This window comes from Sorghum bicolor, chromosome 9 (assembly GCF_000003195.3).
Source record: "Sorghum bicolor cultivar BTx623 chromosome 9, Sorghum_bicolor_NCBIv3, whole genome shotgun sequence".
NCBI lineage: Eukaryota > Viridiplantae > Streptophyta > Magnoliopsida > Poales > Poaceae > Sorghum > Sorghum bicolor.
The window spans coordinates 6,192,789-6,335,570 of record NC_012878.2 but is presented as its reverse complement, the minus strand read 5'-3'; the positions used below and the strand labels follow the sequence as shown (position 1 = coordinate 6,335,570).

The 142,782-nt window shown below is 42.4% G+C and overlaps 12 protein-coding genes and 1 long non-coding RNA gene across 18 annotated transcripts; 6 read left to right on the top strand and 7 right to left on the bottom strand.

Moving 5' to 3' along the window:
* On the top strand, positions 44,532-52,483 carry LOC110430159. 4 transcript variants are annotated; one of them, XR_002447460.1, is made up of 6 exons: positions 44,533-44,860; positions 47,577-47,751; positions 47,848-48,071; positions 51,060-51,401; positions 51,479-51,655; positions 51,987-52,483. It is a non-coding gene; the product is annotated as an uncharacterized LOC110430159 (long non-coding RNA). The 4 variants fall into 4 exon arrangements; XR_002447461.1 differs by having other exon boundaries at positions 51,467-51,655; XR_002447462.1 differs by lacking the exon at positions 47,577-47,751 and having other exon boundaries at positions 44,532-44,860.
* LOC8080939 (L-tryptophan--pyruvate aminotransferase 1) lies at positions 56,198-59,656 on the bottom strand. Its single transcript, XM_002439313.2, has 6 exons — positions 59,545-59,656; positions 59,051-59,345; positions 57,507-57,810; positions 57,067-57,344; positions 56,632-56,933; positions 56,198-56,515 (listed from the first exon to the last, which is right to left on the bottom strand). The coding sequence occupies exons 2-6, from the start codon at positions 59,278-59,280 to the stop codon at positions 56,331-56,333; spliced, it is 1,299 nt and encodes a 432-aa protein (XP_002439358.1). The 5' UTR covers positions 59,281-59,345; positions 59,545-59,656; the 3' UTR covers positions 56,198-56,330.
* On the bottom strand, positions 65,367-71,639 carry LOC8080938 (autophagy-related protein 18d). Its single transcript, XM_002439312.2, has 5 exons — positions 71,589-71,639; positions 66,891-67,925; positions 66,487-66,721; positions 65,777-65,903; positions 65,367-65,645 (listed from the first exon to the last, which is right to left on the bottom strand). Exons 1-5 carry the CDS (start codon positions 71,637-71,639, stop codon positions 65,537-65,539), a joined length of 1,557 nt encoding a protein of 518 aa, XP_002439357.2. The 3' UTR covers positions 65,367-65,536.
* LOC8080936 (proline-rich receptor-like protein kinase PERK12) lies at positions 74,448-75,050 on the bottom strand. Its single transcript, XM_002439310.1, has one exon. The coding sequence runs from the start codon at positions 75,048-75,050 to the stop codon at positions 74,448-74,450; it is 603 nt and encodes a 200-aa protein (XP_002439355.1).
* Positions 78,348-78,851, bottom strand: LOC8080935 (proline-rich receptor-like protein kinase PERK12). The gene has a single exon (XM_002439309.1). It carries the CDS (start codon positions 78,849-78,851, stop codon positions 78,348-78,350), a length of 504 nt encoding a protein of 167 aa, XP_002439354.1.
* On the bottom strand, positions 83,328-83,930 carry LOC8080934 (proline-rich receptor-like protein kinase PERK12). The gene has a single exon (XM_002439308.1). It carries the CDS (start codon positions 83,928-83,930, stop codon positions 83,328-83,330), a length of 603 nt encoding a protein of 200 aa, XP_002439353.1.
* Positions 91,386-94,668, top strand: LOC8071229 (thioredoxin H4-1). Its single transcript, XM_002440637.2, has 5 exons — positions 91,386-91,836; positions 92,541-92,612; positions 92,696-92,809; positions 93,567-93,689; positions 94,246-94,668. The coding sequence occupies exons 2-5, from the start codon at positions 92,592-92,594 to the stop codon at positions 94,390-94,392; spliced, it is 405 nt and encodes a 134-aa protein (XP_002440682.1). The 5' UTR covers positions 91,386-91,836; positions 92,541-92,591; the 3' UTR covers positions 94,393-94,668.
* Positions 95,720-100,454, top strand: LOC8071228 (protein NETWORKED 4A). 2 transcript variants are annotated; one of them, XM_002440636.2, is made up of 3 exons: positions 95,720-95,874; positions 98,086-98,222; positions 98,388-100,454. In XM_002440636.2, the coding sequence occupies exons 2-3, from the start codon at positions 98,126-98,128 to the stop codon at positions 100,205-100,207; spliced, it is 1,917 nt and encodes a 638-aa protein (XP_002440681.1). In that variant the 5' UTR covers positions 95,720-95,874; positions 98,086-98,125; the 3' UTR covers positions 100,208-100,454. The 2 variants fall into 2 exon arrangements, with proteins under 2 accessions (XP_002440681.1, XP_021304020.1); XM_021448345.1 differs by lacking the exon at positions 95,720-95,874 and adding an exon at positions 95,894-97,795.
* LOC8080933 (UDP-xylose transporter 3) lies at positions 104,674-108,891 on the top strand. 2 transcript variants are annotated; one of them, XM_002440635.2, is made up of 8 exons: positions 104,674-104,905; positions 104,995-105,248; positions 106,219-106,403; positions 106,830-106,897; positions 106,998-107,130; positions 107,522-107,683; positions 107,763-108,029; positions 108,313-108,891. In XM_002440635.2, the coding sequence occupies exons 2-8, from the start codon at positions 105,125-105,127 to the stop codon at positions 108,436-108,438; spliced, it is 1,065 nt and encodes a 354-aa protein (XP_002440680.1). In that variant the 5' UTR covers positions 104,674-104,905; positions 104,995-105,124; the 3' UTR covers positions 108,439-108,891. The 2 variants fall into 2 exon arrangements, with proteins under 2 accessions (XP_002440680.1, XP_021303168.1); XM_021447493.1 differs by having other exon boundaries at positions 104,715-104,909.
* LOC8071227 lies at positions 109,010-112,430 on the bottom strand. Its single transcript, XM_002439306.2, has 9 exons — positions 112,196-112,430; positions 112,033-112,095; positions 111,889-111,944; positions 111,048-111,141; positions 110,893-110,953; positions 110,251-110,332; positions 110,089-110,144; positions 109,826-109,889; positions 109,010-109,477 (listed from the first exon to the last, which is right to left on the bottom strand). The coding sequence occupies exons 1-9, from the start codon at positions 112,340-112,342 to the stop codon at positions 109,414-109,416; spliced, it is 687 nt and encodes a 228-aa protein (XP_002439351.1). The 5' UTR covers positions 112,343-112,430; the 3' UTR covers positions 109,010-109,413.
* On the top strand, positions 116,008-119,851 carry LOC110430369 (5-amino-6-(5-phospho-D-ribitylamino)uracil phosphatase, chloroplastic). Its single transcript, XM_021447999.1, has 11 exons — positions 116,008-116,172; positions 116,275-116,367; positions 117,171-117,239; positions 117,348-117,452; positions 117,735-117,789; positions 118,418-118,491; positions 118,708-118,791; positions 118,875-119,015; positions 119,123-119,188; positions 119,276-119,385; positions 119,461-119,851. The coding sequence occupies exons 1-11, from the start codon at positions 116,062-116,064 to the stop codon at positions 119,627-119,629; spliced, it is 1,077 nt and encodes a 358-aa protein (XP_021303674.1). The 5' UTR covers positions 116,008-116,061; the 3' UTR covers positions 119,630-119,851.
* Positions 133,986-134,870, top strand: LOC8080932 (GDP-mannose 4,6 dehydratase 2). The gene is made up of 2 exons (XM_021448045.1): positions 133,986-134,502; positions 134,707-134,870. The coding sequence occupies exons 1-2, from the start codon at positions 133,986-133,988 to the stop codon at positions 134,868-134,870; spliced, it is 681 nt and encodes a 226-aa protein (XP_021303720.1).
* On the bottom strand, positions 136,199-137,328 carry LOC8071226 (germin-like protein 8-14). Its single transcript, XM_002439305.2, has one exon. It carries the CDS (start codon positions 137,186-137,188, stop codon positions 136,523-136,525), a length of 666 nt encoding a protein of 221 aa, XP_002439350.1. The 5' UTR covers positions 137,189-137,328; the 3' UTR covers positions 136,199-136,522.

The following is a 142,782-nucleotide window of genomic DNA, read 5'->3' as shown; positions in this document are numbered from 1 at the left end:
AAATGATTTCTATGATCTCTGCCAGGCATTTTGTAATGGAAACATTTGCACAAGAAGCATTAATACTTCTTACATCACTTTGATACCCCTTCAAGAATAAATAATTATAGGCCAATTTCTCTCCTAAATGGCTCTTTGAAGCTCATCATCAAAATCATGGCTAATAGATTGCAGGAAGTAATTCCAAATCCCATTCACAAAAATCAGTACAGTTTCATAAAAAAAAGACAATACAAGATTTTTTTTCCGAAAACGTAGTTGCCCCTCATTATATTAAGAAGAGAGTACAGGGCAAGAGCCCAAATAACACCACACACACTCACACCCCACCGGTTTCTAGGATTACAATCACGGTTGTGACAAAACTACACAAAGCGACCATTACAGAAGCTTGTCACTCTAACTACCAGGAAGGAGGGCACTCAAGAGTGATAGCTCTCGAGCTCCAGCCAAGCACCAACTATGTTTGGAGCAGCTCCATCAAAAACAAACTCATTGCGATGGTTCCATATAGTCCAAGCTCCGAGTATAATGAGTGAATTAATTCCTTGCCTTATCGACTCATCAGCGGTGCTGCTGCTAGCTTTCTCCCACCAATCATGGAAAGATAACTCTATGGGCTGAGGAGACAAGCCCTGAAGACCGACCTGTCTGAACAGAAAAAACTAGAATTCTCTTGCGAAAACACAGTGGACAAGGAGGTGGTTGATAGTCTTCTCTTCTTGGTCACAGAGGGGACAAAACTCCGGATGAGGAAGCCCACGACGTGCCAGGCGATCAGCTGTCCAACACTTATTGTGCGCAACCAGCCACACAAAGAAGCGACATTTGGGTGGCGCCCAAGATTTCCAGATCCTTCCCCATGGTCCAAAAAGAGTAGATCCCAAAAAGAAACTTTCATAAGCCAACTTAGCCGAGTATTGTCCATTGGAGGAGACACTCCACAAGTGTCTATCCTCAACCTCCGGCTGCAGCTGAAATTCCATAGTTAGAAGAAATCTACAACCACACCAACTATGCGTGCTCCCTGTAGATCTGAAATCCATGCCCGGTTAGTGAGGGCATCTCTAACAGTGCGCCTCTTGGCCTTCCTTTTGGGGATAGCCACGAAAAGGCGAGGGGCAAGGTCTGCAATGCATTGCCTATGGAGCCACTGATCTGTCCAAAAAAGAGTATTTGCCCCATCTCCAATTATAGAAATCACTGCCACTGAGAAGAGGGCGCTCACTTGCTCAGGCACATGGAAGGGGAGAATAGCCCAAGGTCGATGAGGCTCTGTTTTCTGCAGCCAAACCCATCTCATGCGCAGAGACCAGCCAAGAGATTTAAGATATGAAATTCCTAGGCCTCCAAGTTTCGGTGGTCGACAAACTTTGACCCAAGCTACAAGACAATGCCCACCTTTTGCATCTTTATGGCCTCTCCAAAGAAAGCTGCGCCAGATTTTGTCTACTGCTTTGATAGCCCAAGGAGGAAAATCAAAGGCCATAGCCAAGTAAATGATCATCCTAGGGAGAACAGATTGTATCAGTACCTTTCTTCCGGTCCTCGTCATTAGATCTGGCTTCCAACCGGCTAGTTGATTTGCAATGCGATCAATGATGGGCTGCACTTGTTCTTTAGTGAGTTTTCTTAGAGAGAGGGCACACCTAAGTATTTGCATGGAAAATTCGAGAGTGGGCAGGGCAGCAGGTTTTGAATGGTAGCGATCTGCAAATCATCACACCTGATCGGCAGGACATTTCTTTTTTTTAAAGATTTGTCTTCAACCTAGATGCCTCACCGAAAAGATTAAGAATATCCAAGGTCGTACTAATGTCCCCAGCCTCCAGACGGAGAAAGAGAGCCACATCATCAGCATAAATAGAAACACGGTGTTGAAGGCCACGAGTTGACAGGGGTAGCAGCAAACCTTCATTGATGGCTTTAGTAATCATATGCCCCAACACATACAAGAGAGGGGTGAGACAAGGAGATCCACTCTCCCCCTCCCGTTTGTTCTAGCAGCTGATTTACTACATTCTATAATCAACAAGGCTAGAGAAAGAGGAGTCCTCAGTCTACCACTAGAACTACAACACTCCATTGATTTTTTGTACAGTATGCAGATGACACCTTAATCATCATGCAAGCATTTGCAAGACAGTTGCTCACTCTGAAAGGTCTTCTGCAATCTTTTGGAGAGTATACTAGCCTCAAGGTGAATTATTCTAAGTCAATGATGGTTCCAGTTAATTTATCAGACTAGAAGCTTGAGCACTTGGCAAGAACCTTTGATTGTCAGAAAGGAGGTCTACCATTTACTTATCTTGGTCTCCCACCTGGATTGACTAAACCTAGGATAGCTGACCTCTCCCCCTAGTGAGCAAATGTGAAAGGAGGATGGTATCCACTTCTCTTTAGCAGGAAGACTACAGCTAACTAACTCAGTGATCACAACCTTGCCAACCGTTTCAATGTGCACCTTCAAATTAGAAACAACAGTGATGACAAATACCGAAAGCACTGTTTATGGAGGGGAGCTGATCAAAACTCAACCAAGCCTGCGAAAGCTGCTTGGTCCTTGGTTTGTAGGGAAAAGAAAGAAGGGGGTCTTGGAGTGCTCAACTTGAGAACACAAAATGAAGCTCTCTTACTCAAGTATCTACACAAATTCCTGAACAAGGAGGATTTGTCTTGGGTAAACTTGATATGGGAATAATATTATAGAAATGGAAGATTACCAGGAGCTATAAATGTTGGTTTGCCTTGGTGGAGGGACATCCTAAAGCTGATTGATAAATTCAAGGGTTTTGCCGGTGTAAATATTCAAGATGGAAAATCATGTCTTTTCTGGGAGGATCTATGGAATGGGTTAGTCCCCAAGATAAGTTTTCCTAAGCTCTATTCCTTCGCAAAAAAGGATCACTCTTGCTGAAGTAAAAGCAGCCCCAAATTTGCATGACCTCTTTCACTTGCCATTGTCAGTAGAAGCCTTTGATTAGTTGGGTCAGCTACAAAGTATCTCACAATCAGTACACATCTCTAAACTTCATGATGTTTGGTCTTATTCATGGGGGTCTGCTATTTTCACCTCAAGAAAGGCCTATACACAATTGAGTGGACATTGTCAAATTCACCCAACCTTCAGATGGCTTTGGAGGAGTGCCTGTCAGAACAAACACTGAGTCTTTTTCTGGCTTCTCTTGAAGGATAGGCTCAATAGTAGAGGATTGCTTAGAAGAAGAAATATGGACTTGGACGACTATAAGTGTATCCTTTGCAATGGTCAAGTAGAGGAGACAGTTGAACATCTTTTAGCTGTCCTTTTGCACAGGACTGCTGGAGGATTATAAACCTGAATGTGGATCATAGAGTTGATCCATTCTCCAATCTGGAGAGCCTAAGAATTCAGCTTAATCATCCATTCTTTATGGAGATCATCATTCTTTTAAGTTGGGCCATATGGATGACCAGAAACAACAAGATCTTCAAGCAAATTAATGCCTCGATGCAAGGATGCAAGACTTTGTTCCTTTTGGAAATGGATGCGCTGTTACTCCATGCCAAAAAAACTACTCACCAAGGTTACATGAATGGATAAATGGAATCTCATAAGCCTTAGGCCTGTGGTGGTGCGCTTGTTAAGCTTTTTTACCTCTTTCCTAGTTCCCTAAGTTCCCTTTTAGTGTCTGAGAGAGCTTGTAATGTGTTCATTCCATTTTTCTTTTTCTTTAACTATCTGTAAACCCCTTTTTATGTTTTAATTTATCTCCAGTAGAGGTCAAATACCCCTCCTGTCCTTTTCAGAAAAAAATGATGCGCCCAAGCCAGTGGATCCTGTGTGAATGCTCTATCTGCCAATCGACTACACTGCCTGTTGGAGCAAAGCTCCTGTAATCGTGTCAAGATCATGTTCTCTTTACTTAGGTGCATTGTTGAAGCGCTCCTGGTAAACCAGGAACTCAAATATGATACAATACTAGTCCCAGGAGGCTAGTAACACATTTATTACATCAGATAAGTTTCAGTGCAGTAGTCTTGGAAAGCGTGGACAAGGAAGGCACGCTATAATAATAAGACACCAAAATACAACATAGGTCCAAAGGACCCAGAAACAAACGATATCGCCATCGAACATCTGACGAGTCCCAATGCCACAGGCTTAGTTGGGTGCAGACACGACCTTACTCGAACGCCACTTCGGGATCAAAGTCCGGATCTTCCTCTGTTTAATAAAGCAAGGGTGAGTACAAAGTACTCAGCAAATCCAACCTTACCCTACGGAAGGGGATAACAGTATATATGCATATGGATAGATCAAGGATGAGGCTTAGTTTTATTTGCATAAAGCTATCTTTTTACACATGCAAGGTTTCATTTCACAAATACTGTTGTAAAAGAACTCTTTTTCTACATATGATAGTATTTCTGAAAATGGGGGTTTGATCACAATTTTAAGTGTTGTTGAACCCTTGTTCCCACAACACAATGGCAGTCAACCATTTATTTCCAAAATCACACTCTCTCACATGTTTTCACTCATCCCAACCCATCTAGTTGTTGAAACCAAACCATAACCCGTCCGAGACCGCGGACACGGCTATCCAGATAGATTTACACTCTGCAGAGGTTGTACACTTTTCCCACAAGTAGGATACCATAACTTACACCGTCGTGCAAGCACAGATCCATCAAAGTCATTACCTTCCATAGCTAAGTAATGGCGCTCACCACGGGAACACTAAGGCCACATTTCATGATACCACAATAATTCACAATTCACATACATCACTTAGTGTCCCGTTGCACACCCGCCTCCAGGTGATTGCCATACTAACTAGAGGGATTTAGACTAAGCCTTTCCCATGCAAGGCGAGTGGTTGTACGATAAATGAGTTAGGCAAGATGAATCATCAACTCAGTCCTTAATCGAGACAAGGCGGATATCTTCACGCTTAACCCCGCAAGGTATAAGCCACAACACCAAGGCATCCTCAAAAGAGATCCCATCCGCCCCATCTCCATAGTAATCACATTTGTAACTTGTTCATTAACCCTTTTATAATACCCACAATTTATTTTCACCACTCATACCTTTTACTTTTAAAATCATTATATTTGGAAAAATATAGCGATGAGTATCCACGATGAGTAACAAGTCCTAAGCATACTAAATAATAATATTTCTGTCGTAGCATATTATTTGTTTCTAAGTTCGAACAATACAATTACCGGATAATATCAATTCAAGGATGGCTATTCAACAAGTTTTAACTAAGCAGCAAAAATACTTCGTACATATATCGTACATGCAATATTTAAAACGGCTTCTACGGGTTGTGTTTAAAAATAGGATCAATATGCATCAAAGGGGATCGGTTGGACTTGCCTCCGTCGGCGTCCTCGGCAAACTCCTGCTGACAGTCCGGGTCCTCGGCGTCAAACTCGCGGTACTCGTTTTCAACGTTCTCGTTTTCCGGCTCGTTCACTCCGTCAGCTAAAATACGCGACGAACGACACAGACAACAGGCACAGATAAATAATCATATAAATTCAAATGAGCTCTAAAAATCATAAAATTAATATGAGAGGTAGATCATGATTTTAGATGAATTTAGGAAAAAGAATTATTAAAATCAGAGTTAGCATATGGTATTTGTGAAATGGTCGGACTTTAATCATACGAAAAAGGCTAACGATGATTAAGGAATGGATGCTTCACGAGATGATTTTGGCTGGTAGTGCATGGTGCATGCATGTACTATTTGGAGTTAATGCTTATGGCCCACGCATGCATGGTTAGAGAGAAATTAGTAGGGGTCATTAGAGCTCTTCTGTATGTCATGGTTCTATTCGTGGAGTTTTTGGCAGTGAACCGGTACAGACAAATATAAAGAAAAATACAGGAAAAATACTACAGAAAGACAGAGAAGAGCAAGGAGATGCTCATGAGCTGCTCACCTCGTCTTGCGACGACAGTCGAGCTCGGCTTGTGCGTATGGCCGTATACGGTATACGCGAAGTGAGAGTGAGTGAGCGAGTGAGTGAACGTGGTTCTCGGGTGGTGAGAGTGAGCACCCGAGAGTGCCTTTTTATAGGCCAGAGTGCTCAGCTCGTTGCCATTAAAATGCTACTATAGCGCATGGTCGGTGCCTAATTTGCATGCACGATGAATGTAAATGGACGGTGCCTAATCACCGTGTCCTTGCATGCAAGTGCATGCAAATGGACGGTGGCATGTCCTGTATGCATGCATGAGATATATATTCGTGTAGGTGCACTGCTATGTTTTCTTGCATGTAAGCTTGCTGGTACTCGCTGTTATTTGTGCGCGAAAAAAATATGGATGGATTAGATGGAGATACTATAGAGCTCAAATTATTTTATAGTTTTTGAAATATATTTTGAAAATAATTTTTAATGCGGGTGATTTTTGAATGTGAATTTTTGGGATGTTACAAACCTACCCCACTTAAAAGGAATCTCGTCCTCGAGATTCGGCTGGGTCCTAAATAGATGGGGAAACTCTTTTCTTAGGGCATCTTCTCTTTCCCATGTTGCTTCTGCTTCAGTGTGTCTACTCCACTGAACACGACAAATTCGGACTGTTGTCGTTCGAGTTTGCTTGGTGACTGTATCTAGAATTTTTATTGGCACTTCTTGATATCTTAGGTCGTCTTGTAAATCAACTGTGTCTGGCGATATTTGTTCCTCTGGTACTCTGAGACATTTCTTCAATTGGGAGACATGAAACACGTTGTGTATATCTAACATTTCTTCAGGTAGCCGAACACGATAGGCTACAACTCCAATCCTCTGTAATACTTGATATGGTCCAATATACCGAGGTGCTAGCTTGCCTCTAACTTGGAACCTTCGAGTTCCTCGAATAGGAGAGACTTTGATATACACAAAATCTCCAACTGCAAAACATAACTCTCGCCTTCTTTTATCAGAATAGCTCTTTTGACGTGATTGTGCCTCTTTCAATTTTTCTCTGATTTCAGCTACACGATCTTCTGCTTCCTTTATAAGGGCTGGTCCAAGCAAGGTTCGTTCTCCAACTTCTGACCGCATCAATGAGGTTCTACATTTTCTTCCATATAGGGCCTCAAAAGGTGACATGCCCAAACTAGCTTGGTAACTGTTATTATAGGAGAACTCTGCATAAGTTAGGCTTTTCTCCCAATCTTTACCATATGTGAGCACACATGCTCTTAGCATATCTTCCATAATCTGATTTATTCTTTCAGTCTGACCATCTGTTTGAGGATGATAAGCTGAGCTAAAATCTAGATTAGTTCCCATAGCTTCATGCAAACTTTTCCAGAACTTAGAGGTAAATTGGGTACCTCGATCAGATACAATCCTACTTGGCACACCATGCAATTTGACTATGTTATCCACATATAGCTGGGCTAACTTGTCTCCACTATATTTGGTGCGTACAGGTATGAAGTGAGCAACCTTGGTAAGGCGGTCCACTATTACCCATATTGAATCATTTCCTTTCAGAGTTTTGGGTAATCCATTCACAAAATCCATGCCTATCTCATCCCATTTCCAAACAGGAATAGGCAATGGCTGGAGCAAGCCTGCTGGTTTCTGATGCTCTGCTTTAACCCTTTGGCAAACATCACATTATGCAACAAATCGTGCCACATTAGCCTTCATGCCATTCCACCAATATCTTTCTTTTAGGTCCATGTACATCTTGGTGGCACCAGGGTGGATAGAATAAGCTGAGTTATGGGCTTCATCAATGATTAATTCTTGAAACTTTCCCTCCTTGGGCACACAAATCCTGTTTTTATACCACAATACTCTTTTGTTATCCACTCTAAAGTATGGAGCTTTATTTTCTCCAGTTTGCTCACGAATCTTCATCAGATCCTTATCCTTATGTTGTGTCTGCTTGATTTCTTCCACAAGAGTTGGCTGCACCATCAGACTGCCATTTTGAGGTTGGCGTACTATATGCATGTTCAACTGTGCTATCTCTTCTTGTAGGTGAGTGTTCTTAGGCACCAACTGCTGACCATATGACCTTCTGTTAGGGCATCTGCTACCACGTTGGCCTTTCCTGGGTGGTAATGAATCTCAAGGTTATAGTCCTTGATTAATTCTAACCATCTTCTTTGCCTTAGGTTCAAGTCTGACTGTGTGAAGATGTACTTTAAACTCTTGTGATCAGTGTAGATTTCACACTTGTTTCTAATGAGGTAGTGTCTCCAAATCTTGAGAGCATGTACTATCGCTGCTAACTCCAAATCATGGGTAGGGTAATTTTGCTCATGAGGTCTAAGCTGACGGGATGCATAATGTAACATCCCAAAAATTTACATTCAAAAATCACTCGCATTAAAAATTATTTTCAAAATATATTTCAAAAACTATAAAATAATTTGAGCTCTATAGTATCTCCATCTAATTCTTTTTCCATCCATTCTAATTATCCATCTTTAAATATAACCTGCACCGCATGGCATGAGCATCATATGTCCGCTACTTATCCCTCTTGCTCGCTCGCTCTGCCCGATACCCGGCAACGGCGCGTGCGCCGACCCCACCACCATCAGCGCCGCAGCGCACTCACGCCCGGCCCCCTCGCCGAGCGCACTCGCTCGCGCGCGCACCGCGGCATGCGGGCCCCACCTCTTGCCTTTTCCCGCGCCTCTTTTGCTGTACAAAAAGATAGCAAGTCGCAACGTACAACTAGGCACCATTTATATTTTCGCGCACAAATAACAGCGAGTACCAGCAAGTTTACATGCAAGAAAGCATAGCAGTGCACCCACACATATGAATATATCTCATGCATGCATGCATGCAGGACAAGCATGCCACCGTCCATTTGCATGCACCTGCATGCAAAGGACATGGTGATTAGGCACTGTCCATTTGCACGCACCGTGCATGCAAATGAGACATTGCCATTTGCATGAAAATTAGGCACCGTCCACCGTCCTGTCGTCCTGTGTAGCCATGCACTACAGTAGCAATTCTAATGGCACGAAGCTGAGCACCAGAGGCATAACCTCACTCCTCTGGCCTATAAAAAGCCAGCCTCGGGTGCTCACTCTCACCACCCGAGAAACACGTTCACTCACTTGCTCACTCGCTCTCACTTCGCGTATACCGTATACGGCCATACGCACAAGCCGAGCTCGACTGTCGTCGCAAGACGAGGTGAGCAGCTCATGAGCATCTCCTTGATCTTCTCTGTCTTTCTGTAGTATTTTTCTGTATTTTTCTATGTATTTGTCTGTACCGGTTCACTGCCAAGAACTCCACGAATAGAACCATGACATACAGAAGAGTTCTAATGACCCCTGCTAATTTCTCTCTAACCATGCATGTGTGGGCCAAGCATTAACTCCAAATAGTACATGCATGCATGCAACATGCACTACCAGCCAAACAAATACCCACGTGAACCATCCATCCCTTAATCATCGTTAGCCTTTTTCGCATGATTAAATTTCGGCCATTTCACAAATGCCACATGCTAACTCTGATTTTAATAATTATTTTTCCTAAATTCATCTAAAATCATGATCTACCTCCCATATTAATTTCATGATTTTTGAAGCTCATTTGAATTTATATGATTATTTATCTGTGCCTATTGTCTGTGTCGTTCGTCGCGTATTTTAGTTGACGGAGTGAACGAGCCGGAAAATGAGAACGTTAGAGACGAGTACCGCGAGTTTGACGCCGAGGACCCGGACTGTCAGCAGGAGTTTGCCGAGGACGCCGACGGAGGCAAGTCCAACCGATCCCCTTTGATGCATATTGATCCTATTTTTAAACACAACCCGTAGAAGCCGTTTTAAATATTGCATGTACGATATATGTACGAAGTATTTTTGCTGCTTAGTTAAAACCTGTTGAATAGCCATCCTTGAATTGATATTTCCCGGTAATTGTCTTGTTCGAACCTAGGAACAAATAATATGCTACGACAGAAATATCATTATTTAGTATGCTTAGGACTTGTTACTCATCCTGGATACTCATCGATATATTTTTCAAATATAATGATTTTAAAAGTAAAAGGTGTGAGTGGTGAAAATAAATTATGGGTATTATGAAAGGGTTAATGAACAAGTTATAGATGTGATTACTATGGAGATGGGGCGGATGGGATCTCTTTTGGGGATGCCCTGGTGTTGTGGCTTATACCTTGCGGGGTTAAGCGTGAAGATATCCGTCTTGTCTCGATTAAGGACTGAGTTGATGATTCATCTTGCCTAACTCATTTATCGTACAACCACTCGCCTTGCATGGGAAAGGCTTAGTCTAAATCCCTCTAGTTAGTATGGCAATCACCTAGAGGCAGGTGTGCAACGGGACACTAAGTGATGTATGTGAAATTGTGGAAATATATGAAAAGAGCTTTGTGAATTATTGTGGTATCATGAGATGTGGCCTTAGTGTTCCCGTGGTGAGCGCCATTACTTAGCTATGGAGGGTAATGACTTTGATGGATCTGTGCTTGCACGACGGTGTAAGTTATGGTATCCTACTTGTGGGAAAAGTGTACAACCTCTGCAGAGTGTAAATCTATCTGGATAGCCGTGTCCGCGGTCTCGGATGGGTTATGGTTTGGTTTCAACAACTAGATGGGTTGGGATGAGTGAAAACATGTGAGAGAGTGTGATTTTGGAAATAAATGGTTGACTGCCATTGTGTTTTGGGAACAAGGGTTCAACAACACTTAAAATTGTGATCAAACCCCCATTTTCAGAAATACTATCATATGTAGAAAAAGAGTTCTTTTACAACAGTATTTGTGAAATGAAACCTTGCATGTGTAAAAAGATAGCTTTATGCAAATAAAACTAAGCCTCATCCTTGATCTATCCATATGCATATATACTGTTATCCCCTTCCGTAGGGTAAGGTTGGATTTGCTGAGTACTTTGTACTCACCCTTGCTTTATTAAACAGAGGAAGATCCGGACTTTGATCCCGAAGTGGCGTTCGAGTAAGGTCGTGTCTGCACCCAACTAAGCCTGTGGCATTGGGACTCGTCAGATGTTCGATGGCGATATCGTTTGTTTTTGGGTCCTTTGGACCGGTGTTGTATTTTGGTGTCTTATTATTATATCGTGCCTTCCTTGTCCACGCTTTCCAAGACTACTGCGCTGAAACTTATCTGATGTAATAAATGTGTTACTAGCCTTCTGGGACTAGTATTGTATCACATTTGAGTTTCTGGTTTACCAGGGGCGCTTCACATAAGCAACCACTTTTCCTCCTTGCATGAGAACACATCCTAAACCTTGTCTTGAGGCATCACAGTATATGATGAAATCTTGGTGAATGTCTGGCAAGGTTAACACTGGTGCTGTTGTTAGTCTCTTCTTCAACTCTTGGAAACTCTTCTCACATGATTCTGTCCAAGTGAATTTCTTATCCTTCCTAAGAAGCTCTGTCATGGGTCTGGCTATCTTGGAAAATCCTTCTATAAACCTTCGTTTGTATCCAGCTAATCCAAGAAAACTTCTAACCTCACTCACATTGGTGGGTTGCTGCCAATGGGAGACAGCTTATACTTTATCAGGGTCAACTGCAACTCCTTCAGCTGTCAAGATGTGGCCTAGAAATGCAACCTTCTCAAGCCAAAATTCACACTTGCTGAATTTAGCATACAACTTGTGTCTTCTTAGCTTTTCCAACACTACTCTCAAGTGTTGCCCATGTTCTTCAGCACTCTTAGAGTAGATAAGTATGTCATCAATGAAGACTACAACAAACTTATCTAACTCTTCCATGAATACCTTATTCATGAGGTTCATGAAATAGGCAGGGGCATTGGTTAATCCAAAAGACATCACTGTAAACTCATATTGTCCATATCTGGTTACAAAGGCTGTCTTGGGAACATCACTATTCTTGATCTTGACCTGGTGATAACCTGATCTCAAATCAATCTTAGAGAAATACTTGGCTCCTTTAAGCTGATCAAAAAGGTCATCTATCCTTGGTAGGGGATACTTATTCTTGATGGTGACTTCATTTAGGGACCTATAATCCACACACATCCTCATACTTCCATCTTTCTTCTTCACAAACAAGACTGGTGCTCCCCATGGTGAAGAATTAGGTCTAATATAACCTTTCTGCTGCAATTCTTTTAGCTGCTCTTTCAGTTCACCTAACTCTGCCGGAGCCATTCTGTAAGGTCTCTTGGCTATGGGGGCAGTCCCGGGGATAAGATCAATGATGAACTCTATATCCCTGTCTGGTGGCATTCCAGGTAGTTCCTTAGGGAATACATCAGGGTATTCTTGCACTATTGGTACTTCCTCTATGGTCCTTGCATCCAAGTTGAAGACCATTGGATTAACTTTAGACCCTCGGGTTTGGCATTTCGCTTTAATCCCTTCATGGTTAACTAATGATACTTCCTTGGTTGCACAACTAATAATTCCAGTGTATCTGGTTAACCAATCCATTCCAAGGATAACATCTATTCCTTTGGACTTGAGCACTACTAAGTCTGCTAAGAAAACTACCCCACTTAGAATGATCCTTACATTCGAACAATCTAGATGACATTTGATGTCAGACCCAGGTGTTCGGGTTATTAGGGGTAACTTTAGTAGTACTGTGGGTATTTGATGCTTCTCAACAAAACTTGATGATATGAATGAATGTGATGCTCCAGAATCAAATAATACTGTTGCAAGTACTGAATCGACTAAGAACTCACCAAGTACCACTCCCGAAGCAGTCTGAGCATCCTGAGCATGAATATGGTTGACACGGGCTCTACCATAGGATTGTTGAGGTTGCTTCATCATCTGGCTATTATTGTTGGTGTTGCTATTGTTGCGAGGGAAACCACGGTTGACTCCAGACACTGCAGGTCTTGGTCCATTAACAGTGTGGGACTGAGTGGATACTGCTGGTGGGTTGTTCTTGTAGGGACAGTTGGCGATGTAGTGTCCAGTCTCATGGCAATTAAAGCAAGTCCTAACATTGTTCGTGACTTGACCAGTGCTGTTCTGTTGAGTCTTGCCATAAGCTTGATTCTCATAGGTTGTCTTGGGCTGATATGATGACTGCATTTGGTTATTGGAGACACTAGCAGGAGAGCGAAACTGCATTGGGGCTTGAGTCCACTGGCTTGGTTGGCTAAAGGTTTTTAGCCTCTGGGATCTAGCACCATCTTGAACCTTGCGCTCTAGAAACTTGCGCTTGTTCTCTTTCCTTTCTTCAGTCTTGGCCACATCAGTCAGAATGGTCCTGTTCATCAAGGTGTTGAAGTCTGGATAGATCTGTGGGGTCATGAGGGTTCTAAGCTCACTGGTCAATCCTTCTATGAACTTTGTCTGCTTCTTGGCATCAATGTTGACCAATTCTGGGGCATAGCGAGACAACTAAGTGAATTGGAAGATGTATTCACTCAGAGTTTTATTTCCTTGCTTCAAGTTGCGAAATTCATCAGCCTTCAGCTTCATGATTCCATCTGGAATGTGGTACCGGCGGAATTCATCCACAAATTCTTCCCATGTGATAGTGTTTGCATTGTCCACAGCTCCACTATAGGCTTCCCACCAAGAAAGGGCAATTCCTGTCAGCTGATGAGATGCTAGCAGAACTCTATCCCTTTCATCACAGTGGATTGTGTCCAACTTCCTTTCAATCACCTTAAGCCAATCATCTGCTTCCATGGGGTTGTCAGATCCAGTAAAGGTGGGTGGCTTAAGCCTCATGAACTCAGTCATCTTGTCTTGGACTCTGGCTCCACGGTTGTTCCTAGGGCGGTTCATGCCTTGAGCCAAGGTCTCCAGAAGGCAAGTCTGAGTTTCCATGACTTGTGCTAAGTCAATTACTGGAGGAGGGGGCAAGTCATCTCCTTCATTATGGTTCCTAGTCTGACTCACTTCATCTTCATGAATACCATCCACATTTGCATTGGCTTGACTTCCATTTGGATTTTGGCTTTGTCTACTAGCTGCACAACCACTTGGTTGAGAGCGGGTAGCTGGTTTGGGAGGCATCTGTTGGTTAAGATGAGAAAGCATTAGATAAGGGTTAGATCTATTGAGTGATGTTGTTTTTTTTGTTAAGGCGTTATATTTTAAAAAGGTGCAAGTTTTAAGACTTCCTATCCCGTAAGGGAACAACATAGAGCACTCAATTATTTAGCACAACCAACAAGCACAAATATATATTTGAATAAGAGGGCGGTTTACAACATAGTAATGGAGGAAATAAGCGTACTACAATACGGTTCATCTACTTTGGGGTTGAACAAAAGTGAAGTAAACTTCACTTCCCCAAGACATAAGGAGGAACTAAGTGCTACTATTCTTCAACTTCTTCGGACAGAACAACTTCATTCCCTTGGTGTTGAGGAGGATCACGCTTCCGGCATTTGTGGTTCTTCTTTTGGACTAAGAGGTGGGTCACTGTCTTCTTTTGGTGCTGGCTGGGTGAGGAGGGGAAATCCTTCTTCCTTAGTGGACTCCAACTCTAAAGCTTCATGAGAGGCTTCTGTGGGTGGGGGAGCTGATGGCCCTTCTATGTCCATCTTTCTTTTGGTTTTTAGGGACATGATTGGGATACCTTTTAGGACTATGGGCTCTTGGTCTTCCTCTGCTAACATCCTTCTTTTGATCCTGGTGATAAGGTAGGCATCCTTCAACTCCTGAGCATGGCGGTCTTCAGCTGCCTTCAAGACTTCAGCAATGGCAGTTTCACAACTCTCGGCTGCAACTGCTTGGGCTTGAGCTTCCGCAAGCTGCACATAGAGCTTTCTAACTATGATCTCGGCTTCCTCCGCACGATGGATGCACTTCCTTAACTCTGAGGCCTGCTCATCGTATTGCTTATCTAGAGCAAGTAGGTATGTGGTCATGAATACCACAGTTGGGTCATCTTCAAGTGAGTAACGTCCTTGCAAGAGCTCTATGCGGGTCCTCCAAACTGGTCGGTCTTTTTGTCGGGTGGAAAGAACCTCATGGGTGTACGTGTGATGGGCTTCTCGTAGATCTGGCATAGGTACCTCAAGGCTTTGCGGGCGATGGCTTGATATGTATCTGCAAACCGAAATCCGGTCGCAATCATGCTCCAAGCTTTAGCTATATTAGGGAAGTCCTCACTTTTCCCAATATAGACGGTAACTTCACACCGCTCAGTCTCATGCTCTTCATATTCTCTGCCTTCATATTCTAGGCGATCCTTGATTCCAAGTTTCTGCATGGTAGCATACAAGAGCTTGGGAAAGCCTTCTACACTTAGACAGTAACTGCTGGTCCAAACTCCTTCTGCCATCTGAGAGACATAGATGAGAGTAAATATTTTTTTCAAATAGAGGGAAGAGGGTAAGAACTTTTGTAAAATACGTTTATTTAGTAAAATACTGGTCCAGAAAAGTCTAAGGTCGCGTCCTACAGCCAACTACGGCTCTGATACCACCTGAAGCGCCCCTGGTAAACCAGGAACTCAAATGTGATACAATACTAGTCCCAGGAGGCTAGTAACACATTTATTACATCAGATAAGTTTCAGCGTAGTAGTCTTGGAAAGCGTGGACAAGGAAGGCACGCTATAATAATAAGACACCAAAATACAACATAGGTCCAAAGGACCCAGAAACAAACGATATCGCCATCGAACATCTGACGGGTCCCAATGCCACAGGCTTAGTTGGGTGCAGACACGACCTTACTCGAACGCCACTTCGGGATCAAAGTCCGGATCTTCCTCTGTTTAATAAAGCAAGGGTGAGTACAAAGTACTCAGCAAATCCAACCTTACCCTACGGAAGGGGATAACAGTATATATGCATATGGATAGATCAAGGATAAGGCTTAGTTTTATTTGCATAAAGCTATCTTTTTACACATGCAAGGTTTCATTTCACAAATACTGTTGTAAAAGAACTCTTTTTCTACATATGATAGTATTTCTGAAAATGGGGGTTTGATCACAATTTTAAGTGTTGTTGAACCCTTGTTCCCACAACACAATGGCAGTCAACCATTTATTTCAAAAATCACACTCTCTCACATGTTTTCACTCATCCCAACCCATCTAGTTGTTGAAACCAAACCATAACCCGTTCGAGACCGCGGACACGGCTATCCAGATAGATTTACACTCTACAGAGGTTGTACACTTTTCCCACAAGTAGGATACCATAACTTACACCGTCGTGCAAGCACAGATCCATCAAAGTCATTACCCTCCATAGCTAAGTAATGGCGCTCACCACGGGAACACTAAGGCCACATCTCATGATACCACAATAATTCACAAAGCTCTTTTCATATATTTCCATAATTTCACATACATCACTTAGTGTCCCGTTGCACACCTGCCTCTAGGTGATTGCCATACTAACTAGAGGGATTTAGACTAAGCCTTTCCCATGCAAGGCGAGTGGTTGTACGATAAATGAGTTAGGCAAGATGAATCATCAACTCAGTCCTTAATCGAGACAAGGCGGATATCTTCACGCTTAACCCCGCAAGGTATAAGCCACAACACCAAGGCATGCTCAAAAGAGATTCCATCCGCCCCATCTCAATAGTAATCACATCTATAACTTGTTCATTAACTCTTTCATAATACCCACAATTTATTTTCACCACTCACACCTTTTACTTTTAAAATCATTATATTTGGGAAAATATAGCGATGAGTATCCAGGATGAGTAAAAGTCCTAAGCATACTAAATAATAATATTTCTGTCGTAGCATATTATTTGTTTCTAGGTTCGAACAATACAATTACCGGGTAATATCAATTCAAGGATGGCTATTCAACAGGTTTTAACTAAGCAGCAAAAATACTTCGTACATATATCGTACATGCAATATTTAAAACGGCTTCTACGGGTTGTGTTTAAAAATAGGATCAATATGCATCAAAGGGGATCGGTTGGACTTGCCTCCGTCGGCGTCCTCGGCAAACTCCTGCTGACAGTCCGGGTCCTTGGCGTCAAACTCGTGGTACTCGTTTCCAACGTTCTCGTTTTCCGGCTCGTTCACTCCGTCAGCTAAAATACGCGACGAACGACACAGACAACAGGCACAGATAAATAATCATATAAATTCAAATGAGCTCCAAAAATCATGAAATTAATATGAGAGGTAGATCATGATTTTAGATGAATTTAGGAAAAAGAATAATTAAAATCAGAGTTAGCATGTGGTATTTGTGAAATGGCCGGACTTTAATCATACGAAAAAGGCTAACGATGCTTCACGAGATGATTTTGGCTGGTAGTGCATGGTGCATGCATGTACTATTTGGAGTTAATGCTTATGGCCCACGCATGCATGGTTAGAGAGAAATTAGCAGGGGTCATTAGAGCTCTTCTGTATGTCATGGTTCTATTAATGGAGTTCTTGGCAGTGAACCGGTACAGACAAATATAAGGAAAAATACAGGAAAAATACTACAGAAAGACAGAGAAGAGCAAGGAGATGCTCATGAGCTGTTCACCTCGTCTTGCGACGACAGTCGAGCTCGGCTTGTGTGTATGACCGTATACGGTATACGCGAAGTGAGAGTGAGTGAGCGAGTGAGTGAACGTGCTTCTCGGGTGGTGAGAGTGAGCACCCGAGAGTGCCTTTTTATAGGCCAGAGTGCTTGTTGGGTATTCTTAACATCATTAACAAAAGTAGACTAAGTTATCTAAATCTAGTAACGGTGCCAAAAATGCCAAACCTATCCCTCACACCACTTAGGCCAAGTTGTCATCCCCAGCATGATATAAGAGACGCGGTATTGAAATATGCAATTGCTCTTCTAAATAAATAATGAATGGGATCTGCAAGCGCACAGATTAATACCGATGTAGCATTTTAACCGGGAAGTATTCCAGGTATCGTTATTTATATTTTTACCACTGGGAAGGGATTAGCAATCATCACTATTGATTACAGAATAGGATATGAGATTGAGCATCTATCATTGCATGTATAATTGAGAATATTATATCTAACTCTTCATACAGGGATAAGTGTCACATAAAAGATATATGAAATAATAATAGTGACAAGGATAACTAATCTGATCTAGCCACATAATAAATATGATAAGCACCTCAATTAGATACTCTAGAAAGTCATTAGCATGGTATTAGAACGAAGTACAAGAATATTCCCTAAGTTATTCTTAACTATATAGTCTAGCATATCATAGTTAATGCAAGCATACTTAGCAATCATTGTGAGACAAGACTACGCCCATGCATAGTGATATTAGCAAGGAATATGAGAAACATAGCAATCACTCCCCTGTAATAATGTTGCTCTGCCAGCCCAATACACGAGAGGGGGACTATATAAGAATCAATGAAGCTGTCACTATCACGAACCACCCCACGATCTGGCATATTGGGTACAATCGCAGATAAATACGGTATAAGCACCACGCCTACACAATATCTATCATTTACCCATGGATCCGATGGATAAACGCTATACGATCCTAAGCATGCATATAGATCGAATCTAACTAAGCCAAGTACATAACTATGATAAACTAAGAACAATATAATCTTGAATATAAGCAAGTAGAGCAAAGTCATAAGCAATATATTGAAGTAGAACAAAGTCATATTCATAATATTGAAGAACAAAGGTAATTAGAAAGCAATTAGAAACACAATTAGAGAATTACCAAGAATCCTCTTGACAGATCCGGAAACCAATCGAAGATTGACTCCTTCTAGTTCTAATCCTATGTAGCTATGCTAATCTAGATGTCTAATTGATGTGGTGGCTCTAATCTTGATCAGAGGCTTCTTCTCCCTTGATGGAACAATGAATTAGGGTTGAGAGGCTCTCTCCTCCAGGGGCCAGGGGGTCTGGTTTTATAGTCCCTTCAAGTGAATATGGGCCATTGGATCAAACCGACATAGATTGTATGGTTTAGATTCATCCTTTAGGTCGGTGGAGATCTCCCACGAAGCAGAGTCCTGATTGGACTCCTGGAGGGGGCGGGCGCCCAGTAGGACAGGGCGGGCGCCATGTCTCTGGCCCCGTTTCGCCTCCGCTTCGGTCTCGTGGCTTCTGGAGTCTTCTAGATATAAGATAATTGCGCAGCACGTTAATATCTTTACGTAATCCCGACATGTGGGCCTTTCTTCCATATTTCCTGATAACCCCCTGCAGAAATAGACAAACACCAAAACTCGTGGAACTCTGTCAGATAAAACCCTAAGTCTGGATGTTGATTTCATTTGGATCCTTTTCTTTATTTATTTGATAATTAAATTTGATACTTAAGGACCGTCAACAAACTCCGCCAAGCTTACCTCTTGCTCGTCCCTGAGCAAGGATAGACTCAGCTATGGATCATAAGTTGTTGTAATATCTTTAAAATTTGACGGTACACATGCTTTTAAAATAAGATCTCATCTCTGAGTTAGAGTAAACTGTCAAGACTTAAAACTTACTTACTTTACCTTCACCATGGGACTTGTAACCGTCACTTCTGTCTTGAGTAGTTAAAAGATGGAACAGTCTAGCCAAGTGCCATGTCTCTTATTCTTGATCAGCTATAGCTCTGGGGTTTTTGCAGATTTTCAAATAAAACTCAGAGATTCCTTGTATGATTCTCTCAGATCTCTCTTTTGTGGTATTTCTGGATCCTTACCAAGGCAGTGATGGTATATGCCTTCTCTCAATATATGTGGTATTTGTGGTATAAAGCATAGTAACATAATCTTCTCTCTCATCCTACTCTAATAAGGCTTTAATATCTGGAGCTCATAGGTGGGAGATAAAATATACATACTTACAAGACATTTATTGCATAGTCAAACCATGGATCCAAAGAAACAAATCAATAAGCCAAATCAAGATGTGCATGTGTGGTGAATGAATGGTGTATTATGGTGATGATGGTGACAACAATGGTGAAAACAATGGTGGTGGAAGTCTAATTCTACTTTGCTCTTTGAGGGGATACATACCTTCCTTGCTTTTGAAACTTTATGAGGAGAATGAGATGCTCTTCTTTTTCTTTTCTCTCAGGTGGGTATCTTGTACCCCTAATTCTACTGTCGGACACTTGTCCATTTTTACCTCTCGTCTCACTTTTTCTTTTCTTTTTAGGGTTCCGAGCACTTGCTCCTTTTATTCATCTCTTGAGATAATATAGCAAGTGGTAGTAACAAGATAACTTGAGCATTTATTTCACAAGGGGAAAACAGAAATATTTTTGGTTATTCTCTCCCGGATTAGGAGTAGAATATTTTTGGTTGGTTCTGGAGATGGAATGGGTGGATATATGTGGATGGTACTTCCGGAGTAGAAGTAGCATATATGAGTGAACGTGCAAGTGAAATCTTGATTTAACCACATGACAAGCTCCTAAGGGTCTACACAGCTTGACCACACTCAATGCTCATAGTAGTAAATAATAAATGTGTGGCTCAAAGTCTAGCAAGCATGTATATATGGCTGTGGTAGGAATTTAAACTCTCATCATATAGGAACTCATCACGCAACATTTTAAAGATTTTTAAAGATAAAATTCTCCAGAATTCTAGCATCTCTAGGAACAGATAAACAGCAGCTCAACCTTCCCATATCGTATCCTTTAACAACTTAGACTTCAGATCAAGTTTTCATCCCACAAGTTTAGGTCTAGAGCAGGCTTTAAATTATAACAGTTATATCTAAACTTGAGAGAGAACTTCAAATTTGCAAATTAGGCAGAGCAACTATTTATCATATCCATGCTTAAGTTTTATTTAGATACAGATTAGCATAGCCACTTTATTTATTTATTAAACACACTAAGCAAAAGACATATATAAGCATAAACTCTTTATTTGGTTTTCCATAGTTTATGTGTATTTATATTCTAAAATAATATAAGTATAAAGATAGATAGAAATACTTATCGAGATAAATGGCGGTGCTCTCCCCCAAGCTGAATTTTGACGTAATTTCTCTTGATGTAGCTAGCAGGTGACAGAGGTGTATTTGAAAGTCAGCAGCATTCTGACAGCGATTAGAATATCCTCCGTCTGCTAGTCTTCTTAAATTCTGTGGAGCTCAAATAGACAACAAAGCTTGTGGACTGATTAAGTGTTAGCATAAATATCTAGCCTTTATCATGTTGAGACTCCTTAATAAATATTACTCCCTATTTTTATATTTTTATTTTATAAAGCAGAAAAATATTTATTTTATTTTTATGCCACCACAGTGAATGTACTTATGGGTTTTATGCCACTCGTCTACTCACATGGGGCTTACTGTTTTTTATATTTTTATTTTCTTTTTAGGATAGTACGAACATAATTAACTAAGTAGACTATTTTAAAATAATTAAAAGGAAAAGGATAACTACCAAGTTTACCTCTTGGCAAGGTGTTCGGTGTTTTTAAGTCCTCCGAACGGGACTCTCCTTTTTCTTAATCGTCCTGAGGTTCGTTGGGTGGCGTAGTCGGTACTTCCGGCAGCGCCTCCTCTTCTTGTATAGTTATCTTCATTTTCCATACCTGACTCGGTGCTTCAGTCTTCTCTGGATAATTCTGTTTAAACTCTACGTCTTCTGACCTTACAACTTCTCCTTCATAGTCTGCCCGTCCATCCTTGATGATCTGCCTCCTCTGGTTGCGGTCGCGTCTCTTTCTGACCTGCTTAGATTCTTCAACGATATAGTTAGGGTCAGTAAAATAACGGCGTACCTTCTCTGAGGAGAAGTGCATATGGACTTCTCCGGTTCCAATGTAGATAATTGCTTTAACGGTGCTGAGGAACGGTCTTCCAAGGATGATGGGTGGATCATACTCGTCTTCTCCCATGTCAACAACTTGAAAGTCTGTGTAGACAAAATGATCGTCTATTTTGACTGGGACATCAGTTACTATTCCCTTGACTTCTCGAAATGTCTGATCTGCCATCTGAAGCTGAATGTTGTTGGTATTAGTGGCATGGTCCCGAACAAGAGCCGATAGGTGACTGCGGCCATTATGTTGACGCCTGATCCGGTGTCACAAAACGTCTTGTAGAAGTTGTATCCATTTATTGAGCAGTAGATGCTTGGTATTCCTGGGTCGTCCTTCTTGGTCAAAAACGGTGACTTAAGTTGATGATCTTGGCCTCCATGGACTACAGTGACCATCTTAGCTGACTCGGTCCATACTTGCTTGTTCCTGTTCCTCCTGTTGGTCCTCTTCCTTGATTTTCGTCTGGATTGATCTTGAATTTGTGTAGTCTTGTTCTTGAAGAAAAATGTCTCCTTCTTCCCTTTGACGTAGAAACTGATCTTGGCAGCACTAGCGTAGATGATAGCTCCCGTGGTGTTTAAGAATGGCCTCCCTAGGATGATAGGTGCTCTCTCATCATTTCCGGTCTCTACCACTACGAAGTCTGCTGGGGCATATAAGGTACCAACTCGGACACAAAGGTTCTTCACTATTCCTTTTGGGAAAGTTATCGTCTGATCTGCAAACTGCAAACACATGGTTGTCTCTAATAAAGGATATGTAAAGAATTTTTCATAGAGTACCCTGGGTATAATGTTGATACTGGAGCCAAAGTCACAGAGTGCTTCTGGGAAGTCCACCATGCCGATGGAGATCGGGATGACGGGGCGTCCTGGATCGCCTCTCTTGACCGGCAGATGGTCAGTAGAAAATTTAGTGACGGGGTTACTCCAATTACCTGCATCAAACACGTCTACAAGATTTGCAGATTCTAATCCTTCCGGTTGTGATGGTATACCGGGGTTAGTAGTAGGAACAGCAGCAGCTATTTGATTTAACTGAGATTCAATCATTTTATTAAATCTAATTTGATTCTTGATGGCAGTAGAAAAATTATCCATTCTATTATTTATATTTTCTAACATTTTATCATTAGATGCCAATTTCTTAGATAGATTATCCATTAGCTTGCCTTGATTAGACACTAACTCTCTCAAAGGTGGAAAATTATTATTATTGTTGTAAGAATTGTTACCTTGATAATTACCTGAGTAGTTAGGCCTCTGTTGATTCCAACCTTGATTTTGTTGAGGACGGTTGTAGTAGTAGTAGTAGTTGTTGTTGTTGATGTAGTTCACATCCTCAAGCATCTCAGGGCAGTGGTTGCCTGAGTGTCTAGTGTCTCCACACTCCTCACAAGTCATGTGAGAGTCGTAGATGTGCATAACTTCCTTCTTATCTCCAGCTCTATCATCGAGCTTCTTCATGAGCAGGTCTAGCTTTGCAGACAGCATGTCTACCTCCTTCAGCTGATGTATACCTCCACCTCTCTTGCGTGTTTGGGTCCTCTCTTCATTCCAGCTTTGGTTGGATGCCATATTCTCCACAAGAGCTGTGGCTTGTGGTATAGTAAGTGATAAGAATGCTCCTCCGGCTGCAGCATCCATGGTCTCTCGGGCACTGTTGCTGAGCCCATGATAGAATGTCTGCATCAATAGCCAACTCTCCATTCCATGATGGGGACATTCTAGGATGTATTCTTGAAAGCGCTCCCATGCTTCTGGAACAGATTCATCATTTTGTTGCTGAAAACTTGTAATCTTCCCACGGAGAGCATTGGTCTTGCCCATGGGAAAGAACTTAGCCAGGAAGTTTGTTGAGCAGAGTGCCCACGTAGTATTCTTCTCCTTTGTAGCATAGAACCACTGCTTTGCTCTTCCTAACAGTGAGAATGGGAAGAGGTGAAGTAGTATAGCATCTTTAGAAACTCCTCCTATGGTGAATGTGTTGCAAATCTCCAGGAAGTGTTGTAAATGAGCACTAGCATCTTCGTGTGCCTTCCCACAGAACTGGTTGGATTGCACCATGTTGATAAGTCCAGGCTTGAGCTCAAAGTTGCCGTCGATCTCTGCAGTAGGTCCAGTGCGGATGTTGTCCGTAGTGGGAGCTGAGAACTCACGGATCGATTTGTTCGCCATGGCTTCGAACTCTGAAGACAAGTTCCGGTGATCTTCTTGATTGGATGAAGCTTCTTCGTGAAGTGTTGATGATCTCTTCTTGAGCTTGGCTCTAGTTCTTCTGAATAACGCTTCGGGATTGTCAACAAAATTTCCTGGAAGATGTCTTCTATTCATACATTCCCCTGCATAAGATAAAATAGAAAAATATCGGGGTAAAACTGTATGAGAGAATAGATAAGCTCAATCATATTAGTGATGCGAATGATAACTCAAAATCTTTTATTCTATTCCTGATTAGTAATCAACCTTCCCCGGCAACGGTGCCAAAAATGCTTGTTGGGTATTCTTAACATCATTACCAAAAGTAGACTAAGTTCTCTAAATCTAGTAACGGTGCCAAAAATACCAAACCTATCCCTCACACCACTTAAGCCAAGTTGTCATCCCCAGCATGATATAAGAGACGCGGTATTGAAATATGCAATTGCTCTTCTAAATAAATAATGAATGGGATCTGCAAGCGCACAGATTAATACCGATGTAGCATTTTAACCGGGAAGTATTCCAGGTATCGTTATTTATATTTTTACCACTGGGAAGGGATTAGCAATCATCACTATTGATTACAGAATAGGATATGAGATTGAGCATCTATCATTGCATGTATAATTGAGAATATTATGTCTAACTCTTCATACAGGGATAAGTGTCACATAAAAGATATATGAAATAATAATAGTGACAAGGATAACTAATCTGATCTAGCCACATAATAAATATGATAAGCACCTCAATTAGATACTGTAGAAAGTCATTAGCATGGTATTAGAACGAAGTACAAGAATATTCCCTAAGTTATTCTTAACTATATAGTCTAGCATATCATAGTTAATGCAAGCATACTTAGCAATCATTGTGAGACAAGACTACGCCCATGCATAGTGATATTAGCAAGGAATATGAGAAACATAGCAATCACTCCCCTGTAATAATGTTGCTCTGCCAGCCCAATACACGAGAGGGGGACTATATAAGAATCAATGAAGCTGTCACTATCACGAACCACCCCACGATCTGGCATATTGGGTACAATCGCAGATAAATACGGTATAAGCACCACGCCTACACAATATCTATCATTTACCCATGGATCCGATGGATAAACGCTATACGATCCTAAGCATACATATAGATCGAATCTAACTAAGCCAAGTACATAACTATGATAAACTAAGAACAATATAATCTTGAATATAAGCAAGTAGAGCAAAGTCATAAGCAATATATTGAAGTAGAACAAAGTCATATTCATAATATTGAAGAACAAAGGTAATTAGAAAGCAATTAGAAACACAATTAGAGAATTACCAAGAATCCTCTTGACAGATCCGGAAACCAATCGAAGATTGACTCCTTCTAGTTCTAATCCTATGTAGCTATGCTAATCTAGATGTCTAATTGATGTGGTGGCTCTAATCTTGATCAGAGACTTCTTCTCCCTTGATGGAACAATGAATTAGGGTTGAGAGGCTCTCTCCTCCAGGGGCCAGGGGGTCTGGTTTTATAGTCCCTTCAAGTGAATATGGGCCATTGGATCAAACCGACATAGATTGTATGGTTTAGATTCATCCTTTAGGTCGGTGGAGATCTCCCACGAAGCAGAGTCTGGAGGGGGTGGGCGCCCAGTAGGACAGGGCGGGCGCCCTGTCTCTGGCCCCGTTTCGCCTCCGCTTCGGTCTCGTGGCTTCTGGAGTCTTCTAGATGTAAGATAATTGCACAGCACGTTAATATCTTTACGTAATCCCGACATGTGGGCCTTTCTTCCATATTTTCTGATAACCCCCTGCAGAAATAGACAAACACCAAAACTCGTGGAATTCTGTCAGATAAAACCCTAAGTCTGGATGTTGATTTCATTTGGATCCTTTTCTTTATTTATTTGATAATTAAATTATGATACTTAAGGACCGTCAACAGTGCTCAGCTCGTTGCCATTAAAATGCTACTGTAGTGCATGGTCGGTGCCTAATTTGTATGCACGATGCATGCAAATGGACGGTGCCTAATCACCGTGTCCTTGCATGCAAGTGCATGCAAATGGACGGTGGCATGTCTTGTATGCATGCATGAGATATATATTCGTGTAGGTGCACTGCTATGTTTTCTTGCATGTAAGCTTGCTGGTACTCGCTGTTATTTGTGCACGAAAAAAATATGGATGGATTAGATGGAGATACTATAGAGCTCAAATTATTTTATAGTTTTTGAAATATATTTTGAAAATAATTTTTAATGCGGGTGATTTTTGAATGTGAATTTTTGGGATGTTACAATTGTTAAGTTCAGTTTAGTCATGAACATGTTTGATTGTAACGCGTAGAATCATGGGCGGAGCCAGAGACTTGCACGTCTCTGTGTCGTGACCGCGTCCAGGTGCTCACCTCGCCATGTTGTGCTTGCCGTGCCTGTCGCACGAGCGTCTGCAAATGACAGCGCACCGTGCAGCGGTATGGCATGGCGGGGAATGCGGATCGAGCTGTTATAAGAATCAAAGATTGCATCAGGCGAGGCTGCGCCATTTTGCAGCTAACCAACTCACCGAGTTCCGCATGCTCTATCTCTTTCACCCTCGTGTTTGTTCCCGTGGTGACCGCGCACCGGGCATCACTGGTGCCGGCAAGTTCCAAGCTCTGGTGAGCCACCGGACCTTTCACCGCCCTCCTCCCACCACAAGTCCTCTACATTTTTGCTACTGAGGAGGATCAGCCGGGGAGGAACTGATACGCCATTGGGTTTAGCCTTCTCCCTATATATCCTATCTGAGATGTCAAAGCCAAAGAGCGTGAGCAGCCATTCCGATGGCCGGCCCAACCCATGTGGTCTCCATGGCTGGGCAACAAGCTGCCACCTGCCAAGGCTGAGAGGACGGCTCGAGCACACAAAGAACAGAGGAGCGCACAGCCAGACAGATTGATTTTTCTTTTCTTCTAACTAGCTAGGTTTCTGAAAATCATGGAGAAAAGGCAGCTGGGGGATAAGATAAAAAGTAGTGAGGGTCTGCGGGGACACATGGATTTTTCTCTTTACCTAGCTGCATAGTAGCAAGCTCAACTCTGAATAAATAAAGCAATTTGGACAAACTCTGAATATTGATGAATAAAGTCTGAAAATTCCTCATCCCATCTTGGCGTGCAGGTTGCAGGATGGATGAACTCGGCAGCGACAGGGGAACTCATAAAGGTTGATAATATTATAAACTCTTGCATGCTTGCCATGCGTGCCTGACCATCAATCAAGATTGTAAAGCACATGTCCCCACAGGCAATTTCAAGCCTATCAAAACAAATACCATCAATTGTACCTTTCATGTTGCATCCTTAATAATTTCGTATAAATGGGAAAGACTGTATTCATGGGTTCATGTTCTTTAGTTGTATTGTACTACCATGTTATATGCAGATTTTTCTCGAAAAACGTAGGAGAGCTACGCATCATTCTATTAAGAAGTGAAAGACACCCATACAACACACCCCAGCACAAGCGCGCGCGCACACACAGGCTCAAAGATCCTAGCAATCGGGGGCAGTCAGGAGGGAAATACCTCTAGCCCCAGCCAACGACCATAATTTACGCTCATCTCTAGCAATGATCACAATTCTTCCAATATCAGGGGTTGCTCCATCAAAAACACACCTGTTGCGATGAGTCCAAACAGTCCAGGCCCCCAGAATTATGAGAGAATTGATTCCATGTGAGATTATTTCACTGATACCACTAGTCGCTCTATCTCACCAGTCTAAAAAGGATAGTTCAGTGAGCTGAGGAGAGAGGGATTGTTGGCCAACTTGTGACAGGAATCGAAACCAAAACTCTCTTGTGAAGACACATCCAATGAGGAGATGATCAATGGTTTCGGTGCTTGGTCACATAAAGGACAACGCTCAGGATGAGGGAGACCTCGGCAAGCTAAACGTTCCGCGGTCCAACATCTATTACGAGCAACCAGCCACAAAAATAAACGACATTTAGGTGGCGCCCATGACTTCCAAATTTTCTCCCACGACCGTGCGAGCCCCTTGTAAATCTGAAATCCATGCATGGTTCCTGTACCGTCCTCATGCAAATATTTGGGTTTGCCCCTCTCCGTAAAGAAACTTACTAAGGAACAAGTGCAACCTATTATTGACCGCATTGCTGATCAGCTTCCAGGCTGGAAAGCGAATCTGATGACCAAAATTGGGAGAAAAATTCTAGTTCAATCTATGCTCACTAGCATGCTTATATATATGCTCATGGCTATTGATCTTCCACCATGGGCCATCAAAGCAGTGGACAAAATTAGACGTGGTTTTCTTTGGAAAGGTCGAAGGGATGTACAGGGAGGGCACTGTTCGGTTGCGTGGGTCAAAGTATGTCGACCAATTGAATTGGGTGGGTTAGGACTTGTTGATATCAGATCCTTTAGCTGGGCCTTGCGAACGCGTTGGCTCTGGCTACAAAAAATAGAACCTGATCGCCCATGGGTAGACCTCCCAATCCAAGTTCCTGAACAAGTAAGGGTCTTCTTTGCAGCCACAATTTATTCTGAGGTTGGAGATGGTGCAACAACCCTTTTCTGGACAGATAAATGGCTTCATGGACAATGCATTGCAGATGGGGCACCTCGCCTCTTCGCTGCTGTTACTGTAAGGTTATATGCAGATTGGATCCAGTCACGCTTGTAGAAGCGCCCTCAAGCTATTATCCGTGGGCCGTGCCCCTGCCACCTCCTTCCCTAGTCAATACCTCCGTGTACTCTTCCATTGTCGTCCTGTATGTGTGCATCTATCCATCTTGAATCAAGACATGCACAACAAATGCATATAAACAACAACCTACTCCTATATGATAAAAGTAATATAAGTTACAAAATTAACTATGGTGATAATATTTGGGGATGAAATTGCTTTTAAATCAATTAAACTGAATCTCAAATTTTGAAGAAAAATACACTTCCTTTAGGGACTTGAACATTTTCTAAGCCTGAAATAATAGCCTGGCGAACCTAACTTCAAGGCTTCTTATCTCTTAAACCATTGATCAAGTCATCTAGACTCTTAAATCTAAATTGTAGAGTTATATGTAATCTCCAACTTTGTTTAAGGGAGCACAAGCTCATTTCGTACACAAAGTGCCGAAAAACGAGTTTCAAGGTGGTCACTCATGTGTACGACAACTGTGCGATGAAATCCATTGACATTGCAAACTTTGGGATAGTTTATCTCCACATTAGTTCACTGTTTTACCATGGCACATAAACAAGAGTTGTAGGCCTTCATCTATGATAAGGAATTCGTTAAGGTTTGTTTCTAAGCCAAACATGACGAAATGGGAGTTCCAAAATAGCCAGAGCCACTGTCCCTCACCCTACCAGCCTCTGCTGCAGTCATCGCGGGCAGGGAGAACTCACCAGGCCCGGACTGCATGCTGCCACATGCCATGATTACACAGAGGCTAGTGCCACGCGCTACGAGGGCTCTGCCCACGCCCTCACTTGAATCCCTTGTACCCTCGCCTTGTCCATAAGCCCAGCTGGAACTCATCTGCTCCTGCTCGCTGTCCGCCACCATGTCTCGACAAGGCCAGTGACACAACACAACACAACACAACACAAGAAAAATCTCTCTACTCTCAAGATGTATTCATGGCCCACCTTGGAGTAGCCCCTACTCCACTCCACTATAAGTAGGACCCTCACTCCTCACTTGTGACACAACACAACAAAAATCTCTCTACTCTCTCAAGATGTAGTATTAGAATTAGAGTTAGTGCTAGAGCAAGTGGGAGTTAGAGTGAGTGAAGCTCTCCTCAGAGTCTAGGAGTAGCCTTTAGGAGTATCTTCTTTGTAAGACTTTTATTATTTCAATATACTACCTTTTATATTTGAATACTCTTCCAAGTCTTGTTACTATGAGTACTATAGTCTTCACTCTAGTTATACTTTGATGATACTTATAAATTAAAACTACCTTGTTTAATATAATTGGCTCTTATAGTATGGATTCATCATCACTAGTTGGCGCTCTAGTTTTAATGTGAGATTAGGGTAGTATCAAATAATGTAAGTTTGGTGCTTACTCTATTAGTCACCTTGGATTATGGCTACTCTCTAGATAGTTTATGGTAGATGGCATGTGGTGACAACCATGTGCATCCTTTGTATTCCATCATGATAGAGTTAATTATTAAAACATAGGGCTTGTTGCATTCCTAGTCTAATTAATAATTTTGGATAATTAGTGTGCGATATGCCCTAAAATGCTATTGCATCCTATCTTACTATTTTTTGGTTATCTATATCACTATAGTCCCTTGCTAGAGTTGTGCTTGATTTGAAGTAACTTATGATTCTTACACTCCCTTGCTTGTTGTCCTCCCACATATCTACACTTTCACTTTACCTTTCTAGTGATCTTCTGTGTGTCAGAATACCTCATTGTATATCACTTGCCACCACTTGGTTTAGTTGCTAAACTAGTCGGTAGATACATTGTGGTTAGCTATCATATTCTTTAACCATTACTTCACTGAGGATAAATACGATACCTACAATACTCCTAGTGCAAATGTTACAGTGACATTTTGTGCGCTTGTAGAATATTGCACATTATAATAAGAAATACCAACACCCAATTTGTGGTCTCTTGAGATGGAAAGACACGAAAAGAAAGAAGATACCACATGAAGTGTTGTGACAATTTTCAACCGGCACCTAGGCTAAAGAGGACGTTTGTGAGACATCATAAATAGCACAATGGCACAAGTTACAGTAGTAGCCCATTGAGAAGGATATGAGGCACCTAACTGATGGCAAGACATGACAAGATTTCAACATTGAATATCCAACAAAATATGTAAGAAATTGTAGACTTTGCCTGGCTACCAATGGGTTCAATCCTTTTTTAAACATGTGGCATGTGTTTACTGTGCCATACAATGTTCCTCAAGAATGCATGGAGGAGTCAAACTTTATGATGTCTTTGCTTATTCGAGATCATCATAGATCACCTGGTAAGGACTTTTTGTCACACCCGAATGTAAAAGAGCATTCGGGTGCCAAATCACATGCGCGCCAGGATCTCAAATTCACACACATGGACCGACATCATCAATGGTACAAAACACAGTGTTCAAACGAATTACATAAATGAGAGTAAAAGTACCATTATTACAAGCCAATTGTTTATCAAAGTGCGGAGGGGAAACATAAACTAAACGGTTCCATAAATAAAGGGAAAACTAAACGCCGACGTAGCAGGACCACCTTGCCACAGGAAGGTCGACGGTAGAACCACACGAGCCTAACAACCAGGAGACTCAGGGTAGTCCTCAGGGAAATCGCAATTGTACTCCTGATCGCCCGAGCAACCTTTAATGATTATAGCAAGGGTGAGCTCATGTCGAACTCAGCAAGCACAGACGGAAAGTAATGACATGCAAGGCTTAAAACAAGGTAAAGCTGACTTGGTTTGACTGCGGTAGCATTTTAGTTGATCACTTTTAATTATAACAATTACTAGAACAACCTATTACTAAATATGAGTAGCATAAACCCAACCCTTAATTAGTGTAAGTAGTAATTAGCATCTTTTAAAAGACTATCCTAATTATTATAGTAATCCAGGGATTAACCCCAATTATTAACACAGGATAGCAATCCTGCCAACACGGAATAGCCATTCCGCCAAAACACGAGGTAGCAACCTCGCCAAGTTCCATCTCCAAGTATCCAGTGAATCCAATTTGCTCATCAAGTGAGGGTCAGGGCCGCTCGTGACCGTGAGCACGGCTGATATATCAGTTTTACACTCTGCAGAGGTGTGCACTTTCACTCCAAGTCGTGATTCCCATTTGCCCGGGGTCGCGACTCCCCAAAACACTACCAAGGTGAGCAGGCAGGGTTTCACTACGAGACCTTTCACAGGGTCCAACTAATAGGATGCCACTCGTAAGTTTTTGCCGGGGCGCGCGGCAGTCGTGCCCATAGCAATGGGACCCCGGACTGACCGACCTCTTAATATGAATACCCAAGCTACATTCCTTACGCCTACCCGGAAAGTAACACCCTACCAGCGGAGGTCCTGATAATTAGTCAAGCCAGAGCCCATATAGCTTGGAGCTGCACTGTAAGTCCCAGGGGGCCGCTCCCTGACTAAGTCCTTACGGAGAGCAGAGACGGGTACGCCCGGCAAACCGGACCACCAACGGTACCCGCTCCCCCTGTCACCACCACCATCACGATGCTCGTAAGCATCCATCATCGCCTTCACCGCAGTGACCAAAGATTCAGCACAGTTTAAGCATCAAGTTGAGTAGAGATTATTACTTGTTTAGGCATGTGTATAAGATGAGTAGAGCAGCTAAGCAAAACTAGTATAGCCTAGACTACCTATATACATAACCCCAGGTGAACAAGGAATAGTAAGTAAAGCTAGTCATGTCCTTAGGGTTCGCATTCATTGGACACATGCATATAAAGTAAATGACATTAATGAATAGGTTCAAAATGATCAAACGGTGTCTGCACTTGCCTTGATCGATGTCGGGTTGCTCGAACTCAGCGGGATCCTGAACCTCTTCCTTCACGAACGTCTCGTTGGCTAAACGCGACAATCATCAATCATAGGAACAATACATGCAAGCAAACAAACTTAATCAGAAACAGTACACCAAAGCATGCGAAAACAAAAAGCAACTGCACTACTGTATTCTACTCGACGAAACGAAACCATAGCGACCAGAATCACCTAAATCGGAGTTACGATGCAAAAGTTATGGCTAAAACAAGTTGAATGGCATTTCTGTAGATAAACTGAACTATTTTTCGTAATTAAAACTAATTAAAAACTGAATTAAAACTCATTTTGGACTAAATAAATAAATTCTAACCGAGCCAGGGGTTAAACTGCAAAAACTAAGGGCATAAACTTAAATACTTTTGAAAGGACTGGACTGCGGGTTAATTTCAAAAAAAGGCAGGGGCCTTTTCGCAAAACGGCAGGGGCGCGCGGGCTGGCCGGTCCACGGCACAGTGCGGTGGACCGGGCGCGGGGCAGGGCGGCCACGGTCCATGGCGGACCGCGCCTACGGAGCGGCGCCGGTGGGTGCGTGGACCCGGTCCACGTGGACCGGCCGCACGAGGCGCTGGGCCGCGGTCCACCGTGGACCGCGCGCCGGTGCGGAGCGGGCGCGCGCGCAGGGGCGGCCGGCGGGCGGCGGTGGCGCCATTGGCGCCGCCCGGAGCTCGCCGCGGCGGCGGTTCGGTGCGCGAGGAGGCGAGCCAAGGGCACCGGCGGGGTCGGCACGACGAGGCGAACGCGATGGGACTCTCACCTTCGCGAAACGTCGACGGCAAAGAGAAGCCCGACGGCGGCGGCGCGGACTTCAACGAAAACGGCGGCGGCGCTGCGAACTTGCGGCTCGGGGTTTGTGCTAGGGTTTTTGGGGGGGGCGCGGACGGTTGCGGCGGCCTTTAAATAGGTGGGGACGGGCCGGGGTCCTCGATTCGCGCGCGGCACGGAAGTCGGAGCCGGCCGTTGCGCCGATTCCGTTTCGGCCGGAGGTAGAAGAAGGCGGTGGGTCCCACTCGCGGGGCCCACGCGTCAGCGGCTGCGGGCGGGGGCAGCGGGGGTGAGCGCGGGGCCGGCTGCTGGGGGCGCGGTTGGGCCGCGGCAGCGGCTTGGGCCGTGCGCGGTCGCAGGCCGAGGAGGGGATGCGCTGCCCACTTTCTTTTTCTTTTTTTTATTTCAAAACAGATTTTCTCCAATTTAATTCTTGCTCCAAAACAAAGCAAAACAAGCGCAAACAAATAAATAAAAATCAAGCAAAAATTATGCTGCAGCATGAATGCAATCTCAAACACGTTTCTACCTTATATTTTATTTTATTTAATTTTGTAAACTATTTAATAATTCTCCAAAAATTCAAACTAAGCCCAAAATTAAATCAAATTTAAACTAAATTTGAAATTCAAAAATTTGGAGTGTTATAAACCTACCCCCCTTAACAGAATCTCGTCCTCGAGATTAGGATGAACTAGAGAATAAATGAGGGTATTTGGATTTCAGATCATCTTCTCTTTCCCAGGTTGCCTCTTCCTCAGAATGGTGTTTCCATTGTACTTTACACATCCTGATAGTTTTACTCCTGGTAATTCTCTCTGCTGTGTCCAGAACTTTGATAGGACTCTCTTCATAAGTTAGATCCTCCTGTAAATCCAGTTCCTCTAGTGGCAACTGTTCCTCAGGCACTCTCAAACATTTCTTGAATTGGGAGACATGGAAGACATTGTGCACATTGGATAAGCTGGCAGGCAATTCAAGCTCATAAGCCACTTCTCCTTTTCTTTCCAAGATCTTGAAAGGACCAACGTATCTTGGAGCTAGCTTTCCCTTGACATTGAATCTCTTTAGACCTCTCATCGGAGACACTTTCAGGTATACATAATCACCTGCCTGAAACACAAGTTCCCTTCGTCTCACATCAGCATAACTTTTCTGTCTAGACTGAGCTGCTTTCAGAGTCTGTCGGATGAACTGAACTCTTTCCTCGGCTATTCTTAATGAATCAGGGCCGAACACTTGCCTTTCACCAGTCTGGTTCCAGAACAATGGAGTCCTACACTTCCTTCCATACAAGGCTTCAAAAGGAGTCATCTTAAGACTAGTCTGATAGCTATTGTTATAGGAGAACTCAGCGTAGGGCAAGCTAGTATCCCAACTATCTCCATACTGTAAAGCACAAGACCTAAGCATATCCTCTACTATCTGGTTGACTCTCTCTGTCTGACCATCGGACTGGGGGTGATAAGCAGTACTGAATCTGAGCTCGGTTCCCAAAGCATCATGTAACTTCTCCCAAAATTTTGATGTAAACTGTGTACCTCTATCAGACACAATCCTCTTAGGAACTCCATGCAGACACACAATCCGTTCCATATACTTTTCTGCTAACTGATCTCCACGGTAGTTAGTTCTGACCGGTATGAAATGAGCTACCTTGGTCAATCGATCTACTACAACCCATATTGAGTCATAACCTCGTTGAGATTTCGGCAATCCCACTATGAAGTCCATGCTGATCTCATCCCACTTCCACTCAGGTATCTTCAACGGTTGCAACAACCCTGCTGGCCTCTGATGTTCCGCTTTCACTCTCTGACAGGTGTCACACAATGCCACATATTCACCAATATCTTTCTTCATACCAGGCCACCAATAGTTTTGCTTCAAGTCCTGATACATTTTAGTACCTCCTGGATGAATAGAGTAAGCAGATTCATGGCACTCCTTCAGTATCACATCCTTGATTCTCTGAATATCAGGCACACACAATCGGTCCTTGTGCCAAACAATCCCTTCTTGATCAACTTGGAATCCAGGTGCTCTACCTTCCTCTATCAGCTTAAGTATCTTTTTGATCTCTTCATCCTCTTTCTGACCTTTTCTGATCTCTTGCTCAAGAGTTGGTTCTATGTCCATGGAAGTACCTTGGGTGTTAGCAACAAACCCCAAATTGAGATACTCAAATTCTGCCAGTAGTTCCATCGGTAACTCCGTGGCTTCCATCATATTCACTTGACTCTTTCTACTCAGAGCATCAGCAACTACATTAGCCTTGCCAGGGTGGTAATGAATCTCCAGTTCATAGTCCTTGATCAACTCTAACCATCTTCTCTGTCTCAGGTTCAAGTCATTCTGAGTGAAGATGTATTTCAGACTCTTGTGATCCGTGTAGATATCACACTTATGACCCAGAATATAGTGTCTCCAGATTTTCAGTGAATGGACTACAGCTGCTAACTCAAGATCATGAGTTGGATAATTCACCTCATGTTTCTTCAACTGCCTAGATGCATAGGCAATCACCTTTCCCTCTTGCATCAGCACACATCCCAAACCTTGCTTGGAAGCATCACAATAGATAGAAAAGCTTTTAGTCACATCTGGCAAAGTCAAAATTGGTGCAGTAGTCAACCTCTTCTTCAACTCCTCAAAACTAGCCTGACACTGTTCATTCCACTTGAATGGCTTACCCTTCTCTAACAAAGCAGTCATGGGCTTGGCAATACTGGAAAATCCTTCAATGAATCTCCGATAGTAACCGGCCATTCCAATAAAACTTCTGATCTCTCCAACAGTCTGAGGTGGACTCCACTTAAGAACATCTGCCACATTCTTCGGACTAACAGCAACTCCACCATTTGAAATGACATGACCAAGAAAAGACACTTCCTTCAACCAGAAGTCACACTTACTCAACTTGGCATAGAGCTGATGCTCCCTCAATTTCTGCAACACAAGCCTCAGGTGTTCCTCATGTTCTTCCTCAGTCTTGGAGTAGATCAAGATATCATCAATAAAGACTACCACAAACTTATCCAAATACTCCATAAAAACTTTATTCATCAAATACATAAAGTAAGCTGGAGCATTAGTCAACCCAAAAGACATCACTGTATATTCATAAAGTCCATATCTGGTGGTGAAAGCAGTCTTTGGAATATCACTAGGTTTAATCCTCAACTGGTGATAACCTGACCTCAGATCTATCTTGGAAAACACACAAGCTCCTTTCAACTAGTCAAACAAGTCCTCTATTCTAGGCAAAGGGTATTTATTCTTAATGGTGACCTCATTCAAAGACCTATAGTCTACACACATCCTCTGTGTCCCATCCTTCTTCTCTACAAAAATAACTGGAGCTCCCCAAGGTGAGGAACTAGGACGGATATACCCCTTAGACTGTAACTCCCTTAGTTGTTCCTTAAGTTCTTCTAACTCATTAACAGCCATTCTATAAGGTCTCTTAGATATGGGTGCAGTACCAGGTAATAAATCAATAACAAATTCAATCTCACGTTCAGGTGGCATACCTGGCAAATCCTCTGGAAACACATCAGGGAATTCTTTCACAACTCGAATATCTTCTACTGACCCACTGCTCACATGGTAAACTGTTCCTTCACTGCTAGGTGACATAGAGACTCTGACCTCAATTCTGTTCCCACTAGGTGCTGTTAGAGCCACTGTCTTCTCAGCACACTGAATAGTACCCTTAAACTTGGACAACCATCTCATTCCCAATATCATATCTAAACCTTCTGAACCCAACACAATAGGATTGACAGGAAAATCTACCCCCCTTATTTTAATGCTCATTCCCGGACACAAGGTATTAGTATGCATCTTTCCCCCAGGTGATTTAACTATCATGGTGTTTTGCATGGTACAGGTGGCTATACTATGTTTCTCAACAAACTGTGCACTTATAAAAGTATGTGATGCTCCAGTATCAAACGAAACAGTAGCTGGGCAAGAGTTGACAAGGAACGTACCAACTACCACATCTGGAGCCTCCTCAGCAGTTTCCAGCTTCACATGATTCACCCTTCCATTGTTGTTCTTCTGCTTCTGGGGGCAAGCATTCGCGTAGTGTCCAGGCTGACCACACTTGAAGCAGGTATTTCCAGTGGGGGCGGGGTTGACATTGGGCTTCACTGGGACAGTGTTGGAGTTCTGGCGAGAGCCTGATGGTGCTGGGGCATTCTGGCGAGGCGCCTGACTAGCGGGGCGCTGCACTTGGTTGTTGTTGTAGCGCTGGCTCGTCTGCTGACTCTAGTTGCTGTACCTGACATTCTGCTGCTGTCCTTGGTTACCAGACTGATATGCAGGGCGAGACTGAGGGCCCTGCTGGTTGTTGTAACGGGGACGACTGGCACCAGCCTACTGCTGAGAGGAGTTATACTTCCTCTTCTTGTCCTCCATCTTACGGCGCTTGCTCTCAAGCACCAATGCCCTGTCCACCATCTCCTGGAAATTGGCATACTTGACATTCGACATCATGTAGGACAGACCATCATTCAAACCTTCCAGGAAGTGGTCTTGCTTGTCTTCATCATTCTCCACTTCATTGGGGCAATACCGCGACAACTGAGTGAACTTGTCACGGTACTCACAAACTGTCATGGAGCCCTGCTTTAGAGACAGAAACTCCTTCTTCTTCAGCTTCACCAATCCAGCAGGCACATGATGAGTCTTGAAGGCGACCTTGAACTCATCCCAAGTGATAGTATCCGGGTCCTGATGTGCAAAGCAATATGAATCCCACCAGTCCTGTGCGGCTCCCTGAAGCTGCCCAGAGCCATACAGAACCTTCTCCCTGTCATTGCACTGAGCAATGACCAGCTGCTTCTCCACAGCTTTAAGCCAATCCTCAGCTTGCATAGGATCAGCTGAGTGAGAGAAGAACGGTGGACGTCCCTTCATGAACTCTCCACGCTTGTCCCTAGGTGGGGCAAACGCGTTGTTACCTCCTTGATGTTGGTTCTGATTCTGATTTTGGTTCTGCTGCATGTGGTTCATAATATGGGCCATCCCTTGCATCAGCTGAGTCTGCATAGTCATTAACTGCTCTATGGTCATGGGCTGATTCCCAGGAGGAGGAGGGTTGGCATTAGTCCCGCTGTGATCATTGTTGTTGTTGTTGGACTGCCCGTTGTTTCCACCATTGGTGTTGCTCCTGGTGTGGACAGGCATCTGATGTATAGAAATAATATAATAAAATCAGATGTAGTTCATATGTGTAAACCTGAGCTGTAATGTAAACTGCAATGTAATAATCTTTCCTCAAAGTATGAACCAGCTGATAGTCACTTTCCTTTCTCAGTTGATAAACACAGTACTCATAACAGATGTAATATATAGATAATGAACTGATCATGATAAAGTAAGACTGATAAGATAAAGCGATTATGAAATATGATAAAGCACAAATAAAGGAGACCGATGATAACCCAAACTAACTATCTCAAATAAACTTAATACTTAATCTTGTTCTTGATACGTTGTGGACATAACCCACAACTCATCGCACTCATTACAAAGAACCAAATCACACCATTAACACAATAATAAATCAAGTTCTCACACAGACCAAGCAAAGCACACTAAGCAAACCACTAAGCAATAGACTCGCATAACTAAGATCGTGCTAACGTTCTAAGCGTGGCACTATTTATTACTAAGCTGGGAATAGCTCCTATTCTATAGTAGTACGAGCGCTGGCATCTCCATAGGCTGGATCTTCACGAGGCGGAGAGAAAGCAGGCCACTTAGGTGAAGGCGGTGGCACTCCAGTGATCTGAGCCTCCAGCTGCGCTATCCTCTTCCTGGCGTCGTCCAGCTCCTTCCTGACTTGCTTTAGCTCCACTAGTGAACTGTTGAGCTCGGTGTTAGTGACCGCCACCAGCTTGACAGTCCTGTGCACGCGGGGGTCTTGCTCATCAGTGGTGGAAGCAATAGTCATTGCCAACTCTCCACGGCGACGGCGAGGGTAGTAGCGACGCTCATCCTGGCTGATCTCCTCGAAGAAGTGATCACGGTATGCGTAGAAAGCCTGGCGAGCAGCATCATTAATGCCCGCCATCTGGGTAGACCTCTCAGCCACAGCCTCATGTATGGACATGATCCTCAGTGCCCTCAACGTTGGGTTAGGCCTGCCGACGTGTGCCCAGACCTTCCAGTACGCCGGGTAGTCTGGGTGACTCCAGTGCTCACTGCGGTACTCCACTGAGAACATGCCATGTCCCAGCTGCTGGTCAAGGAGACGCTTCAGCTCGCTGTGGAAGAAACACTCTCCACCATCCCTGGTGCAGACTGTCACAATCCACCCATCATCAGCAGCAAAAAGTCCATCTTGACCTCCAGGTCCACCGGGTCCTCCGGGTCCTCCAGGTCCTCCAGGTGCATCCTCATCATCATCATCCATGTCATCATCACCGAAGGGATCATCTCCTCCAGGTGCCCAGCAAGGCGCCCTTCCATGCACCACCAGAGCTTGAGGTGGTTGCTGTCCTTCATAGGGTTCCGCGTCTTGGAGGTTAGCACCGTCATCAAGATGCTGGTTAGGCTGGAACACGATGTTATCCACGCGACCAGTCAACGAGAACTCCACAGCTTGAACGGGGCGGAAACGAATAACGCTCTTGCAGCAGGTCAGGTGGCGAGTCATCTACTTATGCATAAGATCATAGACATGCAGGAAACGGTTAATAGATCATGACAATGATAGGTAAATGAATAACATAAATGAAGGTAAAAGTGTATGTGTAATGAAGATGAACCAAGATTATACAATGGATGGGCAATATGAACTTTGGTGGTATTTATGGTAAGATATAAAAGCAAGTAATGAAGATATAAAGTGAAAACAAGGTAATGAAATTTATTGTCAAGGCAGAAATAAAACATAACTCAAGTAAACAAGGAACAAGAAGGTAATATGAGTAGAATGATAATAAATGACAAGGTATAAAAGAAAGGTTCAAATAACAAGTAGTAAAAGTTGAAACAAGAATATAAATGCAATATGAGAAATAGAAAGCAATAAATGATAACAAGGTAATAAATGCAGGAAGTAAGTGAATAAACTGAACTGTTAGTAAAAGTAAGTAGATAAGGCTAATAGATAAAGTCTAATGAGACAGGTTAGTAAGGTAGTTAATAGATCCAATGGTGTATTCCACCCAAAAGGGACAATCTAAACGGCTGTTTCTAACTAGGCTGCGTGATCCTACGGTCAACACGGCTTTGGTACCACTTCTGTCACACCCGAATGTAAAAGAGCATTCGGGTGCCAAATCACATGCGCGCCAGGATCTCAAATTCACACACATGGACCGACATCATCAATGGTACAAAACACAGTGTTCAAACGAATTACATAAATGAGAGTAAAAGTACCATTATTACAAGCCAATTGTTTATCAAAGTGCGGAGGGGAAACATAAACTAAACTGTTCCATAAATAAAGGGAAAACTAAACGCCGACGTAGCAGGACCACCTTGCCACAGGAAGGTCGACGGTAGAACCACACGAGCCTAACAACCAGGAGACTCAGGGTAGTCCTCAGGGAAATCGCAATTGTACTCCTGATCGCCCGAGCAACCTTTAATGATTATAGCAAGGGTGAGCTCATGTCGAACTCAGCAAGCACAGACGGAAAGTAATGACATGCAAGGCTTAAAACAAGGTAAAGCTGACTTGGTTTGACTGCGGTAGCATTTTAGTTGATCACTTTTAATTATAACAATTACTAGAACAACCTATTACTAAATATGAGTAGCATAAACCCAACCCTTAATTAGTGTAAGTAGTAATTAGCATCTTTTAAAAGACTATCCTAATTATTATAGTAATCCAGGGATTAACCCCAATTATTAACATAGGATAGCAATCCTGCCAACACGGAATAGCCATTCCGCCAAAACACGAGGTAGCAACCTCGCCAAGTTCCATCTCCAAGTATCCAGTGAATCCAATTTTCTCATCAAGTGAGGGTCAGGGCCGCTCGTGACCGTGAGCACGGCTGATATATCAGTTTTACACTCTGCAGAGGTGTGCACTTTCACTCCAAGTCGTGATTCCCGTTTGCCCGGGGTCGCGACTCCCCAAAACACTACCAAGGTGAGCAGGCAGGGTTTCACTACGAGACCTTTCACAGGGTCCAACTAATAGGATGCCACTCGTAAGTTTTTGCCGGGGCGCGCGGCAGTTGTGCCCATAGCAATGAGACCCCGGACTGACCGACCTCTTAATATGAATACCCAAGCTACATTCCTTACGCCTACCCGGAAAGTAACACCCTACCAGCGGAGGTCCTGATAATTAGTCAAGCCAGAGCCCATATAGCTTGGAGCTGCACTGTAAGTCCCAGGGGGCCGCTCCCTGACTAAGTCCTTACGGAGAGCAGAGACGGGTACGCCCGGCAAACCGGACCACCAACGGTACCCGCTCCCCCTGTCACCACCACCATCACGATGCTCGTAAGCATCCATCATCGCCTTCACCGCAGTGACCAAAGATTCAGCACAGTTTAAGCATCAAGTTGAGTAGAGATTATTACTTGTTTAGGCATGTGTATAAGATGAGTAGAGCAGCTAAGCAAAACTAGTATAGCCTAGACTACCTATATACATAAACCCAGGTGAACAAGGAATAGTAAGTAAAGCTAGTCATGTCCTTAGGGTTCGCATTCATTGGACACATGCATATAAAGTAAATGACATTAATGAATAGGTTCAAAATGATCAAACGGTGTCTGCACTTGCCTTGATCGATGTCGGGTTGCTCGAACTCAGCGGGATCCTGAACCTCTTCCTTCACGAACGTCTCGTTGGCTAAACGCGACAATCATCAATCATAGGAACAATACATGCAAGCAAACAAACTTAATCAGAAACAGTACACCAAATCATGCGAAAACAAAAAGCAACTGCACTACTGTATTCTACTCGACGAAACGAAACCATAGCGACCAGAATCACCTAAATCGGAGTTACGATGCAAAAGTTATGGCTAAAACAAGTTGAATGGCATTTCTGTAGATAAACTGAACTATTTTTCGTAATTAAAACTAATTAAAAACTGAATTAAAACTCATTTTGGACTAAATAAATAAATTCTAACCGAGCCAGGGGTTAAACTGCAAAAACTAAGGGCATAAACTTAAATACTTTTGAAAGGACTGGACTGCGGGTTAATTTCAAAAAAAGGCAGGGGCCTTTTCGCAAAACGACAGGGGCGCGCGGGCTGGCCGGTCCACGGCACAGTGCGGTGGACCGGGCGCGGGGCAGGGCGGCCACGGTCCATGGCGGACCGCGCCTACGGAGCGGCGCCGGCGGGTGCGTGGACCCGGTCCACGTGGACCGGCCGCACGAGGCGCTGGGCCGCGGTCCACCGTGGACCGCGCGCCGGTGCGGAGCGGGCGCGCGCGCAGGGGCGGCCGGTGGGCGGCGGTGGCGCCATTGGCGCCGCCCGGAGCTCGCCGCGGCGGCGGTTCGGTGCGCGGGGAGGCGAGCCAAGGGCACCGGCGGGGTCGGCACGACGAGGCGAACGCGATGGGACTCTCACCTTCGCGAAACGTCGACGGCAAAGAGAAGCCCGACGGCGGCGGCGCGGACTTCAACGAAAACGGCGGCGGCGCTGCGAACTTGCGGCTCGGGGTTTGTGCTAGGGTTTTTGGGGGGGGGCGCGAACGGTTGCGGCGGCCTTTAAATAGGTGGGGACGGGCTGGGGTCCTCGATCCGCGCGCGGCACGGAAGTCGGAGCCGGCCGTTGCGCCGATTCCGTTTCGGCCGGAGGTAGAAGAAGGCGGTGGGTCCCACTCGCGGGGCCCACGCGTCAGCGGCTGCGGGCGGGGGCAGCGGGGGTGAGCGCGGGGCCGGCTGCTGGGGGCGCGGTTGGGCCGCGGCAGCGGCTTGGGCCGTGCGCGGTCGCGGGCCGAGGAGGGGATGCGCTGCCCACTTTCTTTTTCTTTTTTTTTATTTCAAAACAGATTTTCTCCAATTTAATTCTTGCTCCAAAACAAGCAAAACAAGCGCAAACAAATAAATAAAAATCAAGCAAAAATTATGCTGCAGCATGAATGCAATCTCAAACACGTTTCTACCTTATATTTTATTTTATTTAATTTTGTAAACTATTTAATAATTCTCCAAAAATTCAAACTAAGCCCAAAATTAAATCAAATTTAAACTAAATTTGAAATTCAAAAATTTGGAGTGTTATAGATGTGTTTTTAGAGCCTCTTATAGAGGACTTACTTGAGCTTTGGACAAGTGTGGATGCTTATGTTGTTATTATTACTAGCAAAATATTTAAACTTCTTGCTATAGTTTTGTGGTGCACCCATGATTACCTAGCTTTGAGCACTCTCTCGAGACATACTACAAAGGGCTATTTTGCATGTATAATTGGGACAACCATCCTCTTTCCTATGGCCTAAGGAGCAAAATTCGGTATTTTGCGCACTTCTATTCGTTCCAAAGGAACATTGTTTGTGGAGAAACAATGAGTTTGCCAGACTTCACAAAAGCAATCATCCACTAGGTAGGTGCTGGTTGAATTGGAGAGAGTCAAAGACGTTATACTTGGAAAGTCACAAGGAAAAAGGAAGAATATTTGAAAAAGTTGAAGCTAAAGCACAATCTCAATGTTGTGCACAATAAGAAAAACATATGAGAGAACTTAATTGAGATAATTCATATAAATGGGAAGACAAAAGACACTCTCAAAGCTAGGCATGATTTGACAGATTTGGGAATTAAAAAGGAGCTACAATTTAGAGAGTTGGAGATTCATGTGAGAAGATTCTAGCTTTCCATCTTGCTGTGATTGCAGATAGATCATGCCATGAGGAAACGTGATCTGGCGAGCACTAGATACCACCAGCTAGTGTGCCAACCTAACGTTCTAGGCCACATCCTCCCTTTTAGGGCCACCAAAACCCTCATCTAGATCACACCACACTCGCACTAGCATGCATCTATAAACCCTCACATGCACCACCCTCCACATCCTTCCCCTAGTGATGTGATCCAGGCCACGTCCTTCTGCATCGTGCCACGCCGTAACAACCCAGAGGCCTCCGCCATACGCATCCACATCCAGACATCCTCTCTTGTTGTTATGCATGGATCTTGGCTTTTGTTCTCGCTGTCATTGCTTGTTGATCGTGCCACGTCAAAAGGTAAGCTGGTGGGTGCTAGATGCCATTCGCTGGTGTGGCAAATGCCGTGCGGGGCTTGCCCACGTCTACTATAAAATTGGTAGGTCCTCCTATAGAGGGATAAACACAAACACAACACTCTCACTTTCCTCATGTTCCTTGCCTTTTGTTTCTATCTCTGCATGGCAGAGACTCTGAGCTTTGGGAGAGGCAGAGTGCATGGTGGCTTGGGAGAGCGGTAGGATAGTAGTGGTGTGCTGTGCTAGAAGGATTGGAGTCATGGCCTCTATCACCATGAACTCTGTGTGGCTCGCGATGTTCATCCATAGGCGCAACGTTGGTGGTAGCAGTAGATCTGACAACAACAATGGCAGCGACGGGGAGGTCACCATGATGGATCTATCCAAAGTCAAGCTACCGTTCACTTCAGACTCCATCGCTAACCTTGACCAGTGAGTGATCCAATCCATCACTTGATCTTGTTATTTTCTGCTTTTCTTATTCGTATTCATATTGGTATCTCCCATTGTCTGTCCATCGATCGCCCTTGTGCATGGGCATCCGTCGCTATCTGAGCCATAGTCCAAATGGACAAACAATGTTGCTGGATATCAAACCATGGTATTTTAGACCATCTATGGGCTTTGACACTGGTCTAAAGTGCAAACATGGTATGACACCAATATCTATATAATTTTAGCATGTAAAAATCATTGGTTGTCCATTTGGACAGTCACTAGTCGTCAACCAGTGTTCAAGCAGATGAACAACATTATTGCTTTGAAATATAATAACAACAAAAATGGTGTTCATTCATTTGGACTATGACTCTAGACAATGATGGATGCCTGAGCACATGGGCGATCAATGGATGGGCAGTGGGACATACCAATAAAAACACGTATAAACAAAAACAGAAGGTAACGAGATTGAGTGATGGATCAGATCTCTCCATGGTCCAGGTTAACGATGGAGTCCATAGTGACTAGCGGCTTGGCTTTAGATGGCTACACTATGGTGACCTCCCTGCCATCGCCGTTGTTGCCATCGGATCAGCCAGCAATCACCAAAGTAGCACCGATGAATGAACATGTGTGCCACATGAAGTTCATGGCAATGGAGGCTATGAGCCCAATCCATCCATTATAGCACACCACTGCCATCCTGTCACTCTCCCTAGCCGATACCTCTTTTTCCTCTCTAAAAGTTCACCATCTCTACCCCATAGAGTGTTGACGGTCTCTGTCGCCAAAATAAACCATCAATTTTACTTGCTCAAATCCTTAAAATCAAACATCACCATAGGTTAGAAGCTTTAAACTAATGAATTCCACAAGTCTAGATGAATATTTGCATGTAGGTGAATTTAGCCATTCTATAGGTCAAAATGGACCATAACATGTGAAATAATTTTGATGATCCATGTCGGATGCAACCCAAAAGGGCCTCAAGACCATTAGACAAGACATATTGCCAAAGATCAGGCCAAGAGGCTGACAGGGGGCTGGCTAGCCCCACCCTAGGCTGACTAACCTATGGGCTCGACTTGTCAGGATCCCATTTTACGTGGAGTCTATGAGGGTCAATCTCCACTGCGCTTCCTATGAGGACCAATCTCCACCCTAGGCTGCCTATGAGGAGCAATCTCCACCATGCTTCCGAGTTGTTTCGAATCAAGGGACAAGATGAGGTCATGGCACGGATCAATGACATGGTGATTACTTGCCCCCTACTCCATCTCCCCTATAAAAGGACCCCATGACCCTCTCCATAGAGGCATCACCTGAGAAATCCATGAGAGATCAATATCAAGGCACACCAGGAGGATTAGGTCTAGAACTCTTTCAATGTAGTAGATTAGTATCTTGAGAGTTAGGGTCGAGTGGACTCATGTATAGATTTTGGATCCACTCTTGGAGGCTTGGTAAGCCATTGTATCTTCAATTTCATATCTTTTGAGACTTCAATACTTACATGCTATATTCTTATTTACATGATTATGCTTAAAATGATACACTTAGAAGTAGTCCAAGTTACCTTTATGCTTATGCACAATATCACAGAACACTTAGCTTAGTGGCTAACTGAGCTAAGTAACACACTATAAGTAAGCCTGGTGTTTATTACATAGTAGTGCCTACAGATGCACCCTGCAAGCCGGAACGTGTGGTAAACCAATTAGAGTGACAACTATGAGGTTTTCTGTAATCCACCTCCCATTTGTAGGATTAGTAGGATCCGGTTGCGATGGAAGAGATATGTTTAGCCATGCTCTTCTAAAGCGATGTACCTTATGCATGAATATAGAACTAATCTATTGCTATAACTAAGTACATATGCTTGTAAGAATATCATAGAATCTAACTCACCCATTATACACTCAAGTTATTGTGTTTATTTAATTATTAATGGTCTATCCCCTGAGTATCATTATGATTAATTCCTATCATTACATTTACCCCTGCTATGGTGGTATGTTCGTAGATACTCCTTTGTTATTATTCAATAAGCTTTTATTTGTCATCTATTGTAAAATATAAATAATGATACTTAGAATATTCCTGGTGAAATGCTACAATGATTTTTTGTGCGCTTGCAAAAATCATTAACATTATATTTGCACTCACAACCATCAACACAGAGACAAACAAAAAGCAAGGAACACGAGGCGAGTGAGAGCACTACGTGTCTGTGTGTGTATCCCTCTACAGGGGACATGGCTGTTTTATAGCAGACATGAGCAAGCCTCGCACAACATCTTGCCACGCTGGCCGGTGGTGTCTAGCGCCCGCCAGCTCACCTTTCGACGTGGCACACTCGATGACAATGAGATGGAAAGCCAGGATCTTCTCACATGAAAATCCATCGTCTCTAAATTGCAGCTCCTACTTAATTCCCAAATCTTTCAAATCAAGCCTAGCTTTGAGCGTGTCTTTTGTCTTCCCATTTATATTGAGAATTTCTCAATTAGGTTAACATATGTTTTTCTCAATGTGCATGACATCAAGATTATGTTTCAGCTCTAGTATTTTCCAATATGGTAACTTCCAAAATTAACCATTTGGCTCCAAATTTGCACATGACCCCTTCCAACTTGGAATGCTTCCTTTTCCCAGTTCCTTGTGGGTTCCTGAGTCTAATATCTTTAACTCTCTCCAATTCAACCAGCACCTCTTCCTCAAAGAAATCACCTACTGGGTCATTGCTTTCATGAAGTTTGGCAAACTCATTGGTTCTCCACAAGTGATGTTCCTTTGGAACAAAAAAATATCCAATTTTGCTCCTTAGGCGATACGAAAGAGGATGGTTGTCACAATAAATACAATCAACATAGCCCTTTGTGGTACGTCCTAAGAGAGTGCTCAAAGCTAGGTAATCATGTATTAAAGGTCTTAATTTCTGAGTAAACATCCTAAATCTATCATGTTAATTGCTGCAGGATCGTGGACTTAACTTTATAGACCACAGATACAGAGTCTGTAGAGTGAGAGGATGGTAGTTCCGACTCATCTATTTTGGGGTCAGCTCCCACTCTAGAGCGCACCAGGGAAGATGAGGGAACTAGCAAATCAGGGGAAAGCCTGGCGGTTGCAACGAGCACGGATGCCCCAGGCGAGTTGGAGGAGAGTATTGCTACCGTGATATCAAATAACCAAACATAAGGTATTTATGATTGGAAAAAGTCTACTTCACCCCCAAACTATGAGGGGTGGACTACTTAACCCCCTTGACTTTAAAACCGAACTTAACTCACCATATTATTTTCTATAAAATCTACAACAAAAACTTTGTACTGAAGTATGTCATATTATATATTCACTGTGTAGATCTACTCATATGGAGTCCAACAAAATTAGATTTTTTATTTTATAATTTTTCTATGATTTACTATCATTTTTTAAAGATTCAGCTAAAATAAATAAAAAACAAAAAGATAAAACCGCTGTCACTGTAGTAAAACCATTGTTACTGTAACGGAACCACCATCGAAAACCGTCCAAGGAGGTTATTTGAAAGGTTTTGAAAAGTTCAGCTGGTTTTAAAGTTGAGGGGGCTAAGTAGTCCATCCTCTATAGTTGAGAGGTGAAGTAGACTTTTTTCATTTAGGTCTTGTTTAGATCACCCCAAAAACAAAAACAAAATAAATTCAAGATTTCTCGTCACATCGAATCTTGCGGCACATGCATGAAGCATTAAATATAGACGAAAATAAAACTAATTGTATAGTTTGTCTATAAATCACAAGATGAATCTTTTGAGCTAGTTACTCTTTAATTGGATAATAAATGCCAAATAATAACAAAAAGTGCTACAATACCTAAAACTAAAACTTTTTCAGAACTAAACAAGGCCTTATGATTTGTTAGTTTGTTTGTGCGATTATCCCTTGATCTGAGTGCGATGAAAATTTGCAGCCGTGTTTGGGCTACCTGCGAGGGGGGCTGCTAGGGTCCGAATGGGCGGACCAAAGTCTCCGTCCGATGACTTCTTGCCCAATTAATTCCCGCCCAAATAGAGTAGGTGCACGCGAATAAATTATATTTAATCTACAGAATTGGTATCAGAAGTAACGCATGTAAAGATAGCTATTATGTGAACGTCACTAAATACATCATAGAACATGACTTGTATACTGTGTGAACATCACAAAAATACATCATAGAACATCACATGTATAGTACGCGAACATCACAAAATACATTATAAATCATTGCACGTATATCACGTAAACATAAAAAAACATCACATGCATAAAAAATGAATATAAAAAAAATCACGTGTATACTACATGAACATAAAATATAACATAGAACATCATAAAATAAATAAGAAAAGTAAAAAAAATAAGAAATATAAAAAATGAAAATAATAATAATAAACACATAAAACAAAGAAATAAAATTTAAAATTGAATGATGCACTAAAAGAAAAAAAAAAGAGAAAAGTAAAAGAAATATTAAAAACCATGAAAAGAATAATAAAATATCACATGAAACAAAAAATAAACAAAAAAATTGAAAAAGGAAACAAAAAATAATAAGAAAAGATATAAAAGAAACGTAAAAATAGAACATCAAAAGAAAAATTAAGAAATTAAAAACACAAATCGAAATAAAACATAATTAAAAAAGAAACAAAAGAAAATAAATCAAAAGAAAAAAGAAAAATATAAAAATAGAACATCACATGTGCAAACATAAAAAAAGAAATAAAAGGAGAAACTAAAAATTAAACATAGCATCTCATGAAAATACAAAAGAAAAAAATAAAAGTAACTATGAAAAATGAAACAATTAATTAGAGTAAATAGAAAGGGGGAAAATAAAAGATATATAGAAAACATTAAGGCAAAAGAGAAAAAGGAAAAGAAAGAAAACAAAAGAAATGACAAAGCATAAAGACAAGGATAAAATGGAACAAACTTAATATTTAACTATAGCAATAAAAATTAAATAAATTAAATAAAAACATAAAAAAGTAAAAAGAATATTTTAAAATAATAAATAGAAGCAAGGAAAGAAAAAATAATAAGAAATGGAAAGGTAGGAAAAGAAAAGAAAAGAAAAAAAGGAAAGGAAAAAAAGAAGTAAAAAGTAAAAAGGAATAAAAAGATAAAGAATTTAAAAAATTTAAAAGGAATAATAAAAAATAGATAAAACAAAAAGGAGATAAAAATAATGAAGCACAAAATTAGAAAAGGAAAAAAAATAAAATGAAGCACAAAAATAATTAAAAGAAAGTGAGTGAAGGACGAGTAGTGCCTTCGGTCAGATTATTCCAATGGCGCGTCAGTCAGAAGGACGAGTACTCCCTCTCTCCCAAAAAAGTGTCGTTTTAGGTTTTCGTGCCACAAGTTTGACTCGATTTATAGAAAATACGTGCAATATTTATATCTCTAAATAATTTTTTTAAAAAACTAGACTTAAAAATCTTTCCAATGATATTAATTATGTATTATAAATATTAATATTTTTTACTATATATTTAATCAAAGTTATTTATCGGGAAGCGAAAACGACATTTATTTTGGGACGGAGGGAGTAGTGCCTTCGGTCTTCAGGCTTATTAGCAGTGCATCAAAGTGAGTGAAGTTACCTGACTCCAAAATACCGTCGGAAGAGTAAAGCCTTGTTTACTTCCCAATTTTTTTTTTGCAAAATGCTCTAGATTTTCTGTCACATCGAATCTTACTTCACATGCATAAAAAACACTAAATATAGATAAAAAATAACTAATTACATAGTTTGCATGTAATTTACGAGACGAATCTTTTGAGCCCAATTAGGCCACGATTGGACAATATTTGCCAAATACGAAAGTGCTACCGTAGCGTTTTGCAAAATTTTTCATGAAGTAAACAAGGCCTCCACAAAAAACAAAAACTTTTCAAAATTCTCTGTCACATCGAATCTTACGGCATATGCATGAAGTATTAAATATAGACGAAAACAAAAATTAATTGCACAGTTTGCTTGTAAATCACGAGATGAATTTTTTAAGTCTAGTTAGTCCATGATTGGACAATATTTATCAAATAAAACGAAAATGCTACAGTACCGAAATCCAAAATTTTTTTTGAACTAAACAAGGCCTAAGTATTGTTATTTTTTAGAGTACTGACTGCCATCATCTGGATATTTGGCTGAACAGTAAAATTATAGGATGCCACCGAGCGCACTGCCAACGCCAATTCCACTACCCCATGAAGTCAATCCGGCATTGCCAGTATCTCTGCGGAGTTCATTGGGAACTGAGATGATAGAGGTCGGACAAGACCATCCTTCATTCAGGAATAATGAAGCTGAGGTAGCTGAAACGCTGGAGCGAACTGCTAGTCATGGAGGCAGAATTGACGCGGGGCAAGCAACACCGGACACTGTACTAGCATCCTCCAGTCATCTGCCGCAACCATCTGATGTGGAGATTACTCGGATCAAGGATTCTTGGTCCGAGGTTGTATGGAAGTAATCTGAATTTGAAGCCCTTCTGCAGGTAATATTTGCTTAAGAAAAATTTAGCTGTCCAATAGTGTAGTTATCTGAATAACCATTTATTAGACTGTTGTCCAGAATTTGGAGCTGAAAGCACAGGGTATTTGTGCGGAGCTATCCGCAGAGATTGCCAAAATGAAGACAGCTCGAGAAGAGCGTGAAGCCCATTATTCAGAATCAATGAAGATGCTTCAGGACGGAATGGAGGAACTGGAGAAGCAGAAGACAAGGGTTGATCTTGCCAGAACGTTCATGGTATTATTGAGACCCATCGAGCTCTCGCATGCAATTTCGCCAAAAGCCCTGCCTAGCAACAAGTAGCTTTATTCTGATGTTGCAGTAGCTAGCTTTATTCTGATGTTGCAGTAGCTTTGTTTTGATGTTCTCATTTTTTATGTTGCATCTCGCATTGCAGTAGCTTTGTTTTGATGTTGTAATAAGTAATATTTCTTTGTTGCATTAGTCTTTTTTCCTAATGTTGCTTTCTCGCATTGTGCTTTGCTCTATTGTAGCAGTAGCCTTATTCTGATGGTGCAGTAGACTTGTTCTAGTGTTGCAAACAAGTAATACTTTTGATGTTTGCAAGGTAATGGACCACGGTATTGATGGAGCATGAAGGGCAATGGGCGTGCAGGGGATGGTGTTACAGTGGGGGATGGCGATGCGACGAGGCACGGTGGTGCAGCGGTGGACGCGCCGCACGTGGTGGCGATGCGACGAGGCATGGTGGTCCTGTGGGGTGCGGTGGGACGGTGGGATGGTGGCGCGGCAGGAGGACAAGCCGTGCGTAGGATGGGCCATGCTCTGTCCGTTTTCCAGACATGCCCCTAAAGCCGAGCGTTTGAGCGCTAGTTGCATCGTCATGTAAAAGCAACAGGAAAAAAACCATATACTAAATCACCCAAAACCAATGTAGTAGCCATGATCAAGAAGAAACCCTAGGCACATGAATGCTCTCCACAAATAGATCATAGAGATAGATAATAGCCAGAAAAATAGATCAAGTAGAAAAGTAGAAAAAAAATCAAATAGGAGAACTATAGTTAGGAATCAAAGGAGTGTGGACGGCAACAATTTTTCTTACAGCTTAGATGGCAAAGAGAATCTTCAAGCACTAGTGGATAAAGCCCTTTGACAAATCTTCTAGCACTGGCCGAGCAATCTGGTGTGCTAGAGGAGGTTAGAAATAGAGGTGATAAAAGGGAGGTGACACAACTAAGGGAACAAACATAACCCTAGTGGGTGGCAGAGAGGGTGTAGTTTATATATAGGTGAGTTGGACTTCCTAGTGCACTACGTACTCAAGCCAAGGCATGTTCATACAATGTGGTTGCACATGCCTACATTCTAGTGTAGCTTGACTTCATGCCTCCTTTTACACTATCTGGGGTATGCTTAGGGTCTAGTAGTCTATACAACCAAAACATCAAGATGTTCCATTCCACAAGCTTGCCTGGAGGTACCTAGCTAGCCAATTAAACCACTCACAGAAGTGATCATCCTTTAAACAAAAGAAAATAATCCATGACCTCATTCTGGACCATGTAAGCACTAGATGCAATAGAACAACCCTCCAATGATCCAAATAATTTGGGGGACTTACAGTTTCCATTCCACCACCTAAATTGTTGAAGTTCTAGATGTTAACAACCCAAGGGTTAGGTTATAGTTCGTTGATGAAAGCTAAAAAAATGTATGGCTTTGGAGTGCCAAAAAAATGAAAAATACTACAATATACCTGCTATTCCCATAACAAAATCTAGATGTTAGTTAAATCTAAGCATTAGTTCTCAAAGACACTTCAGACTTCTTCCATTGTGATGAATTCATGGGCCCCGACACCCTCACCATTGCTATAACTGGTTCCCTAGGACATAGTTGGATCGGCCAATAGGCCGATGTGGACAAATCTAACTCAGGGGTATCTCATCTGTTTGTTAACAAGGAATAGATAGGTATACATGGAAACTGATGTCGTTCAAAAGCTTTTGTAACCAGCTAGGAAATCAATATGTAAACCCATCAGGGGTCTATCTGTAACCCTACCCTAAACTATATAAGGAGGCCGGTAGGGAGCTTCCCGATAGACACCTTAAATCCCTACATGCATGCATATTAGCATATGACACACAAGGAGCAATCAAGCATCATCATACACTGGACATATGCACCCTCTATTTGAACTTGTGTATAAGTCTATGTCTTGTGTGTTATGCCTTTAATCTGCTACACGTGATACTGAGATTACTTGTCGGTGGTATATATGAAACCTGACAATTTATTCTTAAAAGTATTATAGTTTTAGTCCTATTTTATAACCTAATTAGTGCCTTGCCATTTATCCTGTTTTGCCAAATGAATGGGAAATCATGGCATTCAATCAAAGAAACAAATCCATCTTGTGCAAATCCACATTTCTCAGAGCAATCATGCCCCAATGGGACAAATGGATGAATAGAAATTAATGATTATTATCAATTATTTGATATTCGTCGTATGTGCAATGACTAAATAAAACCATCATCAGAAACAGTGCCAACACCCACTCTCCTATGATGGTCCACCAATTGGCAATGTGGAAATAAGAGTATGTACTAGTACATTTGCTTCCCTAAGGAGACAAACGACTTAGTTCTCGGTTTGGGGTCACATAAATGTTGCACGTAGTTAGAGATCTAAAGTTAGCACTAGGATAAGGAAACAATTCCAAAATTCCCCCTAATGGAACCTTGGATTGAAAACAATAGATGGCTATCAAAAAGACAATTTTTTGTAGGGAACTATCTAGTGGTGGCTTTTAGTCATGAAGCTTTTAGTCATGAACACCACTCAATGTTGGTTTGCTAATGAACACTATATATTCATTGCTAAATGTTTGTTGGTGGACAGAAAGGAAATTAAGTATTCATATTGTGCTTGCGATGAGAGAGAAAATAGTGTGAAATGTTAATTTCCCCTTGTAAAGTACGGTCAGTTTTCCCTTCCATCTATGTTCTTCTCCATAGTTGGCTACAGAGGTCGGGTATATCCTCATCGATGCGCCAGCGTGAGCAGCAGGAGCACTGACCTATGAACCCTACTTGAACCTAGGGAAAATTGGTCTTTTCGTATATTTATCTCTCCTCTCAAGTAGGAAATTAAATTGTTCCATTGGTGAAAATTTACAAATGAGTAGTTTCCATCAGCAAAACTACAGTTGACTGGTGTCTCTGAGCAAATAATACGATCGAAGACTTCCCTAGAGCACATTGACCTCGACAAAAGACACTCTAAGAGAGTTCATAATAACATAGAACATTTTTTTTTATAGTACTTCCCTTCATGAAACTAGAAACAATATTGCACGAAGTTTTAAAATGGAGCTTGCTCGTCATGAGGTTTTGTAGACAATAAAGATAAAGATGATACTCCCTATAATACATGATATAAAAAGAAAACACTATGATATCGCATAGAGGAATGCTGTCATAAAACTTAAATGAGAACATGTGCCTTTATGAGCAATACTATGTAATAATCATAGAGATTTTGTGCATTGCATGAATGATAAAATTTATTCAAAGTGCATAAATTCTAGAGTTCATCTAGTCGTATCATGTGCATGGGCACGTGCCATTCCTGAAATAAAAGCAATGTCTAATTCTAAATTGAACAATTACAAATACTTATTTCTTGAAATATATACTACTCCATTCCATTCTAAATTATAAGTCGTTCTAACTTTTCTAGGCACATAGCTTTTGCTATGCATCTATGTACACTATGCATGTCTAGATATATAACTTTTACTATGTACCTAGAAAAATCATAATGACTTATAATTTGAATGGAGGGAGTAGTTATTATAATATGTGTACACTATGCATCTAGTCGCTTTAGCTTTGTCCAAAGTCAAAATTATCTAACTTTGGCCAAGTTCATAGAAAAGATATTACCATCTACATTATCAAACAAATACACTATCAAAATATGTGTCCTAGTGTATTTAATGAATCTAGTTTGATGTTGTAGATGTTTATGCATTTTTCTATATACTTGGCCAAAGAGAGATAAGTTTGACTTAGGACAAACCTACGGTAGTTTGTCCTTATTGGGTTTAGTTAATGTAAATTTTTATGACCATGTTTTAAGATGTTGTATCTAGTGATAACACTATCTAAAGCTGAACACTTTTAAAATGAACAAGTGGTTGAAGGAATGCATGCTGGTTTCTATTGATTTTGAATTAACAACGTTACATATGTATATCCATCCAAGGGGAGTTGTGCTTGCTCGGGAAATATCTTTTAGTCCACAAACTACAATGATGAGACATTTCATAAGAAATCAAGCAAATAAATAACTAAATATGGAACCTTATGGTGCATAGATATCTTATGATAAGTTTATTTGTCTACTATAATGGCAATGCATATTACACGCTTTTAAGATTTAGTACCCCTTAAATACTATAAACCAAGTAGCTTTGTATAAATTAGGAATGGTACTAACCCATAAATTCGCAATGGGACTAATAATTTATCCAATTTCAAATAATAGGTATCCCTTTTGTTGTTAAATAAACAACATAATACCTAGCATCGGAACGTTCTCCAAACTTTGTGAAGTACAACTATCGTAGAACTATACAATTAAGAAATCTAAAATATAAACATATAAAAACTTAGGGCTATCAAACTATAACATTATTATGAACTCAGTATTATATGATTGCCATCCATAAATAATTGGCCATGATAACGAAATGGACCACACAACCTCAATTACATATAGCATTCGACACTGAATATTATACAATACTAGAAAACACGGAATTATAGAACAAATAAAACATTATTAAGTTTTCCAAAGCATCCACATCCTTCCATCTAATCAAACTTAGAACACTATCATCCTTGTAGCCACAAAGTGCTTTATTTGCACTCAAATTTCACTTCATTGTGGCGAGACGATTGATGAACACATTGAAGGCTTGGTCTGTGTCAACCATACTAACCCTGACAACCCTCCCATCCACTCCAAACTTTGTGCCACCTCGAGTGATTATCTTTTTCCCACGCAGAAAGCCCTCCAAATCTTCAATATCATCCTTCTTGCAGCGAAGCCATGCAAATGCTAACCAAGGAAAAATAAAATAAAAAAAATACTCCCTAATGTTAGACAAAAGTATAAAAAACAATAATTCTACTAATAGATATGAGAATGAAAAATTAGAAAGTGTGATTTCTTACGAGGATTGGCGGTGACTGCCTCCTTGGAAAAACTACAATAGCCTGATAGCTCATTTGGGAGAGTAAAAATGTCTGAGGCTGCCACAGCTGCACGGAGTCTAATCCAACGTTCCGCCATTTTTTCCTTAGCAAAATGGAAGAGGTGGCTTGTTTTACCAGCAGATGATAGCTCATAGCCGTTACAGATTGCCCCAATAATCTTAGCGGCACGAAGTTGGGAGTCCTTGGATACGCCAATTGTGTTGAGCTCTATAAACTTAATCATTTTCTGGGCCACCTCAGTATCCTTCACCAATGCCCACCTACAACCATCCATGCAGCAAACCGTAGTTTATATCTCTTAAATTAGGTTAATACAGAAATAATGTCATATATACCATTATTGATGTAGAAAATTTTGAACATAAAATTGACAATTGATCAAGAAATGGTTACCCCAGTCTAGTGCCGGCATGGCCGGTGCATTTGGATACAGTGAATAACATGATATCATGTCCAGCTGCCTCGGTGATGGGTGCGTACTGTGGCCAGTAGTAGGCGAAGTCATAAACAGCCTTGCTAGACTTGGATTTGATGACAGCTTTTCTGATGCTACCATCAGGGTTGTTTGGCGAGCAGACGAGCTCAATACAGGTGTCACCATCAAATGTATTGGCATCACCACCCCAACGGTAAAGCCCAGAGTTCAGAAAGTTGGTCACAGATGGGTATGACTGCACATATTCAAAATCAGCAAGATTATGTCATAACAATGTGTTGTAGAAATTGAAGTAGGTGCCTTTTTCATGAGATGAGATAATGCAATTTCCTTGAATAAACCAACAAACCACATTTTCAACATTGATGTATATGAATAATTCTTGATCTATTCTTACCGAGTAGTATGGTGCCGGTGAGACGACGTTCATGGGCGTGCCGTCGCTTGCAGGTGAGAGTGCGTACAGCACGGCCTGAAAGAGCTGCGTGGAGCCTGTCCCGACGAGCACATGGTACCCGTCGACCATGGCATTTCCGACGAGCCGGTGGAGACGCCGGACCTCGCGCTCGAAGCCGGGCTCGACGAACCAACAAATGCCGCCGAGGTCGGAGAAGTAGCTCATTGTTTGCCAACCAGGGATGAAAATGGAGGCGCTATCTCCTGTCCCACGCCAGAACTCCTCATACATAGTCGGGTCACCACTGCAACAACGAACAGAAACAAGTTAAAAACATGTGTGTGCAGCGTGGCATGCATGGACGATGCATGGAGATGGATTCGCGAGTAAACCATGCATGGATTTTTTACATGGCCTTGGAGGAAATCGAATTAATTAAGGCACAGCGAAGTTCTTAGCATATAGAGAACAGAGACAACAAAGTAGCTAGGATTCAGATTAAAGAAATTATATACAATATGCTATATATATATATATAAGGTTGGTAATTGCAATTTGTACTGTTTTTTGTGAAACAGTATGTACTTTTTGGTTTACAGGCACCATCTTTACCATTTCTTTCTCAATCCATCTCTGCTTTCACTCTGTTAACTATTTCCTAAATTCAACCATCCAATTAAACAAATAGAACAAACAGCAGATGAAAAGACAAAATAAATAAATACTACTATCAGCAATTAAACTTGGCAAAATAAGTAAATACTACTCCCTCCATTCCAAATTGCAAGTCGTTTTGACTTTTTCTAAGTATATACATAGTTTTTGCTATCCATCTGGATGTATGTTACGTCTAGATACATAGTAAGCCAAAATAACTTATAGTTTGGAACGAAGGGAGGTACTCAACAATTAATCCCCTAGAAAACTAATCAACAAATAATCAGGCAAAATAAACAAATACTACTGATGAACAATTAATAATCAGGCAAAATAAACAAATAGTACTGATGATCAACAATTAATCAGACAACCAGGTACACATGTCCTTGCCAGATGGAGAGGGCCAGAGGTGCCTTTCACGGACGATGTATATGTGTTCCACACTCTAGCTGCCTCACTTCACAGTGAAACAGCATATGGCTGGGGGGCTGGGGCTGGCTCCCCAAATCGGAACGGAGCGATTTGCGCATCGCGGGGCACAAATCCGTTCACTGGTGTAAAAAGTTATGGCTGAAAATACTGTTCATTGATTCATTATGGAAAAAGTACGACAAGCGAACAGGCTCTCCACCCAAACGATCAGCCCATGATAACAACAGTTCGCTAATAAGCCCATATATGACTATCTCTTCCTCATCCGAATCGTTTATTCAGAAAGGAACGCTAAGCCCTAAAAACAACAAGAACAACAACAACAACAACGCTGTTCGTCCGTGCGAACTGCGGCGCCGGACGCCCGGGCACTAGCGATCGATGGACGGGCAATAAATAGAAACAGAAGCAGAAGGTAACAAAGATCTTGTAATATGGATGGGATCACTCACTGGTCCAGGTTAACAATTGAGTCCTCAGTGACCGGCGGTTTCCCTTTGGACGGCTCCACCGTGGTGACGCCGCGGCCGTTGTTGTCAGATCCGCCGCCGCCGGCGCCGAAGTAGCGGCGGCGGATGTACATGGCGATCCACGCGAGGTTCATGGCCACCGAGGCCACCACCCCGATCCTTCCGGCGCACCGCACCGCCACCAACCCGCCGCTCTCCCTGCAGGTCGCCATCTCCTTCCTCCTGATCCGATCCTCCTCCTCCTCCTCCTCCTCCTCCTCTCTGAGCGCACGTACTACTGCAGCGACGGAAACAAAAAAAGACAATGAATGCGATCTCTCTCTCTCTCTGTGGGTGTGTATCCCCCTCCGCAGGGGGACCTGCCGGTTTTATAGCGGACGTCGGCGAGCCCCGCACGGCGCCTTGCCACGCCAGCCGCGCCGGCCGGTGTCGTCGTCGTCGTCGTCTAGCTAGCGCCCGTTCACGTCAGCTCTCACCTTTCGGCGTGGCACGGCGATTGATCCGCGTAACCGCTCTGGCGGCCGGGTTGTTAGAGGTCGGTCGCCGGCGTCGATCGAGCGGCGCGGGAGGACGTGGACTGGATCGCGGGCACTGTGGGGGGGGGGGGGGGGGGGGAGAAGGAAGAATGCGTGCGGGAGGGCGGCGCGCGTGAGGGTTTATGGATATGGATGCATGCGTGTGTGTGTGTGTGTGTGAGTGCGGTGTGATTGAAATGAGAGGGTTGTTCGATCGGCGGCCCTAAAAGGAAGGGGAGATGTGCAACTGATCGACCGCGTCGCCGGCCGAGGTACCTGGGCGCGGCGCGGTGGTTGGTTTGGTTACGTGGATTGGATCGGTGCTGGCCTGGCCGGGCGGCGCGCGGGACGACGCAGCCAGCAGGCTGGGTGGGTGGGGAAGGCGGCCGGGCGACGGTGGCGTGGACGAGCGAGGCTGCAGGTGGCGGGCGACGGCCACCGTGAATCAAGGGCGGCGGGCGGGCAGAGACTAGCGTCGCAGGGGTGGTGGGAATGGAATAATCTCGTGTTCACACAGTTCAACACACCATGCATGGATGCATGCGTGGGACTTGTTTGCGTAGATTAATTATTAACTACAAATAATCAAGCTGTGACACACTTAATAAAAAATAATAATTTTGCTAACAGCTATTAGTAGACAGAAAAAAAAATGATGTGATATATAGTTAGCAGCATCGCGCTGTCACCAAATTAGCTGTAGTGGTAACGGTTTATACACGAGGGGTATTCACGCTCATACACATATTTCAGTAGATTTTTTTTTTTTACACACGAAAAAACACGTACCATGTACTGTTGGTACAGTTTTTGTGGTTATATATACCGTGCAAGTGCGGATATAGGTTACCCATGGGTTGTCTACACCCGAAATTTTTTTTTTAAAAAAAAACCTTGCTAACACGTGCAGAAACTATGACAGAGCTCCCTCGAGGGTATTGGGTTCTTGCTACCCGTTGCCATCCCTAACTAGGCTGTAGGTGTGTAACGGTAAATGAACCCTTAAATGTTTTCAAGTTGAGAGTTAGATCGAGTTGGAGGATTTTGTATGGACACATGTCATCAATCTGCGATAGGTGCCTGCTGGCTACCTTTTGAGAGGACCATTCTCACTAAAATTTTATCATTTTTTTCTTCTTCTCTCTTTTAGGTTGGCAAACAACACTTACATCGCCTAGCTTTGACACTAGGCTAGAGGTGCCCTAATTATGCTTTTGTTTGCTGTTATCCATGCATACCTACCTGTCCTAGGGTTTCTTGCTTTTTAGTTTCATATAAAACAAAATTATGCTTTTGTTTGCCGTTATCGATGCATAGCTCTTTTTGTAACGTTTATATAGTAACGATCGATACGGATGATATAGATACCCTCTTGTCGCTTTCGAATTTAGGAAACTAGAAACACGGCATATCCTTTTGTCACATTCTAAATATGGTTAGAACATCTTTTCAGAACGACAAATAATGTCACATGTTTGTATTTTGTTTGCTTATTACTCTATCTCAACTACTATTAAAGTTAGAAGTCTGATATTACTTTCTTCTTTCTTCCGCTGCCTCTGTATGTGTCCCATCTATCTTGCATTTCTTGTTGCACAAAAAAAGAAAACGCTTGGACGTTTTCGAGTCAACACCCTCCATCCCTCAAAAGCACTTAAATGTCCCTCGATAGGTAGTCAATAGCATACATGCTTGTATGGGTGGCAATGGTTGCCAAAATGCAAAACCACTAGTCCATGTTTGAACTCCACAAAGGATATATGCTCTCACTCATCGAGCCTTACCCTGGTGATGATGTTCAACAAGCCAAAAAAGGCGCCATTACCAATCAAGACAAGTGCCTTAAGCCATTAAGGCTCCCTACTTTCCTCTAGACTCTCCCTTGTCACCAAGCTGTCATCTACTACCAAACTTCTCCACTATATATAGGGGTACCCTCAAGCCCAGCATAGGGAGTTATTGCGCAAGCCTTCTACATATACCATGCTTGGATGGTTCACTGCAGAAGGTCACCAAGATGTCAAGTGCTATGGCTCATTTACAAGGTCACAACAACCCACTCACTTGAGCTCTCAAGATCTATAGCATAACCCTCACAAAGATGAATAAGTGTGTCTATATATCCTAGCCATGGATGTGATGTTTATGCATATATTTGAGAGGTGGATGCACTTTAGAGTAGCTTGCCCTAGCTTTAGTAGCCCTGAGATACTCTCCCACCATAACAGGCAAACCATGGCAACCTATGTTACACGGATACTCCAAGAGGGGTGACGTATCCGTATCCGATACTCGTCGGATACGCGGATACGGATACTCGGATACACTATTTTAGTGGATTTTATTTTTAGAAAGTGCGTATCCACGTATCCGATACGTATTGTATCCGATACTCGTACCCGTACTCGTGTAACGTAGATGGCAACCCATATATATAGAGCCAACCACCATAACTAGCAACTAGGATCAAATTCCAAATTTTCTAAAAGACCACTTAGAGTCTATCTAACACATCTTCACACATATGTTAGTCCTAGTGCCTATGTTTTCATCTAAATCACCAAAACAATATATGATCATTCACACATCCCTTTTTGGTGATGATGAAAACAAAATCAAAGCAAGCATAAAACTACATCCAATTATTTAAATAACTAAACAACACATGCACTAAGCTTGCATAAAATTTAAAGAACTGAGGAACACATGCACTAAGCATATATGTGTCGTGCATTAGTCCGTGGTACGTGCTCATGTACCCTTCATGGTCCATCCTCATTGAACATTTTCATTAATTTGATTTTGCTTCTTCTCTCTTTTAGGCTAGCAAAAAACTTACACCACCTAGTTTTAGGACTACGTCTTGTTTGTAACATTTATATAGTAATGATCGGTATGGAATGATATAGGTAGTCCACCATAACCTTCGAATTGAGGAAACTAGAAACATGACATATCCATTTGTTGCACTCTAAATATGGTTAGAACATGTTTCTAGAGGGACAAAATGTCACATATTTGTATTTCGTTTGCTTGTTACTCTATCTCGACTTTACTAAAGCTAGAAGTGTGATATTATTTTCTTCTTCTCCTATTGCCTCTATCTTTGTGTCACATATGTCTTCCATTTCTTGTTCCACAAAAAAAGAAAATGCTTGGATGTTTTCAAATTAAAACCATCCATCCCTCAAAAAGCACTTAAATCTCCCTCACTAGATAGCCAATAGAATGCATGCTTGTATGGGTGGGAATGGTTCGATGCTAAGGGTGTTAGCTTCAATAAGTGAGTGCTTATTGGCTAACCCCTAGAGACTATTAATTTCTCTTGTCGTATCAGTTGCCAAAATGCAACCACTAGTCCATGTTAGATCTCCACAAAGGATATGCTCCCAGTCACCAAGCCTTACCACAATCATGATGTTTGGCAATCCAAAAACAGCACCACCAATCAAGGCAAGTGCCTTAAGTTGTTAAAGCTCACTACTTGCTGCTAGACTCTCCTGGTGGTCACCGGGTGTCGTTTACTATTGAACTTCTCCACTATAGGGGTATCTCCAATCCCAGCATAGCGAGTTATTGTGTCGGCCATCTATATGTACCAAACTTGGAGGGTTCAAATTTGTAGAAGGTCACCAAGACTTCAAGCGCTCTAGCTCATTTACAAGGTCACAACAACCCACTCGATTGAGCTCTCAAGATATATGGCCTAACCCTCAAAAAGATGAACAACGGCATTTATATATCCTAGTTGAACATGGCTTTTTTGTGAATCCATAGTCAGTGTCCATGTCTAAACTTTGAGGACCTTCCCTATTGAATTTTCCCAATTTTTCTCTTATGCTCTCTTTCAGTCTAGAATGAAAATACTTATACCACCTAGCTTTGAGACTACACCACCCTAAAGGCTTACAATTTCTTTTTAGTTGTATATATAAAATAAAATAATACTTCTACTCACCATTTCTGATGCACAACTCAATTTGCAACTCTTATATAGTAACCATCGGTATGGAAAGGTACAGACATACCCTCATACCTTTCCAATTGAGAAAACAAGAAACACGATATATCCTTTTGTCACATTCTAAATATGGCTACAACACCTATTCATAATGACAAAAGGCCACATATTGTTACTTTGTATGCATATTTTCTCTATCTCTACTATTACTAAAGCTAGAAGTGTGGTATTACTCTCTTCTTCTTGCATTGCCCCCTCTTCATGGGCCATCTATATATCTTCCGTTTCTTTTTTCACAAAAAAGAGAAAATGCTGCAATATTTTCAAGTCAAAATCCTCTATCCCCTAAAGGCACTTATATTTCTCTTGGTAGAAAGCCAATAGCATACATGCTTGCATGGGTGGCATTGTGCATGGTTCAATGGCGAGAGCATTTGATCTGGTAGGTGAGTGTTTATTGGCTAGCCTCTAGAGATGAAGATTAATTTATCCCATGATAATCGTTGCCAAAATGCAGCCTCTATCCCAATCATGGTGTTGGGAAAGACACAAAAGCAGCCACCGCCAACCAAGACAAGTGCCTTAGGTCAATAATGCTTACTACTTATCGCTCGACTCTCGCACTCACCAACGTGTTGTCACTATCGAGCTTTTGTACCATAGGGGTATCCTAATGACTAGTGTAGCAAGTCACACCACACACCCTATCCACCCCAAGCTTTGATTTACAGAAAGGACACCAAGACCTCAAATGCTTAGGCTCAATTTAAAAGGGCACAACAACATACTCACTTAAGCTCTCAAGATCTAAGGCCTAACCTTGACAAAGAAGAAGAAGAACAATGTGTATCCTAGCCATGGATGCTCCTAGAATAGCTCGCCCTAGCTTCAATAGTCTTGAGATACTCCCACCGTAATAGTCAAGCCATAGGAACCCAGATATAGCAACAATCTCCTCAACTAGCCACTAGAAGAAAAGTACAAATTTATAGGATCGCCGTTTAGACTCTGTATAATACATCTTGACATACATGTTAGTCACAATCTTTGTGTTATCATCTAAATCAATAAAACCATACATGATCATGTAGACAATATATGTTTCTTAAAATCTCCCCTTTTGGTGATGATGACAACAAAATCAGAGAAAGCTTAAAGTTGCATAATTTAAACAAGTAAATAACACACACTAAGCTTGTATATAATTTGAACAATTGAAGTATACATGCAGTAAGCTTACTAGAATCTTTATTGGATGCCTTACCATCATCTAGCCTGTCCAAAAATTTGTATTGATTTTGTAGTATGTGCCCAAGGCTACAATGGGGACCATGGCCACTTTATTTTTCCCTAAGTTTTTACTTGTTCTCTCTTACAGGATGGCAAAAGAATACTTACACCACCTAGATTTGAGACAACAGTTGGAGGTGCCACAAAGGAGTAACTACCTCCCTTAGAGTTTCTTCCTTTCAATTATTAATTTATAAAAAACAAAAATAATGTTTCTATTTTACCATTTTTGATGCACAACTCCTTTTACAATGTTCCCATAAAAAAAATTATATATATGTGCGCTGTTTCGTTCGTGGCCGCTTCCAGCCATGGCGCCGCCTCAGAAGTGTAGCGGAGAAAAAGGATGCCCCAAGTATGTCATACATTTCTATAAAGTTATTCACAAAAAATATATGTATATTTGAACTATGAGATCGTCTGGCTGCCTCAGTTTATTTGGAAACCAATGTACCTGTGGCAGCCACATGTAAAGTGTATGACAATTTGCAGGCACGAACCAAACACCCTCGACCTTTGATGATATGTTCTATAAATATTAATACTTTTCTCTTCTATATAAACATGGCAAACTTAGAGTGACATGGGATAAAACTCAAATACATTATACAGTGATGAGTAGAATATACACATGCATCTGTGGAACCGAGTGAAACTTTCTTTGCACAAGAAGCCCAGACGTCATGAAGCTCAAGTTGTTAATTAAACTCTGGCCCTAAATGGAGGGGAGTCCTTATCCTTGAGAAACTGGAAATATTCCTTTCGCACCATCTCCTTGCCATTTACAGGGTCAAATCTGCATCTATAGAAACTGAAAATGCCAAAATTAAAGAGTGAGTATACAAGTGATGACAGGGAGCATCGTTTCAAGCTAAGAATGATCTAAATCAAACAATTCTTAGATGATTTTTTTACATTATTGTTCTCTATATAAATTAGTACCTGCTATCCATCCCGATAATCATCACGGTGTTTTGTTGTTCTCCAAATGCTGTAACGTAGGTTGTGGTCTCTGGTAAACGGAACTGAGCGAATGACCATTCTGAACTGAAGTAATCCGGCAGAATCACTGGAGAACACATCAATCAAATAGTGTCTAATAAGAAGAAAATCCAGATGCTAGAAATATGGAACAAAGAAATCCATAGCTAGAACTTGTGATTGCTAACAACAGAACTGACTCTGGTGATTGCTAGTAGTAACCCACATGTGTATACAAAATTACTGATTGAGTACAATTCATAAATAATTACTCCCTTTCATTCCAAACTATAAGTCTTTTTGACTTTTCTAGATGCTTTGTTCTTGCTAAAAAGCCAAACCATCTTATAATTTCGAATGTAGAGTAATAAGTCATATTCTCTTTTGATGACTGTGTCACCAGCTTACTTCATAAGAAGTTAAGAAAAACTAAGCCAAGGATTATACGCTGAGTTATATACAAAATTATATATTTATCGTGCTTTGCAACTCATTTTGCAATTGCAAGAAAAATAGTGAAAACAATGTATATTGAACTCGTAAAAATAGCTTATTTTAAAGTGATTCAATGAATGTGTGTTACTAGATCATATAATGCATGGATTTGAGTGAAGCTAACCCACCATCACTAAATGAAAGAAAAAGAGATTGAAAAAGATTTTTCTGGTTACCTTTCATGAAAGACAAGGATGATCTTGCATTGGATGCAGATGCAGTGTTTGTTTTTACGACAGAACGCGCTGCTTGATCAGCAGATTGCTTGTGACCAGCGGCATCTTTCGCCCCAACTCTAGCTCTCAAGCTGAAAACATGTAGGGTTCCTTTGTCGCTGCACACCGCCAACCACTGCAGGTCTCGTGACAGCGCGATGCTATGTATCTCAGCTGGGTCAAGCCCTCTACGCACCTGCAGAAGTGCAGATTCATTCAGAACATCACATCATTGCTTAATTGTTTACCGTTTACTAGCTAGTAGCTCTTAATTAGTAAAAAGAAAATTTTTTATCTTAGTAGTAGTTAGTACATCTAATAATTAAGTTGATTATTGTTTGCAGTAAAATACTAGTTGATGTTACCTGCTGCAAGCAAGTCCCATCCATGGTGCTGAACACCCTGACGAGGGTGCCCTTGACGCTGGCCGTGGCGAGCACGGCGCCGTCGACGGTCATGGCCATGCACGCGACGTGCGAGCTATGCGCGGCGATGAACCTCGCCTCGGGCTTGTTCCCGAGCCTGTCGACGCGGACCTGCCCTCGCGTCGTCCCGAGGCAGGCCAGCACGTCCACGCCGGCGTGGCAGGAGAGGCAGCAGAGCCCCCGGCGGTTGAGCGCCGTGGCGATCCTCCAGATCGGCCGCGCCGAGGCGCGCAGCAGGGGGTAGACCCTGACCGCCCGGTCGAGGACGACGGCGAGGTAGTCCTTGGACACCCGGACGGCGCGGACGACGTCGGACTGGAACTCGAGCACGTCGGAGATGCGCCGGTTCTCGCGGTCGTCCCAGACCACGACCCGGCTCCTCCTGCCGCAGCCCTCGCCCGCGGCGGTGGCGGCGACGAGCACGAAGATCTCGCTGCGGAACACCATCTCCACGCCCACCATGGCGTACCCGTCGCCGGCGCCGTGCGGCAGCACGCGGCGTAGCTTCTCGTGGAACGGGCTGCTGCAGTCGAAGACGCGGAAGTCGGCGGTCGTCACCACCCCGAAGTGGGTACTGTCCTGGTTCCAGGACACCGATACCAACCGGACGCCGCCGCCGTCGTCGGCCTTGGTGGCGTCGGCGGCGCCGCCTGCTACGGCGCGGCCCATTATATTGATGGATGGATCGATGCCGGTAGTTGCCGGCCGCGCGACGAGGAACAGAAAGTTTCTACCAACAGCTGGTGGCCGTTGCGCCGCGAGAAAACGCGATCCAGGCCAGGCGGCGAGTTGTCTTGTCCGGAACTCCGGGCTCCGGCGGGAAGGCGTGATGTCGCTGGACAGGAGACCGCCCCGCAGGCCGGCTACATACTGTATGGATATAATCGGGCTCTGACTCGTTGGGCCTTTTAATTTGGGATACTGTTTGGGTTCGATCAGGTTCAGAGGCCTGTCATGGTTTGGCTTCTTGGGATACTGTTTCGCAATCGCAACCAATGCAAATTACATCACATGATTATTCTTTTCTCTTGCGTTACCATCGATATCGACGCTATGGATGATCGTAGAACAAAGGTGTTGGATTCGACCGAAATACTCCGAACCAAGGTTTTTAATTTCGTTATCGCAAAAATTTCGGCCACCACCGAAATTACCGAATTTCGTGAAATTCGGCTGAAATTTTGCCGAAATTTTTTTAGAGACTAGCACATGAAGTATGCTTTTATTTTTAAAAAAATTAGATCTAAACAAGTATCAATATGATTTATGATTACACATCTATTGAATAGAAGAATATGCAATATAAACAATAGAAAATATGAGTCTAAAGTTATATAGCACATGTATTAGTATATAATAAAATTTCAGATTTTTCTTTCGGCCACCACCGAAATTACCGAAATTCGCGAAATTTCGCCGAAATTTTGAACCCTGCTCCGAACTTCAGCGAATTTCGTCCAATTCGGTTAGGTCCGAAACGAATTTTGTGATTCAATTTCCGAAAATTCACCGAATTCAGCCCGAAATTGGACCAAATTTTCCCGAATTTCGTCCATTTCGGTTGGGGCCGATTTTTTTTTTCAAAATGAATCCCAGAACTGTTAGCAACATCTCCTTCTCTGACTCGCTATCTATGGATTCATCAAAAGAACCAGCGAAGCGTATAAAAAGCAGCATGGAAAAAAAAATGATCACGACGTGAACTCATGGATTTTATCTGTAGTTGTCTGTTTCCACAATCGATCCAACCAAATGAAATGTTATGATCACAAAAAATGCATTAAGACATTACAAATGTGGATTTGCATGACGAAGGTCTTGTTTGGTTTTTCTTGTTAAATTTTAGCCAACTAAAATTATTTTAGCTATTTTTGGATGAGTGGGATTAAACTATTTTAGCTCCTTTTAGTCAATGTATTTAGTTAGCTAAAATTTAGCAAGTAGAACCAAACAGGCCCAAAGTCTCAACTCTCAATGCATGATAATGCTTGTACAAGCATCAAAATCGCCTTTCAGTTTCACCTGCTGCTAGCGTGGGGAATAGCGCTCGTGGGCAAGCTCGTGGGATTCGACCCAAATGGGCCGAAATTCGGTGGGATTCATCCATTTTAGATAGGCCCAACAAAAATTGGTACCAGACAAAATAATTCGGCGTACTTTGAATTTTCAGCTCAACTCAAGTTCTTTGGCTGGAGGTAAAGAAGTATTAATCAAAGCAGTAGCTCAGGCAATCCCGACATATTCCATGTCATGTTTTAGACTCCCTAGAGGTTTGTGCCAACATATCAATGGTATCTTGCGGAATTTCTGGTGGGGAAGTAAAGAGGGTAAACGGAAGACATGTTGGGTGGCTTGGGATGACATGATCAAACCAAAGTTCCTCGGTGGACTGGGTTTCAGAGATATTGAGCTTTTTAATCTAGCTTTGTTAGCGAAGCAAGCATGGAGGGTGTTGTCTGGTGCAAATTCTCTAAGTGCTCGTATCCTCAAAGCGGTTTACTTCTCAGATACTGAATTCCTACAAGCTAGGCTTGGTAATGCGCCTTCCAGGATTTGGAGGTCAATTTTGGATGGCAGAGATGTCTTAGAGCAAGGTTTGATACGACGTATTGGTACAGGAGAGGCAACATATATTTGGACTATGAACTGGCTCCCGCGCGACAGTCTGTTGAGGCCGGTGATGAGGGTCCAAGCTAACCTTCCGCAGAAGGTTAGTGAACTTATTGACTCTACGACAATGTCATGGGACATGCAAAAGCTACATGAGTTTTTTGCTCCTATGGATAGGGAAACTATTGTTAATATTCCTTTGAGCACACGGAGGCAAAGTGATTTCTGGGCCTGGCACTATGATAAAAATGGCATATTCACTGTCCGTTCAGCTTATAGGATGCTAGTACTCAGAAAAAATAATATGACGGCCTGCTCTGATAGTGTGGCGGGAAGATCAAGCACTAAGGCAGACGAGAAAGAATGGACAGCGTTGTGGCATGTCCAGGTGCCGTCGAAGATTAAGGTGTTCCTGTGGAGATTAGCTAGACAATCTCTTCCTTCTGGGGATGTCTTGCATCATAGGAATTTGAAGGCACAAAGCACTTGTGCCATTTGCGGTGCTTTGGACTCATGGAAACATTCTTTGATAGACTGTCATATGGCAAAGTGTGTATGGGCTTTGGAAAGGGAGGATATCACTGAACATTTATGCACCATACCGGTTCAGGATGCTCGAGGTTGGTTACATACTATAATAACTACCTTGAAGCATGAAGATCTTACACGGGTACTAGTTACTTTGTGGGCTATTTGGTACGCGAAGAGACAAGCTGTTTATGAGAATTCCTTTCAGAGCCCTCTGTCCACGCACTGTTTTGTTAAAAGTTTCATGTCGGATCTAGAACTTGGGAAACAGGCAGCTCCTCCAGGGGCAAGTCATCAACACCAGAATGCACAAAAGGCACCATGGATCCCTCCGCCAGCGGGCGTCATGAATGTCGATGCGGCCATATCGAAGAATTCGAGCAAGGCATCAGCTTCGGCAGTGGCAAGAGACTCCTCAGGCATGTTTGTTGGGGCTTCAGTTGTAGTAACAGAAGGTATTTATGATCCTGAAATCATGGAGGCAGTAGCGTGAGAGCCTTGCGCTCGCATCAGATTTGTTGCTACAAAAAATTAGGGTGGCTTGTGATAATATCACAGTTGTTAGAAATATCCGAGGCAAAGGCTTTGGATCTTATGGCCATGTAATTCAAGAGATCAAGGCACGAGGAGACAGTTTCACTTCAGTTGAGTTTGTTCATGAAGGTCGGATGTCTAATGGGGATGCTCATAGACTAGCAAGAGGCTCCCTATATGAGACAATTGGTAGACATGTTTGGCTTATCAGTCCGCCGAAAGGCGTGTGTACTTCTTATTCTCGGACTAGTTAATAAAGTTTGAGATTCTCAACAAAAAAAAAACTCAAGTTCCTTGGCAGCTTGTATAAAGCCTCCATATCTATATCTATATCTATATCTATATCTATATCTATATCTATATCTATATCTATATCTATATCTATATCTATATCTATATCTATATCTATATCTATAAAGAGGCAAAATTTCAGTCTGCCACCTATTTTTGTCCGCCACCTTTATAGATAGGTGGATTCAGTGGTAGACAGAAATAGATGGACATACTGAAATTTTGCCTCTTTATAGATAGGTATAGATATAGTATTATGTTTTTTAATATAAGTTAAAGGTAAAAATAAATACAGTACTACGTTTGAAACCCTACGATTTCATTTTTCCTCCCTCCCCTTCATCTAGCCGGTGGCAGCTCACCTAGTGCGTTGTGTGCATGCGTGCCCGCGACCACGACGTGAAGGCAGGGCGACGGATCTCCCATTCCAGTCTATTCATTTCCCATCGTCCCTCTTCCACAACTCTCCTCTTCTACAGTCATATCCTGAATTGTCATGAATATCTAATCCCCAATCCTCAATTGTTGTTCTAGTGGTTTATTTTTTTGGCACCACTACTGGTAGTAGTGGCGTCAGCAACATGAGGGCTAGGACAAGCCCATTCCTAAGCCCGTTCGTTAATCGACAAAAACAAAAAACAAATCCATGAGCCCACTAGCAAGCCTATTCCTGACCCCGTTGACGAGCACGTTCCCCACACGAGATGGATCTTTCTCTGCCGTCATTCGCCATGCCACTATCGGCCAGGCTGCCCTCCACCCAGAGTAGACCAAGAGAGATTAGGTTGAAGCCTTCCACCGCCCACCGTGCTGCAGTCTCCTTAAATCTGCAAGGAGATCGAGGGTGAGAGAGGGACATTGGAGAGAGAGGGAGGGAGAAAAGGAGCCAGTGCCGCCACAGCTGAGAGGAGAGAGGATATGAAGAGAGAGTTGTGTGCCCACATGATCTGTGCATGGCCACGCCGAGTGGCACGCCGCTGTCGGATTTGCGCCTGCATGAATTAAGCAGACTACCATTGTCGGATCTCGCCCACTACCACTGGATCTGCATGTGATGGCCGCCCCACGTGCCGCCGCGGGTGGTGGCCGTCTCGTGCGCTACCACTGCATGCTGCTAAGGAGAGAGAGAGAGAGAGAGAGAGAGAGAGAGAGAGAGAGAGAGAGAGAGAGAGAGGAGGGCGAGTGAGAGAGACTAGGGCATCAGGTGAGTGCAGAAGTGAAGTCGGCACTAGGGAGATGGCTAGAGAAGCGAAAACAAAATGTGTTGTAAATATAGAAGCCCGATAGAGGGATTAGATATGAATTTTCTATGGGCCTCAGTGTATATTTTTCGAGGCGGGTCTCCATCTCCGTAAACAATTTAGGTGACCATCTCCAAAAATACTTCGGAAATGCATTTTGTGAGACGATTAATTGTGACCGCCTCCGTATATGGAAATGTCTACCTTCAAAAATCCTTAGTCATTTTATGAGATGACTGAATTTTATGACTGCTTTCATTAATGTTTGGGTATTACCTCGTAAAATCATTTTTGTAGTAGTAAAACCTAAACTAACATTTTTGGATGGCAAGAAAGACAATGAATGTGTAAGCATGGTGGGATATCTCAAAACGACAACCTAGGAAGAGCGAAGGTTGTTTGTACAACCAATAAAGAGCAAAGGGCGATCACCTCTTTACAATCACTCATCACTCAACACACATGGGCACATATCCACTATGTCTTCGCACATTTCGTAGCTTGGGTTTGTAGTTTTTGCTACATCATGGCAAAGAGCATGATTTTAAGGTATCAAAATCCAAACAGTACGATCCATCCAGAATTATAATTGACTTAAATCTAAATGTACCAAAGAATATTGACTATAATAAAAATGCTATTCTCTTCCTGCCTAATTAAATCAATTCATAAGCAAAAACTTTTTCCCAATAAAGAGTTTGTTGTTGGCATCTCCAAGAGCTAATAACTACTGGCTCAAAATTAGATAAGATCTCATTTGGACCTCAAGTTAATAGTCTGACTAATGTCTTATCTCACTGTAAGAAAACAGATTACCCTTGGCAGCCAACAATTTGCAAATTGAACCGCGAGGAATATACTATTACCTTGCAGGTTGTAAAAAACCACCAAAGGTGATTCCATAATTCCTTGACTGCTATTTTTTGGCAGGTGTGGTCTCCTAGGATTAAAAAATTTATTGTCTTGCTATTTTGTAGGTTCAGATTCATGATTTCTGAAAACGATATGGATGGCTCTTTTTTGAGCCATCCTAGGAATATCCAGCCGTCCATTTTTAGGGGCTGCGGGCCAACCGCTCCAAGAAAAGATTGATTTTGAGATGTAGATGGGTAAACCATTTGTAGCCGCCTCTAGAAATCCTCTATGTAGTAGTGCAAAATACCATCACTACTATATACTAGATTTCAACAAAGCCTTATAGATTAATATAGGATGGACATAAAGGGGCATGGTCTCTAGAAATGTAGAGGTGTGCCAGGGAAAGGCCCGCCTCTATTAACTTGTAAACTGCCCGTTGCAACTAGATTAATCATGGTTTAAAATCGCGGACTATGGCAAATAGCAGCATCTTCTCTCTCAGGAGCTACGAAGCTACAGTGCTATACTACTGCTATGATATGGCAGTTTTTTTCTAAAAAAGTATTAAAATATAAGTAATTGATGCAAAAAAACATAAAAATTATGAGATTTGATGAACGAAATATGTTTCTTTGGTTCCAAGAGTCTAGAGAACATCACATAATATGAATTACATCATGATATTCATAAAACTGTAACATATTGGTATCAGTTTATATCTTGCTACTGCACATATCGGTAATTAATAATCAACGTGACAGACTGTACGAAAACTGGCAAGCAGAAAACAACATGATAAGAATTTAGGAAGACACTACCACTGCTGTCTTTTTTTTACGAAACTGGAGGGGCTAAGGCTCCTACAGGAGCTTTATTGAAATAACATAAGTCTTACAAGAACAAAAGGCACAAAGACGGAAAGAAAGGAATGAAACAGTCAGTAAAGTACAGACAAATTAGGGGACAGGAAAGGAGAGGAAGAAAATAAGCGTCTCTATTGATTCGCAGCAACATTCAACCTATAGATCCAAAATTTGTTGTAATCCTACTTTATACCGCTGCTGCCTTGGATGGGGATTAGGCATGCATCGTCTGTATAGTTTTTGTACGTGTTCCTCTTCGCTGGAACCGGTTTGAGGCTTTGAGCTCTGGATCAGAGCCCTTCGATCGGCCGCCACCGTGAGCCGGCCGGCCGGCCGGCCGGCGTGTCTGGCCCAACCTCAGGCAGCGCTGCAGGGTATGTAGCATATACTCCCGTATGGTATGTAGCAGCATGGAAAAAAAATAATCACAACATGGAAATGTTTTTTTAACTTCAAATGAAATGTTACGATCACGGCATATGCCTTATGTCACTACAAATGCGAGTTTGCATGATGAAATCTCATGATAACGGCAGTACAAGCATCAAATCGCCCCTGTGCAGCTCTGGGAATCAAGCGCTCGCGGCCACTGAAGGCGGCGGCGGTGGATCGCTTGTTATGTTGCTTGGTCCGGAGGGAACTTTTCTTAGCACCGGAAAGTCGACGATAGGGCTCTCAGCCACTTGAGATGATGGCGGCGGCGGCGGGTCGCTGGTGTCGTTGCTTGGTCCAGTTGGGACCTTCCTCAGCACCGGGAAGTCGACGACGGGGCTCTCAGCCACATGAGATGGTGGCGGCGGCGGATCGCTAGTCTCGTTGCTTGGTCCAGTTGGGACCTTTCTCAGCACTGGAAAGTCGACGACGGGGCTCTCGGGCACTTGATACGGTGGCGGCGGCGGATCGCTGGTCTCGTTGCTTGGTCCAGTTGGGACCTTCCTCAGCACTGGAAAGTCGACGACGGGGCTCTCGGGCACTTGATACGGTGGCGGCGGCGGGTCGCTGGTCTCATTGCTTGGTCCAGTTGGGACCTTCCTCAGCACCGGGAAGCCCTCGCCGCTCAGCGCTGCCGGCGAGCGGCCCGTAGCCGACGCCATGGAAGAGAGCATCGCCAGCGGCAGGAGGATGAGCAGAGGCAGCAGCGCCACTGCGGTTATCTTGCACCCCTGACCGGCCATAGCTATTTTGCCAATATTCTATCTCTCTAACTTGTGCTTGTTGGTGGTGTGGTGGCAACGATATGCATGGCCATGTATTTATAGGGTCTCTGCTCTGTGAAACGATTAATTTTGTTGGTGACCGCTGAAACGAGATTTGCTGCGTGTAAATGCAGTATGTTTATTGCATTGAAACGTAAATCTAGCAGTTTTATTAGCACCAATTAATCCCTTGCTGAATTTTCTCGGCTCCGTTCAGAAAACAATGTACTTGTTGGTGAGCGCTGAAATGAGATTTGCTGCGTATAAATGCATTATGTTTATTGCATTGAAACGTAAATCTGGCAGTTTTATTAGCACCGATTAATCTCCCTTGCTGAATTTTCTTGGCTCCGATGAGAAAAGTCCTTTGTCCCTGAAAGCTTCAATTCCTAAAATCCGTGCCAGTCAAACTTGTTTAACTTTGACCAACTTTATAGGAAAAAGTATCAATATGTATAACATAAAATGAGTATCTTATGGAAATATATTCAATGATAAATCTAATGGTATTAATTTGGTACTATAAATCTTAGCGTTTTTTTTTTCTATAAATTTGGTCAAAGTTTTAAAAGTTTGACTTAGGACAACTCTAGAAATTGCAGCTTTCAGGGACGGAGGGAGTATTTGTGTTGGTGAGCGCTGAAACGAGATTTGCTGCGTATAAATGCAGTATGTTTATTGCATTGAAACGTAAATCTGGTAGTTTTATTAGCACCAATTAATCCCCATTCCAACACTTGCTGAATTTTCTTGGCTCTGTTCAGAAAAGAATATAATTATGGAATCCGTATGAGTCAAAATAGTTTAAATTTGATCAAATTTATAGACGATGGTAATAACATTTGTGTTCCCAAATAAATTTATTATAAGAACAAGTTCTATCACTAATCTAATGTACTTATTTTGTTTCATAAATTTTAATATGATTTTTATATAAATTTAGTCAAAGTTCAAACTATTTGACTCCTCATAAACTAAGAACTGCATTCTTTCATAGACGCATGGAGTACTCTATATTTTGTCCACGGATTAAATGATTCGGTTCCCGTGTCTATGGCTCCGCTATATTGCACCAGACCAAATCAAAATTCAGAATGATTTTGTTCTAGTTTCTACTCTTGTCCGCCTCATTCAAAACATATTCAAATTATATGGATGTTATTCGACAAAGTTACATATCAATTCATTAGTATTCAAATTAATATTAAGATGGTTTTAATTTTTGTAGAAAATAATAAAGTCAAAATCTACTTTTGGAGAAACTTCTTCAAAATTCGATTCTACGAATGCAATGCTGGGCAGAGGGAGTTTCTTGTAGGGCTATTGCGTTCTTACCTTGTTTCAGAGTCCAATTGTGATTTTACCCTCGTTTTTGTCACCGTTGCGATTTTACCCTTACTTAGTCCAAACGAAGCTTCACTTTACCTCTACTCCATGAACAGCTAGTAACATGTCAAATTGGCTTGGGAAGGACAACTTTGCCCTTGCAAAAATACACCTACTTTTTTTAGTACATTGTGATTTTACCCCTGTTTTTAGAAAAAAAAATTGCCAGCAACATTGGACAACTTGTTACATATATTTCCACATAGCATGCAAATATAGATAGATAATATCAGATCAAAAGAAAATGTAGCAAAAGTATGCATACCTCCTCCTAGACGACAACTTTGTAAAAGTAACTTAGATCTAAATGTATCAGAGAATATGCACTATAATAAAATGCTATTCTCTTCCTCCCTAATTAAATTATTTCCTAAGCTAAATTTTTTTCCCAAATAAAGAGTTTGTTGGCATCTCCAAGAACTACTAGTAACTACTGGCTCAAAATTACTCCCTCTGCCCCTAACTATTTGTCGTTTTTATTAAGTTTGACTAGATTTATAAAAAATACATACAATATTTGTATCTCCAATTAAATTTATTATAAAATTAGATCGGACAACCTATCTAATAATATTAATTATATACTATAAATATTAATATTTATTATATGTATTTAGTCAAAGTTATTTCTCAAAAAACGAAAATGACAGTTATTTAAGGATGAAGGGAGTAGATAATATCTCATTTGGGACTCGAGTTAATAGTTTGACAAATGCCTTATCTCACTGTAAGAAAACGGATTATCCTTGGCAACCAACAATTTGTAAAACTGAACCCCAGAGGAATATATTATTACCTTGCTGGTTGTAGAAAAACAACCAAGATAATTCTATAATTCCTTTACTGCTGTTTTTTGCCCGTTAGGTTCTCTCAGGATTATTTTTTTGCTATTTTTTATTCAGATTTGTGATTTTGGAAAATTGATTTGTAGGAATGGCTCATTTTTAAGCACTCCTAGAAATCTCGTTGATTCTCCTCAATGCAATAGTGCAAGATACCATCACTACTACACATTAGATTTCAATAGAGCCCCAAGGATTAACAAGGGTGGACATAAAAGGGCATCGTGTCTTGAAATGTAGGCCGGAACGTTCTGGGGGAATGGCCCGGTAAACTCGTAAGCTGCCCGTTGCAGCTAGGTTAACCATCATTTAAAATCATGGACTATGGCAAACAGCAGCATCGTTTTTCCATGAGCTATGAAGCTTAGATAGCGGTTTTCTAAAAATTTTGAAAATAAAAATAATTGATTCACAAAAACATGAAAATTATAAGACTTGATGAACAGAAATATGTTTCTATGGTTCCAAGAGTCTAGAGAACATCACTTATAATATGTAATACATCATGATTCATGAAACTGTAACATATTGGTATCAGTTGTGTGAAGATGTGTTGTTTGTGCACATATTGGGGTACTTAATCAACGTGACAGATTGTGCAAAAACACTAGCATGCAGAAAACAACAACATATAAGAACATAGGAAAACACTACCCCTGCTGCCATGGACGGGGATTATGCATGTGTCGTCTTTATCATTTTGAAATACATCATGATCAAGGTGGGTTCCAGTAGAAGTGGTCCTCACATCTTGCCTATCGATCCATGCAAAGAACAAACCAATGCCAAGCATATATGCAGCAACATGGAAAAAAAATAATCACAAGATACATGAACTCAGGATCATATCTGAATATTACGTTTGCACTTTTGGTCAGAAAATATTTCTTTTCCACTATCAATACAGAGGATTTTTTTTTTGAACTTCATCAAAGGAAATATTACGATCAAGGCATATGCATTGTGTCCATACAAATGCGAGTTTGCATGATGACATCTCAATACATGATAACGTCAGTACAAGCATCAAAATCGCCCCCTCTGGGAATCAAGCGTTCTTGGCAACTGACGGCGGCGGCGGTGGATCGCTTGTTATGTTGCTTGGTCCAGTGGGAACCTTTCTCAGCACCGGGAAGTCGACGACAGGGCTCTCAGCCACTTGAGATGGTGGCGGCGGCGGATCGCTGGTCTCGTTGCTTGGTCCAGTTGGGACCTTCCTCAGCACTGGGAAGTCGACGATGGGGCTCTCGGCCACTTGAGACGGTGGCGGCGGCGGATCGCTGGTCTCATTGCTTGGTCCAGTTGGGACCTTCCTTAGCACCGGGAAGTCGACGATAGGGCTCTCAGCCACTTGAGACGGTGGCGGCGGCGGATCGCTGGTCTCGTTGCTTGGTCCAGTGGGAACCTTCCTCAACACCGCAAAGCCCTCACCGGTCAGCACTGCCGGCGAGTGGCGCATGGCTGATGCCATGGAAGAGAGCATCGTCAGCGGTAGGAGGATGAGCAGAGGCAGCAGCACCACTGCGGTGATCTTGTGCACCTGCCCGGCCATAGCTATTTGCCAATTCTACCTTGATCTCAACTTGTTCTTGTTGGTGGTGTGGTGGGCAACGATAAGCATATGGCCATGTATTTATAGGGTCTCCACTAAGTGAAACGGTTAATTTTGTTGGTGAGCATTGAAACGAGATTTGTTGCAGGTAAATACAATATATTTATTGCATTTGAAACGTTAATCTAGCAGGTTTATTGGAACCAATTAATCCCCATCCCCACACTTGCTGAATTTTCTCCTCTAGGTTCTGTCCATGAAAGAATGTAATTATATGATATCCATATCGGTCAAATTAGTTCAAAGTTTAACCAAGTTTATAGGAAACGGTACTACATTAATTTTCCAAATAAATTTATTATAAGAATATATTCTTTCACTATAATGATACTTATTTTGTATCATAAATTTTAATATGTATTTATATAAGTTTAGTCAAAGTTCAAACTGTTTGACTTTTCGAAAAATAAGAATTGCATTCACTACCAAAATGGTAGAATTCCCCTAGTATTTTTAAGTAGTAATAAAACACAACCAACCACCTATAGGACACGAAAATCTCACTAGGAGACATTTGGAAGGAAAAATTTATACTAAATTTTAAATACCAAAACATTTGAAGAACTCCACCTCACTAGGAGAAAATTAATATTCTGGTTGTAATTCTTTTGTGGACCCAGGGAGTAATCCATCTTTTGTCCACGGATTAAATGATTCTGTTTTTCCATGTTCTGTGCCTCCGCTGTATTGCACCTGGTCAAATCAAAATTCAGAATGATTTTGTTCTAGTTTTTTCTTGTCTGTCTCATAGCAGCATTGTTCTCGTCCACGCTTCTGGAACGGGAACATAAACGTAAAGTTAGGGTATCATTTTATAACGTGGAAACGAGAACAATTGTACTTCTAGAATGTAGATGTTCCCGTAACATAAAACATGAGAACATCCAGATGGGTCATCTTCATGTTCCCTGGCTACTAAGATCTGTCTGCCATCTGAAATTAATTTTTAAAACATATATTATTGCAAAAAAACAAATTTGATTGGATGCATTATATTTATTGCGTTTGAAACGATTAATAGGGCCCCCTTTTGAAACAATTGATTTTATTGGTGAGCACTAAAACGAGATTTGATGCGTGTAAATGCATTATATTTATTGCATTTGAAACATAAATTTGCCAGGTTTATTAGCACCAATCAATCCCTAAGTTGCTGAATTTTCTTCTCTAGGGCTCCATCTAGAAAAAGAATGCAATTATAGGATCCGTATTAGTCAAATTAGTTCAAGTTTGATCAAGTTTATAGGAGATCGCACTAACATTTATTTCTCCAAATAAAATTATTAAAAAATATTTTCTATCAATAATCTAATGATAATTTTTTGCATCATAAATTTCAATATGTTTTTATATAAATTTAGTCAAAGTTTAAACTATTTGACTCCTCAAAAAATAAGAATTGCATTTACTACCAAAATGTTAGAATTTCCTAGTATTTTAAAGTAGTAATAAAATACTACCACAAGTTATAGCACATGAAAATCTCACTAGGAGGCATTTGGAAGGAAAATTGATATTAAGGGGGTGTTTAGTTCAAAAAAAATGCAAAATGCAAAATGCCAACTAATTTGGAATAATGAAATGCAAAGTGCCAAAATTTTCAGGATCATGTTTAGTTTCGTCCAAAAATACAAAATTTATTACCCTCATGAAGGCCTCATGAGGCTCTTTTAGGTTTTTTTTGGTCTCTTGAGGCCAAAATCCAAAATGGAGAATAACCACTTGTTTGCAAAAAATTTTAAGTTTAGTTCTATTTTGCAAAATGATGAACCAAAACCCAATTTTTTTAGAATATGAGAACTAAACACCCCCTAAATTTTGAATACCAAAACATTAGGAGAACTCTACCTCACTAGGAGAAATCTAATATTCTGGTTGTGATTCTTTTGTGGACGCATAGAGTAATCTATCTTTTGTCCACGGATTATGTTTCCATGTCTGTGCCTCCACTGTATTATTGCCTAGATCCAGTTTTTTCTCTTGTCTGTCTAGCCATGTTCCTGTCCGTGTTTCTAGGACGAGAACAGAAACAGAAACTTGAGGTACCATTTTATAACGTGGGAACGGGAATATTTGCGTTTTCGGAAAGCAGACGTTCCCTGAATATGGAACATGGAAATGGGAATATGGATCATGTTTCCGTTCCGTGCCTGCTAAGGTCTGTCTACCATCTGAACTTAATTTTTGAAACATATATTATTGCAAAAAAAGAGATTTGATACGTGTAAATGCATTATATTTATTGCATTTGAAACGACTAATAGGGCCTCCTCTTTGTGAAACGGTTAATTTTATTGGTGAGCACTAAAACAGGATTTGATGCGTGTAAATGCATTATATTTATTGTGTTTGAAACAAAAATTTGCCAGGTTTATTAGCACCACTCAATCCCTAAGTTAATTGCTGAAATTTCTTCTCTGGGGCTCCATTAGAAAAGAATGCAAGTATCAGTCAAACTAGTTCAAGTTTGATCAAGTTTATAGGAGACGACACTTACATTTATTTCTCCAAATAAAATTATTAAGAAAATATATTCTATCACTAATCTAATGATAATTATTTTGCATCATAAATTTCAATATGTTTTTATATAAATTTAGTCAAAGTTTAAACTATTTGACTCCTCAAAAATAAGAATTGCATTCACTCCCAAAATGTTAGAATTCTCCTAGTGTTTTGAAGTAATAATAAAACACTACCACTAGTTATAGCACATGAGAATCTCACTAAGAGGTATTTGGTAGGAAAAGGTTATACTAAATTTTGAATGTAAAAATACTAGAAGAACCTACCTCACTAAGAGAAATTTAATATTTTGGTTGTGATTCTTTTGTGAATGCAGGGAGTACTCTATATTTTGTCCACGGATTAAATGATTCGGTTTCCATGTATGTGGCTCCGCTATATTGCACCAGACCAAATCAAAATTTAGAATGGGTTTTTTTCGGTTTCTACTCTTGTCTGTCTGCCATCTGAACTTAATTTTCGAAACATATATTATTGCAAAAAAAACATAATTTGGAACATATATTGTCCATCTAGCATGGCCGTAGGGACGCTTGGACCTTGCTTGGAATGAGGAATGCAGCCAAATAGCAAATATACAAGGGCCACGTACATTCGAAATATATCGTATGACACGATCATGTGATGGGAAAACGGTCAAACTGTATATTAAAAAAAAGAGAAAATGAACCCAAACTAGATAAAACAAAAAAAAAATATAATAACGGGGCAATCGGCTCTCAATAACAAAAGCAACTAACGATGAACTAACAAGTAAAGACTACATGAGATGCATACTATGGGCCTTCTTGGCAGAGATTCATCAGCTCCAGATTCACCATTTTCAGCTCTACTCCACCAAACATTTCCCAAATATTCTAGATCCATGAAATCCAAATCTAGAGGCCAGATTCACCAAAAATTCCCCGTTGCAGCTAGGTTAACCATTGTTTAAAATCGTGGACTATGGCAAATAGAAACATCTTTTTTTCATGACCTATGAAGCTTAGATAGCGGTTTTCTAGAAATTGTGAAAATAGAAGTAACTAATACACAAAAACATGAAAATTATGAGATTTGATGAACAAAAATATGTTTCTAAGATTCCAAGAGTACAGAACATCACTTAGGTCTTGTTTGGATGTACGGACTCACATCAATTTATCATATGTGTTGGCATGGATTGGAGTAGAACTTTAACTAAATTATACACCCCAATCCACCCAACATATATGGATTGAAGTGAATATGATAACATCCAAACAAGCCCTTAATATGAGTTGCATCATGATTCATGAAACCGTAACATATTGGCATCAGTTGTGTGAAGAATATATGTTGCTGCTTCACATATCAGTACTTAATCAACGTGACATAGTGTACAAAAACACTGGCATGCAGGAAAAAAAAACAACAACATGATATAAGAACATAGGACGGGTATTATCTATTATGCATGCGTCATCTCTATGGTTTTCTTCTCTGACATATGTATTCCTCTTCGCCGGAACCAGCTTGAGCTCTGGATCATAGCCCTTTTGCCGCCACCGTGATCCGGCGTTTCTGGCCCAAGCTCAGGCGAGCGCTGCAGCCTGCAGGTACAGTCAGTTCCAGCAGGAGTGGTCCTGAGTCCTGACCGATCTTGTCTATCCACCCATGCAAAGAACGAACCAAAGCGAAGCATATATGTAGCATGAAAAAAAAAAGAATCACAAAATACATTAACTCAGGGATCATATCTGTAATACTTCGTTTCAATTATCGATCTAGAGAATTTTTTTTTGAACTTCATCAAAGGAAACATTACGATCAAGGCATCTGAATTATGTCACTACAAATGCGAGTTTGCATGATGAAATCTGCATGATAATTGCAATACAAGCATCAAAATCACCACTGCAGCTCTGGGAATCACGCGGTCGTGGTGACCGGCGGCGGCGGCGGATCACTTGTTATGTTGCTAGGTCCAGAGGGAACCTTTCTCAGCACCGGAAAGTCGACGATAGGGCTCTCAGCCACTTGAGATGGTGGCGGCGGCGGGTCACTTGTTATGTTGCTAGGTCCAGAGGGAACCTTCCTCAGCACCGGGAAGTCGACGATAGGGCTCTCAGTCTCAGCCACTTGAGATGGTGGCGGCGGCGGGTCGCTGGTCTCGTTGCTTGGTCCAGTTGGGACCTTCCTCAGCACCGGGAGGTCGACGACAGGGCTCTCAGCCACTTGAGATGGTGGCGGCGGCGGATCACTGGTCTCGTTGCTTGGTCCAGTTGGGACCTTTCTCAGCACCGGGAAGTCGATGACAGGGCTCTCAGTCACTTGAGACGGTGGCGGCGGCGGATCGCTGGTCTCGTTGCTTGGTCCGGTTGGGACCTTCCTCAGCACCGAAAAACCCTCGCTGCTCACCGTTGCCGGCGAGCGGCGCGTGGCTGATGCCATGGAAGAGAGCATCGTCAGCGGCAGGAGGATGAGCAGAGGCAGCAGTGCCGCTACGGTGATCTTGTGCGCCTGCCCGGCCATAGCTATTTGCCAATTCTACCTCGATCTCACTCAACTCGTGCTTGTTGGTGGTGTGGTGGCTAACGATTTGCATATGGCCATCTATTTATAGTGTCTCCGCTCTGTGAAGACGTTTTAATTTTGGTGGTGAGCTCTGAAACGAGATTTATTGAGTGTAAATGCAATATATTTATTGCAATTGAAACGTAAATCTGGCAGGTTTATTAGCACCAATTAATCATCATTCCTACGCTTGCTGAAATTTCTCCACTGGGCTCCGTCCACGAAAGAATATACTCCATCTGTATCTTAAATCTTAAGTCAAATTTTTTAAACTTCGACTGAAATTCTAGAAAGAAAAACGCTAAGATTTATAGTACCAAATTAGTACCATTAAATTTATCATAGAATATATTTTATAAACTACTCATTTTATGTCCTAATATTGATGCTCTTTTCTATAAAGTTGATCAACCTTAAAAAAAGTTTGACTGTCACGAATTCTAGAAATTGAAGCTTTTAGGACAGAGCAAGTAATTATAAGATTCGGATCGGTCAAACTAGTTTGAACAAATTTATAGAAAATGGCACTAACATTTATTTCTCCAAATAAATTTATTATGACAAAATTATCTCACTAATCTAATAATATTTATTTTGTATCATCAATTTTAGTATGTTTTCATATAAATTTAGTCAAAGTTCCGACTATTTGACTCCTCGAAAAATAAGAATTGCATTCACTACCAAAATGGTAAAATTCTCGTACTGTTTTTAAGTAGTAGTAAAACACTACCATTAACTATAGCATATGAGAATTTTACTAGGACATATTTGGTAGTGAAAATTTATAAAGTTTGAATGCTAAAAATTACGATAACCTCACCTAACTAGGTGAAATTTAATATTCTGGTTGTGACTCTTTTAAAATTTATACTTTATACTAGGTTAATGCTTGTACGTTGTTACGGGTTTTAAAATCCACATACTCTATGTTTCTTCATTGTTATTTTATTTTTTCTATCTATATTCTTCCTTTTTCATTTCTTTTCAATTTTTTGTTTTTTGATTTTATTTTATTTTCTGTCCTTTCCTTATTCTTTTCTTATTTTAATTTTACCTTTATTTTCTTTTTTCTTTTGGTTTTATTTTTATTGTTCTTCCTTTCTTCTATTTGTTTTTCTTTTTCCTTTTCAGATTTTCTATGTTTCTTCATTCTTATTTTATATTTTATTTCCTTTTAATCTTATTTTTATCCTTATTTAAATTATTCATTAATTTTATTTGCTCTATGCACTTTTTATCATTTGTTAATTATGTTTATTTTTATATTTTTTTCTTAGTAATTTTATTTTTTATTTTTATTTTCTATATATATGTGATATTTATGTAGTATATATTTAGTGTTCTATATTGTATTATGTCATGTTTACGTAATATATATGTGATGTTCTATGATGTTTCTTACGGTGTTCACTTAGTATACATGTAATCTATAATAGATATGATGTTCTATAATATATTTAATGATGTTCTATTATGTATTTAGTGATGTTAATGTTCTATAAATATATTTACGATATTTAAAAAGTAACCCTTTGACATTATTTGAAATTTTTCTCCATTTTGTGTTTTTATTTTTTTCTTATGCTTTTTACTCTAGATTTTTATTATTTTTATCTATGTCATGTATTTATGTATTTTTATGTATATTGTAATATCAGTTTCATAAACCTAAAACCAAAATACTATTCTTCTAAATCGATAATATTTTTTTTACAAAGACAGAACATTGTCTGTTGAACCTAGAATATTGTTTCTACTCAATAAAAGAAAATATTTTATCTTTATAAGATAAATATTCATTAATAAAATTTTATCTAAATATATCCATGTGTGATCTTGTTTTGAAGGATTTGTTATAAGAAATTTAATGGTGCAATCAGAATTTAATTTATATCTCTAGTTTAGGAGTTATGACTTTTTTAATTCGCTAAAACAATTTTGCATGCATAGTGGAGCCTAGGTTGATGGGATAGCATGTCATCTCGCAGTAAAAAAGACCACCAAATGGATGAAAGTTGTGGATGGGCCTCTCCATAATTTTTAGTTGTAGAGATAAATATTAATTAATAAAATTTTATCTAAATATATCCATGTGTGATCTTATTTTGAAGGCTTTGTTATGAGAAATTTAATGGTGCAATCGGAATTTAATTTATATCTTCGGTTTAAAAGTTATGACTTTTTTAAATTCGCTAAAATAATTTTGCATGGGTGAGTGGGGCCTAGGTTGATGGGATAGCCTATCATGGCTAAAAGGGATGGGAGTTGTGGCCTCACCATAGATGTGGTAGATGGGTCCTTTCCTTTTAGTTATAGAGATTTTGTTCACAGATTAAATAATTCTGTTTCGGTGTCCATGGCTCCGCTGTACTGCACCTGACCAAATCAAAATTCAGAATGATTTTGTTCCAGTTTCTACTCTTGTCTGTCTGGCATCTGAACTTATTTTTTGAAACATATGTTTTTGCAAAAAAAACAAAATTGGAACATATATGGTCCATCTAGCATGGCCGCGGGGATGGTTGGACCTTGCTTGGAATGAGGAATGCAGCCTAGCAAATATACATGGCCCACGTACATTCCAAGTGCAGGTGAGTTGCTCTGAGGAATGAACGATGGTGTTGGTGTGGGCCGATGCTGACGTGGCTTCCTGAGAAGCCATGAAAATATGCTAATGAGGTTCATCTATTTAGGTATAGGAGATAGGAGATAGAAGAATAGTAATTTATTTGATTTCTATATCACGCCTTCAAATTTTAGTACTACTAGGTAGCGTGTCCAATAATGTGCAACGTTAAAGTGACAATTAATCTAAAAGGAAAAATTTATAAAATTAACATAGTCATGGAGATAGTCTTTCTGTGATGCGGGTAAGATAATATTTTATATTGGTTGGAAGAAATTTTTTATATCTATTTCTATTGAGCACTAATAAATCCACGAATAAGTTCCGTTACATCTCCATACTATCGGTTCGAGTACATATATAGATATTAGTGCCTATCGCTGGAGCCGGGACTTGGGCCGTGCGGTGCCGGCCCAGCCCAGCCCTCTCGTGCTTCGTGCTGTTTTGGATAATGCTCTTTAGGCTGTCTCCAATAGGAGGTCTATTTCGAACCCAAACCCAAAATAGGTTTCCAACACAATACCTATAGTCTCCAACAGAGTACCTATATAGAAGATCCATTTTTGGTATCAGGAGAGCTATAACCCAAATTTGGGTATCCTCTCTCCTCGAGACCCATTTGCAGAGAGTGTTGTCTTTTATGTCTTATTGTTGGAGAAGACTAAAAATAGGTATGAAACCTTTTACCTGTAGCGCTACCCAAAGGACAAATGGGTCTTGTATTTTGGGTGACTATTGTTGGAGATAGTTTAGGCACAGCCGATACACCACGGTGAATCTTTTCTTCGGTCCAAGCACGGCCCATGGCATGTCGGCACGTCGGCAGGTCATGTCGGCCCAAGCACGACCCTCAAAATATCTTTACTAGTTTTATTTTTTTACTTATGATATTAAATATTTATATCTTGTGTGTACTATTTTAATAAAAAAAATTAATGATTTTTATAATTTATTGAAGAATTAGATGAGAGGTACTATAATAAATACTAGAAAATTGTATTGTATAGTTATACAAATGTCTACGTGCCATTTTTGTGTCGTGCCAGCCCAAACACGGCCCAAAATGCGGGGCGGGCCATGTAGCCTGCCGTACCGACATTCTGGACACGACACGACCCTCGTGTTTGTGTCGTGCTGGCACGGCCCAAAATATTTCATGTTGTGCCGTGCTTCGAGTCATGCCAAAAGACCATGCCACGACCTGCCCTCAAATGGCACGGCCCAAGTCCTAGCTCTATTTATCACATGGGTAATAATATTGCATGTCTTAAAAAGTCTCTCATAAAACCTTAAAACAAAATATGTTATACTCACGATATAATTTATTTGGTTCATTGTTATCAGCACATTAGTCGACCAATTTAGATGTAGATGTTTCATTATTGTCTTGGCACAATATGACGTAATATTTTCATCAGACAAATCTCCGTTTAGTGCATTGATAACTGTAGTGGAATAAGCCTCTCCCATATTCAAGTTATCACAAGTTACAAGTACCACTTTTGTCACCTAATGATTTCTTACAACTTTTAGATCCCTCACCAATATAGTCCCGATCAGTAACTATCTCTAATGGTTGTTTTGAAAGTCCCAAAGATTTATTTTCTTCGATAACAGATGTGCTAGATATATCATTGTCATACTGTAAGGTTTACCCACACTCAATAAACCAGCAGGAACCCCTTCAACAGCTCCAACATTAACTTGTTCAGCCTCTTCAAGATGCTCTGATGCTGTGGGCATAGTACGCTGTTGATTCTCCACAAATCCTGAACTACTATTGCTTACTTGATCATTTTTCATCCTTCAACTCTTTTAGTTCATAATTTAGATGACGTAATTTCTGCTAGAGATTATTTGACTTGTCTAAACACTGATCTAGATGTTCCCAGATGAGAGCTATGTTGCGCAATTCGTCACATAGAATTTTGAGCAAATATACTCTCTGCAGTTGAAGATCAAAATAACATATAAGAAGGTTGTCATTATCTGCTATAGAAAATATGATGGCAAATAGCACTTATAATAATACAACCCTCGCTGACCAAAGGCCTATTTGTTTGTAATCTTGTTGCAGATTACAAAGTTTTCAATCGGTATGTGTGCCAGTGGCGGGTTTAGACAATAAGTGTGGTATTCTGAGTCACAATTATCACATAGAAGGACGCTCTCGTCATCTCAATCGATTCCAGACACTTTGCAGACACCATCCTCCCATGGTGCTTTGGGTAGTTAATTGTTTGCTGCCATGAGAGCATCTTGTAGCTCATGGTGGATTTCTGAGTTACCATTTTCATTGCTTAGATATTTATCAAATTTCTCATCAAGGCGTTGTACCTGCACCAGTCAACTAAGAGCAACTCCAACAGATATATTATCTATGTTATCTATGCTATTTTTACATTTTTAAAGCAAAAATTAAAGTCCAACAGGTGTGCTATCTGCTTTGCTAAAATAGCAAGTTTGCTATTTCTAAATTTTCGCTTATCATATATAGCATGTCATCCTCACTAGCTATCCTATACAAAGGCTGTTGTCAAACTCTATGCTTTGAGTGAGTTTTTTATTTTACATAATGACCAAATCTTGTAGTTTAGAATATAATTTTACCTAGTCTCTTGGAGATGCTCTAAACGTTGTAGAGGAAGGTTCAGTAAAAAATTCATTATCGTTATTGCTACTTAATAAACAAAAATTTTCACAATAAGATGTATAAAGCTGGTATCTAGACATTACCACTGAGAAACATAGATTGATATTTACAAGTACGTGCTAAAAAAGCATTTTCCAAAACAAAAGGAACTTTCCGCAGTTTGTTAGCGTCTCCAAGGGTTTTGCATAATTGATTTGGCATTTGTTATTGTTTGTAAACTCAGAAAACAAAATGCAAAGTCTAAAAATAGGTCATCTCCAAGTGTTTTGCATAATTGACTTAGCATTTACCCAAAGTAGACCCGGGTGCGAATTTTTTTCCGTGTGGCGCGCGGTCGCGGTTCCTTCCCGCGCGGTCGACTTCTTCGCGCGCCTGGATACCCGCGCCGCTAGTTATATCGTCGCCAATTCTATCGCGTCGCCGCCATTTCTTGCCTTGCCACTCCCCATAGCTGCTACCCTGAGTAGGCATTGAGTGCCGCAGCTGCTGCATCGAGTGCTTCCTAGTGGATGGTGGCGTGTGAGGAGGGAATTTCTGCGCGATGGAGTCGGTCGCGATCGGCAGCGAACGGCGGTGCATGGAGGGCCGGTGCTCGCAATGGAGTCCCTCACGACTTCGATCGGCTGCGGACGGCGGCGCGTGGAGGGCCGGGGGGTTTTGTCGCGAACGATGGAGCATATATGGCGTGAAGAGAAGTCCGGAACGCGCGGGGGACCGGAAGACGCGCACGATTAGGCTTTTGCCAAGCCGTCCGCGGTTTGGCAATTATGCCAAATTTGCTCTCATTTGCCAAGTTGTCCAAAATACAAACAACTCCAAATGCAAAAATGTTGGATACCTTATTTACGATTTTTGGCAAATTACAAAAATATAAATCACAAATACAAAACTGTTGGAGATGCTCTTAACAATTTGCAATCACTTCAGAGAACTAAGACAGGTGAACTGGTAGTTATTGGAAAATCTAAGCTTTAAGACACATTAACGATACCATATGAATGTGTAACATGGCAGACTACTCATTGTTTATTTTATAATAAAAAGATATATATATATATATATATATATAATATGTTGACAATTACAAAATAATCTCTCAATAGTTTAATCGGGAGAACTTGCTTCGTACAGGCACCAAGCTACATGTGTTAACCAATCAAAGATGATCCAAAAAAGATTTTGAGTTCAAGATGCAACATCCGACTTCTCACAGCGGAAGCATGCATGCAGATGGCTAAAGCTGCAGTCAAAGGTATTCTTATTCTACATATAAGTAAATAATACAGTTCATAGGAGGCTACCTAAAAGCAAGCAAGCTAAGCAAATAACCAAAAAGCAAAGTGATTTAGTCCATAGGCCTACCATACCATGCCACCACTAATAATAATATGCTGCCACCGTCTCGAGCATTGTCCAACAGCAAGGCTCCACTATGGCCCACAAAATTAAGGAGTTCAGGTTGTCCACGGCGAGATATCATATCGTTGAAGCCCATCCATAGCAGCGAGATAGACGACACATGCGAATGCACACCAATTCATCTTGGCCTGTCGGTGGGGTTTTAGGTGCAGGTGGGAGAACGCGCAGTGCACAACTAAGAAAATAACTATGCTAGGGTGTTTTTTTATAAAATTTTGTCTTAGTCAACAACTATATGAAGATATATGGACCTTCGGTACATAACTAAACAAGTTTAGAGAGAAAAATTTCGAGTTTGCAAATTTATGAACCTAAGTGGTACAGTCGCACAAGTTAAAGGGCCACCAGTGTATTTAACTCTCTTAAAATTATAATTACAAATCTTTTACAAACTATAGAATATATTTGATGGGATTGACCATGTTTAACTGGGCCCCTCTAATCATTTTTTTTGTTCTGCCACTAATGGTGTCCCTGGCCCCCTGGATGTAGTAGTTGTTTAATAAATAAACACAAACGAAAATATGAAAAAACTCTTTAGCCACCGTCTTGTCCCCCCCAAATTGAAAGTCCAAAATCAGGCATTATCCACGTGGACCCGTAGCCCAAGAGGCAGGCAATCCACATGCGAAATTCGCTACCAATTTTTTGTGTCCTCGACAGAAAAACAATGCTTCATTTTCCCTTCGGAAAGAAAAAAAAAAGAGGCTAAAAAGGAAACGGAAGCAAATTTCGCAGGAGGAAAGGGAAGGAGGAAGCCGAACGAAAGGCAACGGTGGCCGGTGCAAACGCGGGCGCGGGTGGGGTCACGCCTGGGCCTTGGCCTGACGCGGGAAGCCGGCCGGAACCATCCAACTCCGCCGCGTCGTCGTCGCCGTCTTCGTCTTCGTCTCGTCGTCGCCTTCGTCTCGCGTGCCCACCAAGAACCAAAAAAACGCGAGCCGGCCCGCCTAGAATTCCACGTCCGCGGCCCGCCCACCTTCCGTTTCCGCCTCCTCCCTGCATCCCTCCCTCTTCCTCTCCTGGAATCCTGCGACACGGGCGGCGGCGGCGGCGACTGCTGCTGCGGCGGCGGCGGTGAATCAGATCCCTGCTCGCGGCGCTGGTCCGGAATTGGCGCCGGCTCCCCTCGCCGGCCGGATTCCCTGCTCTGTTCTTCTCAGGTAATCCTTCGCTTTGCTTGGTTCATCGCTGATTCCACCCCATGGTTCATGGTTCCGGTGCGGCTTCTGGCGGATCCATTCATATATTAGAGATATATTTGGGGATCCAAAGATTGCGATTCCTCGTCTCGAACGATACGGCCTTGTTTACCGAGATGATGGGAGGTTTCATGAATTTAGCTTTGGTGGGTTGTCACAAGGAAATGCTTCGTGGAAGCGTAGTGGTGGTGTCCGCGTTGTGGAGGCTCTTATGCTCTTCTATATGCTGGGAGGTTTCAGGAATTTAGCTGGGGCGGGTTGTCACAAATATCGTGAAATTCACAAGAAAATGCTTCGTTGTGCTTTGTCATGTTGATTTGTTCATAGAGGATGTTTTCGAGCTGGAAATAGCTGCATCGTAATTTTCAGATATGCTAGCAGCATAATTGCTGAATGTTAGAACAATTTACTGGCCTGTTATGGGTAGCATAGGTGTTATAGTGTTTCCCTTTCCTATTGAACCATATCCATGGTTGCAGTTTACCACTCGTTTATCATTTTTAACACTCCATGACACTTATCAGTTAGGACAATACTGTTTGCACAATTTTAGATGACCAATGCACCTCATTCAAATCCAGTGTTTATCAGAACACGCGTATAATTTTCTAGTGCCAGAATTTTTTTTTTTTTGGATACTAATTGACAGGTATGGCATCATTCAGGCAGTATTTTGTTCACTGGTGTGCTATTAGCTTTGTTGATTGGAGTGCGCAATGGGAGGCTGTGCGGGAAAGGTGAGCCTTCTCAAAGGATGCCAATCTTGAAAGTGCAAGTGTTTTTTTCCTTGAAGTTAATAACTTTTTTGTTCTTTGTTCAGGCACGTCGTGATGACGAAGAAAGTTTTTATTTCAAAGGTGGAAATGTGCATGTTATAACAACTAAAGAGGGCTGGGAGCAGAAGATTGCAGAAGCAAACAGAGATGGGAAAACCGTAAGTAAAAGTTAAAGGACTGGATGTCCTTCGTGTATTCTGATTTTGATTACGCGTTACATGGTGTTTAATTCTATCACTTTGCATTGTGGGTGCTTTGCTATGGATATAATAGGTTCAAGAAACCAGCCTGCATAAACTGCCTAGTATCAATAATGGCCAATTTGTTAAATGAAACACTTTGAGAGTTTGAGGTGTGGATGAGATTCATGCTTCCAATAGCCCAAAAGCCAGTTAACAAATTACAAAATTGTCTACAAAAAGTTGGTTTCCTGCTGCTTTTGTTGTCTGAACATGATTTACTAATTCATATCTTTCAGAAACTTCTGGTTGAAAACTTTTTAAAAAACAAGGAGGATCACATGAAGTGCTTATGTGCTAGAACTTTAACATGCATAGTAATCCTACAAAAGGGACTCTTTCAGTTTCTAAAAAGCACATCTGGTCTTGAAGTTTTAATTTTGTTCCAACTTGTAAAGCCTGAACTCTTTTGAATAATATGCTGGAGCGCATTGAGTGTTTGCTAATTTATGAACTGTAACTGCTGCTAGCATGGTCATCCTATAAAAATGGACCATTTCATCTTATTAGAGCCATCCTATGGTATTGTTAAACTTTTAATTAAGTTTGTTTAGACCTCTGAAGTCTGAACTCTTGATTTCTTGTAAGGCCGCTTTGTTATGTGAACTAACAGATGAGGATTTGCAGTACAAGTTGTAGAATTATATTTGTTAGACTCACCAGTTTATTTTCGTAGGTTGTGGCAAATTTCAGTGCTTCCTGGTGTGGGCCATGCCGTGTCATTGCTTCTGTCTATGCTGAGATGTCAAAGACTTATCCTCAACTCATGTTCTTGACAATAGACGTCGACGACCTGATGGTAATTCAATCTTACACATGTCAAATGAGTTAATGGAAATATACATGGCTTGGACTTCTTTGTGATCAAGCAATGCATCTAGTCTTGATGCTGTATTAGTATTATTATTTGCCTGTTGATCCTGCTAGGTTCTAGCATTAAATACCTCAAGGTTGTTTGGGCAGATTGCCCTATGTTTCAGCCACATCGAATAACCTAAATGTACTCGAAATGTTCACTTTTGCTTTCACTGAGAAGCACCATGAGAATTACTGCAAATATTTTGAAGTAGACCAGGATAAGTCTATCTACAGTTACAGTTTCTTTGAGTTAAAGATTCAAAGGTATGAATTGTAGACAAGTGCTATACTTGTAGTGATGACCCAAAACATGCTATCAGCTTTTATGTACTAGAAAATAAGTAAATAGATAGATATGTGTTACATGACACTCTATTTAAGTGGTATGAAGTATTATTTCCATCCTGATAGTTCTATGCTTGATATGTTGCCCCGATGCTTTCATCGAGCCCGATTCATCGAATTTTTTTCGTGACTGTTCAATTGTTCATGTCCAGGAATTCAGCACGTCCTGGGACATCCGTGCAACCCCGACATTCTTCTTCCTCAAGAACGGGCAGCAGATCGACAAGCTCGTCGGCGCGAACAAACCTGAGCTCGAGAGGAAAGTGGTAGCAGCCGCTGGTGCCGCCAGTTCGTCCTAGTGGCAGAAGTAGGGAGTGGGCAAACGATGTGTGTCCGTTGGCTCGCCTGTGATGGTTTTCCCTGTGTATAGTCATTTGTGTGCTGGTCCCATGTTTGCCTGGAGATGATACGAGACGCTTTACAGTGCCTGGCTTCGCGCGCACTCGTCTGTGTTTTCTTATGGAAGCTGTTTGTGAACCTGTGCGTGTGACGAATGAATTTTGAACTTTATATATAAACACCAGTGCTTGACTGAAAAGAGTCTTTGCAACATAAATTTGAAAGGTTTGGTTGCATGTGTTTGGTTGTACAGCTAGTGTGTCTTCAGTCTGGGCTTCCGGCCTTTGTACTATAGATATATAGCGTGTGCCTTCAGTACTGAATGGGTGCTCGATTGTCGCTGAATGAGTGCTCGATTGTCGTGCCATTGGCAAAATACGCTCATCATTTGTTGGTTTCATGCATTTGGGAAAAAAATAATGTTTTTCTCTCACAACAAATCAGCGAACAGTATTTTCTGTCATGGCTTATCAACTAAACGAACAAAGTGCATAATATGTTTTCAAATTAAAAAAACAAAAACAGCAGAAGATTGTTAGCCTATTTTCTGATCTAAAAAGTCATAAGTGAAAGTACTGTTCATTAATTTATTATATATAAAAAATACTAGCGTGACTAAAAATATTATTCGTTGATTTATTGTATGAAAAAAACACTTATTACATGATAAGCAAACGGAGCCTGAGGCCTTGTTTAGTTCGCAAAAATTTTCAAGATTTCCTGTCACATCGAATCCTGCAGTACATGCATGAAGTATTAAATATAGATAAAAAAAACAGCTAATTACACAGTTTATCTGTAATTTGCGAGACGAATATTTTGAGCCTAGTTAGTCTATAATTGAATAATAATTGCCAAATAAAACCAAAAGTGCTACAAAACCCAAAAAAATAATTTCGGAAGCTAAACAAGGCCTGAAGACCGGCAGCGGCCGTAGCAGGGGGGCGCAAGGCCCACAGGTTGGGGAAATGGAGGATCCTATGCTTGCCTGGGGGGCCGGCCGTGCCACCGCGATCCCAGGCTTTTCCTTCCCGTTTTGCGGTGTCCCCGCGAGCAGAACCGGCGGCCCGGCCCCGGCCCTCGTGGGACCCACCACGGAAGCCCCCCTCTCCCTCGCAATTAAATTAGCGCCGTTAACCCTTTTTCTTTGCCTCCTCCTCCTCCCACTGCTTGATTAATTATATTAACCTAAAACTAAAACTAAACGCCTCCAGCTCGGCAGCGCGTGAGGCGTCAGGGGCATTAAGGTAAAAATGCGCGCTAACGCTCCGGCGGGTTCTGGGCTTTAGCGCTCGCTCGCTCGCTCGCTCTCGACCCCCACCATTCCGCCGCAGTTCCGTGCGTGCCAGAGGAACAGGAACCGCCGCTGCGCTCGAGAACCGCAGCCGGCAGCTCCCTCCCTCCCTGGGCGCGTTGCTGCTGCTGTTGATCTGCGAGCTCCGGTAATGCCTGCCGTCCCCCAGCCCCTCCTCCTCGCCCTCTTCTGTCGATTGTTGTTGGTGGATTTGTGACGCGGGGCTTTTCCGCTTCTTCGTTCTTCTTCTCGCGGTGTTCTCGGAATCTCGGCTTCTCTGGATTGCTGTCCATCTCTGCTTCTCGATTTGGTTAGTATATGCGTACTAGTTCTGGGGGTTGCGCGGACGATCGTCGCGTCCGGCAGCACTGATGATGATTCTGGGGCATGGCATCCGTCTCTTCTCTTCACGAAATCTTGCTGCCCCTTAGGGAGTGATGCCACTGTTGTTCGCTTCGCTCGTCTTGCCCGCGGCTCCGATCTGTTCAGCCTAGGGGAGGGGAATTCGGTCCATGCTGTGCTTCCCAGGAGCCATCCAAGGATGCTTCTTCTGTGCTGTCTTGAATTCTCGACCGTTTCAAGAGTGAATGCTGCTACTGGGATTGTGGCCGGGAGTACTGGTCTTATTTAGATTGCTGTCTTATCCTAGGTAGCAGCCTTTAAGCACCAATCTGGCAGCGATTCATTTACCTTTAAGCACCAATCTGGCAGCGATTCATTTAGCTCATCTGTGCTCATTCCTTAGTTTTGCTGTGCAAATGGAAATTTCCAACAACTTTGCGTGCATCTGAAATGTCGGCAGTACCATTTGTGGCCATAGGCAAAGTTACCTGGATCCTTCGCAGGCATGGGCTAGGAATGGCACCAGTTTGTCCCATGTTCCCATGGGTGGAAGTGGAACGGGGATAACATTCTCTTAGTTTAAAATACTGGTACCACCTACAAATGAACGGGGATAACATTTTCTCAGTTTAAAATCCGACAGATTTCCCCCTTTTTTTTACCTGATATAAGTGCATGTATTCATTGATTGGAAAACAGAAAAAATGCAAACACGTTACTTCTTCAGTCACGCATTAAATTAGTCATTTTGCGCAGCTGGAAACTGATAGCTTTATTTTCTGTTTATTACTCGATGGAACTGATCGCTCAGGGATAATGACAATCACCTCAGGCTTCCATGTGCCCGTCCCTGCTATGTTTGTTTTGTGGATCCCAGATACTTAATAGTATTAAATTGAGTGGCCTCATTTGTTACATCGCTGGACATTGACAAGTGCATTTTTGGTCGCGAGTTTGCGGCGTCTTGCTTCAACCCTCAGGTGTTGATCAATGTGGGGTAGTGCTTTGTGTTGTCCATTCTTCTTGTCTATGTTTCAGTTCATTCCCAGTTCATTGAATCCAGTTCCCTGACCTACCTAACAGCTCTAGAGCTGTAGTTGCTGTGTCTTTTGCACTTGGACTTGTCAGTTGTGATAAGCAAGTCCCAACCTGTTCATAATGTAAAGAATTGATTGTTCTACAAGGTCTGATCAGCTTCACTGTCATCAGTTTCTAAATGTCCCCAATATACATGTATATTTTATTTACTTTTCTGACAAGACTGCTCACAAAGCATAAAATTTATTTGTCGCTGACCCTCTCTTATGTTAATCCTGATATATTTACTCTAAAATCAGAATGCACATGCTATCTCTTTTTCAGAAGTCTTCTTAAAGTAGTATGTTTCCTTTTAGGAAGAGAAAGGGTCACTGTCGTTCAATGCTTTTATGCTACTATTTTTTCGGATAACAGATTATTGCTTCTCATGGGCTTCATGACAGCGATGCTGATAAGTGATAAGATCACAGTGAAATGATTCCTTGCCTCTTCTTGGTAGCTATTATGTGACATTTTTCTGGTCCCTGGCATTTTGCATCTGAATTCTAGTCCTGCTGCTTGCCATCCTTATTTCTAGGACAAGGCTGCTCTTTTCTCAGACAAATTATTAGTAATTGCCATGTTCTATAGAGCTGGCAAGATGGACTCTGTTGGCTAGAGCATTGCATATATTTATTTTGTTTATATAGGTAAGTTTGTAGTTACTTGATTGGAACTGAAACTAATACCATAACTTGTTATGGGCTTGTGGGAGCAGTTTACATGTTTCTGTGTTTTAAAGTTTTTTACTACTTATTTTTCCCTTTCTTTCATGGATTACATTATTATGACTATTGGAATGATTTATTCAACTGTCTTAAATTTCTTATAGATTACATGGGTTTCTTTTTCTCCTGCACTTGCAGCTTTCTTAACAAGGATAGTCATCATGCAGACCCTTTTTAACTACTCACTGTTGTTCCTTTTGAATCTCAATTAGGTCTGCATATCAGAGGAGATTTTCGTTTATTTTGGTTTAGATGAAGAGAAAGGCGCAGTCAGGAAAATCCCGCTCATGGTGGTGGGACAGTCATATTAGTTCACAAAATTCTAAGTGGCTCTCTGAGAATCTAGAAGGTAAGGACTATGATCTTGTATGCTCACCAAACAATCTGACATGTTATTCTTTGCTACACAAGATGGTTTATAGTGCCTCAGTCTTTTTTATTTTAATACTTATTACCCACTCTAGTTAGGCATGCCTGGTTGTTTTCTGAATATAAGTGTTTTTTAAATGGACAGAAATGGAAAAGCAGGTGAAACAAATGCTGGGGCTCATTGGTGAAGGAGAGTTCTCTGCAGAAAAAGCTGAGGCATTTTACGAGAAGCGGCCTTTACTTATTACTCATGTGGAGAACTTCTATCGCATGTATCGTGCTCTTGCTGCGCGATATGACAGTGTAACTGGAGAACTGCGCAAAAACATTCCATCATCTCTTCAATCATATGGCTCTTTTGGTGTCTCTGAATCAGATTCTGAGACACAATGTTCCTCATCTCCAGAGTACGACATGCAAGAAAATATGCCACAGCAAAAGCAAAAGCCTGGACCAGATTTCCTTGATATTTCCATTGGCTCTGGCGTTAGCTCTGATGTATCAAAGAAGGGTAGTGAAAGGTCTTCATCATCTTCAGATTCTGATTCAGAGCTTGATGAGGCCAAAGAGGAAAATGGCAGTATTTTTTATGCCCTGAGCCAAAAAATTAATGAGCTAGAAGAAGAGCTTCAAGAAGCAAGGGGAAAGCTTGATGCTTTAGAGGAAAAGCATGCACATTGCCAGAGTGATTTGAGTACCAACTCAAAAGTTGCTGAACATGAAGAAAAACTGCATATTTCAGATGTGGAATCCAACAACCTTCAGAAGGATCCAGAAGAAAGGGATTCTGCTTTAGAGAGCTCAACAGAAGTCAACAGCGAAAAGGAAACATTGGAAGCTGCGCTGTTTGAGCGCAAAAATGAGATTGAAATGCTGAAAGGTGCAATGGCCTCAGCTGCTAAGCAGTTTGAGGTTGAATTGGCACATCGTGATCTTGAAATTGATAAGTGCAAGGATGAGCTTGGAGTACTCTCAGAGAAGTATTTGCATGATAAGTCTACTCTCGAGGATGAGCTTACAAAGCTCCATGCAGTCATCAAGAATATGGAAGGTGACCTAGAAAAAAATTCACAGGAGAAATTGCAGCTCAAGTCTCGGATTAAAGAACTTGAGCAGGCAGCTCACAGCTTAGAATATTCAGCTTCCGAGATAGTTAGGCTGCAAGAAATAATAAGGAATAAACAAGAAGGATTAGAAAAGGTTGCAGAGGAGAAAGAAGTGCTCAAAGAACGTGCTAACGAATTTGAACAACTTTTAAGGGCCCTTGAGGTCTCAGGTACAGAGGCTGCAAAGCTACCAGAAACTATCAAGAACCTGGAAGCCCAGCTAGAAAGAGCCTTAGAAGAGAAATCAGTACTTGAAGACCAGATGAAGCAGCTGGAGCAGGTTATGTCTGAATCTTTGGAGAAACATTCACATGAGCAGTCCTCTCTTACTGCAGATCTTTTGAAGTTATCTGAGGCAAACGCTTCTCTTGAAAACAAATTGTCCGCTGTGGCAGCAGAGCTTATGCAAGTTTATGCTGACAAGGAAGAAGAATCTCTTGAAAATGAGAAGCGGATTTCTGTCCTCAATCAAGATATTGCTGATCTCAGGAGAAAGCTTGAATTATTGTCATCTGAGAAAGCCACAGTTGATGATGAGTTGGCCAAACTGCTAGCTGATATTACGACTCGTGACGAAAAGATGAAGCAGATGGATGACCACTTAACTCAGCTTCAGTTTGAGCATGCCAAGCTGATGGCAGAGTTTGACACTGCACACAGGTCCTTGTCAGAGCTGCGGACTCAGGTTTCTGAGCTGGAAGAAGAGGTAGAGAAGCAGAAGCTTGTGATATCCGAGAGTGCAGAGGGAAAGCGGGAGGCCATCAGGCAGCTCTGCTTCTCCATTGAACACTACCGCAGCGGGTATCAGGAGCTGAGGCAGCTGTTGCAAGGCCACAGGCCGGTTGTGATGGCAACCTGATAAATGAACAATGCCGGTTTGCCAATGAATTGCACAGTTGCTTGTCTCTGGGTCTGTTCTATTTTTAGCCTTGTTCTTTCGCAACTTGTGCCGTGAAGCCTGTTATTAAGAATTCTGTGGTACCTGTGTAGAATGTAATGGGATGGGATATTCATGTTGTTCCTTTATGCTCCTATGGCTTTTGTTCTTGTTGTCAACTGTTGAATGTTATGGATGTTATGATATGCTTGAGCCTTCATCTTTTTCAGCTATTCAGTCACAACTTTATGTGGTCAATAACTGAACTGCACATGAGAACTCTCTTGTCAATCTCAGATGTGTTCGGCAGAAGCATAGGTTTGACTCTTCTGAGTTAGGCCTGTTATATGCGAGGGACAGAGAAAGGTGACGGGCTGCAGGAGTCAGTTCAGATCTTACCTGTGCTCTAGACACAAAAGTAGGCGTTGAGGTTGACTGAGGACAATCCTGCTAACACGGACGATGGACATTTATGGACGTCAGGTCATGACATCTAAAGCCTGGAAATGAAATCTATGAACTCCCCAAATTTCACAGGTCTAGGAAATTGTTCATGCAGCGAGCATGAAAAGGAATATCACCAACTGAGGCCCTAGGCGCAATTTGCTAGTATTTGCGGGATAGAAGGATTCAGAAGGCTGTTGTTGTGTTTCGTGTGTGGAATCCAGCCTTCTGAACTTTAGTTATACAAGGGCTCTTTCCCCACTCGGACACATTTAGGCACCACGCCCTAAAGAAAAAACACAAATGTAATATAATTTTCTAATACTCAAATTATGTGAAGATGATTCGCTGTGCATGTCAAATCATACTTCGTTCCCGTAATTAGGTGCATGGACAGTACGTTGATATAATTTTCCATCTAAAACTAATAATTTTGCTGGTTCTGTCTCTTTTTTTCCCTTTAGTTAATTGTTTTACCGTTTTCTAAAATGAAGGGCTCAGATTTATTTCACGGGAGTACCGTAGCGAGGCTCATAAGTATTCCTATTGAATGAATATGAGTGAAGGATCTATGGGGAGTATGGGTGTAGACCTGTAGATACAAAGAAGTTTATTTCCAATGGTAACTAAATTCAAAACTTTTCTTTTACTTTATAGGAATTGGAAGCACACAATAGCTAAAAACGATAGTTTTGCTTTATGGTCAAACAAGGCTAGCTTTTCTTTCCACCATGGAAAGTTTGTTTTGTATATATTGTATTTTCCTTAGTTATGCTGATGTAGAAATGTGTATGATTATTTGCCACATGAAACTTGTCTGCAGGAAGCTTAACTGAATCCAGCCATGTTAGGAATATAACATCACAGTTCGGTGGCCTCTCAGCATGGGCCTCACAGCCATGTTAGTAATGTGAAAGCACCAAGAACACACTCCTCGGTTTTGTATCAGCTATTGCTTGTACTAGTTAGGTTTGGTACCAACTTATGCCAAGACTGAAGAAACTAGTACGTCCTTGATGTGGACCATTGCCTAGTCACTGGTCAGGATAATATACGTTTGTAGAATCCATCACATCACAACTGTTCCTTGATTTCAAATGAAGAGAATAGGAACATCTATTAATTTAGATCTACGTCTAGTAAGTGTGATGATGTGCTTCTACTGGTTCCTCAACCGAATTTATTCAGTCGGGACCGCGATGACTACATAAAACTGACTCAAAAACAACTCGAATCAGATTATCAACGAAATAGCCAAAGAGGTGTTCTTGTGTTGTATGAAAAGAGAAAATAGGAAAAGTTATATGAGGGAATGGGAATCAGCTTCCAAGTCATATCTAACATTATTTTGAGTTTTTGTGCTTTCAGCACATGGAAGACGGCCTTTTCCAAGCTGGACAGGGCATCAACAAGTGAATTGCTCACATGTCAAAAGATGACCAAAAGCAAGGGCTCATGAGCTCGCAACCATATTCATTCACACTACTACCAAACCTCTCCCTTTCCTGGCAGGCCAGCCAAACACATCTTTCTTGAACAAAAAGGATCTTCACCAAACGGCACAAGTAGGGGTAAAGCAAGGAACCTTGTTACCAAAATTATTGATCCTTTGCATCTTGCAAAGGTTAGCATCATGCTAATAATGGGTACTAATGTTCCAGCAAAGAAAATAGTGAAAGAGTACTTTGGTCAATGCTCTCTCTATATACAGTAGCTTTGCTGTCCATACACTTGCAGACTTGCAGTAGAAAACACACACTTGAGAGTTTACCTAGTTGTGCTACTGGCCTGACCAAGGCTAACTTAATTACCAGGCACATGAGCTCTGCTCCGGTAGTAGCATAAAACAAAGAGCAGCATTGGATCCATGACCAAATTAAGCCCCCATAACTCTCATGGAAATGAGGCCAATAAGATAAACTAACCAGTAGCACTGCACAGGGTAAGAGCCACGTCGACCGTCGGATCGCGCAGGAACGGCCGATGCATGGTTTTAATTTGATCACAGCAGGGCACATGGTCAACTGATCCACATGGTATGTTTTTTCTTCTAGCTGGCTGCTCCCTACCATTTTTTCTTTGCTTCCCCATGGAAATGAGGCCAAGAAGAAGACCACCCACACCCAGTGAGAGGCTACCTGCCAACCTTTTGTTGGCTTGTGTTGCTCTATTATTAGATCCAACTTTCAAGCAACCACTTTAGTCAAACCTCCCCATAATACTCTTTGGTTACATTAATTGTGTCCGATCATGTTCAAGGAACACGGTCACGTCGGATCCATCCGGTTGTGTGAGTGGCAAAACAATAGTATTTGCACGTTTTTTAGTGAATGTGGTATATTTCACGAATTTTAAATTGGATCCACATGTGATGAGAAGGTGGGTTCAGTTTGAATTTATATGTCAGTGGCGAGAGACTGGAGATCAAGTCCACATAAAACAACAGATGCGGGTCATTCTTCACATTTCCAGCTCAACAACATTTTACATATATTTATGGGAGTTTTTTTTCTGACAGATACAAATTTGTAACTATTTTTTAAAAAAATATAAAGTTTGTTTATTCCAACTAAAAAATGCCTTAAATTTGTGATTTGAACTATCTTCTACATCCCTCTTGTGTGTGTGTGTGTGTGTGTGTATATATATATATATATATATATATATATATATATATATATATATATATATATATATATATATATATATATATATATATATATATATATATATGTCGGTGTATCCGATATTTATAGTGGCGGATATTTATAGTGGCGTCATCCACCGCCTTATCGCTACAATCCAATCTTTTTTATTCACTACATTTGTCACCATCGATTGCCAACTCACTATCCTTGTATGATAGTGTGTCGAGCATCATCTCATCGGTAATACCTACTGTACGTCATTCTCCATGATAAGTTATGGTAGAAAGTACTGTTGGCTGATTTATTATGAGAAAAAAATACTGCTGAATGACTGACAGATTCGGCTGATAAGCCTAAACGAACAAGGATAACACGGGTGAATGAACTCTTAGGCATAGGCATAGGCATATAAAAGTACTTCAGTTCCCTCCTAACCCGTTAAATCTCCAATTATTTATTTTCCTAGATTTATTGAGTGAACTTCTTAAAGTCTAATCAAGAATAGAAAAGAGTGAGAAACACAATATAATATGATATAGCAAAAGTGTTCCACTTGGTGATATACACGAACAAACAACTACATGCCCCACATATTCGGCAACACATTTTGTGCCTTCTTTGCACATTATAGAGTAAACGTAAACATGCTACCTAACCATGAAAGGGAACTATAATAAAAAAAAAGGTAAGTCATGACATCAAGAGTGTCAACGTGCTAACATGGTTAACATATACTATAGTAAAAAAAATAAGCTAGAAAGGCACCAACCTAGAACAAATATAGTGCTTAACATTAATTATATTCCACTGAGAAAGAGATATGCGTCACTATAGATTATAGTTCTTTTCTAAAGGCGATGACTACTTAATCGGAGGCAGTAAGCAGCATTTCACTTGGTAGAAAATGACCAAACAGTCATGAAAATGACAAAAACAAAGACATTTCTGCGTGTGTGTTAGGGGTGGAGGTTAGGTTTCAGAGTTTTTCTCAGTTAATATATAAGGATGTACGAAGGTCTATATTTCGTGCTGCGCACGAAATATACAATTCAAAATAAGAAAAAAGACCCGTTAATATTTCATCACCAGAGTCTACATTTCGTGTTGCGCACGAAATATACAATTCAAGATTAAAAAAAGACAAGATAAGTTGAGGATACAACAATTCAAGTGGTATATCCTCGTGTGAGTCTGGCTGCTTTTAGCTAGTTCTCCATTCAGCATGTTTTTGCAATTCTAGGAAAGAAAAAGGAAGAAGGCTGGCCCCACATACAAAAAAAAATCTTGAAGGTTAGCAAAGTAATTACTGCCACTGCAGAGTCAAAATACCAGCAATAGCAATGCCCTCTCTCTAATCAGCTTTCCTCACCGACGGCGACCGACCGACCAGCCATATAATAAAGAACCACCCTCCTCCCCGTCCCTGATTCGCGAGACCGGAGAGGGGCACGAGCGCCACCGCCTTGATCCCGCCCGCTCCTCCCCCAGATCTCCTCGCCATTGCCGCCGCGCTACCCAGATTCGCGCCCCCTCCTCGCCCAGATCCGACCGCGGGCTCTGCTTGGTTTCCCAAGCCGACGGAGGAGCGGTAGGTCTGACCGGGCGCGACCCTGCCTTCTCGTGGGCGCTTGCTGGGTGTGGTTTGCTGATCAAAATGGGGTCTTTCCTCGGCTGCAGGTGCACCCGGCCGCGTGATTCCGGCGGCTCGATTGGAAATTCGTGATCTTTCGGCGGGGGCATTCCTCGGGTTGGTCTGTCGGTGCCGGTGGTGTGGTGGTGCTGCTGCTGCGTTTCGAGGGCCGCGGAGATGGGTGTCGGCGGGGAGAAGTTCCAGCTGGGGACGGTGGGGGCGCTGAGCCTCTCCGTGGTGTCCTCCGTCTCCATTGTCATCTGCAACAAGGCTCTCATGAGCTCCCTCGGCTTTAACTTCGGTGTGAGATCTGACTGTTTCCTGCCTCACTTTCTTGATTTGTTATATGTGTGTGTATGCTCGTGCTGGACGTTCGGTGGTTCGCGTAGATCTGCGTGCTCCATTGGGGCTATAGTTCTGGAGTTGTGTGCGCAAGGTTCAGCACTTCAGATGGTGTTTGCAGGGCTTATCTTCAGTGATAACTTCGAGGAAGGACTAGGAGTGCCATTTGGTATCTGTCGGAACTTCAGCGGTTGTTGATTGCTGCCAGTTTGATTGTGAATGGTGAAAGTGAAACATGTGTGACCCTGGAGCTAACTTGCTTTCTGCTAAAGCTTTGATGGCTCTTGATGTTCTAGATTAGAGTTACTCCTATGTAGTTGGTGAGTGAGGTTGGGTGTCATGTCCTGGTTGCTTTTTGCATAGGTTGCTTGACACAACGGAGTATCCTTGTTTGTGCTGGTGACACATTTGATTTGCATGAGAAGTCACGTACCCATGCATCGTAAGGAGACGTATCTTCCGTTTTTGTTTTTATATAATGATCTTTTTATTTAACGATAACGTAGGTTGACTTGTACTCATAATTTGCCTCAGTCCTGTGCTGCCTTGAATTTTAATACTTTGTATCACAATGCAATAAGATACTACTACACCCTTTGTCCACAAATGCAAGGTCTTGGTTTTCAAAATTTGTCCACAAATGTAAAGAACTTCTGGCCTAATCCACCAAAATAGAAAGGATTTAACACTATCATTTATGGCATCGGTTACCCAAATTTGTAGTATTTAATTGCGTCAATGTGATTTAGGTGCTTGATTGAGGGGTACATGTGTTTTTTCACTCCTTGCCTATGTTATCCTAAAAATTGCGGAAGTCTTTACATTTCACGGCAGACAGAGTAGTAGTTCTTATTTTATCAACATGTACTGTACGTAAGTCTGATTTTAAATGACTTCTAATGTTTGTGAAATATGTATTTGTCTTGCAGCCACTACCTTGACAAGCTGGCATCTGCTGGTTACATTCTGCTCCCTTCATGTAGCATTGTGGATGAAGTTCTTTGAGCATAAGCCTTTCGATTCAAGAACTGTCATGGGATTTGGAGTACTTAATGGAATCTCCATTGGACTCCTCAACTTGAGTCTTGGCTTCAACTCTGTTGGGTTTTACCAGGTACATAGTTATCTTCTTAATGTAATTCTTGCACCAGTCAGAATTTCCTATATATTTCACTCTGATTCTGCACTTATTACTTGCCTGGTACTCTGGTACTGCATCAGTAATACTTATTTTCTATAGATGGTAGTACTCATGTAGAGGTCGAGAAAAAAGTTATGTTCTCGTTGTCATGTACCATACACTCCTTTTTTTACACAATATGCCCCCCCTTTTTTTTTCTTGACACAATGTACGATACACTTTTTTCTCAACTTTATGTACCATCCACTCTGCTTGTGCTAGACACATTTTTTAGATTATTATTTTTACTAGATTTACAAGGTCTTTTATAAGTATTTATTGTGGTTGAATAATTGGTGTTCCTCTTCCTTAGACAATAATCAATCTACCTAACTGATGTTGAAATGCCTTTATATCTAGATGACTAAGCTGGCAATCATCCCGTGCACTGTCATTTTAGAGACACTTTTCTTCAGGAAGAAGTTCAGGTTTGTGTTCGATACATTTTGTGCATTTTTTCCATAATATCTTCGGCTACCATTTTCTTTTTTGAAAATCAGCTAACATGTTTCTTATTTCACTCTGCAGTCGGAGTATCCAGATGTCCCTTTCTGTGCTCCTTCTCGGTGTTGGTGTTGCAACTGTCACTGATCTGCAACTCAATGCTGTCGGATCCATACTGTCCTTGCTGGCAATTATCACGACTTGCATTGCTCAAATTGTATCCTTTCAGCAGCAGCTCCTATTTACTTTCCACAAACTGAAGTTGAAATGCCTGATAATGTTTTGTATTATTTAGTAGGATGTGCACATATTTTCAACAGCATCTCCTATTTTCATGTGGCTAGCCTTGGTGTTCTAGTGTTCTAGAAGGCAAAGAAAAGTTAGTTTTCATTCACATCAAAACATGAGATCAAACTGCTGTTATTTCTTTTTACACTGCTCTCTTATAAATAAGCAGAAGGTTGTCATGATTAAACACAAGAACTTGTCAATGTGCTTGTATTTTGTCCTATTACCCAGTGCTTCTTTCCTTTTGCTTGCTGTATAACTCTAATGCATTTGAGTTTCTGTTTTGTGGTCTGTTTCTGTAATCCTTAATCGTTCATCAGATGACTAACACCATCCAGAAGAAGTTCAAGGTCTCGTCAACCCAACTGCTTTACCAGTCTTGCCCTTACCAATCACTGACCCTGTTTCTCATTGGCCCCTTTCTTGATGGCTTTTTGACTAACCAAAATGTCTTTGCTTTTAATTATACATCTCAAGTTGTGGTGAGTAGTAAAACATCTTTGGTGCACATATCCCAACAGGTATCATCATATTCTAACTTTTCTCTTATCTTGTATGCAGTTTTTCATCGTGTTGTCGTGCTTGATATCGGTCTCAGTGAACTTCAGCACTTTTCTTGTGATCGGAAAGACATCTCCTGTTACTTACCAAGTCCTGGGCCATCTTAAAACCTGCCTTGTTCTTACCTTTGGTTATGTTTTGCTTCACGATCCATTTAGCTGGAGAAACATACTTGGAATCCTAATTGCAGTAGTTGGAATGGTCTTGTATTCATACTTCTGCACAGTGGAGACCCAGCAAAAAAACACCGAAGTCTCCCCACAGCAGGTACCTTTCTCATGCACTTAGTAATTTCAGTGTGCACCATTAAATTCTGCTGCCCTTTCAGAATTTGCCACCTACCTGTCATTGGCAGTGACCTAGTGTGTAAATATGATGATATACGAGTAGCCAATCCTGAAAGGTGTGCTATTTTAGTGGTGGACATTGAATTTTCTGTTTTTTTAAAAAAAATTTACAATTACTTTATATGGAACAAACTAGGCTCTTTGTAGTTGTAAAAGTGGGATAATGTCTCTTGTTTGTAATCACCTACTGTTTTTCGTTGCAGGTGAAAGAAAGCGAGGCAGCCCCTTTGATCTCAGATTCTTTGAGCAAAGCTGAAAACGGGGGCGGTGGTGTTGATGACGAGCCTTTGAAGGTACCCATGTGGAGCTCAAAGTATTCACGGGAGTGAAAATTTCTACCTCTTGACGATGGCATCATACAGGATTCAATTTAGTAGGCAGATAGTAGGGTTGGAAGCCAACCCAGAGTGTAATGAACACATTTCAGTTACATTTTTGGGCTTCTTTAGCGTCACAATCTACTAGCGGTAAAAGGATCTGTTTCTTGGGAGGATGTTACCTTCAGGGTTCTCAGATATACCTTGAAACTAGACAGCAGATATTGTATGATTGTATCTGGATATGCTCCACATCCTCTTACTGTAACTTCCAACTGGGACATGGCATGCTTATATCCAAAGATAGACTTCATTCTTTTTGTATCAAAAAGATCAGGACAAGACATGTGCCAAGATTTGTAGCATTTATAGGTTCAATTTTGTTGCTTTCAGTTCATTAAACCTCTTGTCATGCAAGTTTTGTACATTAGAAGTCAATTTAAGGAAACGCTTATTTTTCGTTTACTTCTTCCATGTAAAGGTTACATATTTTAGTGATTATGATGCCTTCATGATCCAAACAATGGTTTGCTACTAGATGCGAAGCTCCAATAGAATCTTGTGAAAATTTCAAGTTGTCAGATTAATTTGGTATCTTGCTCATCTATAACTTGATGCAAAGGCAAATCATACAGGTTTGGGGGCAGCTGTTTTTACATTTCTCACTGGTACTACAAAACCACAAATAAAAAAATCTATTCAGTCCCAAATTGTCACTCGGGAGATAGTAAGCACCAAAACTCCAAAACTCCAGTCTGGAAATGAAATTATGCGGAGGATCTGATGCTTCATCTTTATCCACTTGAACAGCAAAGTTGGTTTCAGAGCATGCACAACAAATAATCAAATAAACCACTGGCTCGTCATATATATTATGTTCTATTGTATCACATGTTACGGATCCAAGAGACTTGGCTGTTGTGGATCTCTTGATGTTCTGATCAGTGTTGAAGTTAGTGAGCAATATGACAGTTCATTGTAGATAGGTCACTCGACCTTTGCAACTCCTCCCTCTGGGAGGCTACTATCTGCAACTGCTTCTCGCACAAACCTGCAAAGCAGCATGGCATGGTATCAATGTCAACACCTACATGTTCATCAAGTTCTTCTGCACAACAGAATCAAGTTTCTTGCTCATAAAAACATGATAAACATGGAAGATCATAATGGAGTTAATTCTAATTAAACTAGCTAAAATATTTTCAAACTTGTTATCTTGACAAGCCTCAGATTCATAGTGTGCTTATAACTGTCCAGCTTTTAAAGTAGTTTTCCCAAGGGCTTATTTGGATAGGGAGCTGTTGGATACTAATCTCCAGCATTTAGTTCAAATCACAATAACTTATTATTCACCCTATATATATTCCCATAAACAAAATAAATGTGGCAAGCATTGTACCTTGTCAACTTCTCTTGAGATGATTGTAGGACATATATTGCAAGGATGAAGGACAAAACAAGCCCTGCATGTGTGAATGCCAAAGTAATTAGGATCCGAAAATTTAAGCCTTTGTTATATCAGAACAAAACACCATAAATTGTTTGGTCAGTTGTCCATTGGATAAGGTAGGCTCCAATTCAAAGGGTAAGAGAGAAACTAAAACCAACACAACTTAGGGACTTAGCTACATGGAAGCTATCTGAATTAGCGAATGGACTCACCGGATCCAAATAACACATAAAATCCTCCAGCAACATCTATCTCAGATTGCTCCTCCCTGAATATGAATTCAAGTGTTAACGGTATTCTTCAAAGTTGGCAATGTTTACTGCAGAAGGTTACATTTATGCTCATTCACAAATAAAGCAGATACAAATATATACCATGTATATCTAACAAGAACATATTTTGGCCACTTCTGTAGATCCCAGAAATTCTTCTTTATGTCAGGATGAACTTCCACGTCTGCCAGTGAATGAAATGGTCAGTGGGTAGGGTACTAGATCGGCCATGTAAGACACATGTATATCATAATATCTATCTTAATATGAAACTTACTGCTCACATTCACACAGGACAAAGAGGAAAGAAAAGGAGCAGATGTAACAAACAAGATGATGCATTTCATTATGATGTTTGCAAGCCTTCGAAGTTGACATGTCTAGAGTATATTGGAGTTCAAAACATGTCCGGTAGATATCATATAAGGCTCAGGAATTGTTAAAGCAAGCCAATCGTATTCTTGATTGACAGAGGGAATCCGTGTGCGATTAGTGAAGAACTTAATATTCTCAAATATGCTAGCGCACACAGCGGGTTAATCGTAGTAAAAGACAACTCTACACTGGCATACGTATTGAAAAGCACTAAAGCAGCAATAGATGACAATGATGAAAGCCCTCATCACAGGCTTTTTAGTTGGCAGATCTAGAACCTAGACATAATTTGGACACAAACTTTATAAAGTGAGTATAAATGGCATGCACCAAAATAAATGTAATAAGGACAGACACTACATTACATACAGTGGTGAGGCATGTCCACAACTTTAGCTGTTACCCCAAGTATATCATTTCCAGAGTACTTCTGTGAAATCCACAGCAAATGGTATTAAACAAAAGAATGCAAAAGACACACTAGGAGTGTGTAAACAAAAAGTCAAGCAAGGAGTGTTCCTCACCAAATGGAAATCAATCAGTGGAACTTCAGAGGTCTTGCGATTTATAACATAAAGCCAAGGAACATGGAACTTTTCATGTCCAATTTGAAATGTTCTGCATAGTTATAAGGTAAGACAAACATACTTCTGCAAAGATAGCCTCATCAAAAAACAATAATTGAACAAAAGGCATACAAAGTGGTGTAACCTTATCATATTCAGTCATTGTCATTTCTCTGGTCCAATTCAGTCCATTTAAAGAAAAGTGTAGTACATAATATAATCTACACTACATGTCGGCCTTCAAACGTGCATCATATCACACTTTACTCAGAGGGATATTGCAGATTTTTCTCTGCCAAGTTCTAGAGTGTTCAATTTGAGAGGAGTTACAGCCCTAACCTAACCCTTATGAGCCTTTGTGTTCGACGAAGGTTTAATATGGTATAGTTATATATTGCAAAACCTTTCTATCACATCCATCCAGTAATGTGTTGCTAATTAGTTCCAGGATTTAAATCCTCTGCAATCAAAAGAATCATGAGGTGAAAGGACCTAACCACCTTTTTGATTATTTACTCACAGGTACAGCACATCTACAACCATGCTGTCATTGAGAAAGAACAAGACAAAACTTCATTTCTCATCCAGAGAAAAAACACTTGTACAACATCTAACAATTCTAGCATCTTGCATTTTTAGAAACTACTAGTCAACTTGGCAAGACCTAAATAGCCCTGATAAAATCGAACAATTCACAAAACCACATTAAGCATCGTATGATACTAATGCATAATTCAGAAGGTGCAGTGCAGTCTCAGACATGTCCATATACTGCGATATCTAGAGAGATGTTACTCACATCTTGTAGGGATCAGCACCAGTGAACCCCGTCGGCTTTGGGATCGGCATCAGCACCTGCACAAAAACCTCAATCAAACCAAAAACCTCCCCACAGAAGCAACCCCAGAGATGGAGCCTTCGATCTGTTCCAAGAAAGCCTCACCTCCCGGTTGACCGCGAAGGCTGGGCAGTGGCGGCCCACCACGTCGAACCACACCGTCCTCGACTGCAAAACCACGCCAAGAAAACGCACAGATCAGACAAACACGAACCGGAATAGCTCCACACTCGCTGCCTTGAGTAAGGGTTGAGGTCGATTGGATTACCCCGTGGTACTGTCCCGAGCGGAGCATCGGGACGATGTCGCCTGGGCGGTATGCGGCGGCGAAGTGCGGGAGGGACGAGCAGAGGATGAGAAGGAGCGCGGGGAGGAGGCCGCGTCGGGTGGAGCTGGTGCTCCGGCGAGCGGCCATGGTGGGCGCGCGGCAGTCGCCGGAGTTGGGAGTGGGGGCGGGGCAGTCGAGACGGGCACCCACGAATGGAGGTGGGTTGGTTTCGGAGCGTCAGATCTGGCGAGACTTGTTGGGCTTTGTTTGACTAATCGTGCGTGGCCCAGCCACTTTGGGCCTTCCAAGTTTCAGCCCAATTTATGAATATTAAGCCCATAGGTGGTATTTGGTTCGTGGGAAATGCGGACCCGCATAGTAGGAGAATAAGGCGCCGTTTGGATATTGAGACATAGGGATACGATAGAGAAAGGAAAATAAATGAATAGCTAGGATTAAATGAGATATGAAGAATGGATGGCTATGATATACTTAATTCATCCTAAATTATAAGACGTTTGATTTTTTTTGACATCAAATTTGACCACTTGTCTTATTTAAAAAGTTGTGCAAAATATCACTTCATTTGTCGTGACTTGGTGTATTAATTAAAATTCTTCAAGAATGACTTAAATTTGACTATTTTTGCATAAATTTTTTGAATAAGACAAGTGGTCAAACTTAAGGCCCCTAATGATTTGACTAACATGTGTTTTGCAGAGGCAAAGTCATTAGTGAGGTCATGGTATTAGGTACTCGATGAACAGGGACGTACATGCCTACTTAATAGTGGAAATCGTTTCGGTTTTCAAAAGATGGTTGGACATCGTCAAGACTAGACTAGGTCTAAGTGCCATATGGTAAAGAAGGGCACTTAGAGCAGTTTAGGACTTTGTTTTCCTTTGACCGTACTATTAAGAGGGGCTTTGATCTAGTAGCTTGACTTAGGCAAGACTTTAGGTTTAGGTGTGGTGCACACTTGGTAAACCTAGCACTAGGCAGCTCAGAGATAGTCCTTAGATCGAGAGGAACCAACTTCGTTTTGGAACGATCGCGTTTCGACGAAGTTAGGGTGCCTAAGTAGGCACCGGACGCTCTGTGAGTGCGTCTGGTGAGGTCACTTAGCCGTTAGAGGGCGTGGTGCCTAGGGTTAGACACCGGACGCTAGCACCGGACTCACCGGGCAGCGTCCGGTCCCATACCCAGGGAGGTTGTAAACCTTCCCCGAGCACCGGACGCTAGCACCGGACGCACCGGGTAGCGTCCGGTCTTAAACTCAGGGAGTTTGTAAAACTCCCCGGAGCACCGGACGGTGCCACCGGACGCTGGGAAGTAGCGTCCGGTGACCTGTCAGAGACAGTACAGTTAGTCGTTGAAGTGTCACCGGACGATCGTGCAGAGCGTCCGGTGACCCCGTTTTTAGTGGAAAACGGTTGGCTGACCTTTGGACTTCGTGGGGAGTATTTATACTCCACCTCGTCCATGAGAGGTCTCTTTCCCATGTGAACATCTGAGAAACTTGTTGTGGAGCAAGAGAGTAGCAAGAGCCTAGAGAGGATTGAGATTCGAGTGATTTCTTGTGAGAATCCTTCTCTAGTTGAATTCCAAGAGTCAAGTGTGCATCCACCACTCTCTAGTGCCTTGTTTGGGTCAAGTGAGAGTTCTTTGCTTGTTACTCTTGGTGATTGCCATCACCTAGACGGTTCGGTGGTGATTGGAGGCACGAAGACCGCCCGGAGTTCTTGTGGGTGGCTCGTGTCAAGCTTGTGAGCGATTTTGGGCGATTCACCGCGACGGAGTGTCGAAGAATCAGCCCGTAGAGAGCACTTGGTCCTTGCGCGGACCAAGGGGGAGCAAGACCCTTGCGCAGGTGCTCCAACGAGGACTAGTGAAGAGTGGCGACTCTCCGATACCTCGGCAAAACATCGCCGAGCACTTTCTTCCACTACTCCTTTACTTTCTAGCATTTACTTTGTGTTTTTACATTCTTAGAATTGCCATGCTAGAATAGGATTGGAACTAGGTTGAAAACTTTTATCCGGTAGCTCTCTAGTCACACTAGGCACAAGGGGGTGAGTTGGAGCTTATAGGTTGCTTAAATTTTTAGAGAAGCCCAATTCACCCCCCCTCTTGGGCATCTTGATCCTTTCAATGTGAGCTCCATTTGTTTTCTTCTCTCTCTCTCTCTCTCTCTCTCTCTCTCTCTTTCTCTTTTTGTCCCTTGTGACTGCTTCCCACCTCACTTATTTCCTACTCGTTTCCCTATCCCATTCCTTACATGTATTCAAACACCGCATAGGTTAAATTGACTTGGAACCATGGAACAAATTCTAGTGTCCTCAAGGCCACATACATGTAACGACCACTTCTAGCAAAAGATCCGGGGGTTAAAGTCCCAAGGATCACTAATGGCTTTAGAAGAGGTTTTGAAAGGCAATGGCTATGACATGGGATGGGTTGAGGCTTAGCGATGTAGCGAGGTGTCGTTGTCACTAGAGCTAGGAGGAGGGCAATGGGCATCGTGGCGTGTGTAGACACAGATGGCCCTATGACGAGGGAGATAACAAGGTCGAGGCATCATCAATGGGAGGCAAAAGGGGTATGAGGTGGTTGGAGGTGCCAAACCGATGGTGGAAGAGATGGTTGAGAGCGATGAAGGAGCACACGAGAAAAGAGCGCGAGGAAGACGCTTGGGAGAGGAGTCACAAACTTTGAAGTCATAATGAATTGCACATTAACAACTTCCTATTTGTGTTACACCAATGATGAATGACCTTATTGCCACTCAAAATCTCATTATCACAACATATAATGTGTCTTGTTCCAAGAACACTAGGGATGATGGCCTGCTTTGTCCATCATTCACTAGTGGTGGATCCAAAAAAGTTGCAGATGTTGTTTTCAAATAGGTGCAAAAAATCACTCATAAGTTTTAGAAATGCATTCCATTTTATTCTAATATGTAAAGCCACTTTGTTATTTTCATTAGAAGAGACAGTAATTATGAGCTAAACAAATATAATTACAACCAGCCATTATTTTGTGAGCTAGCTTGGTAATGTCAAGGAAGATTTTCATGAACTTTATGAACATCACAGAATTTCAACATGACATGGATAGTTGGCAACAAAAGATATACGTCAGTCAATTCAGCATCAAAGTTATAGGTTGATTAACTTTTTGACGCAAGTCGATGGATGTTAAAATAAAATGATGCGTACTATAAACTGCAAAGAAAGCGAAAGAAGAGAACAGTCATGCAATTTTTTCCCCCAAGACTTCAGACAAAAATACAAGAAAAAGGGCAAAGATACTAAGCATTGTCCAAAAGGAAAAATGCATAACTATCGAGAAACCTTTTTTTTTTCTGAGACGAACTATCGAGAAACCTTTATGCCTCAACTTGTGGCAGTAAAAGTTCACATCAAGTCACCAGCAAAAATGAACTAAAAAAAAGTCACCAGCAAAAAAAAAAGAAAAAGAAAATAAATAAAAGTATCCTGTATTCCGACATTTTACGGCCAGAAAAAATGTATAAAATAAATAGGAAATGGGAAAAACTCTAAGCCCTTGTTTACTTCCACCCAAAATCCAAAATTTTTTCAAGATTCCCGTCACATCGAATCTTTAGACGTATGCATGGAGTATTAAATATAAACAAAATTAAAAACTAATTGTACAGTTTAGTCGAAATTTACGAGACGAATCTTTTGAGCCTAGTTAGTCCATGATTAGACAATAATTATCACAAACAAACGAAAATGCTACAGTGTCCCGAAAAAATTTCGGCAAGGAACTAAACAAGGCCTAAAAATAAAACCCCTCCACTAGTATCCCTCTCTTCCTGTCTCTTCTTTCCCCTTCCAATGGAGTCCTGTAGCTTCCGCGCCGCAACAGCGCCTTCTCCCTTTCCGTCCGCGCCATCCTCCTCCTCCTCATCATCCCCGCGCGCCCGATCCCTCATACTCCGATTTCCCGTAGGCAGCTTCCTCCTCCGCTCGTATATATAACCCTAATTTGTCGGGCTTTTTTTTTGTTCTCGATTTTCCCCCCTGATTTTTTTGGATGTTATTACGCAGAGACCAAGAAAAGGGAGGAAGATTGGGGTGCGCAGGAGAGCGTCCGGGTTTGATGCCTTCCCGCCCCTCCCCGGCAAGGTCTTCGTCGATGAGGTGCTTTCTATATTCTGATGTTTGCCCTATTTTGATTTCTTGGACAAAGAATGCATTTTCGTGGGTTGTGTTGGTTTGGTTTCAAGAAATCTGCCCTACTCTCGGCGCAACAAATGTGTCAAATCAACTGCGGTAGTATAGTACAGTTGGTGTCGAATTAGCTCCGTGCAAAACTGCAAGCTCTGAAGTACAATTTGTGCTTCTATTTTGAAAATCAGTACCGTTTTCTTGTTCTTGGGTAGAAGATGGTTCTAGTTAGCTCTGATTATTTGAAGAGCATATAGGGTGTATGAGAGTTGGTGCCTTCCAGGTGAATTGTTTTCAGTACATATTTGGTTTCATGTATCCTACCCGAAACTTTGCTTGGAACTAAAAGGCTTTGTTGGTGTTATATATATTTTCTTAAGCTTATTGTGTGAGCAGCCTATTGAGTAAATCTTAGCTCTGTTTGGAGCACATGGGTTTCACTTAGGAATCAAACTGTTTCTTCTAAATCGTCGGCACTCCAAACTTGCACTTATATAACTTCGTGCTGGAGCAGTTACTTAGACTGTGACTGCGTAACTGGTTAGCTGCTGGAGGGCTCAGAATTGGCAGTTAGTATTTTTTTCCTGAGCTCCTTGTTTGTTGGGTTGCGTGGGTATTCTCCGTAACTTGATTGGTAGTGTGCTGTAAAATTGAAACCACCTAAAGCCACGCCCAATATTGGCCCATGCTGTTTTTTTGAGGGTAGGGATTTCACTATCATTTTTAAAGTTACAGGTTAAAGAATATTCTTTTCCCCCTTTTATATGCTTAATTAGGCAATCGGAGCGGAATACGGGGAGGGCTTCGAAACATTTCGGATGGATGGACCACTCAAGGTTGATGTGGTAAGTATACATCATCATAAGTTGGATTCCCAATCAAATATATCTATTTGGTGTCTGATAACATCTCTGTAATGTTAACTTTTATTATAAATTTTCTCCATGTTTCAGGATTATCTGAATGAAAAATTGCAAGAATGCTTCCTTCAAAGGATAAGGCATGCTATGAAGCCGGATGAGGCGTTTGGTCTAATTTTTTCGTGGGACAATGTTATTGTAAGTCTTCTTTTGTATTAGTGTATCAAATGTTGGCGTGCAATTTCTAAATGGCATTCTGGAGTTTTTTGCCCCCCCCTACAATTATGGACTGTAAAGATAAAGCAAACAGTGTCTGGTTTATACTGTTCATATTTCAACTCTTATCTAGTTTGATGCACCTCTAGGTGTTATTGGCAGTTTCTTTTGTGCATGCTTGTATGTATAACTTGTAAAATATTTTTATTATATGTTGCGCCATTGACTGACTGACATGTGATGTCCGTCTTTATTCTCTTATAGGCTGACACAGACTCGCTAAAGTTGAATGCTTGGAGTCAGCTTGCTCTGGAGGAAGGTATGTTTATAAGCAAAGCCATGTAATTACGTAGGATACTACTGCTATGTGACCAATCTGGCGCCATGTTGCAACAATGGAAACTGCAGGGACTATTTTCTATTTGCATGGATATATTATGTCTCCTTTTTTTATATTCTCAGTAATGGTATCGTCTAGTATAAGCACATAAAAAGTTGTCTCTCATTTGGACTGAAATTTTGGAATGGAAGGAAAGGAAGGGCTGTTGTACGAACAACACCTGTTTGTTTGGCATCTTGATAGTTAATAGGTTTTCAGCCTTTTTTGCATTAAAAAATGATCCATGCTATCAATTAGAGGTAGTCGTCCTTAGATGGATTTGGTTATGCCCTGCAAATCTATTTTGCAACACAAGGGCTCAGTTCTCACCTTGGCTTTCCTACAATGTTGATCAAAGGAAGAACACTTCAGGTTGGATTCATGAAGCTATATTTTAAGTTTATCCGCACTTTCTTCAGTTGTGGGCATCTACTTGAGCTTACTGCACCTGAAAACCAAAAATTCTCTTATAAACTTCTCATAAGTCATTGAATTGATGTTTATTTCAATGTCCGTGGAATGTGGATGCTACCTTGATATAGTTGTTAAAGTTCTTTGTTTTGTGCAGGTAAGGATATCCCAAGTGCTGCTCATGTCCGGAAGAGCATTCTTCATGGTGCTGCTGACCATGTTCTTAGAAAGGTACGAGTTTGTTGCATACGATCATATCATGTATCACTGAATTTGTCACCATTCCGGCATGGTCAATTGATTTATCTTTTTGCAACTCGAATTTTCCACCTAATTTCTCAACAGAAAATTAAGAGGGCAAAAGGAGAGAAAATGCATGCTCTCTCACTTGGTATCTCTATTTCATTTTGTTTGGCACTTACTAGCAATCTTACATTGCTCATCCAGGTTTTGTACTGGGCAAAAGAGGAAGATAAAATGGAAAAAATGAAGGCACGCCTTATAGAGTTATACTATGAAAACCTGTTCAAAGTAAGTTCTGTGCTATTATTGTGTAAATTGTGCTGCTTAATTTAAAAAATTATCACCTATAACTAATTTCTCATTTCATTCAGCTGGATACACCTGTAGAAGGATTGAGAGAATGGCTGGATGCTGTTCAGACTGCAGGGATACCTTGTGCTGTTGCATCATCCCTTGACAGGAGATGCATGATCGAAGCTTTGGATCGGATGGCACTAAGCAAATATTTCAAGGTGATTTGAGCTACTGTTTGCGCCTTCTAAGTTTACTGAATTACTGTTGCCTGAAAAGCACGCTGCCTAGCAAAGTTGATTTTATTCACTTCAGTGGTTGACTGCAGGCGATTGTGACTGACGAAGATGATATGGACTCAATAGCAAATAGGTTTCTGTCAGCTGCTATGAAGGCATGCTCCTGCCCCACTACTAGTCGTCATACACTGTGTTAGGATATATTGCTCACACTTCTGCTGTTATTTCTTTCTTCCACGCAGTTGGATCGTAAACCCTCAAAGTGTGTTGTGTTTGAGGACGACCCAAGGGGCGTCACAGCCGCCCACAACTGTACTATGATGGCAGTTGCATTGATTGGTGCTCATCCAGCGTATGGATCTGTTTGTTGGAATTCTCGTCTCCCCAATTCTCACATCTTTAGCTGACAGTGTCTAATCACTTGCAGGTATGAGTTGGTACAGGCCGATCTTGCCATTGCAAAGTACAGCGAGCTCTCAGTGATCAACCTCAGAAGGCTGTTTGCGAACAAGGGAATCAGCTTCATGGACTTGCAGAAGCAGATAATCGAGAAGTCACCTCCCAAGAGGAGGCTGACAGTAGACACCATTTTCTGATGGATATACTTTATTTGGTGTCTGTCTGTTGTTCTTGAGTAGCCGACCATCTTTGACAGCGTTGTATATAAGATAGTGCTGATCTTAGTTGATCTGCCGTGTCCCTCCTTGTGAATGCAATGCAGTAGTTCCATCAAGGTACCATGAAGACTGCTGCATCAATGTTGCTGTTGATGTAAGCTGATATTATTCAAATTTATTCATATTTCATAGTCGATACTAGTGACTGGGCATGCCCCTGCGCCTGGGTTGCACCACAGTTTTTTTTTAAAACGTGAATAATGGTATACGAAAGAGAAGCACAATAAAAATTTAACACACTAATAATATAATCCTTGATAACTGACATAAAGGTAGGTTTAAAGGTACAGACATAATTAGTGTTAATATAGCTAACATAAATGTACAATAGCCAATAAGGATAACAGAACACGAGGACATTCATGCCATTGGTAACATATCACATATTCACGTGTAACCATCAGCATATAACACAAGTAGGAGTTAATTGAACAGAACTGCTCAACATATAACAGTAACAGGTTCACTAATCTAGCAAAGTAATCACGAACACAAGCAAAGAAATATAAAAATAACAATAAACATTATGAAGAGATGGATGAGGTAACATTCATCAGATAAAAAAATTCATATAGCAGTCAGATAGTAACATCATATGAGGTAGCCATAAATATGAGGTAACCCCTGTGGTGGCTGGTTTCGGTAGCGGTAAGTAGGAATGAAAACGGATCGGATACGGACGGATAACATCGATATCATATTTGTTTTCATATTTCTAGTCGGATTCGGATTCGAATACGGATAATATCAATAATATCAGATAAGATACGATTAGATGTCGACATCATAAATATACGATTTAAATATTCGGATATAGATACGGTATCGGATGTTGAATATTCGGACTCGGATACGAACGGATCTGAACCTCCCTAAACGAATTCGGTCTCGAATACGGTCGGAAAATATCCGTACCGTCTTCATCCCTAGCGGTAAGGCCACGGGTGCACCCGATTGCTGGTACCTGTTGTTTTCTGATGAGAAGCGCCTATGTAGTCATTGCCCCGAGTATTAGGGACATCATCAAACTTTATTATAAAACATTGTGTCTTGGTGTCGTTCTCGTTTTGCTATGATGGTTATGCTTTTGTGTTATTCGATTAGTAGATTCATTTAGGTTTGTATCTAACCGTATACTCTAATATCATGTACCTGTCACTATCGATCATCATTAGTTACATGTCAAACACTTCAACCATCGCTATAATTGATTGAATCCTCCTCCTGGCTCTGGCTCCTGCTAGGCAATTGTCATGTTTCCTGGCTATAGGAAGTTACAAACCGGAGCAGAGGCAGTATCTGTTTCTGTTGCCGCCATCTTCTCACGTAAACATATAGTTCCTTTAAAAAATATTTTCAATCAGGAAGTGTAACTTTAATTCATCAGGAAGTGTAACTTTAATTCATTGGGACCAAAGAAAGTAACGGGCCGGCGACGACTGAAATCAGCGCTAGCATGGAAATTAAAGCCTTGCTCTGCCGGACAAGATAGGATTATTGCTGGACGAGGCCCCCAAATGCCTAGCCTCGCCGAACACCTCGAGCCGAGAGGATGCCCAGGAACGCTGCACCTTTAACCCACAAGAGCACGACGCACAAGGCATACATTACATCGCCATGAGCCCATGATAGCGAAAACAATGACTAGGACGCGGCTGTCGCCGGAGATGCCGACGGCGAAGTTGCAGGAGATGGCGACGGCGAAGTTGCAGGAGACGGCGACGGCGAGCTGCACACCGAAACCTCAGCAGGAGGAAGCACATGCGCCCGCGCGTGGATTTCTCCTTCATCACCAGCAGCAGCACAACCAGCGTGAGCGCCATCGAGAAGGTGACCGTGCTGAAGAAGAGGTACGCGAGCGCCATCACAGCTTCCTCTCTGCTGATAATAATGGCGCCAGCAGCAGAGCGCGCGCTTGGCGAGCAGCGTGTCGAGCCAGTCCTTGGGTATCCAGGCCGGCGGCTGGGTGGCCGCCTGGAACGCCATGCCGACGAAGAGCGTGGCCACCGTCAGCAGCTACCCGCGCATGTTGTCCAAGTATCCATCGCCGTCGCCGCCGCTGTCACCGGCGGCGGCTGCTTCAGGAAGGCTGCCCGGCCCGGTAGTTCTGCAGAATTAGACGCCCTTTCAGAGGGATTTCGATGGCAGCATGCACCTGCAACTCCTGGCGCATATCAGAATTGGCATGGCTACTCTCGGCACCGTCTCCCGCCTGAGGCGCGCGCGCGCCGGCAACGGCAGTAGGCAGCAAAGCGACGGCCCGGTGCTCCTGCGCCATTTCCGACGATGGAGTTGTTAGAACACAACGCCGACGATGATTGCAAACGCCGGCACGACGAGAGCGCAGTCACCACGGGGTGATCCCGGCGAAATCAGACACAAGATGCAAAATAGCGAGGAAGAAGATGAGATATTATGCTGCCCAGCAACCGCAGCTTGTTCGACCTTTATTACTTGGTATATATAGGCTTGCCAAGATCGCACAGCCCTCTCCCGTCACGACACGCCAGAACACCGCCCCGTTTACTCGGTGCGCGCTACGTGTGCTGTCGTCTCATGACGGGAGACTACATCGACTCCAACCAGGCTACGATGAGATCAAGCACGCCTATGATCTCATCTCCCTAACCAACTATTACAGACTCCAATACCAGAACAAATTATAATTATAGACATCTAATTAGCTAACAAAACACTCGGCACCTTGACAACTCCAAGAGCACTCCTCAGTTCCACGAACCTCACACGCCCCAACGCCTTCGTGAAGATGTCAGCTAGCTGCTCTGCAGTCCCAACATGATCAACCTCCACCTTGCCATCCTCAATGCACTTACGAAGAAAATGATACTTTGTATCTATGTGCTTGCTTCGATCGTGATGCACCGGATTTTTACTGAGCGCAATAGCGGACATATTGTCCATGAGTAGCTTCACCGTTGTCACCTTCATTCCCAACATATCTGCAACCAGTCGGCTTAACCAGATTCCCTGGCATGCTGCTCCTGCTGCTGCGACGTACTCCGCTTCACAAGAGGATAATGCGACTATCTTCTGCTTCTGCGAGGCCCAAGTGACCAAGCTGCTGCCAAGAAAATAACCCATACCCGAAGTGCTTTTCCTGTCCTCCACATCTCCAGCGAAGTCACTGTCGTATCCTATCAACATTGGCTTCAATTCTGCTCCTTTCTCATACTTACACCCACATCCCATCGTACCCCGAAGGTATCTCAGGATGTGCTTCACAGCTGACCAATGTTCTCTCCCAGGTGCCTCCATATACCTGCTCACCACTCCTACTGCATAGGCCAGATCAGGTCGTGTGTTCACCAGGTATCTAAGGCTCCCTATAATGCTTCTGTACTCGGTTGTATTCAGAGGCTCCCCTTCCTTTAGCTTGCTCAGTTTGAGTCGACACTCCATTGGTGTCTCACACTGATTGCAGTTCTTCATCCCTGCATTATTGAGTATCTTTGCTGCATATGAGCTTTGGCAAAGAGTAATGTCGTCAGCCCCTTGTTTCACCTCTATTCCAAGGTAATACGACAGTAGACCCAAATCACTCATACTGAACTTCTTTCTCATCTCAGACTTAAACACATTGATGTCCCTGACATTTGGTCCTGAAATGATCAAGTCGTCCACGTATACTCCCACAAGCAAGAAAGAGTTCCGGTTGCTCCTCCGGTACACAGCATGATCAAGCTTACTCCTCTCAAAGCCAAGAGAGATAAGCTCTTTATCAAGTTTGGCGTTCCACGCTCTCGGGGCTTGCTTAAGCCCATACAACGCCTTCCTCAACCGGAGTACCTTATCACCAGTGCCAACTATGAACCCTGGAGGCTGCTGCACAAACACCTGTTCAGTGAGATCTCCGTTCAAAAACGTTGACTTTACGTCCATATGATGGACTTCCCATCCACCTCGAGCTGCTAGTGCTAGCACTACTCTCACAGTTTCAATCCTCGCTACTGGAGCATAAACCTCATCAAAATCAACCCCATGTCGTTGAGCGTAGCCTTTTGCTACAAGATGTGCCTTGTATTTGACCACATTCCCTTCAGGGTCCTTCTTGATCTTAAAAACCCACTTGAGACCAATGGCCTTCTGCTTTGGTGGCAACACACACGCATCCCAAGTCCTGTTGTCTTCAATTGCCTACATTTCAGACTGCATTGCTTGACGCCAACATTGCTCAGTCAATGCTTCATCCACCGATCTCGGTTCTTCCGCAGCAACCAGACACAGTCCACTGTATTAAAACTCATGAAGTTCATCAGTTGAATCAAGCAAATTAGGGATCGTACAATACCTCAATGGCACGCCTTCTGAATCAACAGACCCACCAGTAGGCGGTGTGGCCTACTGGATCGGCGCCGGTGCTCCATGGACAGAATCAGGAGTGTGGGGAGGAGAGTTCTGGTCGCCCCCCACTGATGGAATTGACACGGCAGGCGAGTTCGGTTCAGCGCCCTCTATTGTCGGAAAAGTTTCAGCCTCCTCCACGGCCGCGGGCCCTATTGTCGGATTATCGTCATCCAGGTTCTGAACTGAAAACGGCACAGCTGCTGCTTCACCTGTCGCCCTGCCTTCATCCCCTTCCCAATTCCATGGCTTTGTTTCATCAAAAACCATATCACGAGGCACCATCAGCTTGTCCTTGATCGGATCATAAACTCGATAGCCCTTGGTTCCTGGTTCGTACCCAAGGAAAACACTTGGGACCGACCGATCAGTCAGTTTGCTTACCCCAGGCCTGACTATCTTAGCATATGCAGTACACCCGAATGTACGTAGATGGTTGATCCTAGGCTTCTTGCCATGCCACATTTCAAACGGAGTCTTGCCACTCAAGCTCTTTGTTAGTGAACGATTCAGAATATACACAGCAGTCTTGACAGCTTCACCCCAGAATTTTGATGGAACCTTCATGCTTTTCAATAGACAGCGCGCCATCTCAACTACTGTCTGATTCCTTCGTTCTACTACACCGTTTTGTTGCGGTGTAAACGGTGTGGTTGTGTTGTGCCTGATGCCAAACTCATTGCAAAAGACCACGAACGCTCCAGAGTTAAATTCTCCACCACGATCCGTCCTGAGTGCTTTCAGTCGACGGCCAGACTCCAGTTCAGCCGCCACCTTGATTTTCTTGAAGCACATCAATGCTTCACCTTTCTTCTCCAAGAGCTCAATCCACATGAAACGGGCTGTAATAATCTACAACCAACAGAAAGTACTCCTTCCCTCCTGGTGTGGGTGGCGAAATTTGCCCACACAAGTCACTGTGAACCAGCTCAAGACCAGCTGAGGCTCGATAATTGGAGACTCTTGGAAACGCCGCTCGGTGCTGCTTACCCAAAGCACAACCATCGCAGACTTGTTCTATCTGCTTGATCTGAGGTAGGCCTTCTACCATACCTTTTGAACCGAGCTCACGCAGTGCTCTAAAATTCAGATGACCAAAACGCGCGTGCCACCGCCAGGCTTCCTGCTCCATCTTGGTCAGTAAACAGATCGGCCGCGTTAGATTAACCTTCATGACATACAGGCGATTCTTTCTTTCTGCTTGGATCAAGATTCCCCGTGCAGCTCTAGGTTGTTCACGGTCGAACACCTGCATCACGCCCTTGTCGATTTCCACCCGACAACCTGCCTCCTCCAGCTGACCAAGACTAATAATGTTGCATCGAAGAGATGGGATGTAATATACCTCTGTGAGTACGCGGTGCTCCCTGTTTCTGCCTGCCATCGTAACTGCTCCGACGCGATAGATTTCCACAGTGGATCCATCACCAAACCTCACAGCGCCACGAATTGTTTCATCCAGGTCTGCCAATGAGGACCGACAGCCTGTCATGTGATTTGTGGCACCGGTATCAAGTACCCACGCTCCTTCATCATATTTTGCTGGGAATATGCGTTCCTGATTTAGGAACAGACCAGGCGCACCCGAGACCGACGAACGCTCGATATTGCACACGCTCGCCACCAGAAGTGCTGGCCCCCGCTCTTGTTCACCTGCGACATGGTGAGCTGCATCTTCTGGATCTTCCTTCCCAGGCTTCTTGTTTAAGCATTCTCGGGCCCAGTGTCCATAGACGCCGCACTTCTTACATCTCCCATTGCGTCTTGGCTGACAATTGCTGGAGTCCCTCTTGTCGCGGTCGTTTTTACCGCTGCCACGGCCTCCGTTTTTATCTTTCTTCACATAATAAGCGCCTTTCTTTCCGCCTGATGAGGATGAATCAGCGTTCATCATACGACTCCGATTCTTTGCCATCCACTCCTCCTCCGAAAGCAACAGAGATGGTTTTGACTTCTCGGTGGACTCCGGCGCAGGCTCGAACCTGTCTTCAGCCGCACGGAGACGTCCTACCAGCTCCTCGACAGTAAGCGTCTTCAGGTCACAAAACATCTCAATCGTCACCGCGACTTGGTTATAGCGCGCTGGCACGACTCGGAGAAATTTCTTGATGACCCTTGTATCTGTCACGCTGTCCTCACCAAGACCTTTCAGATCGGTTGCTAACTTGCCGATCCTGACAGCAAAATCTTCTATGGATTCTCCCGGCTTGAACGAGATCGACTCGAACTCCGCCAAGAGCTTCTGGGCATTAACCTCCTTGACTCTTTCTGCACCCATGCGCATCGACTTGATTGCTCCCCATGCTTCGTGTGCTGACTTCTTGTTCAACATCATCGAATGCATCTCAGGAGGCACGCCACGGATCATGGCCCCGAGCGCGAGCCGATCTCGACGCCGCTCGACTTTGTCAGACTCGATCGCATCCCACAGGTACATCGCCTCAAGGTTGCAGCGAACATGAGCTGACCACTCCTGATAGTTCGTGCGGGAAAGCATTGGCCAGACGAGACTGCCAGCCGCCTGGTTCCACGCACGCTCCATCGTGTCCTTGTCAGACTTCTCGCTTGTGCTGTCCGACATGTCGACGATCCTGGAAGTTTCTCCTTCTTCTTCACGTACGGTAGATCCGTTCTACCTGGCTCTCTTGCTGTCCACGCCTCTTCACGCCTCCGGCACCGGCCACCAAGGCTCCGATACCACGTGTTAGAACACAACGCCCGACGATGATTGCAAACGCTGGCACGACGAGAGCGCGGTCACCACGGGGTGATCCCGGCGAAATTAGACACAAGATGCAAAATAAGCGAGGAAGAAGATGAGATATTATGCTGCCCAGCAACCGCAGCTTGTTCGACCTTTATTACTTGGTATATATAGGCTTGCCAAGATCGCACAGCCCTCCCCCGTCACTACACGCCAGAACGCCGCCCCGTTTACTCGGTGCGCGCTACGTGCGCTGTCGTCTCATGACGGGAGACTACATCGACTCCAACCAGGCTACGATGAAATCAAGCACGCCTATGATCTCATCTCCCTAAGCAACTATTACAGACTCCAATACCAGAACGAATTACAATTATAGGCATCTAATTAGCTAACAGGAGTAGTGTGACGGACCGTGTGCCTAGCTGTACCTGTGCCCGTGCTACGGACTATGGTGACCCTTCTTCTTCTGCAGCTTTCAACTTGGCAGAGTTCAAACAACTGAGGCAGGTTAGATATGGATAAGAGAAGCCAAATTAAAAAGGAGATCAAGACCTGTCAATGTATATGTCTTCATAATTTTTTTTCGAATGGCAGCCAAAAACTTTTACCAGATTTTTATTATACGAGGAAAAAGGAAACAAATACATTTACAAACAACTAAAACCGGCCATCTTCACAATTTATAAAGTTTCTGGTTAACCTAATTTGCTGGCATGGAGCTACTAATTAAATGGACATGTCACTGTTGGATTGTAAGGAGGTCTATGAGTTCACCATAACGAACGAAAACAATACTTCAGATCTGTAACATCCGTTAGCAGAAGATCAGAGAAGGCAGAGGTAGTTGTAGCATGCAGGGTCAACTATTGCTAATTATATTTCAAGGGAGTTCAGAGATGGGGTTCGGAGAGAATATGTAGGGGGTAATGGGATATGGGTTAAAAGCTCGTTCAGTTAGCATAATTCAGGCCCAGGAAATATTCTAGGTCTACTTTCTTATACAAACTAAGAGAATGCTCCGCGCGTTGCTGCGAGAATTACCGGTAAAATTATACTATCATAATAATGTTAGTGGATGATTTTTAGTATTCTAGCAGTAGCATGAACAACTAAATATATGTTAAAAAATGATGTGGTTTGCTAATATGAATAACATAGATGTTGGATAAATGAAATGTGTTAGTTTGATTTATTAGTGGATAATAATGTGAACACTTTGCATGGCAGGGTAATGTATTAGTGGGATGATTTAGTGGATGTTGATGTGGACGCTTTGCATGGCAAGAGAATTAGTTAGTGTAATGCTCTAGTGGATGATGATGTGGATGCTTTGCATGTCAAGAGAATTAGCTAGTGGGGTTTATCTATATAAGAGATATAGATTAGCGCTAACGATACTGGTGGATTTTCTCCGGGGAGCCATTCCGTAATATTCGAATGGGCCTTAATAAGTTAGATGAAATCCTCACCTCAACGCCTTGCTTGTATATATTTGCCAAAAAAGCCACGTGCACACACACTGCCCTAAGGAGGCCAACACTACATCCAGAATTTGCACGGGTGCTACAACAGTCTCTTGGTTCGTTGGGCTATGAATCGTCTTAAAGCCTATTTGGGGCGCGTCTAGGGGTGATCACGCCCAAGACTTTATAACTACCCACTGCCGCTCTTAGGGTTTGGGTCTTATTGCGTTCTTGTTTTTCCTCGTCAAATAGATATTGTTCGGTACACTTATGTCGTCAAGATCGACTACTGTGAACTAGGGCCCTGCTCTTGATCTTACTCTCTTATGTTAACTGGTCCTTTCGAATGAAGACTTGAGCCTCATATCATATAATTCAATTATCTTTTGCAATTTCAGATTGCGTTTATCTGTTCTTGCTCGTATTCTGAATTCTCTAGTAGGAAAGCCTTCTCGGCAAGGTCAATCGCGTTGTGTGTGGATGATAACTAACAGAGTAGTAATTCAACAGTTGTGGGATCTGAATCAGACTTGGTTTGAAGCCTAGATCATAAACTTCAAGTTCTCTACCAATCAAAATTATCATACCCATCAGATGATTGGGTTGCGTCTACATCAGTGGGGTTGGACAACTCTACCCATTGGTTGACCGCCGGATCCACCGACTTGGTGTGGCATCTAATGAGATTCACACCTAGAGTCGGTAAGAAGGTACCCGAATAGTTTGTGGCAGTTTGGAGCCATGTGACAGTCGGCCTACCTGGTCGTTTGACTCGTCATTGAACACCTCTAGCCTTTGACTTCCACATATGCATTGCTCCTCAATCGTCGGTAACTTGTATGGTGCATGAATTGCATCATTAGAACACCATTTCTTATGTCAAGTCAGCACTTAGATCCATGTACTTTCCTTGTGAGCCCTTTGATAATCCCAAGTGTGTTTATTTGTGGAATCCATGGCCTAGAACACACTTGGGGGGTGTTCCTTGCATGTGGGAGTTTGGTGGACCGAAATGGAGTATATCCATAGTGGGTCAATCACGGGGGTCACCACCCCATTTGGGGGGGGGTCCAAATAAGCCTAATTTCAGTAGGTGATCTCTACATACATATAGTCACCAAAACTTGTGGAGTTGGTGAAAGGTCCTTGTTTGGTTTTGGTAATTGAGTGACAAATTAGGTGGATTAATAGTGTTTATGTGAGATACACAGGAGATTAGTCCACAGGTAAATATATGATGATGCAGGAGTTCATTGCATATAAGACATGCCATGGAGTCATTTGACCAAGGTGGAGAAGATCAAGATGAGGCTTGGCTCGATGGACCAGTTGCAAGTGTGAAGGGAAAGTCAAAGGCTTTGAAGTGAGGGACCGTTTGTGACGGTAAAGCTTGAGCAAGACTTGACGTCGATGGACCGATGCGACAGTGTGAGATCAAAATCAATGAACCAATACGGTCATGTATGAAGTGGATCATATCATTTGGTGATTGGTTGGTGCATGTGTTGCATCAACCTCGGATGAGATGAAATGGAATGCACAAGGGAAAGGTATATTTGTACGACATTTCATTTCACCAATCATAGGTGTGTAGAGAAGTTGAGGACTAGATTTAGGGATAGATGGCCATAGTATCAAGAGGGGCAAACTTGTTTGCATATCGGTCATCTAGTGCCACTTGAGCGATCTAACATTGTATATTGTTAGGATTGAGTGGTGTGGTAAGTTGAGAGGCTAACTTCTTTGGAAAAATATTTGTGAAAATGCTAACACACATTCACATGGTGGTATACACTTGGTGGTGTTAGCACATTTACGAAGGAGGTGAAGTTTGAGAGGTAAAGAGGGGTTTGGAATCCTCTCTCCCTCCAGGCGAGCTTGCAAGGCGGGATTTAGCATTTTTGTAGAAATAAAATGCTTATTTTTCATTGCCTTAGAGGTAAGTTTTGCAGAAGTCACGGAAGTGTTCCTCACTTAGAAACACTCACCGAACACTGGCTGTGGAGGCATCAGATGCTAGCTTAGCGTTTGGTGCGTGCTGGCTAAGTGGCACAGAACTGTGCGGTGCATCGGCACGTCCAAGGGTTTTGCGTTAGACGCTGGCCGAGCATTGTTGAGCGTCCCGTGCAGAGTGACGTCAATGACTTTTGTGAGTGAGAAGTTTGGCTATGTGTGCATCGAACGCTGGCCTTGTCCGATGGCATCCCATCAGACGTGTCTGATGGCATGAAACCAAGTTTGGGACCTCACTGAGTAGCGTCCAGTGTGACCATGTTAGAAGCACCTGCGAGTTAGCTGTGTTGACGACAATGGTTAAGTTCAAACGGCTAGTGACACGTAATTTCTTTGTGAGCATCGGACGCTAAGGGGCACGTCCGATGTCTTGGCGTCGAAGTGTCCAACACCCACATTTTCTGAGCATTAAGGGCTCTAACGATTCCTTTTGGCTTAGGGCTTTAAATAGAAGTGGTGGCTGGCCTTGGATGATGCTTTTCACCCTTAGAACTTTGTTTCCATGCTTAGGGAGTGCTAGAAAAGCCTCTAACTCACTCGTGCTTGCAAGATTGCGAATCAATAGCGAGTGAGCGATTCTAGTGTGATTGTATTGAGAGATTATATCGAGTAGCATTAGGTGTTCGTGTTGCAAGCTGATGGTGTTTATTACTCTTGGAGGTTCCCATCTCCTAGATGGTTTGGTGGCTTGTGGCTCCATTGAAGCATGCAAGAAGATTGTGTGGTTCTCTGGAGAAGGATTTGTGAGGGGTACAGTGCTCACCCCGTTGGGATCGTGAAGAGCAACTCTAGTAGAGCGAGATGCGAAGGGCGACAAGTAGTTCGGCCGGGTGAAGTGCTAGAGCTTGTGGTAAGCACTCTATGTGGGAGAGTGTGACTTATGGATCACCACTAGCAAGAGGACTGACAACAACCTTGAAGCTTGTCTCAACGAGGACTTAGCTTGGTGGCAACCAAGTGAACCTCGGTAAAAAATCACTGTGTGAACATTGTCTACTCTTCTTGGTGGTTTGCATTCACCATACACAACTTGTACTTACTTTCTATATATAGTGCTTGTGGAGTTGCTTTTGTATTGAGTTTAGCTTATGTAGCTTGCTAGTTATCTTCTTGCTTGTGTAGCTAGAAGTAGCTCCCGTTGCGTGACTAATTTGGTTTGTGTAACCATGTTAGTCACATTGCTTAGTTTCTTAGTTTGTGTAGCTAAGTAATTTGCACTCTCTAATTTGACATTGGTTGCCTTGTTATTGAGCATTGCTGGTGAGCTTAGAAGCTCTATGTTTTTTATTACTGGTTGTGTAGGAGCTCCCCGGTGTGCAAAGTACTAGTGACATATGTTTGTGTGACCTTGCTTCTAGAATTGGTTAGGAGCTCTTGCTAAGCCAGCATCTTGTTTGCTTGTTTAGGATCTTTTACAAGGTGCTAGATAACTTAGATAGAGGAATGTAGTCTTGGTTAAACCAATAGTTTTAATTTCACATTTGTTTCGGTAAGCAGGTGTAATTAGTTTTTTAGAAAGGACTATTTATTCTCTCTCTAGTCTGACATCTCGACACTTCAGTTGGTCAGTAATGAATCCTATGACTATGGTTTGTGGCTCATTTGTTGTAATATTATGCAGGAGATGATGATCAAATATTTCGAGGTTAATGACCATCAATAGGCTGCTCTTAGCATGCTAAAAACCTGCAATGCAATGGTCGACGTGGAGCTTCTAGGCTTCGAAGTCTGCCTTCAATGTTCTCATCTCGGCCATGGACTCCTTCAAACTCGGTGAGGCTCTTTGTTGTTATCGCTCAACATGCTGAGGATCTGCTTGGACTAAGTCTTAGCTGTTATGATAAAGTTTTGCCCGATGAGACGTAGATCGGTAGATGTGATGCTAGGATTGGGGACTTTCATACCAAGATCGAACATATGTATAGCGACGAAGTGTATTGAATTGAATAGTTTCGCAGGCCAGCCACATACATTTCCTCTTTGCTTGCAACGAGCTTGGTCAATTCAAAGTATTGTCTAACACTACTAGTATATTGCTCGTGCTAACGCTACGGTGATATTTTGTAATACAAATCGAACAACCAAACTATAATTTGGTGTAGAAAAAAAAATTCAAATTCAATTTAGCAATTTGGTACAAAACATCCTAGTTTTCAATGCCATCACTAATCACAAACCATATGCATATCTCAAATTAATGTATAGAATACAAACATCATTCAAATAATTCCTCAATGTGATAGAAAATGGAATGGACATATCTGGTACAAAGGTTACCTGCTATTATTCTTAGCCTCCTTAGATTCAAGACACGAATCACAAAACAAAGCAAATTTCCTACTATGGAGTGTGCTGAATGAACCTGAGTGAAATATTATATATATCAACATATGAGGAATTAATAAGAAAGCTGATCAGGGTAGGGATGAGTGGAGGAATAACAAATTTTGCAGGCTTTGCATCTGATTGTTCTCTTCTGAGGTGTTGGGCCTACTGCCTTCCATATTGCAGACTGCAACATGTCTAGCATAGCATTTGTATGAAGAGAAATAGATCACTTCCCATTGCATGAAGAGTAGCAGACTACAACATGAGGAGAAAACTCACTTTTCGACCATTGCATGAAGAGCATGAGCACAATATACCGATGCGTTTGATAACTTTGTGGAGTATCGTTCGCTAAAATCAAAAGAGAAATATATCCCTGCGCAAAATTGCAGAGGTACCGAAAAGACAATACAAGTGCATTGTAGGCTCAATTGGCCTCCCGAAAATGAAGAGAATGGGAAGAACTAAAAGGGCATGCCATTCTATATCTTGCAAATTAATAAATTAGTTAAAAAACCCAACTCCATGGCAGTTCAAAGAGATCTTCTTTAGATACACTAATATAATCTCCATGTTTATCCTACAGAAGAAACATTGCAAACAACTACTGCAATAATCTTTTGTTAGTACGTTTCAAATTTAGAGAACGGATTTGAATTAGAGAAAGAGATAAATCAAAAGGATTAGTCCAATGATTGGTTCATATGGGCGATATGATGTACCTGGTGGCCGCATGGAGTGAGTAGCACAAATAACACGTACATGCCCGCCAGTGGCGGAGCCACCGCCCGGGCACCCAGGCAGCCGGCCGGGCTTGTCGGCAATTTTTAAAAGAAAATTTATTTTGTATCAAAGAAGAATGCTACAGTTTACTAGTTAAATACATTTTGCATAATGAAGATTGCCCAGACTCTTGAAGGCTTCTGGCTCCGCTACTGATGCCCGCACACGCACCATGCACGCACATATTTGGATGGTCAGCGTGCCCATGTAAGGCGGAGCGCGACGGGGGGTGGGGGGGGGGGGTGGGTGGGTGGTCGGTGCCGAGCGTGGCGACGACGCTGGTGCGTGCGACCTACACTACTACAGAAATGAACTTCCGTGACGTTGCTACTATTCACTCCGTGGCGGGCGTTTTTTTTTGCCCGCTGCGCTAAATCTCATGATTTACCGTGACGGGCACTTTTAATTAACCGCGACGGACACTTTTGCCCGCTGCGGTAAATCGATTTACCGCAGCGGGCAACCTATCATGCCCGTCACAGTAAATTTCGAAGCCCAAATAACCCACCAGTGGCCCGATAGCAAGGGTCATATAAATACTCCATCCCCCTGCGAGAGCAGATCTGACCGCCAACCCTCTACCCCAAATTTGCAATCCCCTTCCTCCCTCGCTTCCCAAATGGCTCATTCCAACAGCGCGGCCGCCACTGCCCTTGCGCCAGCGCGGAAGGTGGCGCTGATCACGAGCATCACGGGGCTGCTCCTATCCAAGAGGTACGAGGTGCTGGACCACATCCGCCGCTCCTCCAACTTCAACACGCAGCGACTGGACCACATCTACCACGACCTGCACGCGGTGTCGTCGTCGCCGCGGTCCCCGATGCGGCTCCACTACGCTGACCTCTCCGACTCCTCGTCCCTCCGCTGCGCGCTCGACGCCATTGGCCCCGACGAGGTCTACAACCTCGCCGCGCAGTCGCACGTCGCCATCTCCTTCGAGGTCCCCGACTACACCGCCGACGTCACCGCCACGAGGGCGCTCCACCTGCTCGAGGTCGTCCGCCTCTCGTGCAAGTCCATCCGCTACTACCATGCGACTCCTCGGAGATGTTCAGCTCCACGCCGCCACCGCAGAGCGAGGACACACCCTTCCACCCGCGCTCCCCCTACGCCGCTGCCAAGGTCGTCGTGCACTGGTACACCGTCAACTACCGGCGGCGCTAGGGTTTCCTGGATGGGCTCGTCGGGCCTCTGGATGGGCTCGGCGGGCCTGTCCAGGTTTTTTTTGTTTTTTTAAATCATTAACCGTGACGGGCAACATAAGGTGCCCGCTGCGGTTAATGAGATTAACCGCAGCGGACACCTTATGTTGCCCGCTGCGGTAATTCCATTTTCCGCAGCGGGCATAGGCGCCCGCCACGGTGAGTCCACGATTAACCGTGACCTTCCATTCGTGGCGGACGCCAATGTCCGCTGCGGTAAACGTAAAGTGCCCGTCATGGTTAACAGTTATGTAGTAGTGCTAGTGGCAAAACCCATGTCCATGGCGCAAGGTTTTAAATAGCGGGCTAAGGTGTTTAGCGGTTTATGTCTAAAACAGCTAATAGCGGAGCTAAATCGGGCTATAGCGGGATATAGCGGCTAAATTGTACATGAACACAAATAGCGGTACTCTGCCTCAAAAGGCTATAGCGGGCTATAGCGGCAGCAATAGCGGGAGATTTAAAACTATGCCATGGCGTCCATCTCGTCACGGACCAGACGGCTGGTCTCCACCTCCTCGCATGCCAGGGCCGCTTGTGGATCTCTCTCTGCAGCAGGCGCAGCCGCGCCGCCAGCCCCACCATCTCCTTCTTCCACGACGCCCATGTCGTAGCAGTCGTGCTGGTGCCTCCTAGCATCGCCCTGCAGCGGCTTCCTATCTGCGTTCGCGTCCGCGGTGCCCTTGCCGCCGTCGTGGTGCATCGCACTCTCCATGGCGCCCAGGATCACGTCCTCCTCCATGCCAGGGCGTCGGGGTGGCTGCTGGCGGGATCTGCAGAGCTGAGGAGCCCGGTGGAATGGGGCGGAGTCGAGGAGTCGCGCGGCTGGGGTTCCGTGCGTGAGGATGAGGAGGTTGACACACTTAATCTTGACTGTTCGATTTGAGTGAGTAAAGAGAGAGAAGGCTTAGAAGTAAATCTGTACCGGGTATGATTTTTTTGGTACACTTTTCTTGGTGGATGGATCAGAGCCTTCTCAGTGGGGGATGTTTTTTGATGGCTTTAGCAAAGAAATACTTGGTGAATTAATAGGAATATATAGATAGATATACTCATTCTCAATGCAGCGAGTGATATAAGCCAATGATGCACCATAAAGCAAAGATGGACCACATATAGGGAGGCCTTACAAGGGCTAAACCCAGTTGGGCGGGGCCTCTTCATAATCATCCTCCACCTCTTCTTTTCCTCCATATCGGATAATGAAAACTATTCTAATGAGCTAGTATCAACGAAACAATCTGAGTAGTGTTGATGGTGACACCATCTATTTTATTGTTGATACTGGTCCATTAAAACAGGTTCATTAGGTGTGAGATGACATACGTATTTCAACAGTAGGATTTAAATGAACCGATTAATGGCACGCAGTATCTACAAAAAGGTATACTCCCTCCATGTTGGTAAAAGAAGTTTTGGACAACAAACACAGTCTTCATCAAAGCATAACTTTAAATTTTTATAAAAATATTTATTGAAAAGTGATATATGTAGATTTTTATGAAAGTATTTTTCAAGACAAATCTTTTTCAGGTGGCTTTTACATTTTTAAACTGAATAACTTACCAAAATGACTTATTTTACCAACCTGGAGGAAATATATATAAAGCACTAGACAAACAACGAAATGTAGCCTTATAATGAACCAAATGAGCAGTCATTATATAGCTTTACAAATGACATGGACCACACAGATAATTAGAACCAATCAGATGCACATTTTACTCTCTTCCCTTGCAGCAAACTGCAATGGAACTGCAAATACATCCTTGAATGAAAAGTACATACATGAATAAAAAGGGTAAGATGAAATACACCACGACTACTTTGACATTGACGACAGGTGCACGACGCATGCATGCAGACACGTTCCATTCCATGACGACGTACACAGACCAAGGCGACGATCGACGACCATATGCTCAGCTTCGTTCCATCGAGAAAAAAACAAGTTTTAACCGCTGCCGCCGAGCACACTCTTGAGCTTCTTGACCTGCGCGTCGTCCAAGAAGGTGACCTTCTCCACGACGGCGGACGGGAGGTTGTTGGCAAAGAGGGCAAAGTCGGTGATCTGGAGGCCGGGGTTGGAGCTGCTGAAGGCGACGAGGCCGACGGCGGGGCCGGTGCCGGCGTTGTACTGGTAGTGGAGCAGTCCCTGCGGGAACACCATGACGTCGCCGGCGTACAGCGTCTTGGTGTAGACGGTGTTGGAGCCGGAGCTGATGAAGCCGGCGGCGACGGTGCCCTGGGTCACGAAGAGGAGCTCGGAGCCCGCCGGGTGGGTGTGCAGCGGCACCACGCCGCCCACCTCGATGTCGAGCCTCGCCGCGGAGATGCCGAGCCCGTTGACGCCCGGGAACTGGCCGACGAACGCCGGCGTCACGGCCGCCTTGATCAGCGGGTTGATCTTGCCCTGCCCGGCCAGGCCGTGGTAGTAGAAGTCGTTGGCGGTGACGCTGGACTTGCACGGGTACCCCGCCGGCGTGTCGCTGCAGGTCAGGTCGGCCACGCAGAAGTCCTGCGTCAGCGCCAGGGAGGCCAAGGGTAGGAGGAGGAAGGAGAGGAGCGTGAGCACGGCGGGGAGCAACACCACCGTCCTGATGGCCATGGCAACGCCCATTATTTTATTACTACACACCAGCTAGCTAGCTCGAGATATATAGCTTTATTATATTACCTGATGAGTATAGTGTGTGTTGCATTCTAGGCTTGAAGCTAGGGCCTCTTTATATAGGAAAGAAGCTAGGGCGTAGTGTATCATCAGTGTATGTGTAGCTGACTAGTTGTACATGTGTAGAGAAGAAAAAATGACAGCAGGGTACGTTAATTAACAGCTGTTAATGTGAGTGAAGATTTTTGGATTAGGATGAGAGGCATGAGGCTAGCAGTGTTCGTGAGGTTGCATGGGCATGGCGCTATTTGGGAGTATTTGGACGAAAGGAGCGAGTAGACAAGCGTTGCCAGCTGTGCATGCATGCATGGTCCAGGGATGAACAAATTAATGGGACCAGCTTTGATGAACAAAAGGCCTCGTCTTGCTCTGCATATTGTTAGATTGATCGGGATGGGCGATGGATAGGACAAGCGATACACTTTTTTTTTTACAAAGATAACGACATCGGCCTCTATTTCGGGAAGGGGTTGATGTTACCAACCCGAACGTGAAAATAGATGATATTTTTAGAGGCGATTGGTGTAATCGATTTTTAGGAGAGGTCTGTCTATTAAATCATTTTAAAATTTAAGGTATCTCTTTATCCAACCACAGCTAGAAAAAATTATATGCGCCTCTGAAAATTGTATTTTAATTAAGTAGTGTATCATGATTCCTGGATCCTAATATAACATCCATTGTCACATGGCTTTTCATTGGTGAACACATCCCCCCACCCCCATGCCCAAATTTAAGTTTTTGATCATTTGACACTAGCGCGCTTGTATTTTCTAGATTAATTCTCAAATTTAATGGGGCTATTTTTGAATGGTAGGTGACGTGTGGGTTAACAAAGAATCAAGCCTAATTGCTTGGTTTTTATCGGTGAACCAACCCTCCGTCCCCCAGTTCATCCCTGACGCCACTGTTCAACCCCACATCGGTGACCCGTCAATGGCGAACTGGGCCTGCGATCCTCGCCCCTTCATCCCGGAGGGTTTCACCCTGGAGGACCGTTCCCACCGTCCACATCTGCACCAGGAGGTTTTCGTTACGGGATGCTACACCCTCTGTAACGAAGACCTGGCGATTGTGAAGCTCAACCCACCGGTGGACAAGAGAGACTTCAAGCACCTGGCTGAAGGTCTGCGCACCTTCTTCCATGAAGTGCACCAAGCCCGGACCACAGAGATTCTTCCCTGCGCTATCGGAGATGCCTGTGTAAGATTCCTGAGTCCTCTTGACAGAGAAAGATTTCTTGGTCCTATCTTTCAATTTGGCAACTATGCAATGTCTCTAGTCAAGCATGATGCTACAGAAAATGCTAGATCCTTTCAGCTAGATCGTGAAGCTTGGGTACTGCTAGTGGCCTACCCAGAAGATCTCAAAAACTCAGCCATGTAAGGCAGTCTCGGGTTTTGGAATTATGGTAGACTGGCATGAGATGGAAAATGTTGCTAGAGTGATTGTCAAAGTTTATCTGAATGATGATGCCAAAATACCAGACTCCATCAAAGTTAATGCTGGAGTTCCTCAGACAGGAAGATCCTGGACCGTACCATGTTATGTGCTTAAGCATCAGGGTGTGCAGGAGCTGATGGATGAAGATGCATATGTATCTCTAGGACCCCTAGACCCCATCCCACCACAGGCTCCTAGATGGATGGGACCAGCTGCACCTGCTGGGTCAGCCAACATCCAGGTGGGATCCAACAGCGGAGGGAACAAAAATGTAGAACATGATGATCGTGGTCGTTGGCAACAGAGAGCTGCACCACTTGTCAGCGACCCAGACAAAACCATCACATAGAGCCATGATCTGAAGGAACACAGCATACCCAACCCGGAGAAGAAAACCAAGGATACCCCCATGCTGAGGGAGTACCTGGATCATCAATCAATCACAGAGGTGTTAGACAAACACCCCGACTGAAATCTGTCATAGTGGGACCTGCTGCCGAAAAGGAGCCTCTGATCAGAGAGATCCCCTCCCTCCTGAAAGTAAAGGTATCCTTTATCATCTACTCATCACCCTCATCTACTCCTTTTCGATCCATTGAGATCCTATAAATTGACTACAGTACTCCAATTCCTGACTATTTCAATGACTCTCATCTCCTAATCCATTTGGCCTTTGCTCTTTACCCCCAGTTTGGTGACCAGGCCCTGAAGAAGATCGCTCTTGACTATCTGGACAGTGAGGAAGAAGAGAGCGAAGAGAGAAATCCTGATGTTGATATGACAATTGATGATGTTGAGGAGATGATTGCTGCTGACATAGAGGGGGGTGAAGAATCTGAAAAGGAGTTGGAGATCTTAGAAGAGGTGCCTGCTGTTTTTAAGACACCCAAGAAGAAGAAGACAGTGAAGGTGAAAGAACAACTTGATGATAGCTTCCTAAGGCGCAGTAACAGGCTCTCAATCAAAGCAGATGGTTACAAAGATGCCAGAAGTGCCAAGAAAGCCAAGGAGCCTGCCCAGGCTGATGCCAGACCGTCCAAGAAGAAGAACAAAAAGGCTGAGAAGTCCAAGACAACTGCTAAAACTGAGGATGAACCCGTGCCTCTTACCATGATCCCACCAGGCTTTACCCCTGCCCCAAGACATCCTCCAAGGAATTGGGGAGGGGTTCCTACAGATTCAGCCTGAGAGTGTCTCAGCTGCCCTCCTGAAGCATGATGACATCGATGAATAAGTCGTATATCAAGCTTTTTGGACCAGGATGGGTCCTGGTAGTAGAGTCACGCTTTACTTCAGTTCTAGTTGATGATCACCCCCAGTCTGCGTACTGGTTGAATAACTTAGATACATTCTGCTGTAATCGGTGTGTTGACACCATCTTTTGCCTGTACTCTGTGATCTTTATCAATTTGGTCTGTTTCTGCTACTTATTCGGGTTACAATTTGCCATCTTGTTATCCATATGTGCTGTGTTTAATGCTTCGACCCCTTTCTCTCTTTTGGCTCTAGGGACGCAAAATTTATCCCCTACAAGATTATTTTATCATGAATAACAACAGACACATCAAAATCTTGTTTTGGAACATAAGAGGCATCAACTCCCATAAAAAATGGGACGCAATCAGGGACAAGACTATTGAAAGTGCTTGCCAAGTTTTATGTTTGCAGGAAACAAAAAGAGAAAACTTTGACCCCTACTATCTCAAGAAATTTTGTCCTAAAAATCTGGACAGTTTTGCTTTTGCTCCATCTATAGGATCCTCTCGAGGGCTCCTCACGGTCTGGAACAGTAGACTCTTTGATGGTAGAGTTGTTCAGAACAATTCATACTCTGTCACAGTTAACCTTCTAGGGAGATTCGACAATAAAAGCATCCATGTGACTAACATCTATGGACCCTCTCAGTCTGCACAGAAACTACCCTTCATCACTTGGCTGATGAACCTGGATACAGATAACTATCAGACTTGGGTTTTAGGAGGGGATTTCAACCTCATCAGAAACCCTGAAAACAGAAACAAACCTGGAGGGGACCTAGGAGAGATGAACCTCTTCAATGAGATGATCTCAGATTTAGATCTTGTGGAAATTCCCTTTAGTGGAAGAAATTACACCTAGAGCAACATGCAATCTGACCCCCTTTTGGTAAAACTTGATTGGGTCTTCACATGCAGTAATTGGACTTTATCCTTCCCAGCAACCTTTGTCCAACCACTATCCAGACCCACCTCGGATCATATCCCTTTTGTTCTACATATTGGTAGTGGGATCCCCAAAGCAAAGACCTTCAGATTTGAAAACTACTGGACTCAGCACCCAGGCTTCCTATAGACAGTTGAACTCAATTGGAACAATTCCCCAGTTTTTGGCAATGCTGCCAGAAATCTCTCCTCCAAACTCAAACAGGTCAGAGCTAGTCTAAGAAACTGGAGCAAAAAACTTTCCAACCTGAATAAGCTCATATATAACTCCAAATGGGTTCTCCTTTTGCTTGATGGACTAGAGGTGCAGAGAATGTTGTCAAGAATGGAGAAAAACTTTAGAAATCTTGTGAAAGCACATCTCTCAAACCTTCTTGAATCCAAGAGAATCTACTGGAGGCAGCGCAACAAAACTAAATGGGTCAATTTGGGGGATGAGAACGCTAGTTTCTTCCACAGTATAGCCACGATATCACGTAAAATGAACTTTATTGTATCATTGTGCAATCATAATGACAACCAAATTTCTGATCATGAACAGAAAGCAAATCTTCTCTGGACATCCTTCAAAGAAAGACTTGGTCACAGTGAGTTCACCAACATCTCCTTTGATCTAGGATCCCTTCTTTAGAGACACAACCTGGAAGACATTGACAGCAACTTCACCCAAGAGGAAATTGACTCTATTATTAGATGCCTCCCAAACAATCATGCCCCAGGACCAGATGGTTTCAATGGTTTATTCATCAAAAAATGCTAGAATATTATAAAGGTAGACTTTACCAGACTTTTGATGGACTTCTGCAGTGATAATGTAGATATTAGCAGCATCAACTCCTCAGTGATTGCCCTGATCCCCAAAAACGAAAATCGAGAAAAGGTTGACGACTTTAGACCAATATCTCTGTTCAATTACAGCCTCAAATGCATAACCAAAATACTCTCCATCAGGCTACAGAGAGTGATTCTTGAGCTAGTGCACCAGAACCAATATAGCTTCATCAAGGGTAGAACTATCCAAGACTGCCTTGCATGGGCCTTCCAGTTTTTGCACCTCTGTCATCACTCCAAAAAGGAAATAGTCATTTTAAAACTGGATTTTGAAAAGGCCTTTGACAAACTAGAGCACCAAGTCATCATCCAGGTCATGAAACATAGGGGTTTTCCTGACAAATGGATCAAATGGATTGAAAACATTCTAGGATCAGGCACTTCCTCCATCCTCCTGAATGGTATACCTGGTAAGGTCTTTACATGCAAAAGGGGTGTGAGACAAGGTGACCCACTATCCCCCCTTCTCTTTGTCCTGGCTTCTGACCTGCTACAAAGTATTATCAACAAAGCATGGTTAATGGGAGTCCTGACCCACCCCATCTTAGATAATTTTGGAGCAGACTTCCCCATCCTTCAATATGCTGATGACACCTTGCTAGTCCTACCCGACAATGCCAGAACACTCTTCAACTTGAAAGGTCTCCTTAGGACCTTCTATGACTCTTGTGGCCTACATGTAAATTTCAGCAAATCATTCCTAGTACCTATAAACATGACAAATGAAAGAGCCCAACATCTGGCCCGGACCTTTGGTTACCATGTAGGCACCATGCCTCACATATCTGGGGCTCCCTTTAGGCACTACAAAACCTACTGTAGAGGACTTCACCCCTCTCCTTAGTAGAATTGAAAGAAGACTATCAGGGTTCAGCAGATTGCTATCTTATGATGGAAGGCTAATCCTAGTTAATTCTGTCCTCACTGCTCTCCCCACCTTCTATATGTGCAGTCTCAAGCTTCCTCCACAGGTTGTCAAGCAGATAGATAAATACAGAAAGCACTGCCTTTGGAGCAAGGGTGACATCAATAGAAAAGGCTCCTGCTTAGTGGCCTAGGAGATAACTT

Bases quoted from the DNA above. Each gene is read 5' to 3' on its own strand.
- LOC8080939 (XM_002439313.2), bottom strand. From the start codon at position 59,280: ATGGCGACCTGCAGGGAGAGCGGCGGGTTGGTGGCGGTGCGGTGCGCC. The intron at 57,345-57,506 runs GTAAGAATAGAT...GAATATGTGCAG, and splicing joins CACCGGCACCATACTACTCG to TCATACCCATCTGTGACCAA. The intron at 56,934-57,066 runs GTAACCATTTCT...GGATGGTTGTAG, and splicing joins CATGCCGGCACTAGACTGGG to GTGGGCATTGGTGAAGGATA.
- LOC8080938 (XM_002439312.2), bottom strand. From the start codon at position 71,639: ATGACGGCAGAGAAAGATCCATCTCGTGTGGGGAACGTGCTCGTCAAC. The intron at 67,926-71,588 runs GTCAGGAATAGG...ATTGCGAAACAG, and splicing joins GGAACGTGCTCGTCAACGGG to TATCCCAAGAAGCCAAACCA. The intron at 66,722-66,890 runs GTAACATCAACT...GCACTTCTGCAG, and splicing joins ATGGGACTTGCTTGCAGCAG to GTGCGTAGAGGGCTTGACCC.
- LOC8080936 (XM_002439310.1), bottom strand. From the start codon at position 75,050: ATGGCCGGTCAGGGGTGCAAGATAACCGCAGTGGCGCTGCTGCCTCTG.
- LOC8080935 (XM_002439309.1), bottom strand. From the start codon at position 78,851: ATGGCCGGGCAGGTGCACAAGATCACCGCAGTGGTGCTGCTGCCTCTG.
- LOC8080934 (XM_002439308.1), bottom strand. From the start codon at position 83,930: ATGGCCGGGCAGGCGCACAAGATCACCGTAGCGGCACTGCTGCCTCTG.
- LOC8071229 (XM_002440637.2), top strand. From the start codon at position 92,592: ATGGGAGGCTGTGCGGGAAAG. The intron at 92,810-93,566 runs GTAAGTAAAAGT...TTATTTTCGTAG, and splicing joins CAAACAGAGATGGGAAAACC to GTTGTGGCAAATTTCAGTGC. The intron at 93,690-94,245 runs GTAATTCAATCT...GTTCATGTCCAG, and splicing joins TAGACGTCGACGACCTGATG to GAATTCAGCACGTCCTGGGA.
- LOC8071228 (XM_002440636.2), top strand. From the start codon at position 98,126: ATGAAGAGAAAGGCGCAGTCAGGAAAATCCCGCTCATGGTGGTGGGAC. The intron at 98,223-98,387 runs GTAAGGACTATG...TTAAATGGACAG, and splicing joins GCTCTCTGAGAATCTAGAAG to AAATGGAAAAGCAGGTGAAA.
- LOC8080933 (XM_002440635.2), top strand. From the start codon at position 105,125: ATGGGTGTCGGCGGGGAGAAGTTCCAGCTGGGGACGGTGGGGGCGCTG. The intron at 107,131-107,521 runs GTATCCTTTCAG...ATCGTTCATCAG, and splicing joins CGACTTGCATTGCTCAAATT to ATGACTAACACCATCCAGAA. The intron at 108,030-108,312 runs GTACCTTTCTCA...TTTTCGTTGCAG, and splicing joins CCGAAGTCTCCCCACAGCAG to GTGAAAGAAAGCGAGGCAGC.
- LOC8071227 (XM_002439306.2), bottom strand. From the start codon at position 112,342: ATGGCCGCTCGCCGGAGCACCAGCTCCACCCGACGCGGCCTCCTCCCC. The intron at 110,954-111,047 runs GTGAGGAACACT...TGGATTTCACAG, and splicing joins CACTGATTGATTTCCATTTG to AAGTACTCTGGAAATGATAT. The intron at 109,478-109,825 runs GTACAATGCTTG...GCTGCTTTGCAG, and splicing joins TCTCAAGAGAAGTTGACAAG to GTTTGTGCGAGAAGCAGTTG.
- LOC110430369 (XM_021447999.1), top strand. From the start codon at position 116,062: ATGGAGTCCTGTAGCTTCCGCGCCGCAACAGCGCCTTCTCCCTTTCCG. The intron at 117,240-117,347 runs GTAAGTATACAT...TCCATGTTTCAG, and splicing joins GACCACTCAAGGTTGATGTG to GATTATCTGAATGAAAAATT. The intron at 117,453-117,734 runs GTAAGTCTTCTT...ATTCTCTTATAG, and splicing joins TTTCGTGGGACAATGTTATT to GCTGACACAGACTCGCTAAA.
- LOC8080932 (XM_021448045.1), top strand. From the start codon at position 133,986: ATGGCTCATTCCAACAGCGCGGCCGCCACTGCCCTTGCGCCAGCGCGG. The intron at 134,503-134,706 runs GTACACCGTCAA...CATTTTCCGCAG, and splicing joins GCCAAGGTCGTCGTGCACTG to CGGGCATAGGCGCCCGCCAC.
- LOC8071226 (XM_002439305.2), bottom strand. From the start codon at position 137,188: ATGGGCGTTGCCATGGCCATCAGGACGGTGGTGTTGCTCCCCGCCGTG.